Raw genomic sequence first — 144179 nt, 5'->3', positions numbered from 1 at the left:
GGAGTGTATTGCACTGTGGTTCAACCAGGAAAAGACCTGTCCACTTTGCCGTACCATCATTTCAGATAAGGTTCACAAATGGAAAGATGGGGCAACCTCACCTTACCTGCAAATATATTGAATTTCATTATCTACACATCTACTGAATGACTGAGATGACTCCTTAATTTATTTGTGAATGAAGCAGAGCAAGGTGTAGCAAAGCTGCAGTATCTGGTCAGACCAGCCACGCAACTCTGAAGATGGTTTAGACTATAACCACTTTTCTGCCTTGCTGGGTACACAGTTTTGAGTATGCAACAGCTTGCACAATACTTGCAGTGTTTTGAAAAATATGTCACGATTTAAGGGCAGTGATTTTAAGCTGTGTTAAGTTGGGAAGGTACCTTCCTGCTTTCTGCATATAACTGCATTTAGGAGTTCTGGGATTTTTTAAAAACTTTATATATGCTGTTTTCTTTACATGACTGCTTTTGGTTTCATAAGCATTTCTGGTTTCTTAATGTATTTGTTTTGTTTTGTTAACTCCAAAGGATATAGTTTTTCTTCCATGGAACACATTTCCAAAGAGATGTATTACATCACAATGATAGAATATCAACTCTGCCAAATAAATGGTGTACCGATTCACCCTAAACTTTATTTGGAACTTAACAATGGATCTACTTTTATGGTGTATCCTTCTGAACAAACAATATTTTTCTGGAAGCTTTAACTTTTATGTAGAAATTTACATAGTTGTGAATGGATTCAAAAAAGAAAAAAAAATTGGAGGAAGGTTGCAATAATGAGTGTTGAAGAATTCATTCATTTTGCTTTGAGGTATCTGCAGTCCTCATCTTTTCTTAAGATGTCATACCCACTGCTTTGTAATAAAATAAGGAAATATAATAGAAAACTTTTTGAAATGTCTTGTATATTTAAATTGTTTACAGTGTATTTACAATTACAATTTATGCATACAACCCTGCAAGCCATCTCTCTAGGATAAGCTAGGCCAAAATAACAAACTGAACCCACTCTGTGTACAAAAAACTAGCTAATCCAACATCAAACAAAGGACAGGCAATTAACCTAACACTCTAACTTAAACAAAACAGGAGAAAAACATGTACCCATAGAAAATGGCGCTTACCCCCATTCGGCACAGACACAATAAACCAACACACTATTTACACACCGTATACACACAGTATATCAAAACTGAGGCAAACGCACAGAACACAGGTAACAATACAATAGTCAGCACACAACTAACAAACCATTTAGCCCAAACAAAGGATCTGTCTATCTGCTCTCTCTCTCTCTCTCTTCTGGACTTTTGCCACCTTATTTTTTTTATTTTTATTTTTTCTCCCCATTCTATGTCTGTAATGGCTTAGTTCAGTCCTGAGCCTACCTGGAATCACTGGGAGCAAGGCAGGAACTCACTCTGGAGGGGGTGCCTGCCCTTCGCAGGGCGACACACACTCACACCTATGAACACTTTAGAGTTTCCAATCCATCTACCAACATGTTTTTTTTTATTATTAATTGGACTGTGGGGGGAAACCCATGCGGACACACCAAACTCCGCACAGTCACCTGGAGTGGGACTTGATCCCACAACTTCCAGGTCCCTAGACCTTTGTGACTGCAACACTACCTGCTGAGCCAACATGCCACCTTTTACTGTCACATATCAACCATAACTACCTCCTTGTTTCTACACTCACTCTCCGTTCTGTCAGCTCCACTCATCATTGCAGTTCTTTGTAGTTCTACAAATATTAGAATCAGCATGTGTTTTGGCACACATACAATGAATTTTGTATTGTTTCCAGTACCTCATAGTGCTCATGACATAGTGAGTGACATTCCACCATAGTACAGTAATCACACATTCCTACCACAGACGTTCATACTTGTAAATCTTAAATTGTGCAGAGCAGGTCTGATTTCCTTGTAAATACTATTCAGTGCTGCAGAGACTCCGAAATGGTGGTGTTTTGATAGTGTGCATTGCATTGGTACGAGTGGATCAGAAACATCAGTGCTGCTCAAGTTTTTAAACACTGTGTCCACTCTTGGACACTCGTTAACATGATGTTCAGTCAGAGACAGTAGCTCATCAGTGGCTGCACTGTTTGTATAGGTCTTTCTCTAGTACTTCATCAGTGGTTACTGGATGCTGCCCACAGGACATTGGATACTTTTGGTTGGCCGAAGTGACAATGGCAAGGATAAGCTCTTGGAGCACTCAGAATGAAACCTTGAGAGGAATGAAATATCCAAAAGGGAACTCTGCTCGACACAATCAGAAAACAAGCAATTAGCAGTATATAAACAGGTGGCATTTTATCAACAGAGGCTACGTCTGCAAAAGTATGTATTAGATTTGACCATGCATACCACTCAACCGTTAGTCAGTATGTGAGTGAGTACTACCTCAAAGCTTTGGACAATCTACAACCACCGTCATACAGACAACTCATGTAAGTGTCCTGTCACTATGACAAAACTCACCTGTGCTGGTTTACAGAGATGCACTCGTTGTGTCTAAAACTGTACCCTAGGCACAACATAGTGAACAATTTGGGGGTTTCGCCATTTCTCGTAGTGTCCAAAAACAGTGGACAAATTTCACTGCACTCAAAAAATCCCACAATGCACCACAATAAGTGTGTAACCCATGTATATTAGTGAATAGTAGATATCCATAATGAAATCTGATAAAAAGTCTGATAAAAAAAAAACACAAGTTCGTGTCCAAAATTGTTCACTACCTTCCTGAATTTTGTTCATTATGAAAATGCACTATAAAGTGAGTAATATAGGGACTAGTGAAAAGGGAGCCATTTTGGATATACTGTTTTAGGAGCAGGACTAACTCAGCTTTACTGTTGAAATAAATATGTGAACGTAATATGTATTTCTTTATGGCTTTTTTTAATTAACACATTGGTATGAATTTAGGACTTGCTAATCAAATTTCTTAAAATTAGAATCACCCATTTCATTGTGTTTAATTCACCAAAAGAAGATATAAATGTATAAAATCACAACATAGGCGTTACAGCACTGAACATTTTTGTTGCTCAGTTAATCCACAGGGTGATAAAAGAGAACCACACGACAGTCATCCTGGAGCACCTCGCTACTGAGGTTGACCCAACTACTGACAAGTTGTATGTCTACTTCTGTCATTAGTGTTCTTGAGTTAATGGACGTTTGGAGAAGATAATTCTTATACTGCCTCAATGGCACTTAATTTTACAGCTTAGTTTTTTTTTACCAAAACCTCTCCATATCATAAAGATCAGTTCCAGTATATGTTTTTATTTTAATTTTTTTTGTTTATCATGTAATAGTATCTAAAGTAGCACTATAAAGACTTGCTTCAGTCATGTCCTTTGTGTTTTTCCACCTACTGCCCTCTATCTGGATTTCGCACATCATCAGAATAACATGACTGAAAACAACATATTCTATATCAGATATAACTCAATAACATATCTGTAAAACCAGTGCATTTTGTTGTTCCTGATCTGTGAATTCAGATGATGTCACTGTTCACGCTGAAATCCACCTGTATTACACGTCAGTTTTATTTTCAAAATTATTTGACTTCAAAAGTTAAGCATTCAAATATATGAAACCAGGTTCAAATTAACTAGGCTTATTTGTGAAAAATTTCACAGTTCTTATATCATTGACTGTCCATCACTTGCATATTACGAAAAAAGGAAAACGTAAAATAAAAGCAAGTTTGTTTACTTTGACAGATTATTTTCAATACAGTTCTTAATTAAAATATTTAATTTAACCAGGCAATCCATAATATATCATTAACAATGGCAGACTATCAACTAATGCTTATCATTTTGAAATTCATGTTGAATTTCTCAGCAAGAAGATGATGTTGATGTTGAATTTCTCAAATTGAAAAGTGAAAAAAATAAGCTACAATTTTGCTTTTTTTTTCTGCTTACCCTATAAAAACAGAAAAAAGGAAAACTACTTTTTGGTATTCTTTGCATTTTCTCTTTTGTGGGCTGTGTAATGGACTGTACAAATTATGCCACTATGCAGGGATTTACACATTTGATTAGCTGGGGCAAATCCCTACAAAATGGGATTAGTAACATGCCCTAAGTGAGTCTCACACATTCACTTCCACTGGTGATAACCTGACTTAGATGTAATATAACTGAACATTATCAGTTTGTAAAAGTAAAAGATGTTACATCTTTAACGTTTCACAAAAGTGAAATATGGAGTTCCACAAGGTTCTGGTTTAGGACCTTTGTTATTCACATTATGCATTATGCCACTGGGCATAGTTATAAGTAAACTGAATATTTGCGAAAACATTTTTCCTATTACAAACCATCACATCCACTTAGATCACAGGATGCTGGCTTTCTACTGTTCGGGTCTAAGGCACAATCTCAGTCTTTAATTACCCTTTCCCTTTAGATATAGGCTGTAGATCCAGGGGTTCACTGACAAAGGGAATTGAGATAAGCTGAGGGGCTTGTGTTGTTGTCCCACTGCTCACACATGATTACTTAGGTCTGTTGACAGTGGAGCGGAGGATGCCCCTGTTGTCACCATGCAGCAGCTCCTGGATATTTGAAGGGACTGATTTAGCACAGAACTTTACTAAAAACCTCAATTACGTACACAGACGTCATGGCTGCTTATACCTGTAGACTAAAAATCTATTGATTTTTATTTGTCTGACCAGAGGAGTATGGGTCCCCCTTTTGTAGGAGGTGCTCAATCACAGAACCAGCAGACATTAGCTAATAGCATTCGACACATGTCCAATGAACTCCTCTGAATGGTCAGAAGGATTCACTTATATATGAAACATGACCACTCCTTACTCTACAGATGCACAAATCTGTTCTGAGCCTCACAGACTCTGATATTTGTTGTAAAACTGAGAAGACAGAGAATTTGTCATGTGGGACCAAAAAAAAAAAAAAAAAAAAAAACTCACCAGCATTTGAGACTCATAGCCACAGATTCTAACAGACTGCTAAAATGCTGCTGCCAGGGTCTTCAATAAACTAGAAAATTTGAACATATCAGCCCAGTTCTGTTATCACTTAATTGGCTGCCTAAATTCCATAATTTAAATTCAGTATTGATTACAATTCTGTTATTAATGTATAAAGCCCTACATGGGCTCGCTGCTGAATACCTTCAAGATGTTATTTCCTATTATGAGCCTCCACGATTACTCAGATCATAGAGTACTGGATTTTTAATAGTTCCCAGAATTCAGAAGGCCTCAGCTGGGGGAAGAGCTTTTTCTTATAAAGCCCCCCAATTCTGGAACGATCGTCCAGAAAATGTTCGGGACTCAGACACAGTCGCAATCTTCAAATCTAGGCTAAAAACTCATTGGTTTAGTTTAGCTTTTGGTAGTTAATGCTCTCCCATAGACAAAGGCAGCAGAAACAGGGGGTCCATGGACACAGGGAAATATAGTAAATTGAGACACTGGTGCTGTCGTCCCTCCTCTTCACACAATCAGGTTTGTTGACGGTGGTGTGGAGGGATGCCAGGGTTTCAGGATGCTCCCGCATCTGTGTCCTTCTGGTTCTCTCCTTTTAGTTAAAATTGTCATAGTCAGATCTGCTGGAGTCATTCGCCACACTCAGAGTAAACGACCGCCAACCTGTCTGGCTGGACATTGATGGATGATTGATTGTTGAGCTCCTGCTCCATGCTTCTGACCAGCTCCCCACCACCAATTGCCTTAGAGCTGGCCACCTTACATTAAAGTAAGTAAATTCATGGACTCCTAACTGTTATTAACAGTAAACTGACGAGAAGAGGATAGGTCCCCCCTTGTAAGCCTTGATTCATCCCAAGGTTTCTTCCTCAGCTCAGAGGGAGCTTTTCCTTGCCACTATCGCCCTTGGCGTGCTCTCCTGGGGGATTTTTACATTCTTTACATATTTCATGTTAAAACTTTTTCTTTACTGGAATTCTGTGAAGCTGCTTTGTGACAATATCAGTTGTAAAAAACGCTTTACAAATAAATTTGATTTAATATTCAGTTGAATGCACTACACAGACAAGAAATTTAATGTTCGGATAAAATGTTTTTTTTTTTTTTTTGCAAATTTTCACTTATTTTGAGGCCTGTAACACATTCCAAAAGAGTTGGGAAAGGGGCAACAAAAGACTGGGAAAGATGAGGAATGCTCAAACACCTGTTTGGAACATTGCACAGGTGAACAGGTTAATTGGAAACAGGTGAGTGTCATGATTGGGTATAAAGGAAGCATCCCCGAAGGGTTCAGTCATTCACAAGCAAGGATGGGGCAAGGTTCACTACTTTATGAACAACTGCGTGAGCAAATCATCCAACAGTTTAAGAACAATGTTTCTTAATGTAAAATTACAAGGAATCTACAGTCCCTAATATCATCAAAAGATTCAGAGACTCTGGAGAAATCTCTGCAAGTAAGTGGCAAGGCCGAAAACCAACATTGAATGCCCGTGACCTTCAATCCTTCAGGAGGCACTGCATTAAAAATCGACATCATTCTTTAACGGATATTACCACATGGGCTCAGGAACATTTCAGAAAACCATTGTCAGTGAACACAGTTTGCCACTCTATCTACAAGGGCAAGTTAAAGCTCTACCATGCAAAATGAAAGCCATATATCAACAACACACAGAAACGCCGCCAGCTTCTCTGGGCCCGAGCTTATCTGATGTCCTGTGGTCTGACGAGTCCACGTTTAAAAAATTTTTTGCGAATCATGGACGTCGTGTCCTCCGGGACAAAGAGGAAAAGGACTATCCGGATTGTTATCAGCACAAAGTTCAAAAGCATCTCTGATGGTATGGGGGTGTGTTAGTGCCCATGGCATGGGTAATTTGCACATCAGTGAAGGCACTATTAATGCTAAATGGTACATAGCTTTTGGAGCAACATATGCTGCCATCTAAGCAATGTCTTTTTAAGGGCCATTCCTGCTTATTCCAGAAAACGTTAACAGACTTTCATACATTTTGATCAATGTAATTAAAAATAAGCAATCACAATGAAGATCAATGAAAAATACACATTTCATGTCTACACTAAAAAAAAACTACAGAAAATTACTCAATTTTAGTTGTACTATTGTAAATTTACAATATGGGACTGAAATTATTTTACTGTAATTTTACATGACCCTTAGTAATAACTAAAATACACAGTATAATCCTGTACATATAGAGCACACTAAATACAGTTGGCAGTAACTTGATGTAACTTTACAGTTACACTGAATTTGCCAGTAAAGTACTATGAATCAAGTATGGCAGTGTAAATTATTTTGCTGTAGTTTTACAGAATATAAAAATCCCAGTAATAATTATACAGAACACAATATTATCCAATATATCTACAATAAACTTAACCACATTTTAATAGCTAAAGAATATAGTAAATGTTCAATTAAGTCATTTTTCTTAAATAAAGTTAGTAAAAACATTTCCAAAACAATTACTACCAACTTTCAAATGAGTTACTTCACAAAAGGTTTTGATTTAACTTTTTTTTTTTAACAACAGCACAGTCAAATTTACAAGTATAAAACAAAAATTTTCTAAAAGAAAGCCTTAAGGCCTTAAAGGAGCAATTTGTTATATTGACACCAAGCTTTTAAAATCGGAACTATAATACAGTTTCAAAACAGTGGAGAGATCTGTCTGCCTCCTTGCCAGAAATGAAGCTTGACCAAGTTGTCAGTTTGAGGAAAAATGAACGAACAAGCAAAAGACAAGTTTAAGAACTTTGAACCATAATAGCTAAGAAGAATGTGCCATAATCAACATATTTACATAAAGTGTTTATCATTTCACTAAAACACGTACCTACGCAACAAAAAGATTAAGAAGTGAACGAGCGGCCGCCATTTCCCTGCATTTACAGGCCTTTTCTGTCCAAACCCACATTAAATACCTTGACTAGACAAGGCTGGTGTTACTTAGCACAATCAAATTTCCTATCCATCATAAATGTTGTTTAGGGGGCAGAACTTTGCTTTAGGAGGCAGAATTTTCTTATTCACAATTTTCTTAGTCAAACATTTCGTTCCACCTTATCTGTCCGTTTACAAGTCTTATTGGTGTTATTCCCCAGCTTATTGAATTCTATGTTCCAACTTAAGAGCCAAAGCTAGTGCTATAGCTTTTGACATTTTTTGAAGCAATTGTTATTCCAGTTTATTCATTTAAATCACACAAACCTTAAACTTTTAGACTAGACAAGGCTTGTGTTATTCCCTTCAGGATTTATAAACAAAACTTGTTTTGAAACACTTCTAAATTCCCATTTTATCAATTCAAAACATACGACCAAGTGTACATCTGGTCAATAAAACATCTAGCTATGAGTGAAATACCTATATTTGCTGTGTATAACCAAGCTTGATTTCACTGTTCTACATTTAAAAAAGCTGAATAGATGAGGCTTTTCAAACAATTCCTTTATTTGTTTAAAAACAAAAACGGCAAAACACACATGAATCTGCATCAATTTCCTTAACAAGAAAAGCAATAATATTTACATCTTTCAATCATGCTGTTATACACATTCTTCATATAAAACACACAAAACACAGTCCTGTCACCTTTCAAATACCTGTTCAGAAGAAAAATAGTTGGGATGCACAGATTGTTTTTATTTTTTGGATCGATACGACAACCAATAATGGGGCCGACATTGATATTAATAACCAATGCATGACCTGCATGGCCTTGTGTGAAAAAGTGTTTGGCCCACTCTTAGCAGCAGCAACTGCAATCAAAAGTTTGCGGTAACTTAAAAATGAATCGTTCACAGCACTGTGGAGGAATTTTGGCCCACTCATCTTTGCAGAATTGTTGTAATTCAGTCACATTGGAGGGTTTTTGAGCACGAACTGCCTTTTTAAGGTCATATCACAATATTTCAATAAGGTTCAGGTCAGGACTTTGACTAGGCCCCTCCAAAGTCTTCACTTTGTTTTTCTACAGACATTCAGAGGTGGGCTTGCTGATGTGTTCTGGGTCCTTGTCCTGCTGCAGAACCCATGTTCATATCAGCTTGAGGTCACGAAGATGTGGCTGGACATTCTCCTTGAGGATTTTTTGGTAGACGGCAGAATTCATGGTTCCATTGATCACAACAAGGCTTCCAGGTCCTGAAGCAGCAAAACAGCCCCAGAACATTACACTACCACCAACATATTTTACTGTAGGTTTTTTTTCTGAAATGCGATGTTACTTTTATGCCAGATATAAAGGGACACACACCTTCCAAAAAGTTCAACTTTTGTCTCGTCAGTCCACAGAGTATTTTCCAAAATTACTCTTGGGGATCATCAAAATGTTTTCTGGCAAATCTGAGACAAGCCTTAATGTTCTTTTTGCTTAGCAGTGGTTTTCATATTGGCACTCTGTCATGCAGGCCGTTTTTACCCAGTCTCCTTTATATGGTGGGGCTATGAACACTGACCTTAACTGAGGCAAGTGAGGCCTGCAGTTCTTTGGATGTTGTTGTAGGATCTTTTGTGACCTCTTGGATCAGTCGTCAATGTGCTTTTGGGGTAACTTTGGTCGACCGGCCACTCCTGGAAAGGATCACCACTGTTCTACGTTTTCGCCATTTGTGGATAATGGCTCTCATTGTGGTTCACTGGAGTCCCAAAACTTTAGAAATGGCTTTTTAACCTCTGCCAGACTGATAGATCTCAATTACTTTCTTTCTCGTTTGTTCCTGAATTTCTTGGATCTTGGCTTGATGTCTAGCTTTTGAGGATCTTTTGGTCCACTTTATCAGGCTGTTCCTGTTTAAATGATTTCTTGATTGAGAACAGGTGTAGCAGTAATCAGGCCTGGGTGTGGCTAGAGAAATCTAACTCAGGTGTGATAAACCACAGTTAAGTTATTTTTCACATAGGGCCATGTAGGTTTGGATTTTTTTTCCCTCCCTTAATAGTAAAAAAAAAACCGTAATTGTGAAATCGTGAAACATTTAAAAGTGACAAACATGCAAAAAATATAAGAAATCATGAATCACACTTTTTCACACCATTATATCAATTATGTATATTACTTCACCATGACCCTGAAATGGATTAAGCAGCAAAGATGATGATGATGATGATGAAGTATATTATTTGTAGTTAATTTATATTTTTATCAAAGATTTACTGCTGGTTCTACATGAATGGTTTCTATAGGGGGGCTAATTAGGGCAGCACCCAGTTTGTTTTGGAGAGAGAGGAAGAGAGCGGTATAAAGCAGCTCCGAGGGAGCAAGTGTATGTATGTATGTATCTTTACACTTATATAGCACCTTTCTAGACACCCAAAGACGCTTTACAATCCACAGTGCTCAGAACACTCAATCCACACACACACTGGTGAGAAGCGGCAGCCAAATGCGCACAACGTACTCTTGACCAGGAACGACCGTCCACCTGGAGGACTGCATCGGGCACTAGGGTTTCACCCAGGACAGAGCGCCAATCCAATGGACTGTGGGAGGAAACCGGAGACCCCGGAAGAAACCCACGCAGACACGGGGAGAACATGGAAACTCCACCCAGATGGGACTTGAACCCAAGATCCCAGCACTGGGAGATAAACATGCTAACCACTAAGCCACCTTGCCGCCCAGTGTTCCGCCCAGTGTTTATAATATTTTTTTTTTTCATTGTGTTTCAGTAATGAATTCGGATGCTGAATGACTCTGTGTTTTATATAAGAAGTGCTCTTACACTGTGGTAGTTGAGAGGGTTTTGGAGCGAGTGTTTATAATCGTTTATCATCATTTGTCAGTAATAAATTGAGATACTGAATGACTCTATAGCTATTGTCATGTGTTTCATATAAGAAGGGCTCCTGCACTGTGTTGGTTGAGAATATTTTTCTGTTGTTTAACCTGCTGCGTGTGTGTTTGTATGTGTTTACACTGCACTAAAAGGCACCAAGTTATTGGTTGTAATATCTGCTAAAATTCCAGTATCTGACCTTTCTGATCTTAATCTATGATCACACACCCTGGACATTTTATGACTAAGTACAGGAAATATCTTACAAATTGCTCCTTTAATACTACATGTGTGAAAATAACACATGTAGGCCAGCCCTGTATATTTTTCACAAAAAGAAACCACTCAAATTCCAGTAGCGTCCTGAGCAGAGTGTAGACATATGGATTAATACTTGGTTGGTTCTTTTTCCTCCCATGTTCCAGCACCAACCCTTGTTCTTCTTCCTGGGTTAATTCCTCCTATAAAGAATTTTTTTAGCAACTCTGAAAAAGTATGGGGCGGCACGGTGGAGCAGCAGGTAGTGTCGCAGTCACACAGCTCCAGGGACCTGGAGGTTGTAGGTTCGGGTCCCGCTCCGGGTGACTGTCTGTGAGGAGTTGGTGTGTTCTCCCCATGTTCGTGTGGGTTTCCTCCCATGGTCCAAAAACACACGTTAGTGTGTGTGTGTTGCCCTGTGAAGGACTGGGACACCCTCCAGGGTATATTCCTGCCTTGTGCCCAATGATTCCAAGTAGGCTCTGGACCCACTGCGACCCTGAACTGGAAAAGCGGTTACAGATAATGAATGAAGGAATGAAAAATTATACAATACAATGGATGGGGTGAGAGAAATAATTTCAGTTTATTATTTTTTCTCTTGCTATTTTGTTATAGCGGGTTGAGCATCTTGCTTGTTCTATGAACAAAAATTAAAAAAATTATAAATTAACTGTACACTGTAGTAACTGTACTGTAGTAAGGTAACCAATATGGCAAAAAATAAAAAATAAATAAATAAAATGAGCGGCACGGTGGCGCAGCAGGTAGTGTCACAGTCACACAGCTCCAGGGACCTGGAGGTTGTGGGTTTGTTTCCCGCTCCAGGTGACTTTGGTAGGTGGATTGGCAACTCAAAAGTGTCCGTAGGTGTGAGTGAATGTGTGTGTCTGTGTTGCCCTGTGAAGGACTGGCGCCCCCTCCAGGGTGTATTCCCCAATGATTCCAGGTAGGCTCTGGACCCACCGCGACCCTGAATTGGATAAGCGGTTACAGATAATGAATGAATGAATAAATAAAATGACAAAACTTACACACAGTTTAGGGTACCTATCAAAAATATTTTATATCCTGAAGTTTGATAGTTGAAATATGCAAAAAGTCCTAGTAATATTTAAATTACCAAAACTATGAGTACAGTAGCTAATTATTCTAATTATTATGCAGTGACTGTCTGTGAAGAGTTTGGTGTGTTCACCCCTTGTCCGCATGGGTTTTCTCCAGTTTCCTTACACGACCTAAAAAACACGTTGATAGGTGGATTGGTGACTCAAAAGTGTCCGTAGGTGTGAGTTTGAGTGAATGTGTGTGTGTGTGTGTCACACTGAAGGATTTGCCCCCCCTCCAAGGTGTATTCCTGCCTTGTGCCCAAAGATTCTGGGTGGGCTCTCGACCCACCACGACCTCTGAACTGGATAAGCGGTTACAGATAATGAAAGATTGAATGCACATATGTTAAAGGAACACTGTGTAGTATTTCTACCTTAAAATTAATGCTTCTATATGATTGTAATGTTCCATGGAGCAGCCGTATTAAAGTTAATACTGGACTGAATTTACACAGTAAAGTGAGCTGAAACAGACATGAGGACACAAGTTGAAGCAGTAAGTATTTGTTGTCCTTTTTCATGTGTTGCTGTGCTAGTTAGTGATAGTTTTGTTGACAGAAGTGTTATAATCAGTTTTTGAGTTATTGAGCAGTGAGCCAGGGATTGCAGCTGATAACTTTTTATTATATATAGCTTTTTAGCACTGAATGTTGATTCTGGTAATAAGTGCTTTACTGTCGGTTGCTGTGGTTATAGTACCACCAAAGTTGCATTTAATTGTTGTATTAACAGGCTCCAGTGTGTATTATTTATATATGTGGGTTTTATCATGTAGTCAACAATATTACTTTCGATTACACACATTCCCCCGGCTCAACATCACAGCTGGAGCACCACATCATGATACGCAATCACTCGATGAGTGAGTGAATAAAGGAGAGAGAGAGAGAGAGAGAGAGAGAGAGAGAGAGAGAGAGACAGATAGACAGAGATGTGTGTGCGAGTCATGTTTAAGTGAGTGAGCGAGGGAGAGAGACGTGTGTGACTTGATTTCACGACAGTACTGTAAACGTGATCAGACGACATAAAAAAGCCAATTCTTACATTGTATTCATTTAACAAGAAACTACGAACTAACTCAAACAAAACTAAATTGCTAAAGAATGAAATCTGGCTAAAATTACTAAACGGTAAGAAATACGAACAGAGAAAACTGAGGTACCACACCACGGTAAAGTTAGTTTTCTTTTCGATATTCGGTTTTCCGGCGTCAATACCTTTTCAAAATAAGGTTATATCTGCCACAGGGTTACATATTCTGAATGGTACGGACACAGAGAACAATGCACACTGTTTTTATGGACGCTCCGGTGCATTTGATATATGCTCCTTTTCCTTTCAAAAGCTGACAAAACAGACCGTTTTTGACATCGCAACAAAGTGCATTCGTTTCTAGACTCTGTCTACAGAAATGCACACCATCGTCTTTCAGCCTAATTTGCTTAAATACGATTAAATATGTACTTTCCTGTCGCCGCTAACAACAGGTGACAATCTTCAATAGCTTCATTTTCACTGTGTTTATAAACATCAGATTGGCCGTGTTAGATACTTGGAGTGATGGGGAAGAATGCACACCAAATATGTTTTCATACTGACCTCTCATTAACAGTTAAACTCAGAATTTAGGTGCCCCCCCCCCCCCTCTCTGTCTCTCACTCACACACACACACACACACACACACACACACTCTCACTCAGTCTGTCTCACTCTCAGTCTGTGTCTCACTGTTTCTCTGTTTGATCTGATTCACCCAGGAGGGGTCAGGTAGTGAGGACTGTGGACACAGTGAAGAAAACCAGAGACTGTGAGAAGTAGTGAAGCAGAAAGCTTTATTAAAGAGCATGTTAAAGTTCTAACTGTGTAATTCTGTTTTTGGAATCTATTCTTTTAAATGTTAAGCCTTTATTTTTTTATATAAAGTGTACATTGTGTTTGATATCATGCACATGATTTATTTTATCAATAAAATGATTGATGGATGGAAAAATCTTTTTTTAATGAATTTTTAAATTTATTTTTTAATAACTTTTCAACCAAGTTATATAAGACTTTAAATACAGCTGTGCATTGTAGACATTAATCACACTGACCATGCACACCCTTTGGTTTGTCTATAAAATTAAATTCTTATTTTTTATAAAAAAAATTTTAAATTGAATTTTCAATAACTTTTCAACCAAGTTATATAAGACTTTAAATACAGCTGTGCATTGTAGACATTAATCACACTAACCATGCACACCCTTTGGTTTGTCTATAAAATTAAATTCTTGATTTTTATTGTATTTCTTAAAATTGAATTTTCAATAACTTTTCAAAAAAGTGTATTAGTGTGATTAATGTCTACAATGCACAGTTGAATTTAAAGTCTTATATAACTTTTTTGAAAAGATATAACCTTATTTTGAAAAGGTATTGACACCGGAAAACCGAATATCGAAAAGAAAACTAACTTTACCGTGGTAGATACCACTGGAAAGAAAGCCCATCAGAGATGCCGTGTCCATAACGTTTCTTTACTGTTTGCGAGGAGCTCTCACCTGTACATTCAGGATGTGTCTCAAATCACACCCACTTACTTTCATAGCGCACTATATAATTTTACAACCAAACATAAAATATGTAAAATTCATTCATGAAGCCCGAGGTTGAATATGGATAATGTTATAATAGAAAACAAATGCACTGTTTGAATGTTGAAGCTGTTACCTTTTCACTTAAATAGTGCCTTGCAAAGTGAAAATACAGATATTTAAAATAGTTGCAGCTTGAGCACTCTAGGCTTCAAGTAAGTTTATTGGGAGTAGTTTACTCAGCCGATTAGCGATTTGGGTAAATTACTCACGACCAGGGCCCTCAAGCGAGACACACGCATTTCACACGCCACACATGGTATTTCTCACGCTGATAAATTAACTTCGTCGCAAAGAAATGAATCCTACAAACGTCTTAAACACAGAATACTCTGCGCTACAGCTGTCTTGAATTAGCGACCTATCGGCCAATCAGAAAACAGGATTTCTTTTTGCCGTGTGTGTGTGTACAGCGGAAGTAACCTGTACAAATTATGAGCGAGGTGGAAGAGATCCATCAGGAATAAAAATATATACTGCTCAAAAAAATAAAGGGAACACTTAAACAACACAATGTAACTCCAAGTCAAACACATTTCTGTGAAATCGACCTGTCCAGTTAAGAAGCAACAATTGGCTTATGCCAGATAACACCAAGATTGGCAGATTCGCCGTTGGTGCCCTGTGCTCTTCACTGATGAGAGCAGGTTCACACCGAGTACATGTGACAGATGTGACAGAATCTGGAGACGCCATGGAGAATGAACATCCTCCAGCGTAACCGGTTTGGCAGTGGGTCAGTAATGGTGTGGGGCTGCATTTCTTTGGAGGTCTTCCATGTGCTTCCATGTGCATTGGCAATGTAGAGAAGTCATACAGGCTCATGAAGGCCACACACACACTACTCAGCCCCATTTTTACTTGTCTTGAGGAAGTTCGCCTGTGGGATCAGCCTGTAATTTTATGTTCCACTTTTATTTTTATAATTCCAAAATATAATTCCAAAACCAGACTTCAATCAACACATTCACTTATGTAATGAATAAAGATTATTCATTACTCAAATATTTCATTCATTGAGATCTAGGATGTGTTATGTTAGCATACATACATACATACATACATTTTCTTTTCCGCTTTTCCATTTCAGGGTCGTGGTGGCAACAGGGCGAGCAAAGAAGCCCATACGTCTCTGTCCCTTGCAACATCCACCAATGCCTCCTGGGGGATCCCAAGGCGTTCCCAGGACAGCCGGGGGATATAATCCCTCCAGCGTGTCCTGGGTCTACCCCGGGGCCTCCTTCCAGTTGGACGTGCCTGGTATACCTCCAGTGGGAGGCGTCCAGGAGGCATCCTGATCAGATGCCCAAACCACCTCAACTGATTTCTCTCAATGCGAAGGAGCAGCGACTCTACTCCGAGCTCCTCCCTAGTCACTGAGCTCCTCACCCGATCACGGAGAGTACGGCCGCTTGTATCCGCGATCTTGTTCTTTCGGTCATTACCCAGAGCTCATGACCATAGGTGAGAGTGGGGACGTAGACTGACCGTAAATTGAGAGCTTTGCTTTATGGCTCAGCTCTCTCTTCACCACAACGGTGCAGTACTGTGACCGCATTACTGCAGATGCTGCACCTATCCTACGGTCAATCTCACCATCCCTCTTCCCATCACTCGTGAACAAGAACCCAAGATACTTGAACTCCTTCACTTGGGGCAGGTTCTCACCCGTTACCTGAAGGGAGCATGCCATCTGTTTCCAGGATATAACCATGGCCTCAGACTTGGAGGTGCTGATCCGCATACTGACCGCTTCACACTCAGCTGCAAACTGCTCAAGCAACCCGTTTGGCTGTTTCTGTACCCGTTTGGAAGCTGTTTTGATCGCTAGGGTTTTCCTGTTTACTCGTTTCCACTGTTATTTCTATATTTATATCTGTTTTTATAACCTACTAACCATCCATAGATCTATCTTTTAGATAGTCTCCGCAGGAATATTCATTACAGTGGCACTAAAACTGCCACCGGACCCTGGAATAACGTTCTTGGTGTAAGTTACTAAAATCAACTAAAAGCGGTAAGTACCTGCAATTCCATGGCTACTACTGGCTGTTTTGCCTGCTCAGAGTGTGACATGTTTAGTTTAACCCCCTTTTCCAACTTTAGCGATAAAGATAGTGGTTGTGTTTGTACTAAGTGTCAGCTAGTTAGCTCTCTGGTGGATAAAGTGGACCAGTTAGAAGTGCGCATCCGGAGCTTATTATTGTTAAGGCATAAACAGCGAGATTCAGTGTTAGCAACTCCGGGTGCCTTTGGGAGAGTTAGCACCCCCACGACTCCGGCGTTAGAGCCCTCACAGCGGGGTGAATGGGTGACGTCTCGGCGAAAGCTAAGGCTGATGCTAACGCTGAGGCCAAAGCTAGCCCACCGGGACACCACGCTAATTTATAAAATTAGCTACTCCTTTAGGGGCGCCGGCAGTAACAGTTAGCTGTTTATCGGGAGCCAGAGCGCCGGATATTAGTGGCAACCTTAGACTGTTAGCTAATAGGAGATATTCGAGGGTAGTCATTCATGTAGGGGCCAATGATATTCGTCTGCGGCAGTCTTAGGTAACTAAGGGTAATATTACAGAGGTGATTAAACTGGCCCAGACGATGTCCGATGCCGTAATCTGCTCTGGCCCCATACCAATGCGGCATGGCGATGAAGCTTACAGCAGACTTTGGGCATTAAACTGCTGGATGTCCAAGTGGTGTTCTGAAAATCAAGTGGGCTTTATAGACAATTGGTTATGTTTTGAGGGCAAGCCTGGTCTTATAGGTAGGGATGGTATCCACCCCACGCGGGAGGGTTCTGCCTTACTTTCTTTCAGCATAGCACATAATCTTTTAGTTAGTCAGCAGAGTAGTGTAGATAGCTGCTGACAATCCAGAGCCGGGACCAGGCCGCAGACAGACAGGCTAAACTGACCGTCTGCGAACTGTCTTGAGGCGTCACCCAGGTTCAACTGTATTGAGACTGTGTCTTTCCCCCGAACTAAATGTAAAAGTAGAAAAACAAAATCAGCCTGTTTCAGCAACCTAATCAATATTAAATCATACACAACACCTAGCAGCAACACCTCAGAACTAAAATTTGGGTTACTCAACATAAGATCACTAAACTCAAAAGCACTCATCGTAAATGATATTATAAGTGATCATAAATTCAATGTTTTCTGTCTCACAGAAACATGGATTAGACCAAATGAATATTTAGCACTAAATGAAGCCACCCCCCTAGGCTATATTTATGCACATAGCCCAAGAATATCAGGCAAAGGAGGTGGAGTATGTGTAATTTACCAAAATACCCTAGAAATTAGTCTTAAACAATGTGACACCTTCTCTTCTTTTGAGGTTCTCACCACTATTATTACAAATCCGGACACAAAAAAGGACGCATTTTTATTATGCAACATTTACAGACCACCAGGGCCTTACTTAGAATTTCTGAAAGAATTCAGTGATTTTGCTACAAACCTAGCGGTGTGCAATCATAAAGTTATAATTGTAGGAGATTTCAATATCCATTTTGAGAAGGAAAGTGACCCACTAAAAAGGCATTTACCTCAATCTTAGACTCTATTGGTATTACTCAAAATGTAACAGGGCCTACACACTACTGCAGCCACACTTTAGACTTAGTTCTGACACTAGGTCTTAACATTGACAAAATTAATATCTTACCGCAATCCTCAGCAATCTCCGATCATTACTTAATTTCATATGAGCTACGTTTTAGCCATAATATATGTAAGAACCCTCGCTATTCTACAAGGCGTATAATAAAACCATCTACCGCCCTACAATTTATAGAAAACCTACCAGAACTATCGACCCCAGTTCCGACTCCATCAGACCCAATGGGCCTAGATGTACTAACTGATTACCTAGAAAATACCTGTCGATCTACTTTAGAAAAGGTAGCACCACTTAAACATAAAATTATAAGACAGAAAAAGCTCGCACCATGGTATAATGATAAGACCCGTACTTTAAAACAAACATTACGAAAACTAGAGCGGAAATGGCGATCAACCAAGCTTGAAGTGTTCCATTCTGCCTGGAAGGACAGCCTTATAGAGTATAGAAATGCCCTCACTAAAGCTCGCTCAGCATATCTGGCCTCGCTGATCTCCCATAATAAAAATAATCTGAGAGCACTGTTTAGTGTGCTTTCTAGAATTACAAAAAATCAAGCAGGTTCTGAACAACTAATTCCAGCAACTCTCACCAGTAAAGATTTTATGGACTTTTTTAATAATAAAATTGAGAATATTAGAAAACAAACTCAAGCCACAGGATCAAATCCATCCTGGCTGCCACCCGATGTGAATGATATAAAACATAATATAACTGTAAAAGAAAGACATGAAACCTTTTACCCACTCCCACAATTAGAACTAGAGAAGATTATCACCTCCGCAAACTGTACAACTTGCACACTTGATGCAATTCCCACAAAGTTGTTCAAAGAAGTACTACCAGCTATTATTGATCCTCTTTTAACTATAGTAAACTCATCCCTTAGTCTGGGCCATGTACCCAAAGCTTTTAAACTAGCAGTTACTAAACCTATGATCAAAAAACCAAATCTTGATGCTAGTACACTGTCTAATTACAGGCCTATTTCTAATTTGCCAATTCTGTCCAAGATCTTAGAAAGAGCTGTGGCCCAACAACTTAGTTCATATCTACATAAGAATCATATATATGAAAAATTCCAATCTGGATTCAGGCAACATCATAGTACAGAGACAGCTCTAGTCAAGATAACAAATGATCTTCTTCTTGCCTCTGATCAAGGCCACGTATCCCTGTTGGTGCTTCTTGACCTAAGCGCAGCCTTCGATACAATAGACCACAATATTCTCATAGAAAGGTTAGAAAACATGGTTGGAATCACAGGGACAGCCCTATTATGGTTCAAATCTTACTTAACGGAACGTTATCAATTCGTAAAAGTAAACAAACTAAATTCAAATTATTCTAAAGTAAGATTTGGAATTCCACAAGGCTCTATTTTAGGACCATTATTATTTACATTATACATGTTATCGCTAGGCACAGTTATAAGAAACCGTGACATTAACTCTCACTGTTACGCAGACGACACACAATTGTATATTTCAGCCAAGCCCGATGATAAACACAAATTAAAGAAAATAGAGGACTGTGTAAAAGACGTGAAAGGCTGGATGTTGCGTAACTTCCTCCTTCTAAACAGCAACAAAACAGAGGTCCTGCTTTTGGGTCCAAAAGTGGCAAGAAATAAATTATCAGATTTAATTTTAAATCTAGCTGACTTTCCAGTTAAACCTGGTTCAGCAGCAAAAAATCTTGGTGTCATAATTGACCCGGATTTATCATTTGATCAACACATAGGTAGTATCACTAGGACAGCTTTTTTACATCTTCGCAATATTGCTAAGATTAGAAATGCCTTATCCCTTCAGGACGCAGAAACATTAGTACATGCCTTTATTACTTCAAGGCTTGACTACTGTAACGCACTACTGTCAGGATGCACCAGCAGCAATTTAAGAAAACTTCAAAAAGTTCAAAATGCTGCAGCTAGGGTCCTCACTAAAACTAGAAAATTTGAACATATCAGCCCAGTTTTATCATCACTTCATTGGCTGCCTGTTAAATACCCGCATTGACTACAAAATTTTGTTATTAACATATAAAGCTCTACATGGGCTTGCTCCTGAATATCTTCAAGATACAATTTCCTATTATGAGCCTCCACGTTCACTCAGATCACAGAATACTGGATTTTTAATTGTTCCCAGAATTCAGAAGACCTCAGCTGGGGGAAGAGCCTTTTCTTATAAAGCCCCCAGACTCTGGAATGATCTTCCAGAAAATGTTCGGGACTCAGACACAGTCACAATCTTCAAATCTAGGCTAAAAACACATTTGTTTAGTTTATCTTTTGGTAGCTAATGCTCCCCCATAGATACAGGTGGCAGATCCAGGGGGTCCATGGACACAGGGAATTATAGTAAACTGAGACGCTGGTGCTGTCGTCCCGCGCTTCTCGCGATCACTCAGGTTTGTTGACGGTGGAGCGGAGGGATGCCAGTGTTTCAGGATGCTCCCGTGTCTGTGTGTCCACCTGGTTCTCTCCTTTTAGTTAAAGCTGTCATAGTGAGATCTGCCGGAGTCATTAGCCACACTCTGGAAATTTTCATATTTTCTACTTTACAAACACAAAACAGTTCAAAACTAATTCCATCCCTTTACATCTTTCCGAGTAAACAACTGCCCACCTGTCTGTCTGGACACTGATGGATGACTGTCGAGACACTCCTCCACGCTTCAGACCAGCTGCCCACGCTCCAGCAACCACCAAGTGCCTTGAAGCTGTCCCTACACTGAAGTTCTCATGGACTACTAACTATCATCACCAGTAGAATGACCAGAGGAGGATGGGTCACCCCTTGTGAGCCTTGGTTCCTCCCAAGGTTTCTTCCTCAGCTGGGGGAGTTTTTCCTTGGCACTGTCGCCCCTGGCTTGCTCACTTGAGGGTTTTACATTTGTTTTTACATTTCATGTCAAATATTTTTCTTACTGGAATTCTGTGAAGCTGCTTTGTGACAACATCAGTTGTGAAAAGCGCTATATAAATAAATTTGATTTGATTTGATTTTGATTGACGCTGGAGGCCTCCGTGCGAAGAAGCCAGAAGAACAAAATCGTCCGCAAAAAGCAGTGATGTCACCTCCTGAGCTCCTCGACAGAAGCCCTCCTGCCCCAGGCTACGCCGCGCCACCCTGTCCATGAATATCAGGAACAGGAGTGGAGATAAGGCACAGCCCTGACGGAGTCCAATGCCCACACTGAACAAGCTTGACTTACTACCAAGGATGCAAACACAACTCAAACTCTGAGAGTACAAGGACCATACGGCTCGCCGGAGCGACCCTGGCACCCCATACTCCTGGAGCACATCCCACAGAATCTCTCAGGGAATGCCTTCTTCAAATCCACAAAGCATGTGTAGAGTGGAATAGCAAATTCCCACGCCCCCTCAATCATCTGTGAAAAAGTAAAGAGTTGGTCCATAGTTCCACGGCCAGGACGAAATCCGCATTGTTCCTCCAAAATCCTATTGGACGGATTCTCCTTTCCAGCACCTTGGCATAGACATTCCCCGGGAGGCTGAGAAGTGTAATGCCACGATAATTGGCACACTTTCTCCGGTCCCCTTTTTTGAAAATAGGAACCACCACCCCGGTTTGCCAATCCAAAGGCACCGTTCCCGAGGTCCATGCAATATTGTATAGGCGTGTCTTCCAAGACAGCCCCACAGTATTGAGTGCATTCAGTAACTCTGGGCGAATCTCATCCACTCCTGGAGCTTTGCCACTGCGAAGCTTATTCACCACCTCAGTGACTTCAGCCAAGGAAATGGAATCTGACCCCCCAGACACATCTGGCCCTACCTCCTGCAGGAGGCATGTCTCTCGGGTTAATGAGTTCCTCAAAGTGCTCCTTCCAACACCCAACAATACGCTCAGTTGAGTTCAGAGTTTCACCATCCTTGCTGAGCACAGCTTGGACAGTGTCCCCCCTCCCCCTCCTGAGCTGTCGGCGTGTTTTCCAGAACCTCTTTGAGGCCGCCTGGAAGTCATTCTCCATGGCCTCTCCAAACTCCTCCCATGCTCTGGGTTTTGCTTCAGCAACTGCCACAGCTGCAGCCTTTTTCGCCTGCCGGTACCCATCTGCAGAATCGGAAGTTCCCCGAGCTAGCCAATCTCGAAAAACCTCCTTCTTCTGCTTGACAGCTTCCCTCATCCCCGGTGTCCACCAACGGGTTCTTGGGTTGCCGCCATAACAGGCACCGACAAGCTTTTGACCACAGCTCCATGCAGCCACTTCCACGATGGAGGTCCGGAACAGTTTCCATTCAGATTCCATTCCCCCTACCTCCTCCGGAACATGTGAGAAGTTCTCTCGGAGGTAAGAGTTGAAATCCATCCGGACAGAGTCATCTGCCAGCTTTTCCCAGCACACCCTCACTATACGTTTGGGTTTACCAGGTCTGTCTGGCAGCTTTCCCCGCCATCGGATCCAACTCACCACCAGATGATGATCGGTTGACAGCTCAGCCCCTCTCTTTACCCGAGTGTCCAAAACATACAGCCTCAGGTCAGAAGACACAACCACAAAGTCGATCATTGACCTTTGGCCCAGAGTGCTCTGGTACCAAGTACACTTATGAGCAATCTTATGTTCGAACATGGTGTTCGAACATGAACAAACCATGGCTAGCACAGAAGTCCAACAACATCACACCACTCGGGTTTAGATCAGGCAGTCCGTTCCTCCCAATCACTCCTCTCCAGGTTTCCCAGTCATTGCCAACGTGAGCATTGAAGTCCCCCAGCAAAACAATAGAGTCAGTGCATGGAATCCCCTCTAGATCCCCTCTAGGCCGAATATTCTGAGCTGCTGTTCTGTGCATACGCATACACAACAGTCAAAGTTTTCCTCTCTGCAAGCTGGAGCCACATTGAGGCGACCCTCTCGTTTACTGGGACAAACTCCAGCTGTACAGGCGCCAGCCGGGGACTTATGAGTATACCCACACCCGCCCGGCACCTCTCACCCTGTGCAACTCCTGAGTAGGAGAGAGACCAACCCCTATCGAGGAGTTTGGTTCCAGAGCCTACACTGTGTGTAGAGCTGAGCCCAACTATATCTAGCTGGTATCTCTCAACCTCACGCACCAGCTCTGGCTCTTTTCCCCCCAGTGAGGTTTTGTTCCACATACCAAGAACCAGTTTCCGCTGACAAGTTCCACGACGCCAAGGGCCCCTTCGCCCCCGCTCTGTGCTCGATGGGCATTGCACCGCACCCCTACTCTGGATCTTGCGGGTGGTGAGCCCACATGATCCTCCCACGTTGCCATTTCGGGCTGAGCCCGGCCGGATCGCGTGGGCTTCCCGGCCACCAGGCGCTCGCCGTCGGACACTACCCCCAGGCCTGGCTCCAGTATGTAGGCTCCTCCATGATGTAGGCCGAAATTGAACTTCCCCTCCTTGACAGACCAGCATCTGCCACTGGTTTGTAGATATAAAAATAGAAGTATTTCTCCATAAACACCATTTTCCCTTATCATGAATATATTAATACTGGTTAAAGTGCTTGCAAATAGTAACATTATATACCTCACTGTTATCCTTCCTGGATCAGGGCCTTGTCGTGGCAGAAGGGCTTTTGTGGTCTCATAACCTCCAGGGCTTTGTCGTCGGGAGCTGTTAGCTCCCAGTAGGTTCTCCCATGGCGAACAGGTCTGGAGTGAAGATCAAGACAAACATGATCCAAGAAGCATTCCTATGAGTACAACCATTAGAACTCAGTGTACCCTGCCTGGAAGGGTAGGGCCTGGGGGTAGTGTCCGATGGCAAGCGTCTGGTGGCCGGGCAGCTCACGTAACCCAGCTGGGCTCAGCCCGAAATGTCAGCATGGGAGGATCATGTGGGCTCACCACCCGCAAGATCCAGAGTAGGGGTGCGGTACAATGCCCATCAGGCACAGAGCGGTGGCAAAGGTGCCCCTGGCATCATGGAACTTGTCAGCAGAAACTGGTTCTTGGTATGTGGAACATAACTTCACTGGGGGGGAAAGAGCCAGAGTTGGTGTGCAAGGTCGAGAGATACCAGCTAGATATAGTTGGGCTCACCACAGTGTGGGCTCTTGAACCAAATTCCTTGAAAGGGGTTGGTCTCTCTCCTACTCAGGGGTTGCACAGGGTGAGAGGTGCTGGGTGGGTGTGGAGATACTCACAAATCCCTGGCTGGCAGCTGTACAGCTGGAGTTCCCAGTAACTGGTTGTGTCTTCTGACCTGAGGCCATATGTTTTGGACACTCAGGTGAAGAAAGGGGCTGAGTTGTCAACCGATCACCATCTGGTGGTGAGTTGAATCCGATGGCAGGAAAAGCTGCTGGACAGACCTAGTAAACCCAAACGCATAGTGAGAGTGTGCTGGGAAAAGTTGGCAGATGACTCTGTCCAGATGGATTTTAGCTTTAAGAGAACTTGTTCCGGAGGAGGTAGGGGGAATGGAGTCTGAATGGACCCTGTTCCAGACTTCCAACGTGGAAATGGCTGCATATAGCTGTGGTCAAAAGCTTGTAGGTGCCTGTTATGGCAGCAACCCAAAAACCTGTTGGTGTACACTGGGGACGAGGGAAGCTGTCAAGCGGAAGAAGGACACTTTTTGGGCTTGGCTGGCATGGGGAACTTCCGATTCTGCAGATGAGTACCGGCAGGCAAAAAATGCTGCAGCTGTGCCAGGCTTTGTGGATTTGGAGAAGGCATATGACCGTGTTCCCCAAGAGATTCTGTGGGAGGTGCTCCGGGGGTATGGGGTGCCAGGGTCACTCCGGCAAGCCGTACGGTCCTTGTACTCTCAGAGTTTGAGTTGTGTTCGTATCCTTGGCAATAAGTCAAGCTTGTTCAGTGTGGGCATTGAACTCCGTCGGGGCTGTGCCTTATTTCCACTCCTGTTCCTGATACTTATGGACAGGGTGGCGAGGCGTAGCCGGGGATAGGAAGGCTTTCGTCGTGGGGCTCGGGAGGTGGCATCTCTGTTTTTTGCGGACAATGTTGTTCTTCTGGCTTCTTCGCATGGAGGCCTCCAGCGTTCACTTGAGCAGTTTGCAGCAGAGTGTGAAGCGTTTGGTATGTGGACCAGCACCTCCAAGTCTGAGGCCATGGTTATCTCCCGGAAACAGATGGCATGCTCCCTTCAAGTAGGGTGTGAACCTACCCCAAGTGAAGGAGTTCAAGTATCTCGGGTTCTTTTTCAGGAGTGATGGGAAGAGGGATAGTGAGATTGACCGTAGGTTAGGTACAGCATCTGCAGTAATGCGGTCACTGTACCGGACCGTTGTGGTGAAGAGAGAGCTGAGCCATTAAACAAGCTCTCAATTTACTGGTCAGTCTACATACTCACTCTCACCTATGGTCATGAGCTCTGGCTAATGACCGAAAGAACAAGATCGGGGAATGAAATGAAATGAGCTTTTATTATGGGTTGCTGGATGTACTCTCCATGATCAGGTGATGAGCTCAGTGACTAGGGAGGATCTCAAAGTAGAGTCACTGCTCCTTCGCGTTGAGAGGAGTCAGTTGAGGTGAATTTACAGGAACTGCAAGAAAACGCTGCATTCAAGCAATCAATCGGGCGGCACAGTGGCTTAGTTGTTAGCACGTTCGCCTCCCAGCACTGGGATCTTGGGTTCAAGTCCCATCTGGGTGGAGTTTCCATGTTCTCCCCATGTCTGCGTGGGTTTCCTCCGGGGTCTCCGGTTTCCTCCCACAGTCCAAAAACATGGAGGGTAGGTGAATTGACGTCTGTCTAATAACTGTCCTGGTGTGTGAGTGAATGTGTGAGTGAATGAGTGTGTATGTGTGAGTGAATGTATGTGCGCCCTGATATGGATTGGCACTCTGTCCTGGGTGAAATCCTAGTGCCTGATGCAGTCCTCCAGGTGGCCGGTCGATCCTGGTTGAGAGTATGCTGTGCGCGTTTGGCTGCCGCTTCTCGCCAGTGTGGATTGAGCGTTCTGAGCAGTGTGGATTGTAAAGCATCCTTGGGTATCTAGAAAGGCGCTATATAGTAGTATAATAGATAGATAGAATCTGTGGATGTTCACTTTTCCTGAGAAGCCTGATGAGTGACCTTTGGCCTAGATTTGTAGTTTTGAGATCTAAATTTAATCTGAATTTAATTAATCAAATGCCATACAAATATTATTCAAATATCTAAAAAAATAAAATAAATATAATTCAAATATTGTAAATTCAGATTCAAATACTTATATCAGTTTTTTATCTCCATATCACAAATTTCAGGCCTGTGTGTTTAAGGACACATCTAGTACAAAGTGTCCGCCCATTTAAAGTGAAACCAATACAAGGTGGAACCAATAGAGCAAGTTCAGGCATTTAATGTAGAACTAAAAATATGACTAACAAGTTGAGAAATAAACGTTTAACAAAAGAGGTTTTTGGTCCACTTAGTAACTTCCAGTGTGCAATCACCACTGCATCAATGTATACAATGTAAGAAAAACATGAACTTTGTTTAAGTGCTTGGACTGGATTTTCAGGCAAAATAAAAATTGGTGCCGGCAAAGTTTCCACAGAACGGGGATATCCCAGCTATGAGAACAATAAGCTGAGAATAGCACAACACAGAGTGTGTGGGGCTTCATTCTCTGCTTAGGAGGATGGATATGAATATGAAGCACTCGTTGTTTTGAAATGCTAGTGAACTAGTGCGACATCTAGTGGCAGAAAACATCATATACAAAACCTTTAATTCTTTCCCTCATATTCCACATCTATGTAATCTGCTGGCAGTCTCAGTGCCAATGCTAGTTTCTTTGTAGTTACTTAGCCTATTGGCTAGCAGTCAGAAGTGGTTGAACACTGTAAGAATATTCCATATGGAATTGTTGTAAGATGTTTTCAAATGGCATTGACATGCCTTATCAAAACACAGATGAACAAAGGGGGTATGTGATAATTAAGTCAGTATGAAACATTAGTTTTCAATGCTAGTGTTTAATGTGATAGATATGATGTTAAACATTTACCTTTACATACTGACAATAAAGTTTGTGTGCCATTCCTTTTTTCAGAGTGCACAATAACATACATTCATTAACTGTAACCGCTTATCCAGTTCAGGGTCACGGTGGGTCCAGAGCCTACCTGGAATCATTGGGCGCAAGGTGGGAATACACCTTGGAGGGGGCGCCAGTCCTTCACAGGGCAACACAGACACACACACATACGGACACTTTTGAGTCGCCAATCCACCTACCAACGTGTGTTTTGGACTGTGGGAGGAAACCGGAGCACCCGGAGGAAACCCACGAGGACACGGGGAGAACACACCAACTCCTCACAGACAGTCACCTGGAGTGGGAATTGAAGCCACAACCTCCAGGTTCCTGGAGCTGTGTGACTGCGACACTACCTGCTGTGCCACCGTGCCACCCATAAAAACATACAACATTATAAAATTATACTGCTAAAAGGAAGCTTTATGTTAAACAGTCTTTTATTTTAGAAACGCTGTTGACTGCTCTCTGCAGAGAGGTATCTGGGATTGGACACAGTAAAAATACATATTGTGGACAGACAAATTAATATTTGAATTATTTTTTGAGAAAAGATGGACACTGTGGAGGAAATGAGAGCCATCTATACTTACAAGAAACAAGTAACGTCTTTCAGGACCGTGTCTAAAGTCATTAACACTTCAGTGACAATAGCATTAAACACTTTACACAAAATGGTAAACACTTTACTCCCCCAATGTTTTTGAATTATGCTACATGTATCAAATTGGAAATTATATATATAATACATATACATAGTGTATTGTTTTTTAAAAACGTTCCTAAGAATATTTATAACTTACATTTTTATTTTTATTTGTATTTCCCATTCTGTTACTAAAGTATCTAATTGGGGTTGTAAATTCACTTTACAGGTAGGTGAAAATTATGATTATTATTTAAAATTTTAAGTCCATGTTAGTGCAAACTAAATTCATTTATTGTCTGTAACCACTTATCCAGTTCAGGGTCACCGTGGGATGGAGCCTACCAACGTGTGTTTTTTGGACCATGGGAGGAATCCAGAGCACCCAGAGGAAACCCACATGGACACAGGGAAAACACACCAACTCCTCACAGACAGTTATTGGAGCGGGACTTGAACCCACAACCTCCAGGTCCCTGGAGCTGTGTGACTGCAACACTGCCTGCTGCATTATGCATTTATGCATTTAAGCCATATATCTTGTAGATTGTGTCAGTGCAAAACCTAATATTTTAGACAGAATATATACAAACCGGATTCCAAAAAAGTTGGGACACTAAATAAATTGTGAGTAAAAACTGAATGCAATGATGTGGAGGTGCCAACATCTAATATTATATTCAGAATAGAACACAAATCACAGATCAAAAGTTTAAACTGAGAGAATGTATCATTTTAAGGGAAAAATATGTTGTTTCAAAATTTCATGGCGTAAACAAATCCAAAAAAAGGTGGGACAAGGCCATTTTTTACCACTGTGTGGCATACCACCTTCTTCTTACAACACTCAACAGACGTCTGGGGACAGAGGAGACCAGTTTCTCAAGTTTAGAAATAGGAATGCTCTCCCATTCATGTCTAATACAGGCTTCTAACTGTTCAATCGTCTTGGGCCTTCTTTGTCGCACCTTCCTCTTTATTATGCGCCAAATGTTCTCTGTAGGTGAAAGATCTGGACTGCAGGCTGGCCATTTCAGTACCCGGATCCTTCTCCTATGTAGCCATGATGTTGTGTTTGCTGCAGAATGTGGTCTGGCATTATCTTGTTGAAAAATGCAAGGTCTTCCCTGAAAGAGATGACGTCTAGATGGGAGCATATGTTGTTCTAGAACCTGAACATAGTTCTCTGCATTAATGGTGCCTTTCCAGACATGCAAGCTGCCCATGCCACAAGCACTCATGCAACCCCATACCATCAGTGATGCAGGCTTCTGAACGGAGCATTGATAACAACTTGGGTTATCCTTGTCCTCTCTGGTCCGGGTGACATGGCGTCCCAGTGTTCCATAAAGAACTTCAAATCGTGACTCATCTGATCACAGATCAGTCTTCCATTTTGCCACACTCCATTTTAAAAGACCCCTGGCTCAGTGCAAATGTCTGAGCTTCCTGCTTGCACTGTAGAGTTTCAGCTGGCAACGATGGATGGCACGGTGGATTGTCTTCACTGACAATGCTTTCTGGAAGTATTCCTGAGCCCATTCTGTAATTTCCTTGACAGTGGCATTCCTGTTTGAGATGCAGTGACATTTAAGGGCCTGGAGATCACAAGCATACAGTAGAGTTTTATGGCCTTGACCCTTACGCACAGCAATTGTTCCAGATTCTCTGAATCTTTATCTTTGATGATGATATCTTAAAAGTCTTTGCTATTTTACGCTGGGTAACACCATTCTGGTATTGCTGCACTTTCTGCGCAACAATGGTGGAATTGGTGATCCTCTTACCATCTTGGCTTCAGAGAGACACTGACACTCTGAGAAGCTCTTTTTATACCCAATCATGTTGTCAATTGACCTAATTAGTGTTAATTGGTCTTCCAGCTGTTTGTTATATGCTCAATGTCCTTTTTCCAGCCACTTATTGCTACTTGTCCCAACTTTTTTAGGATTTGTTGACACTGTGAAATTTTGCATCAACATATTTTGCCTTTAAAATGTTACATTTACTCAGATTAAACTTTTGATCTGTCATCTATGTTCTATTACGAATAAAATATTGACATTTGCCATCTCCACATCACTGGTTGTGGCAAAAATGATGGCACATTAAATATTGTATGTTTTCCCAAATAAATTAAAAAGAAAATGAAAAAAAAAGAAAATGTTCATTAAAAATGGTAGAAAAAATCTGTATTTAAGTTTGTTCTCTGAATAGGATGGGTTAATTTTAACTTGGAATAATAATAATAATAATATTAATAATAACAATAATAAGTTCAATTTATGTAGCACCTTTCACAAACTCAAGGACGCTTTACAAGGCAATAAAAAAAATTCAAATAATTTGTGTGGACATGTGCAGTGTAACAGAACAACAATTTTGAATCAGTTACCTGCCTAAATTAAAGCAGATGATAACACAGTGTCTGATAGAAGGTGACAGAAGGATTAAGGAAGACCATTAGACATCATGCTTTTTTTTCACCCCTGGAAGCTTCATAAATACAATGGGGACCTTTGTCACTGTGAAAGCAGGAAATACATTACTATGCAAATTAAGGATACAGGGACTTTCCAATCTTATTTTAAATACTGATAATACATTATTAGTAATATGAATAGCATAACAGTCACCATTTAATATAAGTTGTTCTGGAAGGCTTGTATCAAAGGCATTGTTTCTAAAATGTCTTTTGTTTCTATATGCCTTTTGTGGGTATGCAAGAGAAAGCCAAACCAATACTCGTGTGAAGATGAAATGTTTAAAAATTTGTGAACAAAATTACTTGCCATATGTATTACTTTCAGATATAGCCAAAGGTTGCACCAGGAAGTGAGTAAACTGGGCGTGTCAGTCGCATCATTCATGTAACACCTCCATTTTCTAGTAAAGCCATACACTTACCTGGACGAACTCTGGTCTTTAGGGGTGGATATATCCACACCCATGCCAGGTCACCAACACATCTGTAGAGCTCCTATAGAACAGAATGCCAAGTCTGTAGCATGATTGTACTGTTTTAGATTACCTTATGTTCACTGACTCTTTCCTTAGGTTTGAAATGGGCATATGAAATGAACACAACATTAAAACCTAAAATTATTATTGAATATGGTACAATAATGTTCCCTCACTGAAGACACTGGAATGTTCCCTTGAATGTACCACCACAGTGACTATTTTCTGACAGTGTAGCAAAGAATATTTGGTCCAAATGTGTTACAGCTGCCGTTATCTTATGTCCCACATTTGGCCTGGAATGAGAGCATTGACTCAGGGTGAGTCTGGCTGCCTCAACTCAGCCATGGGCCAGGTGCCTACATTTGGCCCATGTCTGGCCAACACAGCACATAACACGTACCGTAACCCAAGTTAAGTCCACCTCATGACATTTGTCTCAAGTCCAACCCACACACAACACTTGTCAGTGCCTTAACTGAGCTCTAGGTGCCAAAAGTGTCTGACATTCAGTTGTGTCCTTCAAGATGGTTGTGTCATTTTGGTATGTCATTTGGTATTGTTTATATACATTTTAAGTGTATTATGTCTATGATCAAATGATTCATGAAAACCTACATATACTTTTGTTGTGGTGTACACACTAAAAATATTTTTACATGTTGATTTAATATTTTTCTTTAAAAGTTAAACAATGCAAGGATGGATATCATTTTTTATATGTATTATTATTATAATTGTTTTTACATCAGGTAGCTACCCCCACTCTCTTATGCTTTGCATAGTAGATATGTGATTATGTGAGACAAAAGGTTGTATTTCACAAAACAGTGCAACTATGAATAAGTGCTGCCTTCCTCACCTCAGGCAGGGACACCGTACATATTTGCGCAGAAAAAAAAACGCAACATGCCAGATTCCAATTTGAATACCAGAATTTGCATAGTAGTTTCATTGTAAGCAACTAAAGCACAGCTTGTGAGACTCTAGTCAGACTAGGACAGGCCCTAGGTCACTTGTACACTCTCAGTCAAAATGTTGAGCATATTTACTATTTATTTCTTCCTAAAGTTGTTTTATAATTGCCAGTTATTCCATAAAGAACAGATTGAACCTTAGGGCATTTAGTCTGTGAGTTTCAGCATTAGATGTCATGTCTTTCACAGACCTAAATCTGACTAAATTGCCCTTCCATTGAACATTTTAATAAAATGTACAAGATTGATTTTTCAGTTATGAATGTAATTTCTTACATTTTCACATATTGTACCAAACATACATTCCTAAATAGAAATGTAATAGCGGATTTGACCCTTTAACAATAATCATAACAAATGATGGCAAGTATATTCAGTAGTAGCATGTTAGCAAAAGACCTTCAGTGGCTAAATACTGGCAGCTGCTTAAGAATATGCTCTGCACATGCTATTATGGTTTCACTGGCTATGTAAGACATGCACAGTTTAACTAACTCACTGAAGCTGCTAATGAAACTGTCTGTTAAACTAGTCCCGCATGAAAATTAAATTTATATAAAGATTTGAAGAGTACTGTAGCTTCAGTAACAGGATTTCTTTATTAAAATGTGTGGCTAGACAGACAGTTGTAGATGATAAGACTGATATGTGGAAATATGCACTCTAATGGGTGCTATTTGATCTGTAAGGAAACAAAGTATACCCTATAAACACACTAGGAATTAAAAGAACTTTATTTATTTTTCTTAATTCACACACAATTAAATAATCACACATATACAAACAAGTCATACAGAAGCAACATTTGCCAAAAAAGGGACTCCCCTTAAGAACAGTATGTCCAGAACACTACTAAGAAAACATACTCCCTGAGTCTGCAAGCCTAAGAGACCATAGACCATTCCAAAGTTTTTATAATACGTAAAAAGAAAAAAAAAAAAGCCTCTCCTTTAATGTTTGATTTTTTGGGGGGGGAGACAAGTCAACCCTCAAAAGATAAGTCAGCTTTGCCCTGGATTTTACTAACCACAGAATGAGCATTTATTAGTCAAGCCATTAATGTAATTCAACCAAAATTATAAATCTGGGCTAAAACAATGGATAAACAAATGAGTTGTTGCAACAGGAGCAAGGCTGGGGGTGGGGGCATAAGAAATACCAAAATCTGTGTCATAAAATTGTGTTGCAATAAGGTATGTTCTTCCTGGATTCTCAAGAATCGAAGGGGATGGAAGTAGGCACACACCCTTCTAGTAGGAAGCAAGTAATACAGTTCTGAACACAGATGCAGAAAACAAAAGATGGCAATCGTGTCTTCTACGCAAAGATTCTACCTGTTGCATAAAAAAAGAATAAATACAGGCTTTGTGCAGTTGATTCTACCCTGTCAACTACCATAGCAAACAGCAGGGAATAAAAAGAAAAAAATGGCAACATAAAAAAAAAAATAAAAAAAAAGAATTATAATTAGGATGCATTTTTGGATGACAGAGCCCAAAATGTCAGACAGCCTACAGACTGTTGTCGCCATACAATGTAACAGCCAACACCAGTCTGATAAGCTATTTGACACACTGGGAGAGACGAATGGAAATGCCTGACCCACACACGACAAAAACAAACCAGAGGAAAGAAAAAAACACTTACCATGGACAAAGAGGCGGAGGCAGTGATGGTGGTGGTAGTAAGGTATGGTGGGAAACAATGGGTTATTTTGTAACTGATGCAAGCCCCTTCACAGCAGTTAAAAATGCAATTTCCAATCAGCAGCAAACGTGTGCTAGCTGAGCTCTGTCTAGCCTCCTGCCTGTTCTGCTCCCCCCCCCCTTGCTCTGTCGCTCGCTCTCGCTCTCTCTCTCTCTCTCTCTCTCTCTCTCCCTCTCCCTCTCCCTCTCCCTCTCTCTCTCTCTCCCATCCTCTCTGCCAGCAGCCCAGTGCATTGAGTTCAGCCCTGAGTTCAGTTAAGGTAACAGCAAAGAAGCTCCACACTGTTCCATTTTTTATACTCCTGAAGATTCCAGGCTAGCATATGAGGGCCACGTTACAAAAAAGGCACAGAAGAGAAGGGGGGAAACCCATTTCACAAGTAATTAAAAGGACAACTAGACAACAAGCTCAAGGCGAGTGTTTCTGCTACAACACAATTTCACCATGGAGAAAAAATAAACGATGAGATAATGTTACTGTAAGTGGAGGCCCAAGGTAGTGAGAGAGAGAGAGAAAGAGAGAGAGATATACCAACAATAAAAAGCATTCAGGTCTGTAAAAAAAAACAAAACAAAAAAAAAAACAGGCCTAGAAACTTCTGAAGAAATCGCATGTACACTACCCAAAAAGGGGGAAAGAGCAGACACTGGGAGCAAAGGGGGATATTTGCCTTTTAATACTCTGTATTACTGACTGGCCTGCAGCCAGCACCATCTTCACAAGCAGTAAGAGCCCACAACCATATACCGCTGTTCTGAAAATGAACACTGTTCAAGTCAGGAAGTACTTCAGAAAATACTTCAGTGAGAATATATAAAGATACACAAGAAGTGGCACTACGCAATTACAGTAAGCAGGCAACCACCCACACACATATGTGCGTAAATGCACACACATTTACAGACACACACACACACAACTTAATCTGATTCAGTGTATTACTGCATCTGGCTATAAAGCCCTGGTCTGACTCATTTGCTCTCTCTCCATCTAAATATAAAACAATTACTCCAGACTTGCAACATTATGATATATTGAGCCTTTATAAAGTGAGATTGTTCACTTACTTAATTTATTTTAACTTTACAATTTACATACACACCTTATTTAGAACTATCCAAGAGGACGAACGCTAAATTAAATAAAAACCAAACACCCTATTTGAGATCTTAAAAAAAAGGTGTGGTTGCATATGCAAAGTACCACATCTGTTAATTACATCGCAGAGCTTTAAAAGCATTCATATAGGCTATTCCTATCTGAAATCTGAAAAGGGCAAGGCATATAACCAAGCTTAAAATCTTTTCTGTACTTTTTATATATCTACTTAATATAGGCTAAAACTGACTGTGATTATATTAAAATCTGAAGCATGTAAAGTAGATACTGATGAAAACGTATTGCCAAAGACAAAGTATGCTGCAGTGTCATTAAAGCAACAATATATCCCCCATAACCTACCTACTGCATTAAACTGTATTAGTAGCACTTCTGGTACAGAAACAAGTAGCAGTAGTGCAAAATATAAGACTTATACATGGAAACATTTATTTCATACAAAAGAAAATCTTGATTCAATTAAGAGTCGCTCTTTGTGTGTTATACTATAAAAACATCAAGATGCAATTATTTCTGATTAAAGCAAGCTCATTTGACTTCAGAGAGTTGAAGAATATTTAAAACCTAATCCTTGTAAAATCATCCACAAGTCATACACACCCACATAAAATTCCCTCATTTAACTTTGCCATCTACGTTTTTTTTCTGCTGCTGGATAGGCTTTGATCAACTGCTGCTGGTAGCTTTGACCCATGGAGTTGGATGGAGCACACACACACAAAAAAAAAAGCAAACCATGATAATCACCACCTTCACGAACACCCAGGAGAGCTAGTTTTCTTCCTGCACAATGGAGAGAGAACACAGAAAAGAACAGATTACTCAACTGATATTTTAGTATAATACTTAGGGAAGCATAAAACGAGTCTAAAATCTGAATATTCTATTCTATTCAATTTCATCTGTTTTTCTTCTAAGCCACATTCTATTTTTTTCTTTTTGCTCAAAGCTGGGTTTAGTCTGCTGATACCACTGGTATCATTTCTTATTGTTAGTTAAACTGGAGGAGGTTCAAGTTACAAGAAAAAAAAAAACGGAACTTTGTTCCAGAAACTGCTGTAATTCTCCTCTTGTGCAACTTCTGTCCACCTCCCCACCCCACCCTAACACAAGCAGGGAAAATATGAATTTGGTTAAGAAAAGGAAGGCATCAAAGGGGCAGATCCGCTGATATTGAAGAGACAAGCAGGCGCACAAAAGCAAGGACGAAAGTTGTATTCTCTTTGTTTCCACACAGTTGTGAGAGATTGTCAGTGGCAGGACTTGGGAGTACAGTTCCCCCTCCCGCTCTCCCCTCAAACCCCTCCCGTCTCGAGCAGCCTGCGCCGGGTTCAACAGGGTTCGACTGCGGAGGGCTGGGGGAGGGGGGGAGTGGTAGTGTGACGTGGGGGAGTGTCCGGTTCACTCAGAAGAGCTCTAACTGCTGAGCATGACTCAGCATCCCTTACGAGCCCGGGACCGAACAGCGTCTCGACCGTCGCTCTGCCCACGGTCAGCCCACAATTTCACGCCCATCCACACTATTGCTGACCGAGGCATTGCCGCGCTACGCAAACCCACTCGCTACCAGTAAAACCATATGTTTCACTGAGTTACGGCACAACACAGTGCTACAAAACATGCCTAATACGATAAGCAGTCAGCTGATGACAGAGTGGTACAAAAAGACACGAAGTAAAATCAAAATAATGAGAGCTCAAAGACAAATATAACTGGACACATTTTTTAAAGATATACTTACATCTGGTCTGGCTTCTCCTGCCTGTAGCTTTGTCCTCTGAGCTTCAAGGTACTATCAGAAAGGCTTCCGAAGGGGTGTGCCAAATAGGGGAACAGCACTGTAGAAGAGAAAGGGTGGGGGGTGGGGGGTCAGGTCACATAAAATTTACTCACCGACTCCAAAGGTAGTAAGACTCTCATTTAGAGAACGACATTACTGCCTCTGACTGTCCCTGAGACAAAGCGAGAGAGAGAGAGACTACTAGGAACTGTTAAATATTTCAGACAGAAATTCTGTCTCAAAGAAAAAAAAACCCAAAAGAAAAAAAGGAGGAGGACTCAAAGCCCTATATATATATATATTTTTTTGTGTGTATGTGTGTCTTCAAGGCACGCCAACACAAAGAATCATCCACGCTGCCCCGCAACGTCCTTCAGCTCAGAAGGAGGAAGAAATGAATGATTTCTGAGAACTCTCACATTTATCAGCCGCGGTTCCTGTAAGAACTGGTTTCAGCCAATTAACAGGGAAGTGGGTCGTAGCTGTGTCATCACTGGCTGAGAAAGAGGGCAATATCCCGCCCACTTAGAACGGAGAGGAGGAGCCCTCTGAGAGACAGCCCATATTAGGAAAACCCTTTTACGAGATTTAGCCACCAACAACCGCCCCCCCTTCCTCCACACACCCCCTACTGTTACACACACACACACACACACACACAAGGAAGAGGAAAAACGAAAAAAAAAAAAAAAATTGGGAGAGTACCCCTGGTATGGCATGGCCGCTCCCAAGCAAGATTTTATAATTATTTACATGTAATAAATTATACACTTTTTTATTATATTCTCTTAGTACTTAGCAACAATTTTAACAGCATGATCCTAAACACACTTACGTAAAGTGAACCTTAACTCCAGCCTAGTACTACATATTCAAGCCTTTGTTTTACTGTTCACAGTCATGTGTTGTGTGGCTGAGCAGATAAACTTTCATTTCTACATTTGGAGAAAAACGTAAAAGGGCCAGTGATCATCCTCCCAGTGACTAGATGAAAGTACAGACTAGCATGTAAAAAATGAATGAAATCATGCTGTCTATTTAATGATTAACCACCCATAGTGTATCATAAACATCTCTTACAAGAATACCAGAAAAATCAAGTAATTATGTTAAATATAATAATAAATAATAGCAAAATATATGATTTTCACACATTCAAACCCCCCCTCTATTGGTATCTTAAATCTTAAAGCTAATAGGTTATTACCTTCTGAATTCCTGATAATCTTTTGACATATCCATATACTTATTGATGAAGGAGATCAGTGTACAGGTAAGATAAAATAGCCATGCAAAAACAAAGTCTGGAACCAAGAGATTGTGTCTTTGTGCTGGAAAATTAGCGGGCTGGATATGAGCAATAGTGAGTCAGCGCCCGGCGAGTCAGCCATTACACTGGGAAAAACTCAAATCAGCCACCAGAAACATACTTCTCAGATCTGAGGACTGTCTTCATGTCTGCTTCGTTCATAAAACAGGGACTTTCACATTATTCCCGAAGCAGTTTTTGGAAGTAAGGATTTCCTTGAAAAAACATAGCACATGTTGGACCAACTGATAAACTGATAACTGTGTGTGTGTATATGTGTGTGTGTGTGTGTGTCTGTGTAATGTTATTTAGTATATCTTAGACTAAATTGAAATATGTAAATATGAACTTAAAGAAAACAGAAATTGGATGTATGTGTTGTTATGTATCTTGGAAGCTGATTGATGAAAGTATATTCTATTCAACATGGAGCTCATTCGCTTTGTACAGTGTTGGCAATAAAAGTGAGTATTTAAAAGTTTTTCAGTTTTTCTACAGGTTTAGTGTATAATACAGGTCCACTGTACATAGAATGAAAAATAATGTGTTAATATGTAATTCATATTCTTAATACATATTCTTCTTCATTTACGTATCATTTTCAATTACAACAATGATATAAATATCGTTGTGAAGTGGTGTATTTGCAATTTTTGCTACCAACAATTTTATAAAAAATTTGCATGATCAAATATGTGTGTGTGTGTGTGTGTTGTTATGAACATGTTAAATGCACAAGTTCCAATTTCTGACAAAGAATATCTTTCTTTGAGCTGTAAATAATGTGTGTTTCATGTGTCATCATATTATGCAAGTATGTATATAAACTAATTTTATGTATATCAAATATATATTTATATAGAATTTAAAGGTATCATTTCATAAATTCACACCCACACATGCAAAACCACACACACACACACACACACACACACACACACACACACACACACACACACACACACACACTTCTGTGGTGTACTTATTAAATTCACATATTTCATTAATTAGTCAAAATATAAGTGAATACACTTATAACAAATCAAAAGCAAGGTAAAATTAATTTTAAATACTTACAATCATACTACATATTTTACATTCTCAATATATAAATAAAAATAAACACTAAACGTACCACAGTGTACTTTTCCTTGCTTATGTAAAATGTTATTTGACTGAAAAATAATAAACTACATAAAATATATTCATACCTTGTTTTCACAGTAATATTAAATAACATATAATATTAAATAAAAATAAATAATAACACAATCATTTAAATCAAAATATCACATCCAGAATATTTCAGTGTTTCTAGGAAAGGGTGGGTCAGATTTGGTCAAATACATCCTTACACAAACACTCTGGACTCAAATAAATTAAATAGGGATAATTTCCTTAAAATACGTTTTTCTGTAAGAATAGTAAAAATTCTCTAGTAATCTGTTTTGTGGAAATTTTGTTAATCGATATTAAGTCAATAAGTGCCCACTAAATTTAGCATGGAAATTATTTCCTAAATTATATAAAGTGTCACTGTAGTCCAAAAAACTAATGTAACTAAAAATTATTATTAAAGAGTTAAACAGCAGTCATGATCTAGCAATTAATGAATACAATTAACAACCAAGTTTATTCCAAAAAGAGTGAAATTACCATTAGTAGAAAGGTATATAATGTTGAATACTGTGGGATAAGTACATTCGAGTTGTATTATATGTGGAATAAAGACGAATCAGGATCAATCATATACTCAGATTAATTACAGTAAAAAAACCATATATGTTAAAATATATTATAAATATAATAGTTAATACAAATAGAAATATCATAGACAAAAGAAAAGATATGACAAATCCAGGGATTAAGGTATTTGTATACATGCCAGGGCATGTTATGGGTAGCATAAAAATGATGAGTTACTTAGAATAGAGATAATATAAAAATTACAAATGACATTTTTGAGGGTTACTGCTTTCAAAATTTGGAAGGAAATGGGAAATATAGGAGGCCTTTAGGTTGCATGAATTCAGAAAATCTGTGCCTGCAGGACATCACCAATTCCACATACTGCTCTATTTGATATTGTTCCACTCTTCTTCCAGCCTTTTTAAACTTTTTTTATTTTATTTTTGTAACTATAGTGAGTTTCTTAATCCTTTAACTTCCCACTCAGTTTTTTGGTATAGCACATTGAGTCATTATTTATATATTAGATACCCAAGGATGCTTTACAATAAACACTGCTCAAAACGCAATCCCCTGCAACACTCAAATCATACACACACTGAAAAGAAGCAGAAGCTAAACTCACACAGCATACTATCAACCAGGAATGACTGTCCACCTGGAGGACTGCATCGGTCACTAGGGCTTCACCTAGGATAGAGCACCAATCTGGGCATACACACATTCTCTCACACACATACAGACATTCATCCACATACACACTCATTCACTCACACGCCAGGACAATTATTAGAGAATAGAAAATATAAGGACATTAAAGGGTTAGCCATAAATTTGTTACAAGTGATCTTCCAGAAATTCTATTTCAGGTTCAGATCAAGACCCTTGCTTGGTCATTTCATTATTTCAGTATTCACAGCTTCAAAAAGTACCTAATTTTGTAGTCTGATGCAGGCATTATCTTGCGTAAAAAATTGCTTGCTGATTGGGAGATGTGCACAGAGAAGGAAACACGTTTCCAGAGGAGGTTCTGATATACATTAGCATGTAGTCATATAGCATTCCTAAGAGTCCCTCCTGCTGAAGAACAGCAGAGAACAAATCCCTGAGAACAAATGTATAATGTACAGAAGGCAGTATAGATACATAAACACATGCATACATTTTAATATGTGGAAGATATTGCAAGAAATATACAAGCATCATTTTCTGTAATACCACTGTCTTCCATTTTCTCCTCCACTGCATGATCTCAGTGCTGGAGATGGCTTTAGTAATGGGAAGTGTGGATTATTCAAACACATGATGGTCAAATTCTGGAGGTGACCATGAACATTGTGTGAACAGAAGGCAACTGAAACTATTAATTTTAATGCCTTGACATAGCAGCCCAAGTTGCAGCCAGAGGCAGGCCTACCCGCTCACAGACACACTGGAATGTACCAAGAAAAAAAACAATATAAAAAGCAAGCATAGCAATAACAACCAAAAAAAATGAATAAACAAATACAATATTTTAAAAATGACAAAAATAAAAGCTACAAAAATCATTTAGAAACATTTAGAATGGAAAACAGGTAAACTGGTTCAAACATGGTTCTTATAGGTTGGCCGCACACATCAAAGCACTTTCATACCAATGCAGATTAATAGTTTAGGCTTTGTGTCTTTAAATGTAAGTAAATCAATACAATGTCAAAAAAGTGTGTCACTGTAAAAAATCCCAGTGATGGGTGAGTAAATGTTCATCGAGCAAGACTGGCTTTGTACATTCATTAGAACAATCTGAGCAACCTTCAAAGTCTTCCTTGTGCCATCCCCTTATAAGAATAAAAAAGGGAGATTTCTGGTTCTGAGAAGTTAAAAACCTCCATATGATATTTTTCTGGAGCAGATACTGTTTTGTAAAATTTTTCCATATTAATAATTTCCTTCAGACTGGATCACAAAATCTTTGATCTGATCTCAGAATCTTTCTATAGCTATGCACTAAGCTAAGGGTCACCATATTTAAAGGGCAATACTGGTGATATTTATATGCACACAAGTATGTAATCATACACATATAGTGTGATATGTTCAGTGAATGACAAGAAAAGCCAAAAAAAAACAACAACAACAAAAAAAAACACTGTTTTAGCCCTCCTACACAATGCCAGGTTTATATATTTATTGCAAAAATCTGTAAACCATCAAGCAATTACAGCATGAGACAATTCTAAAACAATCCAGTATATTAAATAGACAATGGCATTTATTTTGAAGACAATTTGAAGGCATATTAAAGTGATTTTGTAGATAAACAGGGCTTTTGACCTCCATTATGCCCTCTGTGTGTGTCAGCTACAAGCAGATCCATGTTACACCAAAATCTTTCCTGATGAACTCATCAGCACACTACAAAGATTTTTTCCTGAATGGAGATCCCCGTACTCAGGGTGTTAATCATGACACACACACAGACACACACACACACAAAATGGCTCCTGCTTGAGCTCCAGTCGGTGTTTAACAGTGAATAAAGGTAGAAAAATACAGACTAAACAAATGAGTAGAGAAGAGGAAAGGAGAAATAGAGGGATGAGATCATTCCTATTTTGGAAATGTCTTATCAGCATAGAGCTGGGAGAAGAGGGAGAAGTGATCTCTGCCTCCATGGGTCACTACGCACTGGGAAGAACCTACCTAATTATAGCTTCTGCATATTTCAGCTACTTTCAAAATGTTCACCACAGAGAAATTACTTCAAACAACCTCCCTTTTTTTTACACATACACCACAGAACCTTTGTTTTTTTAAATAGGTGGTTCAATGCATATGCCCAGTAGTCTAAACTGCCACTAAGGTGATACAATGATCCTGTGATGGTCTGCCAGTACTAGATAGGTTACAATCAAAATGTGACAGTGTTGAACTAAACTATTTAAACCTATCCAATAATATGACCTTAATTAAAAATTCAGTTTGACTTCATTGATTGCAGTGTAGTTGCTATAGGTTGCTATAGGTTGTGTTAACACAATACACAGAGGACACATTTTACATAGTAAGTGGTTACACACACACACACACACACACACACACACACACACACACTCACATTATGACACTGTTTTTTTATAGTTTTAAAGCATGGATAACATGTGCAGCACAACAGAGCATTGTAAAGACGCTAAAACCATCATGTTATAACACGACGTAATAAACTTGAATAAATCCAACTTCGCTCCCACAAATTCGCTACATATCAAAAGCATAATTGTAAGTGAGCTCTGGCACTCAGAAAAAGGAAACAATCACCATGAACATATCCTATGATTAACACATGCCATGACCAAAACCTTTTCCAAAAATTCCATTAAACCATGCATGACTAAGCCTAAAATCAAGTCTTGGATATGCACAAGCTCCAAGGCCTGGCTAGACCACACAGAGTCACCGCAGCTTCAGAATGTGCTGAGATGAGTGCACATACCTGACAGACCTGCAACTTTACTGGACTGGGAGACAATGGAAAGGTGTGTGTGTGTGCGTATGCGCATGCGCATGGGTGGGGTGGTGATAGAGGGGAGCTGCTGCTGATGTCCATCCAATGGTGCTTTCCTCCCTGTAACAATCAGCTAGCCCATTTGGGACCCTGAAAGATGTAAACTACCTACTAAAGCTGCTGAATTACAATATTTTAAAGACATGCTTATGTTTATCTTGAAAACTACAACATATCCTTAGCAATTTGTTTTTAATATTCTGAATATGTATTGAAGATTATAATAAGCTGACTTGTAAAATTAATATGTGCAGCCCATAATCCACAATAGAATTCTATTTAACTACAATACAAATATTTATAAGCACATATAAACTTTATATTTAAATGCTTACAATATTGGAACAACTGGGTTCAAACTAATGTAAATTTAAACTGTATTTTTAGTTTCAGTTCATCTGATTTAGTAAAGACGTATTGACACAATCTGCCATGCCTTTGCTATATGCCATCTCTCTAAGCACTTAATATTCTGCCATTTTCTGTTTCTTTGAATTGTCAGTACATGCCAAGAAGCACATAGCATACATCAATCCAGAAAGGGCACACCCAAAATAAGAAACACAGAAAGAATTCATTTACAAATGTAGCAGTAAAAAATATAAAACCCAATAAAAAAGACAAACTGAAAAGAGAAATGTCTTTTCACACTCGTTCAGAGAAATGTAGGATGGCCATTCAAAAAAAGCGAGGCAAAGACATACAGGCAGATTAAATGCTAACCCAGACACAAAAACAACTGTGAAATATATTGTTTTCAGATGTGTTTTCATTTTACCATTATGAAATGTTATATTTTATAATAATTATAGAAGAACTGCTTGAAGCAATGTTTTGTTTTCTCTAGGCTTCTCCAAAGCTATGTTACTTTGAGGCATCTTGATTTGTTTAATTGCACAACAGATTGTTAAAATATAATGAAAAAAAAACTTATTCTAATTGTCAAATGCAGAGATACACCACTTATGCCTAGATCAAATATGCACTACAGCTACACTGTTTACAACCTTCAGGCAGGATACAGTCAAGCAGTAGAATTTATCAGTAATATAGTGAGTTTGCGGGTAAACCGTACACACCATTAGGCAGGATGTTGTCTAGCCAACAATCAAAGAGTCAAAGTTTCTCTACCTACCATGTATTCAATTACCATGTACTACTTACCATGTATATATCAAAAACCATCTAGTACATAATTTCAGCCATAACAAAATTGAATGTATATGCCAAATCATTTGCCTATAAACATTTATCAGTTAATCTTTTCTAGGTTTGATCATTTAAAAATGGTCAAGTTTAAGAATAGTATTGAGTACTGTTCAGAGTATTGTTCATGTTTCTTCTGTCTTGTCTCTTGCGCACAAAAAAACAGAAACAGGGGAATTCACTGGAAAGTCCATGTACGTTATAAGCCCACTTACATTTTAAATACAAAAATTACAAGCATTATAATAATAAAAAGTCTGTGTACCTCTGTGCAACTAGTCATCATGCTTTCCTTTTCGAAAACACAGAAAATAGTCTGACAGTATATTAAGTATTCATCATAACAATTTCAATGTACTGAAACTACACATTACTACTATTTCAATCTATTTGTTGCATATTTTTTAATATACATGTTATAGCTTTGTTGTTATTAAATGTTACAAAGACTGTGGATTTAGCTATTACATGGTCAAAGGTAATGCTTACAACATTTTGTACTATATTTTATAGAGAAATAAAATTCTATTATACATGTAAATGTGTATTTCTTCATTTTTAAAATAGTTCATGAGATACATTATTTAATTAATGGTTTGTGTTTCAAAAAAAAAAACATCAATACATCCCCACCTGACCTAATTAATATTTTCATGTGGGCCATTTCTCAGTAGATACTAAATATAAATGTAACTGACATGTTTAATATCCAAGGACCCATCAAAATCTTTAATTTATACCGACTTTTGGAAGGACACTCGAAACAGCATGAGTTTTATTAATGTGCAGAACCTGTGGTTAGATAAAAATAGCAAATTTATCTGCAATGCTCTTGTTATTCCATTGCTTGAAATAAAAGCCTTGCTCTGAGGGAGTCTGCCTTGCTACTGTTATATCAGATTGCTCATAGAGGCTAGGACCCTAGCACTGAGCTTCTTGGTGACAACACCAGTCGTAAAAAAGGAGCTGTCTAAATAAATTTAAATTAATTTAAATGATTTATTACACTGAGCATGAACATGGCTTTGATTTTTATAGGGTAGGTCTACATAATACTGAATATCAGTACTGTAAGTAGAGCATTGTATGTAGAGTTTGCATTACCAAAAAGATGTAAAATGGCTAAAGATATTTTCACAACTTTGCCTTGGGTCTATTCTTCACTACTCAGTGCATAACTAATGGAGATGAATAGCAGATTCTGTAAAGTAGAACAATGAGTATGTAGAAACTATTTAGCTACATATACAGAAATATCTAAATTAAAAAACAAATAAGGAAACTGTAAACAACAAAATAAAATCAACCAATGTACAGGTAATTGTTAATCCCATCTAGTTTTTCTTAGTATATAGGGTTAATATTTGATTTGTTTTGATTCATGTGGGCATTTTCCCATAAGTCTGTCCGATTGTCTTCTGTTGGAAACAGATCTGTCTGAAGAGTAAGACAATGTCCCACATTTATTGTCTAGGATACCAGGCTGTTTTTTTCTTTACATTAAATTTTAATGACTCAAACTGCTCAAAAACTCTACTGCATCATAGGATAGCAATTTTCATGCTTTAGTAATTTGGCACATAGACACATACCATAGTTGTAATATTTAAAAATAATACACCTTACTTTGTGCCCAGTGATTCTAGGTAGGCTCCAGAACCTTTTTGTCTCTTTGGATTGTCAGCTAATCTATCTAAAATGTATATTTGTTTGTATATATTACATTTCTTTATATATTTCTATTTTAGTGTCTTTTAAACCATGTTTTCCTACAACAAGGCCAAAAACAAGGCCTGTGACTCAGGTGCACAGCTGTGTGATGACTCGTCCAGTTCTAAAACACCAAAGAGCTTGTGAATAAAATCTCCAAACAATGCAAGTTAGTTCCCACCTAAAACACCTCTGACTGGACATGCTCTCATCAACCATTTAGCTGTTTTTCACTCATACTCTCCCTCTCCTGTTCTCTATCTTTGCCAAGTCACAAAAACAATTCACCAGAAATGCAGAGTCATAAACCAAAAGGACATTTTCTTCACAATTTCTATCCTTGAGAATTTGAACAGACTATGACTGTGTGCCATTCCATTCAACTCCATGAATCATCTTCTTATTAGGCAGCTCATTTGCCAATATACTGATTTATCATCGATGTCTGATGCATATCATCACAACCCAGTACAAGGAACTGATTTTCTCCTTGCATTCCACACTGAATGTGCTTTGAACAGACAACACATTTATAACCCACTTTATTTACTGTGGTATGAATATCCTTTATTCACTATGGTATGAATAAAACTTAAGACTTAAGTCTTTGTTAGAAGACTTCAGTAGCTTAACATTCCTTACTCAATTTTGTAAGTTATTTTCCTCTGGATATTCTTCATGTTTTCTCTTGAAAACAGTTCTAGAACATACACTCCACATTATCTCTATTTGCCATACTGGCCTCTCATTGTCATTCATTCAGAATGGTGTGTCCTAGCTCCTGTACTTCCCTTCCCCCTTTGTTCATGAAATGTTCTCTTAAACAGGCAAAAAGGGTTATCTGCATTTGCTTTGTCCTGATAATGTGTTAATGCAGTGTTCTTAAAGGTGGCCCTTGGGATAGCAGGAGAGCTTGTTTAATGGAAATGTGCCTGTGTTCCTTCTCCGCTGTTGCTGTGCCATTCACTCACAAAGTAGTCCTAGGATAAGCAGCTAAATCTGTGCCATGAGCAAATGATTATTATACAAGCCAGCCTATCACTCATAAAGTCATCCTTACATGAATGGCAACAAATTACCTATCACAGGAAAAATAGATAGACAGGTTAAATTATTTTATCTAAGGGTATTCAATGAGTGTTCACTGTAGCTGTCATTATTAAATGAGAATCCATTTTAGTATGACTGGTCAATGTGTTGACACAAGTATCTATTTCATTTCATGTATCATTTTCTTAACAATATTGGAAAAAATTAAACACGTTGCAGTAGAGTGCAAAACAGCAACACTATCACTGGAACTAATGTCAATCTTTGCTCTTTATCTTGGGCCCTCCAGTTTTGATATGTTAAATGAAAGCAAATCGTTTGGGCTATGATTACCTAGGATAAGTAATTTTGAAATTTTACTGATGCTTGTTTAAATAACTAATACTAGTGGTACTGTAGGGATTTAGTATTTAATACAGTTTTCTTCTCTTTTAATATATTTTGTAGGTTTTACATTTAAAAATTTTCTCCCAGAGTGTCAGAATCCATTTTACAATGTGCAATACACCACATTAATATGAGCGCATAAATTAATTTCACTAAGACCCTAATTTTATAAATGTGGACCACTCTTTCTGGAGAAGAGAATACTTTAAAACCACTGTTGTATCTTTAAATGTACATTTACACTGTTTGTACCTTTGGTGACAATACTGTACCTCTATTGTACCTTTTTGACTAAGGGTGTATACAACCAAATTATTATTATTTTCGTATTCATATTTATTTTTACAATACACAACAACGAGGATAGTTACAACAAATTCAGTATTTTTATGTGTTTTTAGACACAGTATAATTCTTAAAAAAAGCTGCTGTGCAAAATAACATTGCTCCTATGCACACTGCAATTGGCTGTCTCTTCATTTATTTAATTCTATGATTTATCTTCTGTGTAATATGTTGGGACACAAATGTCACCGTGAAGAGAGCAACTACAGAGCATTCAGTGTGCATGACTACAGTAATCTGACAAAATATTGATCATATAGTGAATATCTTTGAGCAAACTTGAGCAAACTATTACTGAAAATGACAGGCCTCCCAAATAAGGATATACAGTAAGAAATGCATTATCAGAAACAATATGATCAAAAACTTCACTTTTCTTGAGAGTATATATAAATATATATATGTGTGTGTGTGTGTGTTCTCCTTGATTTACCGAACTACTTGATAGCTTGCCATTACAAAATCACAGTAAGAATAATATAAAGGCTATAAACCAAAGCCATGATAACTACAAGTCATAAAGAAGTCAAACAGAAATTGGAAAGGTATTTTAGAAAAATGCATTTTCTTACCTATATTGGAAAAAATAAAACACGTTGCAGTAGAGTGCACAACAGCTACACTATCACTGGAATTAATCTCTGGAATTAATCTCAAGCGATGAATTAACGCTATCTTTGCTCTTGTTTTGATACAATATTTTGGGCTATGATTACCTAGGGTAAATAATTTTGAAGTTTTACTGATGCTTGTTTAAATGACTAATACTAGTGGTACTGTAGGGATTTACTATTTAATACAATTTTCTTCTCTTTTAATATATTTTGTAGGTTTTATATTTAAAAAAAATCTCCCAGAGTCTCTATCTCTTTTACAATGTGCAATACACCATATTAATATGACCGCATACATTAATTTCACTAAGACCCTAATTTTGCTGATGCATGTTGAAATGTGCTTCTGGTGTTAGTCTTGTCATTTAATGTTTACCAAACATTTCAGAAGATTTGTAAATGCAATCATTTTTGTTCATTTTGTTGTACACCAGATGTATACTGTACACTGTATACAGTTGAAAGATAATTGTGCAATATTTTGCAATACATCACATTCAATATATCTTGTAAAACAATTTATATAGGCATGCTATAGGCATTTTCAGGTATTTCAACAGATGCCAGTTTTCAGTTACTCATTTGTTATATTTTTAATGAGCTGTTTTGCACAGACAGCACATTTAAATTAATCTACAATCTCAGAATTTTCATAAACGTTGGGATTTTTTTTGCAAATAAAACAAGCTGTGATTTGTTAAAGACTACTGATGTTGTCACTAAACAACTGGACTGTATTTGGAATATTTTGTAATTTGACTTGTGAATTTGTATTGTGAATATTTATAAAACTGTTGAATTTGACCCTGCTCCAAATCTATGGTCACCATAATATTATTCCTCTCTTCATGATGGAAGGAGACAGAGATGGATTACATGAAGTCTGTGTCTTCCTAAAATAACCATTCCTGAGAAAATATGGTGGCTTAATGGCAGTGTAAAAGACTGCATACAAATTGTATTCACACATTTGCAAGTCACCCATGCAACTGGGCACTGAAAAAAAGAGATTGCGCCTGTAAAAATAACAGATGCAGTTATTTTGTTAACTTTTTGCTTATAAGAGTATGAATAAGCCCTAACTTTCTTTTCACATCTTTCTTTAGTGTCATGTGAGATGAGCTCTGGCCCATAGCTTAGTTGCATAGTTGTGTTTCTTGATACCGAAGGCACAGTGTTTAGTCACCATGGTTTTCTGAAGTACACCCAAATCCATGAGGCATGTTTATTACAGATGCAAGATGGTTTTTCATGCAATGCTGTCTGAGGGCTTGAAGGTCATGGACTTTAAACAGTGATTTCCTGCCTTGATCTACATGGACAAATATTTCAAAGGATTTTCCGAATATTTTTACAACATTATGAAAAACAGATGGTTAAAGACTAAAAATCTTTGCAGTCTTGCACTGAGAACATTTTCACCTGCTTATTGAGGAATGTATCATGGTGTGGCATGAATAGTCTACTATCATTTCACTCTTGTTTTTATTCATTACACTCTTGTGTTTGCATCAAATTTTATATTTTTTTTATTTACAAAGCACAATTATGTTAGCCAGCCACATTACGGAAAATAATTCTCTATATACTTTTATCTTTAAACTAAGATTCAAGAAAATTTGCAAATTGTGGATTCTTATGTTAATTAAATGTTATAAACACTGTAAACCTAAATAAGTTAACAGAACTCAAAAAAATATATAAAAAATTAAGGCAATCTGTTGCCATAAAACTGCGACCCTGAAATGGAAAAGCGGAAAAGAAGATGATGATGCTGATGATGATGCCATAAATTTTTTAAGTTCATAAACTCAAATGTTATAAGTATGCATACACAGTTACTTTAAGTGTCTATTACTTCATTTAATGCTGAATACAACTCAGAAAATATGCATTTCTGGTACTCAATACTATTAAGTACTTAACTAATCTAACCATAAATTCATTCATTGTCTGTGCCAATCGATCACAGGGCACCACACACTCACACTTATGGACATTCCTGGATGGCCAATCCACCTACCAACGTGTGTTTCTGCACTGTGGGGGAACACACCAAACTACTGAGGGCAGTGACCTGATTCAGGACTCAAACCCATGACCCCGGGACTCTGGAGCTATGTTACAGTGATTCTACCTGTTGCACCACCACCCCCACACTGTAATAAACACATGAACCTGTCCAAATTCACTAGAAGCAGCGAACCCCAGACTATCCACCATCTCTGCTAAAAATTGCTGCACTGTTCCTATGTCTATGACTTCAGACGCTGTATAAACTCATTACATTTAAGTTCAGTTAAATCTCTCAAATCCAGCTATTTTTACTTAAAACCACAAACAGGACTCTGCAAAATAAAAATTTTACAGTTTCACAAAAAAAATAAATAAATAAATTGTTGAGATTAATTGAATTGTATAATTGAGTGAAACTTTTCAATATATATTAAGATAGAATCACTCAATCCAGTTAATTACTTTGAACATTAGGGTTTACAGTATTCTACACTGTAAACCCTAATGTTCAAAGTAATTAACTGGTAGAATACTTAATTTTCCAAAAACTGGGATTATTTTTTTGAAGTAAAATGTACTCCTGTCCTGCTAATTACTGAAAGTACTACATACGTTAAACTTATTTAATCATAAACTTAAAAGATATTGCTAATATGTTACATGCAATTATGAAGACACCTTTCATTTATCCCTATATTTATATGCTAGGACTTGTATTTTTCTAACATTTCTGTTTGATGAAACAGTACTACTGATATTCACACTCAATTTATGCAAATTCAAATTTTTTGATCAAATGTAATTGATTTAACATTTAGTTTCAATGTAAACATGAAAGCATTTTTGAATCCTGAGGAATACACATGCATTTGAAGTGCACTACACTACTACAATTCTACAAGGTATTATACTCCAGTGAAAGCACATTTTTTTATGGAGAAGAGAAATGTAGAATATGGTGCTTCTCTCTGTGATCACTTTAGTGAGCACTAAACTAAGTATTTGTTGAAATGCATTGTATTTGCACTTACGCTCTGCATAACTTTTTAGATTCTGGATTGCAGCTCACCATGATGGAGCATACACTCAGAAAAACTGTCAGTGTGGTGATACCTTTTTCTGTCACTGTGGTGGTACCCTCCAGGGTACACATTCAGTACCTTTAGTTAGGGAATATAACTGTACCATATTCTGGATTAAGTGTAGATTTCAAAATTGTGCTGATTTTATACACACAATTTAATCTCCAGGACTTAAATTATATATTTTTTATTTTACACAATTTTATGGTAAATGTTTATAAATGTTGATCTCTCTTTCTGGAGAAGAGAATACTTTAAAACCACTGTTGTATCTTTAAATGATTTAAATTTTAATCTTTACACTGTTTGTACCTTTAGTGACAATACTGTACCTCTATTGTACCTTTTTGATTAAGGGTGTATGATGTATGCAAACAAATTATTATTATTTTCGTATTCATATTTATTTTTAAAATACACAACACCATAGCTAGTTACAACAAATGCAGTATTTCTATGTGTTTTAAACACAGTAAAATGCTTTATAAAAAAAGCTGCTGTGCAAAATAACATTGCTCCTATGCAAACTGTAATTGGCTGTCTCTTCATTTATTTAATTCTATGATTTATCCTCTGTGTAATATGTTGAGACACAAATGTCACTGTGAAAACAGCAACTACAGAGCATTCAGTGTGCATGACTACAGTAATCTGACAAATTATTGATCGTATAGTGAATTTCTTTGAGCAAACTTGAGCAAACTATTACTGAAAATGACAGGCCACCCATATAAGGATATACAGTAAGAAATACATTATCAGAAACAATATGTTCAAAAACTTCACTTTTCTTGAGAGTATATATATATGTATGATTATGAGTATATATATATATATATATATATATGAGTTCCCCTTGATTTACTGAACTACTTGATAGCTTGCAATTACAAAATCACAGTATGAATAATAACAATAAAGGCTATAAACCAAAACCATGATAACTACAAGTGATAAAGAAGTCAAATAGAAATTGGAAAATCCTTCTAACAGAATATATTGCATAGGAGGGATTGTTCTAAAAAAATTAAGTTTGTTTGCAAAATTAATTGATAGATATTTCGAAAATCTTGTGTTGGAGAACATTTAATGATGAGATTCTTAGCACACTTAAAAACAAAAGGGAAGGAATCAAATAATTTTTGGAGGACTATATTACCAATGAATGCAGTGGAAATCTGAAAAAAAAAATCTGGAAATTTTCTTCATGTAAAAAACAGAGTTTCTGAGAGAAACAGAAAGTAGTCATTCACTAGAAACGTGTATGTAGTCATGCTTGTGGTTCACAGTAGCGTTAAGTCGTTAAGAAGTCAGTTTCACTAACTTTATCTCAAGATCTCTGAACAGTTATGCCTACAGGTTCATACACAGTCACACACAGACCTATAGTGTGTGATACTTTGATACTCATCTCAATGTTGTACTGTAATGCTGAGTATAAACACAATATATAAATCAATTTACAAATTAAACTATCAGACACACACTCCATACGCTCTTATATAAATTACACACATCTCTTACTTCAGTTAACACAAAATTTCAAGATAATAAATACATACAGACCCATATCCAACTTAATGAACATTCTCAACACTCAACTGATAATTCTAAATCTACGTAGCACATTCACTAGAGGTTGTGCTGCATAAATGAAAACCAAAATAATAAACAATCAATCTGCTGACTTCTGTTACTTATTCATAAATGTTTGGCCAAACTGTGAGGCAAACAAGACACTTTTTTCATTGGAACCAGGTTTCTAAACATTCCCTACAGCATCAGCATTCTTGAAAATAAAAGAAAGGAAAAACACTGATGAAACTGATGTAATCTCTGTGTGAGGTTTCAAAAGTGTCTGGCCTATTGACACTCAGCTCAGAGGGTTGGAGGCTCTGTCTGCTGACAGGTGTTTGAGAAGGACGTTAGTCTACAACATCAGTTCTTCATTACATTACCATTCCATGGGCTCTAAAACATATTTTTTTTAAAAATGGCAATCAATTACATTGATTTTGCAGTCTCAGTTTTTTAAGAATCTGTCTTTTTTTACACAAAATATTTGTAATATTAACAATTTATAATAGGCATAATATCAATGTATTTATACATTATAGCCAAAAGACAATGGTTTACTTTTAAGCAATATGTCAAAAAACACCTAATGACATTTCTGAACTCAGGAACAACAGAATGTCTAACTGCACGTTCACACTAGTAGGTGACAAGTTGCTTACGTCGACCCAAGTTTGTCTCCTGTAGGTGTATTGAGGCTGCTCCTGTTGTTTCGGGGAGTGGGCGGTTCAGAGAGCAGAAGCTGGCGGGAAATTGGACCCCCTGTCTACGATTGGTTCAAAGAATTTCTTGCGGCCAATTATTTATAAGGTTGCTTTCCTGTGTCATAACAAATTTGCATTAAGTTGAGAAAATCTCAACTTGATTTGTCGCTCTGTTAGCGTGTCGCTTGCCGCTCGTCAATGAATCACAGCTACAAATCGCGTTTTTTCATAGGAAATGATTGGACACTTGTCGCTTTGTCTCCTGCTAGTGTGAACAGGTGGTAAGTGATGATCAAACATTGCTAAAATATCTTAATTTTTTACTTATTTGCTTAATTTACCTACCTACCTACCTACCTACCAATAATCCTATGTGAAATACATATATTTCCACCTAATGGTAAATTAGACAGATCAGAAATATAAATAGAACAATAAAAGCACTTTATATAAAATGAAATATATTTTAAGAATGATCTAATAAGGGAAGTCATTCTATCAAATGGGGTATCATCATACCTAAATACATTGGAATTTGAAGATGAAAGGTAATTATCTCCCACAGAGCACTGAGGTGAAAGAAACTTTTCAGCAATAACCAAAGAGAGTAAAAGAAAAGGAAAAAAGAATACATTCACAGAGGCACAGAGCTTATATCCACTAAGAAATGTTACAGCAATTGACAACATAATTATACATATAATAATGTTGTCAGAGGCTGTTACATTAATTTCATGAAATTCTCATTGTAAAGTTCATGACAGAAGATGTATGTCTACAAGAAATGTAAAGGGTTTTCCCAAGCAAAGGTCCAAAAAAAGAACAAAGGGGCTCAGTAGCATATATGACTCTTATCCATCCTTCATTTTTCCATTTAACCCTTTCCTCCTCTGCTATACAATATGGTGTTTTACCCACCCACCCTGTCACACAGAAACCACACACATATACACTCCTTTCCATTTGTTCATGCCCCCCCTCTCCCCAAATATAAGTCAGTGGCTTGAATTACTCACCCTGTGAGGGACGCCATCTGCTCCACTATGTACTTGCTGAAGGTAATACTCACAAACTGATTCTGAATGGGTTAGAGAGAGACAGACAGAAAGAAAGAGAAAGCATGAGGGATAAACAGCCACTCAATCAGTCATATGCTCTTAAATGAGCAGGTCTGCATGATATGCTCATGGCTTCATCATTAACTCCCACCCCTACTGCCCTCTTACATGCCCTCCAACAAATGTCCTTGAGGATGCAACCAGACAGTAGGCAGAAGAAAGAGGCCTTTTGTGCTGGAAGACTCAATTTAACCTCTCAAATATATGACACATCAGAAAACCAGACAGACCTGGTCAAATAAACTTCAGATGATATTGGTCCAGACAGGTCCTTGGGTCAAAACTAATAGGAAAAACAACACAAGGTGGATGAAAAACTTAAGATGGCAAGCAGGTTGGAGGTATAATGAGAAGAAACCAAAGCCTTGGGTCTACTCAGAAAGGACAGGCTGATGTGTCATCTTTTGTCTTCTTTGTAGGCACATTTTAGACCCAGACAAGAAGTAAACTCAGCTCAGTGATGGCTGCTGTCCTGTCTGGATCCTGATGACTCATGGATCCAAGGCAGGATGGGTGGGGGGTGGGGGTGTTGTTGTGGATTGGGGCATTGAGTGGTACAACTCAATCAGTCTAAAATCACTCATTATGCTCTCCTTACTGTTTTTCTTTTCCAGAATATTTCCCTTAAATTGAAGTTTAACAAAAACAAGCAGTTGTGTCTATGATATCAAACTATGTCCTTTAATGCATACTGTCTGTGTTTCCTCATATACCAAGCTGATAAGAACTGGTATTAAAACTAAAGCTAAAACAGTGAGATATTAACTGAACTAAATACTCTAAGTAAACAGTGTATTTAGTGCAAATGTTTTATTATTCTTGAGACAAAAATATCATGTCGGTTTTCAACAGTGTATAATTTATTTTACACATATATTTGAGCATTCAGAACATAACACATCAGACAGAGAGTAAAACATTTATGCGACGCAACAAAATAATTTACTTTTACAGGCATTTCGTTTTTTGACTTCTATGTTTAAGAATAGTGTCATGCTAAATATTTATATTTTACAAATATTTAGTATGATACTGGGAGGTTAAATTATGTTAATCAAAGCAGTCAAGAGGATGGTTTAATTGCAATCGATCATACAACAAAGTAAAATGTTATATTTCACTTAAAAGACCTATGTGAGATTTTATGGGAATGTATAGTATCATATGTCCCAACTGATTTTTTAACATTTTCATGCATAGAATGACTGATAAACACCCACCACCCACACACATGCAAAGTGTCTACACTGAGTGTATACATGTGTGTATATATGCACAGGCCAAATGTGTATCAGGGGTACATCTCTGACAATTTACTGAGTTATATATTTAGACTCTCAACAAAAACTTTACTGAGATTATTAGAATGAGTCACCCATGTTAAACTATATCAGAGCTACATATAGTTCTTACACATAATATTTCAACAAGAATACCAGCTGATAAACATAGATACAAACAGCCAAAAAGCTGTTATGACAATCAAGCTTTAACTTCTTAAGACTAGATAAATACAAGATTGCTTTTTATTATATATGCTGTAATATATGCAGGTAAGCATATTTGTTATTTTTGAATTCAAAATGCACTGATGTAAATATAATTTTTGAATGGTCTATTCAGCACATTCCATTTTCTTTCATCTTAACTCCACACATCTGACTCTATAGCCAGCAGTGGGGTGTGCTGCTTGAGGAGAGCAGCACAGCTGCAATATTCACAAAATGGAGGGCAATAAAACACAAAATGGCTGCCGCTTATAATGACTTGAATACAGTTGGGTTTGAATGGTTTAATTTGTGTCCCAATGCAGCAAAATCCTAAAAGTGTTACATTCCATGTTTTTGAAACAGGCTGTTAATCAAACAGAAATTTTAACAGGTAAATATATGCATTTGAAGATTAAAAAATAAAGCTTTATAAAGTTTAATAAAGTTTATACATATATTTTATGTTTTTTTATACTTATCTGGACGTGCATCGTTATCAATGCTTTTCTTGATGGTTATAGCTCCAAAGAGTCCACAGGTTATTAATACAAGGTCAAAGAGTGGATTTGGGATCTAGAACAGACAAAACAGAAAATCAAAGAAAAAAAAACAAACAAAAATGTTTTTCATTACAATATTCTGGACATTGTGAATTAATGCTAGATTTTGCAGGTTAAGGATGTTGGTCATGTGCACTGACATATTTTTTATCAAGAATAGATGTGGCAAAAAAAAACCTTCAGGGAAAGGGATTTTACATGTGTCAATTATATTAATAAGTATTAAAAAGATGGCTTCTGTTAACATGAATGACATGCTTTCTTGTGCAACCCCAAAACATGAAATTATAGAAGCATAGGCAAGTACTCCAAAAAATCTTTATATTGCAAGCTTTACATTTACAGAAAAGTATTAAAAAAACAGGATGGGTTATTGCTGTGGTATTGTTGTGTAATTACCAGTTTTACATCTTAAATGCAGCAACCGTATATGTAAACACAGGACACAATCATTGATAGGTCCCTAATATATTACACATATTTACACAAATCTCAGGATTTAAAAAATAATCTGTGTGGATATATATATATATATATATATATATATATATATATATATATATATATATATATATATATATGTGTGTGTGTGTGTGTGTGTGTGTGTGTGTGTGTGTGCGTGTGTGTGTGTGTGTGTAATACACCAACCAGCAGCTTCAAGGTTTTAAAACTAGTTAGCTAAATAAATAAAGCTAAATACATTAAAACCTTTTTTTTTTCTTTTGCAATTTTGCATCAAAACCATATTTTAGGTTTGTGTTGCTCTCTGAAGAAGCATTTTAATGAATGTTTTACTGACTGACCACCAACTTAAAATATAATCTCAGTAAACAGCTGTAAAATATCTTGCTGCTGCTAAGTGTGAGATGTGCTATTACATTCGAAAATCATTGTTTTATTTTTTCATAAATGTATTCAGTTATTTCATTAAATGAATATTGCATATTTGTTTAAATATTATACCTAATACATATTTATACAAATTTCTGTGAGGAATAAAAAAGAATGCATATGAAAAAGGACATTACAAAAAAGAAAAAGGCTCAGTTTCTTTCATTCTAAAGAATTTAGAAAAATAAGAGAAATAAACAGAGAGGTAATGCCAGATTTTCTCCAATTGTGTTAAGACCATTAAGTAAATCTTTATTTTAACTTAAAGAAATGTTGTCATGATCAAAATTACACACATGCTCAGTTATTACTCACATACATTGTATTTATAACATTTTAACTAATTTATTTGTTTCTAACTTAATAAGCAGTGTTCAAAATGAAAAAACAATTGTTTTTTGTATTAATGAACAAATTATGCATGCTATCCATTAAAATAAAAATGTATAATGTTTATATAAGTAATGCTCAAGCAGTCATAGGTTTTCAGTTTTCTGAATTTTCACATCTATATAAAGACATTTATGACACATTTCAGAAATATGAGAGTGTTATAACATGCAGGACTCAGGAACACAGATTCAGGAATTGAGGAGTTCACTAAAAGCCTTTCTACACACCATAGAAATGTTTAATCTATTAAACAAATTGCCATCCAAATCATATACTATGTTGTCTGAACTATGAATTCTCTGCATTAAATGAGTGTTCACTGCATTGATCTGTCAATGAATTGAATAGATAAAAGGTCTGCAACTCCTTAAAATGTTCTCTGATTAAATTAAAACTCCCTTCTGTATTACTTTTAATTTGAAGAGCAAATAAGCCCATTTAGAACAATCTGACCATTTTAACTTCTTCTACATTACAGTTGCAAGATAAAACTATATATAAACCTTTACTTTAGTGTTTATTAAAAATGATATGCTGCCATGACTACAAATGTAAAAATAACAATTTAACGAAAGCCATTAACCCTTACCACAGTGATCCAGGAAAACTTTTATTTTCCATTAAAATGAGTGAAGAGCAGCCCCAGACAATTTCAGGTCATTCCATTGACTCATAAATGCCTTTCAAATATCTCCAGCTATCCTTAACAATCTGAAAAGTCTTGGAAGATGGAATTTTCTCCTGCTGTACCTATGCTGGGAAGAGGAGTGTAAAGATAACTTTAAAGGGAATGAAATTCATTCTGCTGATACCCTAATAATGCAGAACCCTAAAAACACAAGCATTATGTCCCTCAATAAAAAGGTAGACTTTCAATCAGAAAACAATGTTTTTTTTAAATGTATACATCTTAAGGTGCAATTTAAAAAACCTTCAATATCAAGCAAGGCATGTACATCTATTCTTTTTACTCATTGTGTGTTTTTATCACTCAGTTTTCTGTCTCAAAAATGGATAATTCTTTTTTATATTACTTGAAATGCCCTAAATACATTTTGTATTATTACACTATATCAAACACATAGAAATACACGCTGCATATCAGAACTAATATATTTAATTTAAAACTATTAATCCTAGTTACAAAACTGAGATTTACTCAAAGAAAAATACATATCAAGGGTAAAAGCTACATGACACATTGTATTAATAACTATATATATATATTCTCTAAGTTGGCCATATTTTTTAAATAATTTTTCTGGTGAACGAGTTCTGAATGCTTCAATAAATGTGTTTTTATTATTTTCTGATATTCTTCATTGACTAAATTTGAACATTTAAATTTTATTATAAACACAACTGATAGGTGATCATGTAGCATATATATAAACATATACCATATGGGCTGATAAGCTCATCTTTAATTTATTTCCAATGTGCTTTTTATCCCACGTTTGTCCAAATCATAAAAGTGCACAGAAACATGAGTGGTCTCTTATTTGGCAGTGGGAGGGGATTTGAACAAATCAAGCCTAATATGGACATCAAATCAGGCCAAGTATTGTTGGCAAGGGGGAAGAGTAGGGAGGGGTCCAGAGCCAACTGACACATCTGTGTTATGATTGGCTGAACTTTTAAATTCAGAAAAATATCTCTCCAATCACATGAGCTGCACTCATTGTGTTTGACTCTCTCTCTCTCTCTCTCTCTCTCTCTCTCTCTCTCTCTCTCTTTCTCTCTCTCACTCTCTCTCTCACTCTCTCTGACACAGTGATGTCTACCCCCAGTGTCAGAGGAATGTCTATTATTCTAAAGGGAGGAATGTCTATTCTTTGTCTCACTGACTGTGTGGCCTTTGGTTCTTTACTGTATCATGGCAATAAGAAAGCTTTATTCAGACACTGCATTATGTAAATGATTAAGCCACTTCAAAATAAACTACTGAGTAATGTCAAGGCTAAATCACAGCATTCAAGTCCTATTATAAGCCTTTAAGCCATCCCCCCAGTCCCCCCCCCCACACACACACACCCACCCACACACACAGCTTCTATTTTCTAGCAAACATCAGTATCAGGCAGCATGGTGGCACAACAGGTAGTTTCCCTGTCACACAAACTCCAGGGTTCTGGGGTTGTAGATTTAATTCCCGCCTCTGGTCTCTGCCTGTGAGGAGTTTACAGTGTTCTCTTCTGTTTGTGTGGGTTTCCTCCAGGTGCTCAGGTTACCTCCCACGGCCTAAAACACATTCTGACATGTGGATTGGCAACTGAAAACTGTCCATAGATGTGAGTGTTTGTTAGTGACTGTGTAAGTGTATCATGCCCTGTGATAGATTGGAGCCCTGAAATAGATGAAGCAGTTACAGAAAACGAATGGATGAAAATAAACTTAAACTTCAGAAGTCTTCCAAGCATCCTGATAGTCCGACCCTTCAACACTCTTACATTTTTCTCATTATATAGCATTCTTGCTATAGCTATTTACATATGTATTTACATAAGTACCCATGGGTTTGTATTAATCACATCATGTATTGGGTATTACAAAATTATTAAAAATGATAAAAATTATACTAAGGTATTTATGAAATCTTTTTGAACTCCCCATGGAAAATTACCATTTGGCAAGACTTTCACCCACCACCCGCCCTTACCAGCACACACCCGACTGTCCCTAGGGGGAAGGCTTCCCAGCAATTTTGTCTAGGAGATCTTGACAAAAGTGCACCATGATTTAAGAGCTTGGGACCAGCTCTCGGCCCTCAAACTTTAGTTTGGCACAATTCTGGATTTCCCCTTTTTTTATCTCCATTCTTTTTCCAACTGCAAAATGATGTTTGTTGACATTTATTTTTCAAACCACTTATAGGAATGAGGCCTCGGCATGAGATCTCTGTAGTTTTCAATAATATAAACTTTAGAGTAAACAGAGTTTTTAGATACAATGAGACATCAATGGAATTTCATTTCCCGTTTTAAATAATTCCCTAAATATTACATTCTACACTGGCACCTTAAAAACCATAGACTGTTTGCAAAGGTAAATGCTGCTGAGTTTCAACAGGCCGTCACAGGAACACACATGATGAAGACTGATGCAAATTAGAGAGGGTAAATGCTTCAGGGGTTCCTAATTATTATTATTATTATTATTATTATTATTTGAAGTTATTTCTTCAGCATCTTGTATTTCTATATTTTGAAATCCAATCGTAAAAAATATCAACCAAATCTTTCTGAATATATGACAAATAGCAAAACAATGAAAAAATAAAAGGTACATAACATATGTAAATATGGTTATAATTAAGTTAATAATACAATATTGTAATAAGTACATATGAAAAGTAATATAGTTAACTATATTTGTGTTACATTTTAAATAAAACTCATGATTATTACACATGTAGTATTGATAAATGGTAAAATATGTATATTTATCTTTGCTGGTGGAAAAATCAAGAGACATTTTTAGCTCTAATAATAGTCTCTTTTTCTGAATTAAGGGCAGTCAAACACATGCTTAGCCCTACTTCCACCAGACACACACACACACACACACACACACACTTGTTCAATGCCATCACAAGCTCTTTCTTCGTTTCTCTCCCTCCCTTTTTACAGTGTGTCACAGGAAGTTAAGTGATTATAAGTGGCTGACGTAATCCAACCCAGAGACTGTTCCAAAGAAAGGAGGAAAAAAAATTCAAATCTATTGCAAGGAGGAAAAATGGGGCTGGGGGGGTGTAATGTGTGCCCTGGAGTCCACGTTGACAAATTCTTTAACAAGCTGTGGTTGAAGGGAAGTTGCTCTGACTCACCCCCTCCTTTCAAGTAATTTACTGGAAACACGGGGGGAGGCAGCAGGAGGGGGGACTTTCAGAGAAGTCACGTGATAAGCGGGGCGGGACTAACCACAGATCAGGGAGTAGGAGGAGAGAAGTCAGGACCAGAGGGAGCCACTCATTCACACACACACACACACACACACACACACACACGTTGCCCAGCACAGATGTTCCTCGGTCCAGTTACAGATTTACTCGCCTGCCTGGGAGTTGGCAACTGAGAATTCACAGACTCATTAACTCTTTCAAATCCAGGGCTAATGCTGAATTGAGATTAACTCGTTGTGTGCCAGATTTGTTTAGCAGTCCACAAAAAAATAAAAATAAAAATAAAGGTGAATTAATACTTTTAAACTAACTCCATATGCACACACAAAAAATAAAATAAAAAATATTATCATCTAATAATCAGAAAGATATCCTAAAAATGGTTTCTTACGCCACACCATGTCTAAAAAAACAAAAAGACAAGTACGAGAATCATCTACAAAGACACAATGTCAAGGGCACACTGTATCTCACTGGACCAACCAAAAGGACACCCACTCTGAGAACATCAAAGACATCAAAAACACATGCAAGCAAAAACCAGAATGTAAGCATCATGTGTTCTTCTTACAAAAAAACTTAAATTTTTGTCATCTGCATTGTACAGGACAATACAGAAAACTGATGTGCAAGAAAAAAATTATTTGTGGTCCATAAAATTAGAAATTCAAGCCCAAAAGAAGATTTGGAAATCCTGGGGGAGAAAAATTGATCCTGTCACCTAAGTCGGCCTTCTCTCTCCATCTGTGCGGATTTATCAAAGTCTCCTGTGCGGAAGTTTAGCTTTTTCCAGGCACAAACTGAGACAGTGTGAAATATCGACTAAAATGAATACAAAGACACCTCCTCATCATTCAAAAAAGAGAAATAAAAGACAATCAGAGAGAGCAAGACAGAGAGGTCTTGAGGATGAAAGAGGAATAAAGAGAGAGAAAAAGAATCAGACACTCAGATGAAATGAATGAGTGAGATTGGTTGAGAGAGAGAGAGAGAAAGAGAGAGAGAGAGAGAGAGAGAGGGGGGGGGGGTTTAAAAGAGGATACAGATCCTAGTCCTGGCAGATGTGAGATTCTGCAAGAGAGAAAGAGGAAAGAGGAGGAGATGAGGAGGAAAAAAGGCTTCCGTCTGTAAGTGCTTCTGCAGCCAGCAAAACCTGCTCTCAGGAGCTGCTGGCCATACACCAAGTGCATGGACCATTAGAGTGGGTGGGGGGGATAGAGATAGAGAGAGAGAGAGAGAGAGAGAGAGAGAGAAATAGAGATAGAGCACTTAAACACTTAACAATTAAGGGGGCAGTGTTATAAAAAGTTACACACATGTTTTTATAAAAATAAAATGAATTTCAAAACAGTATTTCCACACTCACAAGGTTCCAGATGGTGTGTTGTCTTTGTTGAACATACAGATACTAGCAAAAATGCACAAACTCTGCCCTTCAGCATTTCTTTCTTTGCAAACACATTTTATATACGTATGTTTTGAAGGAGTGACACTAGTGCGGTTGTGATCTGATAATGATGGCTAGTTCAGCACAGCTACATTTAGGTCACACTGATGTCATTATTCATTATAAAAACTCCTTATCATGAATGCAATGACTATAAATGTCGCACTTACAGAAACTTACCAGAAAGAGTTCAGCAACCACAATATATCTATCTCCCAGAATACATGCACACAAAACATTTTTTAAAACATTTATTTTATGGAATGAATGTAGTATTAACATGAGATGTACTAAAACACAACACAACAAAACACATGACATTTGCAGGACTAAATAGTATAGAACATGTAACAGTGAAAAAAACTACTGAAAGACCATGTTAACCCTGTGGTATAACATTTCCTCAGATGTGGGATAAAATAGGCTGTCTGTGAAATTATTTCAGGGGTTTTCCTCTTCAGAGGACATACTGATTTTAAAAACGGTAAGGGGTGCAAAATGATTAGGTACCTGTTCCCTTTAATCATATAGTTAATTAATTCATTCATTTTCTGTAACTTTTATATTCCTGTCTAAGGTCACAGTGGGCCTGGAGCTTTCAAAGAATCACTGAATGTAATGCAGGAAAATACCCCAGAAATACCCCCAATCCATCACAAGGCATCACACAGTCACACACTTACACTGATGGGCACATTTGAATAGATCAGGGGTCAGAAACCCGCACCTCTGGAGCCACATTTGGCTCTTCAGCCCTGCTGCTGTGGCTCTCTGCAGTCTTGACAATATGTGTGTTTAATATCTTAATCGCATATCTGAATAACAGAAAATTAGAATGAGCAAACGTTTGAGACATCTGCTGGCAGAAAAGAGAATTACAGCTTTGAAATGGAGGGAAAAGCACATAGGCGTGAAATTGATTAAACTAGCCTTCACATGAATGATTTCAAGAATTTGGATCTTAATTTATAAAAGGACAATCTTGGGAAAAGTCATGAAGGGATGATTTTCTGGAACTCAATCCATTGCAAAGTTTTTTTGTGTGTGTGTGTATGGGGGGAGGTTACTATGGTCAAATGACTGTGGTTTGGGCTTCTAGTGAGACATCACAGCCTTTTGCTCCAGTTTCTTTCTCATCAGCCTCCACTTCAAAAGTCTTAGCCACTACACCTGTAGAAACAACCCTGAAATGGGTATCAGCAGAAATATCATAATCAGACTTAATCTGTTTCGCAGGAGTTAATAAACCTTAATAAGCTGTGTTATATTCATTTAAATGTCCAAAAATATTTTGTGGCTCCAGAAACATTTCATTGGTGTAATAAGCAATAGCAAAGGTTGCAGTCCACCGGAATAGCCAAACCACCTATTGAGGGAAGAAACAAGAGCACCCAGAGGAAACCCACACAGACACTGAGAGAAAACAACAAACTCCTTACACACAGTGGCCCAAAGCAGGTGACACCCAATTAGGTCCCCAAATGAATTCTAACTGTACTGTCTGACTATAAGATTAATTTAGGAGAAACCTCTTCGAAAAAAGGCTATCCATAGTGGCCACTTTTATATACAACAGACAATTCTATGTAGAAAATAAAAATTCATTCATTTATTGTCTGTAACCATTTCAGGATGGCGGTGGGTCCGGAGCCTACCCAGAATCACCGGGCACAAAGCAGGAACACACTCTGGAGGGGGCGCCAGTCCTTCACAGGGTGACACACACTCACACATTCACTTACACACTCTCACCTATGGACACCTTTTTTTGCCAATCCACCTATCGACGCATACTTTTGGACAGTGGGAGGAAACTGGAGCACCTGGAGGAAACACACGCAGATACGGAGAGAACACACCAAACACCTCACACAGTCACCCGGAGCGGGATTTGAACCCACAATCTCCAAGTCCTTGGTTATTAACTATGTTGTTAATGCATTAAAAGTTATTAATAACCAGCTATAACATATTGAAAAGGACCTGATAAACAATCAGCTGTTTACAAAAATGTACAGTGCATATTTGTATATTTTATCTTACTATAAAGCCAGACAAGGAAGCAATGGCACAAAACACTGCTAATTAATTAATTAAATTCTTGTTAGAATTGCAGATATATATATATATATATATTGCCCTGTGAAAGACTGGCACCCCTCCAGGGTGTATTCCCTGTATGTATATATATATATATATATATATATATATATATATATATATATATATATATATATATATATATATATATATATGCTTAACCTGATACCCATTTCAGGGTTATTTCCACAGGAGTAGTAGCTATTAATTTATTCATTCATTCATTATCTGTAACCGCTTATCCAGGGTCCAGAGCCTACCTGGAATCATTTGGCGCAAGACGGGAACACACCCTGGAGGGTATGTGTGTCCTTCACAGGGCAAAACAGACACACACACACATTCACTCACACCTACGGACAATTTTGAGTCACCTACTAACGTGTGTTTTTGGACTGTGGGAGGAAACCGGAGCACCCGGAGGAAACCCACGCGTACACAGGGAGAACACACCAACTCCTCACAGACACAGTCACCCGGAGTGGGAATCGAACCCACAACCTCCAGGCCCCTGGGGTTGTGTGACTGCGACACTACCTGCTGTGCCACCGTGCCACCACTATTAATTTATTTTATATTTATTTATATATTTTCCGTCCATAATGTGTTGCTTCTGGCGTATGAGAATGGGGGTCCATGTATGATCGCACATTTACATGAAATATTAGATCAATGTGGCTATTATTATTCACAGTAAGGATTAAAAAATTCTGATAATGCTAATCATTTTGATCTAGTATAGTAATAATAGTCTCTGCTTTTGCTAAAACATGGTTTCAAAGTGGCAGGGAATACGCTGCAAGTTTATACTGCTGTGGAAATGGGGTTAAGTGTGGGGGTACAGGTTAAAAATACCATAAATATGAAATGTAGGATGCACCTGTACAACTTCAGCCTGTTCCAGCATCTCCTCACACTTGTGCCAAAACATCGAGCAGGCTGAGCCATGAAGTAGGGAGGGCTCTGCTACAGTAACTCTCTGCACCCTGCAAACACACACATACACAACATTGTCTGATCTCTATGTGCTAACAAATATATCTAGAAAAAAATAAAATAAAAGTATTATAATGTAACAAGAAGAATTTAAGGCTGTCACGGTAATACCTGACAATACACAGTTGCATTGTTTAATTACAGTTATTGAACAATTAAAGTTGTCAATCGATATATTATCTGAATTCTCCTCCAAACCAGTGTATCAATACTACTAAAAGAAATTTCAGTTAGGTCAGTTAATTCACACCTTCATTCATTTTCTGTAACAGCTTCTTTCTGCTCATGGTCACAGTGTGTCTAGATACCAAACACACAACCAATGAACCTACCGCCCCACCCCCACGGAGACGTGTCCTCTTTTTCACCATCTCAGATCTGGTCACTCTACGTAGGATGAAAAACACCTACAAACCTCACAGTAATCCATGCTGGATGTACTGTCCCATCTAGCACGAAGAGTCTTGAACTAAAATTTTTGACTGCTAACAAACTCTGTTGCTTCCATATGGTCTTAAAGTTAGCTTTAGCTTTGGGTTTCTCAGCACTGCTAACTGTAGATATACAGTTAGCCGCAATGTTAAACTCTAGTTCCCCTGCATTAGAAGCAGAGAAAACAATGTCCTTTACCTTGTCTGCGGAGACCACTACTTGTGTTTTCTGCTCTAACTGGAAAAGTTTGGCCCTGTTACCCAACAGTTCTGGTTCTGTAATCCAGAATTAGTCCTTCTGAAAACTCCCCAAGTTTCCCCAGCCTCAGCAGGAATGCAAATGTCCAGAATAGGAACAAGCCAAAACTCGTGCACACATTTAAGGTTATGCATCATGACTGAAAAATGGTTTCTTCACCTCACTGATCTGAGCTGGGCTTTTGTGCCATTCGTGATGGCAGGAAGCACTCTGGGTCTCAGCAGCAACACAGATGAACCCATTTGGTCAAGCATGGTAATCCAATATCCACTCACATGGCACCTGAGCCAAAATCCATGGCAGCCACTAATCCTCACAGAAGTGGCTTCAACAATGAGGGTAGTTCCCTGCTCTCATTTCCCACTGGCCTTTGTGCGAGTCAGTGAACAGCGCAATGTGATGGGGGTCTTCTGGTACACAATCTCCTTGTTGTGGGGCTCCTCAAGGCACTCTGGCTCCTTCCCAAGGATGAGTTCCACAGGTTCTGGTTTGATGAAGGCCACACCGACAAAAGCTGGGGCTGCTAATTAAATATACTCCTCTGGATTTAGAGCTTTCTAAAGCAAGGTCCTCCTGTGCTCCCCATTGGGAAAGCCTGACGGTCTAAAAGAACTACCTGTGGCAAACATTGCTACGCATTAACTCAGGGCATCTCAGACTTTATAATCTAAGGGCCAGCTCACTCTTTTTCTGTCATTCAGTGGGCCAAATTGCACCAGGGAAGAAAACATCAAGAAAAATATGTCATAATTATATGCCATAAAGTGATAAATATTTTTGAAGTTAAAGTCTTTTTTATTTCAATATGAAAGTCATTATATTTTGAAAATGTAAAATCACAGTGGCGTACGGGATGGCAATATATTTCACTTGAGTGTTATGGTGTATGTGTGTGAGTACACAAGGAAAACACTGAAAAGTGCTAAATTGAATCTCCAAAAAAGCTGAATTGAAGTGGCCCTAAAACACAATCATAGCTTGTGGCACAGTCCCTTAATCAATACGAGACACGATGTGGACAGTGTCTCTCACACAGCTGCGTGTTTACATCGTTTGTCTCCTTACAGCCACAGCCTCTCACATGTTAGGGCTAGAAACAGCAAAGCCAGTCCTTTTAGTGGTGTGGGTTTGGGAGGCGGGACTCTGAGTAGAGAACGAGATCTTAACAGTTTGTATGATATACATTAACTAGACACTGACGGGCCGATGTATTGTAATTTTCACCCAAAATTATTACGAGGGACAATTCACTGGACTGGTACAGGACATGTCCATACTGTCTTTACCCAAATCTATGCCCTTGACCAGACCATATGTTTTGCTGCTGTAGATAAAGAGGCTGGTCAAATGAAAGCAGTGGGCCATATATAGCCCAGAGGCCATAGTTTGAAGACCCGTGCACTAGTCTCTAAGTTGCTAACTGTCCTGCAGCATTCCTCTCACCACTGGAGATGCAAGGATTTGTCCAAAATGGCACTGCAAACTACAGTCAGAGTCAAACTCTGTCAGATCACCACAAAGCTCACCCAGGGCCTCTGAGCACCATGCAGAGATAAATCGCGGCTAAGGATTCTCTGTCCATGCATAGAGCTCCACGATCACCTGGAACAGTGCCTCATAGGTCTTTAAGTCAGCTTCACTATCATAGAATGATACGTGAAGGCCCTGCCAATACCACTCACGTCGGCGGCTGCCATATTCAGGCCGTGTTCCTGTCACTGAACTCTGTCTCCCCCACCGCTCATCATACAGTAGAATAGTCAGCTGACTATTCCCAGCTGCTAAGGGGTAGGCACAGGACTCATTACCACTCCCTACAGAGACTTTCATGTTTCCCCATCTCCAGCCACCTAAAGCTCCTCAGTCTCCTGTTGGAACTTATAAAGTTCCTCTGGTCCCGTAGTATTTGCAATCCTACTTCTGACACTAGATATAATGGCTTTTTCACAGTACAGTCATGCATCATGTAATGTCACTGTCACACAGCTCCAGGGTCCTACGATTTTGGGTTCGAGCCCTGCTTCAGATCACTGTCTTTGAGGAGATTCTCCCTGTGTCTGCATGGCTTTCCTTTGGGTGCTCAACAAACAAAAATTAGAAACACATGCATGTAGGTGGATTGGATGTGCAAAAGCTTCAGTGTGAGTGTTTGAGGGAACATAAATGTGTATGTGTGTGTGTGTTTGTGTCTGTGATTCCCTGTGATGGACTGGCACCTTGTCCAAAGTGTGTTCCTACCTTGTGCCCAGTGATTCCAGGTAGGCTTCAGACACACTGTGTCCCTGAACAGGAGAAAGCAAGGGAACAAGCAGTAATTGGTGAGATCAAGGGGCCCCCACATGCCAGCAGACACATTTCTGGCTTACTGTGAGACCCCAGCATCAAAGAATCTCACTAAATCCCAATTACAAACACACAAAAACATCAGCAACCACAGCATGGTTCCATTCTGCTTGGCCCTCATCGGTTCATGGTCCTTCAGGTATGATGTCAACATCGTGTTCAACACTAGACAATCAATGTCTCTCGCTTGTTCTTTGATGTTTCAAGGGGGAACCTGGAGCAATCTGCAAAACTAATCATAAAAGCAGCTGTTTGTGATTAGATAAACATGTCTTTATATATGTGGCATTATTCCTTTGACTCATAATTGCCACATTTATGTAATTAGGACTGAGTCATTAGTAACCATGCACAATTTGAAGCTGGTCAAATCAAGAAACTTTAAACGCAGATTTATACTTCTGTGTTGACTCGACACAGAGCCTATGGGCTATGCAAGAGCCGTACGCCATTGTGAGTGTTTATACTTCTGTGTTGGTGTCTGCATTGCTCTACAAATGCATCGCAACAACGCTAGGGCTAAGTCTCAATCATCATACTCTGCACTGAAGAAGCTGGTCAAATCAAGAAACTTTAAACGCAGATTTATACTTCTGTGTTGACTCGACACAGAGCCTATGAGCTATGCAAGAGCCGTACGCCATTGTGAGTGTTTATACTTCTGTGTTGGTGTCTGCATTGCTCTGCAAATGCACCGCAACAACGCTAGGGCTAAGTCTCAATCATCATATTCTGCACTCTTTTATTACATATTTGTCTAATGTAGTGGTGTAAATCTTTAAGGTGCACTATTTAGGGAGTAGGTCATTGTTTGGGACAAAGCATAGTCTACATGAGATGCCAGGAAAGATATTTTCACAGAGACATTTTAAATTATCCCTGACACCCACTCCATGTCACACAGCTCCAGGGGCCTGGAGGTTGTGGGTTCGTTTTTCCCCGCTCCGGGTGACTGTCTGTGAGGAGTTGGTGTGTTCTCCCCGTGTCCGTGTGGGTTTCCTCCGGGTGCTCCGGTTTCCTCCCACAGTCCAAAAACACACGTTGCAGGTGGATTGGCGACTCGAAAGTGTCCATAGGTGTGCGTGTGTGAGTGAATGTGTGTGTGTCTGTGTTGCCCTGTGAAGGACTGGCGTCCCCTCCAGGGTGTATTCCCGCCTTGCGCCCAATGATTCCAGGTAGGCTCTGGACCCCCCGCGACCCTAAATTGGATAAGCGGTTACAGATAATGGATGGATGGATGGATGGACCCACTCCATGTCTAAGGAAATTTCTGTCTGCATTCTTAATAGTGTGTAGAAGAAGAGTTTGTGTTTTTGAACTTCTTAGGTTCAGCATAAACAATGTCTGTCCCACTACTGACCAATCACAGTTGTTGCAGTCTACGTTGACGCGATGTGTAGTTACATTTCTGGAGATGTTCGCATTAGGCTACGGCATAGCTTACGGTGTAGGGTTTGTGTCAATGCGTTGCATACGGCATAAGCTCTTTGAAGGAGTATAAATTGGGCTTAATTTATGTTCTTTTTCTGTTTTTATATGGCCTATGAAGAAACTCAATATTCATTCATTATTATGTCCTCAACATAACAACAAAAACACAATACATATCAGCTTCCTGTTTCAGTATATTGTCTCAAGCTTATATTCAAAATATATCATCATATTAAGAAAAAAACTAAATGTGAAAAATGCATAAATTCCAAAATGGTTGACATCCTATTGCCAACGTGTCACTATACAGCAATATTCATAATCATGTCAGTTATGTTCAAAGCAAATGAATTAATGAAAATTAATGAATATCTAAGCAACTGTTTCTGAACTATGGCAACTTCTGCATTTAGCCCAGTGTTGCATCTCTATTATTCCTTCACTATTTATCATTTGCTAATACAGACCATGACCATAAAGGCTGAAATGGGTAGGTGAACTGAGAAGTTTTTGGGAAGGAGTTCAGGGTTGAAATGAGTTCACAGGGTATATATAGGGCTGAGGGGAGAAGTTTGGGCATGGTCCTAAAAAATTAGGTAATTACATAACGTCAATTATGTGTCTAAAACTTTTATTTAAATGCTTTGGTAGGAAAATTGGTTGAAGATTGTGGTAACTACAGTGATAAAATTATTTAGAAATTGTTGGTGTCACTACTGAGTCCACTGGCCACACTCAAGTCAAATGACAAAAGAATTAATACCAAACTATAATATTTGTGTTTAATTTCTTATTTGGTGCAATTTAATCACATTTTTAAAACATAGGTTCTTCTGTGCTCAATTGTGCCGTCAGGTCAAATGAAACCATAGAACATACGCATACTGTATGTAAACTTTTTAGTTTTCATTGAAAACAACCCAAAACAGTAAAAAATATATAATAATAATAATAATAATAATAATAATAATATAAACCCAGACATTGCCAAGATTTATTCACTTCCTGTTTTGATGTTTGTGTTTCAAGCAAATCAGCTGCTCACTATTGTATGCTTGTTTGAAGTAACCACTATTCCTTCCAATTTTATGATCAGATATATCTGATATTTTTAGACTTAGTAATAGGAATCTCATGAATTAGATAGTAGTAGTTAGAAAGTGTTCATACACAAATGTGAAAAACTCACAAATTCCAAAATGGCTGACTTTCTATTCAGTGTCACAAATACTGAAAATCTGTAATGAAACTACACACAATATAACCCAATAAGTAATATGTCTCTTTTAGTTGGGACAATGTTCCTACCAAATTTTGTAAGTACTGGACAGTGATAAACTCATTTTAAAAATGTAGAGGGTGCTATTGTGTCCATTTGACACTCCCAAAGCAAATCACCAAACGACTGCAAACTTTCACTCATCGTAATGAATTTGTGAAAATTGCTGAGATTTTCAACATCCCAATGCATCAAATATGTACTGGTGGTGCTGTAGAACCACAGGAACTTTTCGATGTTGAGTTGTGATATCAGAACAACTACAACACATGGAGGTGTAAAGTTTTATGAGATTTCATCCAACAAAATATCAAGCCCCTCAAAACATCAAGCATCACAAAGATGTATCCAATTATCCAGTGTAGCGGCACAAGTCAATCAACTTTCCTCCACTAAATGTTCCTTTGAAGTATCCACTATTGCTTCACAATTTATATATATATATATATAATTATGAATAATAATTATAAAAATTTATGGTGTAGGGCCTCCTTTCTGCGGCCAATACAGTGTCAGTTCGTCTTGGGAATGACATATACAAGTCCTGCACAGTGGTCAGAGGTATTTTAAGCCATTCTTCTTGCAGGACAGTACCCAGGTCACTACATGATGCTGGTGGTGGAAAACGTTTCCTGACTTGCTCCTCCAAAACACCTCAAAGTGGCTCAATAATATTTAGATCTGGTGACTGTGCAGGCCATGGGAGATTTTCAACTTCACTTTCTTGCTCATCAAACCAATCTTTCACCAGTCTTGCTGTGTGCGGCACGGCACCGCCTTCAGGATACAATGTTTGAACCATTGGATGCACATGGCCCTCCAGAATGGTTTGGTAGTCCTTGGCAGTGACGCGCCCATCTAGCACAAGTATTGGGCCAAGGGAATGCCATGGTATGGCAGCCCAAACCATCACTGATCCACCCCCATACTTCACTCTGGGCATGCAACAGTCTGGGTGGTACGCTTCTTTGGGGCTTCTCCACACCGTAACTCTCCCGGATGTGGGGAAAACAGTAAAGATGGACTCATCAGAGAACAATACATGTTTCACATTGTCCACACCCCAAGATTTGCGCTCCTTGCACCATTGAAAGTGACTTTGGCATTGGCATGAGTGACCAAAGGTTTGGCTATAACAGCCCGGCCAAGTATATTGACCCTGTGGGGCTCCCGACGGACAGTTCTGGTAGAAACAGAAGAGTTGAGGTGCACATTTAATTCTGCCGTGATTTGGGCAGCCGTGGTTTTATGTTTTTTGGATACAATCTGGGTTAGTACCCGAACATCCCTTTCAGACAGCTTCCTTTTGCGTCCACAGTTAATCCTGTTGGAAGTGTTTTGTCCTTCTTGGTGGTATGCTGACATTACCCTGGATACCGTGGCTCTTGATACATCACAAAGACTTGCTGTCTTGGTCACAGATGCGCCAGCAAGACGTGCACCAATAATTTGTCCTCTTTTGAACTCTGGAATGTCACCCATAATGTTGTGTGCATTGCAATCTTTTGAGCAAAACTGTGCTCTTACCCTGCTAATTGAATCTTCACACACTGCTCTTACTGGTGCAATGTGCAAATAATGAAGATTGGCTACCAGGTTGGTCCAATTTAACCATGAATCCTCCCACACTCAAATGACAGGTGTTTCAGTTTCATTGTCCAATCCCTGTCCACCCAGATGTCAAAGGAATCCAATTAATTACCTTAAAAATCTCTTGCTGTTCACTGCATTACTATTTTACATGGTTGGTTTAAATCTGATTTATTCTCTTGGATGGAATACTACAATATTGACTTATTTGTCTAAAATTATATAAATTCATCTTTTCATTTTACATATTACATCAGCTACATTGTAAATGTATTCTGAGTTTAAATAGAAGTGGATGAAAAGTTTGAAAGTACCTCTCCGGGACATCTCCGGACCTGACACCTCAGAGTTTTTCCAGAGTTTCAGAGTTTATGTGTGAAAGAGGCTTAGGAGGAGTTTGATATAGTTTGTAAACAATGTGAAAAATGCCCAATTGACTACTGTCACTCGTACTAATAAAAGAAATGTGTGTAAGGGTGTTGGTTATGTTCATACCAGAGTTTATTAATTTATAATCAAATCAAATCAAATGTTATTTATATAGCGCTTTTCACAACAAAAAGTCGTCACAAAGTAGCTTTACAGAGATCTGGGTCCAAGCCTCCTATGAGCAAGCCAGGGGCAACAGTGGCAAGGAAAAACTCCCTCAGCACACGAGGAAGAAACCTTGGAAGGAACCAAGACTCATACGGGGAACCCATCCTCCTCGGGTCGACACCGGAGAAATATAATGTTAAATTGATTATAATCAATTTGTTGTAGCATTGCATCTCAAGCAAATCAACTGTCTGCTATTACATCAACAAATGAGTAATCAACTATTCCTCTGCAATTCATCACAGAAAATGTGTGGAATTTATCCCAACCAAATTTTGAGGAAATATGACAAAAAACCTAAACGGAATTTTAGTAAACAAATAAATGTAAAATTTACAAATTCCAATACATTCAACTTCCTGTTGGGTGGAACTTATACAAAGCGAATGGCACATTATGGGATATGTTGAGAGTGAAGTTCCTGAACACTGGGGAAAGTTGATTTAGAAATAAGAGAGCAGTTTATTTAAGGTAGCACTGTATTCAAGGTACCTGTAGATTTGAGGTAGCAGTGGATTTAAAATAGCATTCAATTAAAGTAGAAAATGCCATAGTGTCCATTATAAGCCCAGACATCACAAGGTTCAGGGAGGTACCCCCACCTCCTTCTCTTTTTGGAAAGCCCTGCCTCCACTTTCCCTGCCTCTGCCATGACGCTCCTTCTCTCAGTCACTGAACACATGCCGTCCAGGAGAAAAAAATAAATGTCTGCCCACACTAAAAGCTGACAGTGGCTGACTGACAGACTCTTTGCAGAAAACAGGCCAACCAGAACCCTCCCTGTTTGCATGGGCTTCATGAATATGCACACAAGGGGAGCATGTTACCACAAGATAGGGAGAGGGAGAGAAAGGCCTCTCTTTCCCACACACGATCTGTAAAAAAGTCTGTGTCGCCTGCATGCGTGTTCGTGTTCTAGATTCAGGGAGATTTTATTTGATTTGTGGGCATCAGGGAGCCGCTATGTATATCATATAATATTTGGGAGACTCCCGGAACTTCCAGGAGACTTGGGATGTCTGTAAGCCTATGGGAGTTGTTTTTTTCTTAGCATTTTTTTCTTTAATATCTTAAATATCTTAAGTGTAAAGTGTATAAATATCATAGGCACCATGCCATTAATAAGACAATGCAAATTGTTAGACAAGAAGAAGTAAAGGTATATTTACTAACACCAGTGTGTGTGTGTGTGGGTGTGTGCGTCTGTATTGAATATTGAGTGTTGATTGTAAAGTGTCCTTGGATTTCTAGAAAGGTGCTATATAAGTGTAATGTTAAATCTTGATACAGTGGCTTTAATACAAGTAGTGAGAAGTATAAAAATGAAAAGGAGAGAGAAGAGTGAGGAGTGACAGGGACAGAGAAGTGTGCATTTGTGTTGTGTCTGTGAAACTGAATGGCCTATTGTGACTTCATCAATGGCAGTTAAAATTTGAATCTCTAAACATTCCACTGTTCATTAATTTGGGGGTGGGGGGTCATTTTAAAACATTAATTTATGAAAATTGTCAAATCTATTCAAACCCAAAAACATACATTACACCTCTTACTGCTAAATCTTGAAGGCTTGGAAATTTGCCAATACACCTTAAGAAGCTTTCCAGCTTGCCAGTATAGAGCACTATTAGAATGAGTGAAGCTTTGACATCCTGCCGCTATCAAAACAACTGGCTTTGATGGTGGGCGCCACCAGGTTACTCATCGAACAGTTGCAGCTAATCTCCTAGACAGCTGTCCCATTAACAGCCACTTTATGAAAACTGTTTTAAAAATGTATGACCAATAACTTGTTACAGTTTTTCCCAGTCAGTTTGGAGCATTTCTTGAATCATCATTTATATTTGCACAACTTTATGTGCATTTCTTACATTTCTTACAGCTCCACACCCTGAATTACAGGCAAAAGCCTGTAACTTGCTCAAAATCCTTAGTTCATGTTCCAAAATGAAGTTTTTATGTCAATTAACATGTCAGTGTCATCAGAATGACAAGACTTTGTGTCCTTTATTATGAAGAGTACAGTCAAAATGTTTAGCCACATTGTCAGTATATCAGTAACTCTGTAATTTATTTCTGAATGTTTTCAATGACAGTGAAAATGCACAAGGCTGCATTTTTACTGTGAGATGCATATAAACAATACAAAGTTTCATTACTGTATGTGGGAGATTTACTGAAAGACCAGATTCACATTAATGCTCTTTACTGTTGGTCATTGACAAACCATGTCATTAATATACAGAAAAGAAAGACAAGACTCTTTAGCACAAATGATAAAAAAAATAAAAAAATAAAATCAGACAAATCAGTAATATCAACATGGGAAACACCCTTTAGGCAGAGATGTACATATAGAGCTTCATGGGGAATTACACTGGAGTCTTTCTGGAACTCCTGATGCTCCTGTCTGTTGGGCCACAGATTCTCATCAACATCACCTCTGATACCTTACCTTGCAGTGCAACATGGAATGAATCTTTTCGAATGTCTTATCCAGCCTCAAAAGGCATCAGCTGTGATGCCCTCACATGCTGCCTCCATAGCAGCCTACAAGGTCATATGAGTATGGGGTTGTCCTTAATTATTTTGGGCTGTTGACCCTGGTTATTTGATTGTTCCTCTGATGTCAGAAACTGTAACACTGTGTTGTGCTCAGTCTATATATGTTCGGCAATTGAAGGTTCATGAGATGCACCTCTGAGCTATTTTAGAGGACTGGAGGATGAACATTCCCCTTTATCTGTGAAAGTCATGGTTTATCTGAGAGCTAATCATCAGTTAAACAGACATTTACCAAAAATTTCAGAATTATACAGTAAAAATATGCTTCACAGCTCATGACAACTGGATCAACATTTCTGAGTGTACTGACCTATGCAATGAACTAGTGCCTGGATGTTTTGGGGGTTGAACTTTTCAACAAAGGACCTGTCTAATACAGTCTGATCAACATGATAAAAGCAACTGATAATGTAAGAAAGTGCTTACAGCTGTACAAAACCATCTACATGATTAACCAAAGCATGTGCTGTTTGCCCAAAATGAATGAGAAACATCTTTTATGAGGTGCACATGTAACTACATGATGTGGAGTTTGAACAAGTCATTTTGAGAAATTCAATTCTGATCCGAGAAATGCTCCAAAGCGACTGAGAAAAACTGTAATGTGTAAATGGTCTTACGCTTAAGTTATTATTATAAATGAAAAAGACATTATTTTTAAGACTTAATTTTGGTTAATGAGTTTCAGAAGAGGAAATAATTAAAGTGTTAAGCACAGCAGAATTTAGCTCCCTAGATCAATGGAAAACCTCCATAATTGTAGAATGTATGTGTATATAAATGTGCCACCTCCCATGTGTAGGTTTTACAAAGCCCACTTACGCTCGCTTGGGTGATTGGTGTTGCACATGCTCAAAAAAGCTGTTTGGTGAAAGAGGGGGGTTCTGTCTCTCATCAAGACCATCATCTACTGAAGTGCAGCACAATTGTTGGTGTGCGTGCATGTGTGTGTGTGTAACTGAGATCTCTTAATTAGGCTGCCAGTCCTCTTTCCAGTGTTGGCTCTCCTAACAATGAGCCTTGGCAATGGCATGATGTGAGGATACGGCCCAGCACAGCAGGTAGTTTACCATAGCCAGGTGTTTGATAAAGACACAGATTGCAATAAAACTCTTAGAAAATTAAATGAAACACGACACTTCCGGACTGCACACTATTTCTTAAATGAGAGCCTCTGAATTGTGCTTTGATTTTCACCAACTACAGTATCAGATGTGTTTTTCCTCAAACTGTGGTTGAGCATGACTGTCCCACCATCCCCAATCCCTTCGTTTGGTTGTGTCTTTTTCAATTTAATAAAAAACATCCATTCTTGATAGCACTTTTTTGCTTATTTGGGGTTGTGGTGTCAGCAGTGACTCTCAGCCCTCTCATATGCTATAAAGTGTTAGTGATTTTGCAGTGTATAGATTTTCCTTTAATCATACAGCACATATAAGAACATTTTACAGTGATAAAAAAATAACTGAATAATTGTACTATATATCTCTGCAAACTCTTCAAGCAAACATTGTTCTTCAGAGTTAGACCAGAGTGATCCCTTTGCCCCTAAGTTTGTTTACAGTGAGTAATGCACCACTGACATCAAATTCAAGTTCTGTGCTCAGTCACAGTTAGTGATCATACTATAGACCTAACCCAAGACCAATTGCACCATGCCAGGACCTACATCTTCAATAGGGCTCAGGCATAGTACAGAGCCATCACACTAGTCAAGCGAACTGGACTTTGGGGTCAAATGTGCCCAGGCACAGCACAATGTGTCTATTTATACCCCAAAAATGAACAGTCTAAGCATTAAATATGTAAACCAGAGTAGTGTTTCTGTCCAGCCCTTGGGACGCATATCAGCTAGTCCCAGAGAACCAAGCCGTTTTCACTACAAAATACTTATACAAATATACTTAAAGCTAGACTAGAGCAACACTTTTCTGGGCGTGGCTTTTTAGACTTGGCTGAAAAACAATAACACTAAACAACAAATGTAATAATTAAAATATTAGATTCCTGATATTTTTCTGCTTTAACTTGCACTGTTTTTGAACCAGTGAAAAACACATGCAGAGATCAGTTGTAGCCAGGTGTGGCAAACTCCCTATCTGACTCAGAACCTGCCAGAGGGAGAGGTGACACCAGCCTGATGTCAATTAATCTGCTCCACACTGTTTTTGCTATGATCAGTTCCAGTTTTACAATTTGCTCACATTATATATGCACAAAGCGAACTGACTGTCAGATGTTAGGAGTGTGCAGAGTAGGCATGATTTTTCAGTTATTTTAATTATGGAAATTCAGTAATTTAATTATTATGATATTCAAATTAGGGCAGCGCGTTGGCACAGGTAGTGTTGCAATCACACAGCTCCAGGGACCTGGAGGTTGTGGGTTCAAATCCCTCTTTAGGTGATTGTCTGTAAGAAGTTTTGTGTGTTCTTCCCGTGTCCACGTGGGTTTCCTCCGGGTGCTCCGGCTTCCTCCCACAGTCCAAAAACACACAGTGGTAGGTGGATTGGTGACTCAAAAGTGTCCATACCTGTGAGTGTGTGAGTGAATGTATGTGTGTGTGCGCACGCGTGTGTGTGTGTTGCCCTGTGAAGAACTGGCATCCCCTCCAGGGTGTTTTCAGACAATAAATGTATGAATGAATGAACATTCTCATATTAAAGAATCATGTGATGCCACAGTAGCATGGTTTAAAGTAACAAAAAGCTAGAATGGTAGACAATTAGATGTTAAATTATAATTACTTCTCTCTCCAGAAATGTGTACCTATCTTGAATTTTACAACAGCCAGGATGTTAGAGAAATTTCACTTAGATCAACAGGAGTAAATTTACGGATGCAGGCATATACTTGCTGATAAGCAGGATTAGAAGAAGAAACAAAAAAAAAGAAGAGAAACACACACTTAATTCTTTCTTTTCAAATCTTCAGAGAGCATAAATCTGTTTTCCAGCAGATGTACAGTCACAGAACCTTGTGAAAAGGTCATATTTCCAAACAATGTTCAGCATTAGATGCACATCTGTATATCTTAGTGGTTTTATTTTTTTGGCTATGTAAATAAGAATGCTTCTAGGCTCTAAAACAATTAGTACATAAAGTCATTATTAAAATCTTCTGTAGTTGGCCAAGAGAGAACCACTGAGGAAGTCAGTGTCTATAGCACTTCTCCACACATGTTGGTCTAAGCATGAATCAACCTAATATTTGCAAATATTAATATTTCTATTTACCAGGGCTAGACCTAACTATTCAGATATTCAGGTATTTGGATTTTATTTTTGTGATGTGGACTGCAAAATTTGAGGTTCCCAAAAGAAACTATAAAGACTTCATATTACAGTCCATAATTCAGTTATGCAGTTAAATATATAATATATATTGCTGAAATCAGCCAAACACAGTGAAAAGAAACAACAGCCTAAGTTTAGGGATTAACAGCTAAAAATACAGACTCTTTAACATGAAAATCCTTGTATGAATGAAACTGAAACCTAATAATACATTTCTTCTGTTTTAAAAACTGATACTGAATATGAAATGAATTTTGGCAAATTATGGCGAAATGCTCCAGTTAGACTACTTTCACAAAGAACTGGTTAACCCCTGCCCATGTTCTTAAAGAAAGTTAAAATTTTAATAAGTACTGTGATCAAATTACTAACCACAGTCTAACAAATCAAAGGCAAGTCGAATTACTTGCAATGTTATTTCAATATATAAGTGAAAAAAACGCCCATTTAGTATTAGTCCATTTTTTCAGAGTGCAAAATAATAATTAAATGTGCTGGCTTTATTAATCTTTAATAATAAAAAAATCAGAAAAAGACAGAATTGTTATATGTGAAGCCTAAAAATAATAATAGCTATTCTCTGACATGTAGTTGGGTCACTTCCTCTGTAGTAATGTTTTTGTGCGTATGTGTGTTCGTGTGAGTTGTATGTGTCTATAAAGAACAGGGTGTACTACTCTCACAAACACAAAAAAAAAACACTTGCTAAACCACAGGTCTGGTGAAAAGGTTGAAACCACGAGAGACAGTGAGGGGAAATTCAGCAACACTTACAGGTTATTTCCCCACCACCAGTGGTTATCATTCAGAAAACAGGCAAAATCTCAATGAAATCAGACTGCAAAGTATACAGAATTAGTCAAGGACTCTACCTCAGCACTGCAACTTAAAGTTCAACGTTTTTCTTGTGACACCCAAAAATGTAGCTGTAAGTTTTCTATGACTTGCTGTTACTGATTCAGAATTCTCCCATTAATGACACAGGATAGGTCATTGACTACTCAACTGAATACTGGTTATTTTTACCATGTTTCTAATTATCAATTCAAATAAATTTTTAGAAAATTTGGATAAATGAGTATGAGGTCTGTCATGTCTTTTAAACATGTTTTAAATAAATTTGCTAAATTGAAAAAGACTTGATACTAACACATATACTCACCCACATACATGCCTCCAGATGCACTTTAGATGATGGTCCAGAACATCCTGCTAACCACTACATAGGGGCAGATGATCTGGTCAGGGTAGGGTGGCTCAGGAAAGTCCACACAGTCAGTGTTAGTAAAGTTATGTGAGGAACCTGAGAGAAGAAAAAGGGGAGAGAGAGGTTACACCAGTTGTCAGAACAGAAAACATGGATCAGCTAGGTGGTCAAAAATCTATTTTTGCCACAGAACTGTGCATTATATAAAATATAATATAATACAATTCATTTTTAAATGATATCTCAGTGTCAAGTTTGAGCATGTACTCTGTATGAAACACTGTGCATTGTACATTTCCTGTTTTACCTATGGGGAATTCCTTTCATGACATTATATTCAGATCAAACAGTCAACTCAGACATTATTGTTAGCTTCCTTGCACAGGAAACATAAATATATTCATAAAAAAGGCAGGCATGTAAGCACAGAGAGGTTTAGGAAATGTTCTTGGGAGGAATTAAGATATAAAAATGCTAAGTAAGATGATCTGTGCTGTTGTGGTTTGGTGCAGCTTAAGTTGGGGGTGGGGGTAAAAATAAAAGCCTTGGGGTAGAACAGGGGATAAGATCAAAGAAGGAAAAGAAACTCCAGGACAAGACCAACCGTTAGTGGGGGTGTGAGTTGCACCTGTGTCAAAATCTCTGACACAATAATATGGTGTTACACGCATGCTCACACATGCATATGCACACACATCCTCTCTCTCTCTTTCTGCCCCATTCATATCGCAAATACAGAAATGATGTGTCATCAGCCAACTGTGGCCTCATAGCTATCAACATCCAGGTGACTAGAGCACTGCTGATGTGAATGTGTCAAAGCAATAGATGCAAGTATTATACATTAATAAAATCAATTAGAGTTAATATTTTTGTCCTGTCCTGTCATTTTAGCAACAATTATTTTTATTATTGAAGTTTAAGCACAGAAATGTCTAATAATGAGAATTGACAAACTTACATATAGTGTTCTAACATCACGACAAAGAAGATTAAAGAAATCTGTTCTTTAAAAATTGTATATATAAGACTGCAAAAGTTATACTTAACTAAAATAAACCCAACATAGCTGAAAAATTTGGTAGCGATTGACCTTTCCTGTGTTATTAGGTGTAAAAAGGTGTTTTAAGGTGTTCTTGTGTAACATAATTGTAATTCAAGATTCAAACATTCTCCTGCTATTTTGGTATGCTGTAGTAACAGAGTAACTTAAAAAAAACTGGGGTCTTAATGAAATATTTGTGACTTGCCTTAGTCAAAATACAACACTGATGAAAAAATTCCATTTTTCAAGCACCATTCTCACTCTGTTTAAACAGCACTGTTCAGAATGGCTAGTTTCATGCTTCTTTAAACAAAAATGAGCCACATCTCACTTCAACATGTGCACACAGTGTGGAGTGAGTGACCAAAACTTCTGGGGTTCTTTAGCCATATTTGCTTGATTGTCCTTTTTCCCATTCTTGGTTTTGCCATTTTATTGACTGAGTACTCTTATTTCCTTGTACTCACATTTAATCTCAGCATTGTGCTCTCACATAAACATGGGTCCAGTGCTAAGTTTGAAGATTAAACATGTTTTCTGCCTACCATATACTTACTGAGTGGTCTTTTTTGTACAGTTTGTGATTTGGTAAGCAGTTCAGATTCCTAAATTAATGGACGAATGCAGTAAAAAATTGTTTTTTTCACATTTACCCTGTAAGTGATTCATTATCCTAACTTTTATTACCAGTAGATTGACCAGAGGAGGATAGGTCACCCCTTGTGAGCTTTAGTTCCTCCCCAGGTTTCTTCCTTAGCTGAGGGAGTTTTTCCTTGCCACTGTCACCCTTGGCTTGCTCACCTGGGGATTTTTGCGTCTTTTACATTCTTTACATTCTTATATTTCATGTCAAAAATTTGTCTTACCAGAACTCTGTGAAGCTGCTTTGTGACAACATCAGTTGTAAAAAGCACTATACAAATACATTTGATTTGATTTGATTATGGCCATAGGAGTCCCTACATGCTAAAAGGACCTAGGACCTTCTACAAAACTGATGGATTTGTATGTATAGTTTTTTTTCTTGAATTGAATTGAATTTAACAGGTGTAGTGATGTAACAAAGCACCTGATACTGTAGGTATGTAATTTCTTTTAACATTTATAAGTAGTTGCAGAGACTCTTTTCAACCCCGAAAGAAGACTGCAACAAAAGAAGGCACAAAGCATACTCTTAATGAGGATACTTATAAGACACAGATATAATGATGGGATTAATTAACAACATAAATGTCAGGAAAATGAGTGACAGGCACCAAATCTTATTCCAAGTTATTTAATTATTTCTACATCTTTGAAATATTGTCTTAGTGGAATTCTTGTTTGCATAAATATAGTCACCGCATGAACCAGCTGGTGTTAAACATGTTAAACACAAGTCAGTGCTAATACACTACGTTTATAGAAACAACCCAAAATACAGTTTACAGTATATTAAAATAGAACAGCAGTGATTTGTGAACTCTCTTCTATAGGTAAGAAAACACAATGAAAATACTTAACATTTTATAAAGTATAAAATACTTAAAAAGTTTATTAACTTTATTCAAATTTCTGTTTTAAGCATATCATAATTCCACATTTGCAGTGCATTCCAAAAAAAGGTTTGGACAATTGCAATATAAGACTGGGAATTTTGGGCAAACACCTATTTACCTGTGGAAAGAAATATAACAGGTGACGCTGTAATGATAAAACAAGGTCATTGTAATTGTGGTGTGAAGCAACTCCTAACCATGAGTGACTAACTATGTATGAGACTGAGTGAGGGAGTGAGTTAGTGATTTTGTGTATTATACTGAGTTCACAAGCCAGTCCCATGGGTGCTTTGCAACTAAAAACATGAAAGGATCAGTTGTTTATGAGAAAAGAGAGATGATCTTGAAAAAAAAAAAACTGCATATATTCCAAAAGTGGATTTAAAAGTAGCATATGCTGCCATCTAGACGCCACTTTTAAAACTACAACAATTGTTTCCACTGTTCCACAACAAATACTGAATGCTGTAAAAGAAATTTTGATGTTAAATACATTTAACACACCTGTCCCAACATTTCTGGAACATACTGCACACATTAAAAAAACGTTTATGTGTGTCACATGGTAAAGACAAAAAAAAAAAAAAAACACACTCCAGTAATGTCATGTTAGCTTGTTGTATTAAAACACTAAATTAGAAATAAATGGCTTGGTCACATTTTTAAACCATCTTAGTATGAAGTACTTCTGTGATTAAAAAAAAAATCATATTTTAACTAAATATTTTAATATAAATAATAGGGCATAAAAACAACATGAGCTGTTTTTTAAGACATCATCAGTATGATTTATGATCTATTACTTACATTTAAATTTATATGCTGAAGTACGAAAAAAAACACAATTTGTCAGAGACTTCTTTTCTTTCTTTTTTTTGCAATTAATGTTTAACAATTAGGCTATGAGGCTAAAACTGATCAAATACATGGCTTGATTCCTGAAATTTTGCTTTACAACTGATTTGACCTAAGACTGTGGACCATTTGTGTAAAACAAATTTATGATGGAGAGCAAAACACAGGATGTCCAACAAAACATTTGATTGAAAGTTTTGATCTTTCTTTTTTCATCAACACTGTAAACAAATCCAGGTTTGTATATTTCTCTGCAGTGCACCATTTCCCATCAAAAAAAATCTGAATGACTGTTCATATCATAGCTATTTAATTCTTCATAGGCTTGAGAAGAATTTTCATTTAAACTCCAGTATGATGGCTAATATAGTTGCCTGTTATTTACGTGATTAATGATTTTATTTAAACAGCCAGCATCCAGTCTGAGTTATAGCTGACATCAATAAATTATGGTTATCAGTATTTTCAGCTTAAATTATGCCTATGATGTTATTTTCAGCTAGTGCCATACAGAGAATGTATGAGTGGAATAATCATTTGCTCAATTCAGACTTTAAAAATTTTCCGGAATAAGATTCTAACTGCTTCTCTAAGATCAGTATCTATCTATCTGTTTGTTAACAAAAAATTAGATGCAACTCAGATGTAAAAAGCTGATCCTAAGTGTGTGTGCACATAACCTGTGTCATTTTTGCTATACTATGAACTGTGTGGGTAAAGTGTTCAGTAGCCAGAAGAGAATAGCAAATGAGAGTAAGCTGGAGACTGCTTGTGAACATCATGGAAAGTTTGGCAGTGAAAAATGGTGATGACAAACTAAGCTTGCCTCAACGCATTTTAGGTATAAACACACATTCTCACACATGCTTATGCTTACTCACACACTGGTAATGACCAACACTTAACTTAAATGGCTACAATGTTTTGTGTAACTCTGTATCTACTCCTCCTCTTTGTCTCGTACATACACATGCAGTAGTGTGCAATGGTTTTAGGCACCTGAGAATATGAAATTTAAAAAGCTATATTTCTGAGCACAAAAAAAATATTTGTTAAAAAAATAAAACATAAAACCTAACAAAATAAATGAATAAATAAATAATATCAGAATAAAAACATGTAATATAATTACTGTAAGTCATGATATTCGGTGTGAATTTGTTGGTTTAACCCTTTCCAATTCTCTTCTCATGGCAGTCCTGTGTTTCATAAGGTTATCATTCACTATCCAGATTTATCTAAGTTAATAAAAAAAATTTAGAACAAAAAATCCTTTCACTTTTACAGTATGTAAGCATAGGTGCCTAAAACCTTTCTACAATACTGTACACACACACACATACACACAAACACACCAAAACTGCTTCAATAACATAAACAATACTAAAAGCTTTCATGTTTGACAAACTGCAAACCCAAAGGAGAAGCTGCTGGTTTTCTAGAAACCAAAAAACTTACTAGCCACCACAGAGTCCAAACATCAATATCGATTAATAGATTTAAGAAGGAAAGTAGCCAATTTCTAAAACTAGAATTGATGTGGAGAATATTCCTTGCCTATTTCTTTGTAAAACTAATGCAAAGTCCCTCAGAAAGAATGAAAATTATAGTTACAAATAGTAGACATTTCCAATCATTATGTTACATAAATGTTGATCATTTTTCTGTTAAATGTTTATATTTTTTTTCACCCAGTTTTTCTGGGTGGCACAGCAGTGCAACAGGCAGTGTCTCTGGATTGTGAGGTTCAAACCATGCCTCAGGTCACTGTCTGTGAGGTGTGTTCTCCGTGTGTCTATGCTGGGTATGCTCTGCGTGCTCCAGTTTCTCCCTACAGTCAAGAAACACATGCTGGTATGTGGATTGGCTATTCTAAGGTGTCCATATTTGTTAGTGAATGTGTGAGGGCATCATGCCCTGTGATGAACGTGCACCCCATCCAAGGTGTGTTCCTGCCTTGCGGCCAATGATTCAAGATAGGATCTGGACCAAATGGATAAATATGTTACAGAAAAAGAATATATAATAAACACAAAAACTATATTAAATGTGAGAGGACTTTTTTGTAAAGAGTATCATATGTGTTGTGAGCTAGTGTGAAGAATAAAGCTTCCAGAAATTTAGCTTGATTGTATGAATTTCTTTAATAAACATCACACCAAATTTAACTTAATGACATACTTATTATAAATAATACTATATAGTAATTGGGTGACTACATCAGATTATACTGGGCAATATGAGGAGACATTTGGAAATGGTTAACCTAACACATTTACATTTACTAATGTAATTATGTGATTATGTAATGTGATTTGTTTTTATAGTGATACTGGGGGTTTGAGCAAATAAACTCACTTTTCTGGTAAATAGCTTTTAATACCTAATTTTCTCAGATTCCTCAAACATAATAATACACAGTACTTTATGTACATTTGACTGACATTTTTGTCTGGATTGGCCTTTGTCTTTTGTCTTTGTTGTAGTATTTAGACATGCCTAACCCACATACAAAGCCAACCCTGTATCTCATTCAAGCACAATCTGTCTGTTTATGAGATTAGTTTGGAATTCAGTAGGGTGGGTGAGGCCCACTCAGTGATGCAAATTCTGTGTACGTCATTAATATTATGCAATTCTACAAAGAGGAAAATACTTTTGCAACAGGGCGGTGTCCTAACTTCTGTTTTGTACTGGGACAAAACAGAACATAACAGGAGAAGGCAGTGTAACAGCATGTAAAATGCATCACAAGCCTTCTCCAACCAAGAAAGAGTCAGGCCATAATCTTGCAGCCAAATATGGATTTTAGTATAATTGGTATTTATTTAAATCCTGATAATATGATTTTGTAGATGCTGCCCTTAAGCAATTTGGACAATATTTATTTTAGGGTACTGCATTTGCCATTGTTCATTACCAATGAAACCCAGTGAGAGAGAGAAAAGAAAGAGAGAGATAGATAGATAGATAGATAGATAGATAGATAGATAGATAGATAGATAGATAGATAGATAGATAGAGAGAGAGAGAGAGAGAGAGAGAGTTGGGCACAAAGGCAAGAGGTCAATATTCATACGCACAATAGCAGACAGAGACAAACATATACTGGTTTTGATCTTCATTTTTTCAGGCATGTAGAATTTGGGAAAGAGTACAGACGTGTTTATAAAACAAGGAACAAAATACCTTAAAGATGATGCAGAGACTCATTCATGTTTTTGAACATGACTCAGACAAAAAGAATGTTCTGATAATGCATTTCAGCTTCGTCACCCTGTCTAAACATCATCATCATGGACACCAACAACCTTGCATACAGGTCTCCGATTGTGCTGAAGGAGCCTCAACCTACTTTTAGTAAATGTTGTTTAGGTCACATTGTATGCTGAAGGTGGAAATCAATCATATGAAGAATGATTAGCAGGAGTAAATTTAACAGCAACAAATTAATATGAAAAATTTTCCAGTAAAACTAAAACAATTTCATTATGCTTAATTTAGTGACATATATTAAATAGAATGTCTGCAATGATATACTGCAGGCCGTATGTTTGGAAGATGCATTAACCTAAGATGAAGTTTAAGGCTTATACACTCAGAAAAAAAAGTTACAGTACAGGTAAAATATTGTCATTAAACGTACACACTGAGTAAAAATTCCTTTAAAAATATGTTTGTTGTATACAACATTCTTTTCTACAGAAGGAGAGGTGAATATTTGTAAGCTTTCATGAACTTCATCAACTTTGTAAAATAAAAGAACATATAAAACGGACAAGTCCTGGAGACACAGTTTTAGAATCTACAATTATTATAGAATAAAGGTGCAATTTCCCTAACTAAAGGTACTGAATATGTAACCTTGAGAGGTTTTTGTACTAACTTAATTTAATAACAGAAAATAACTTGATATAAGTATTCACATAGAACAAGGTTAATCTTATACTGAATTATAGGGGAGCAAAGGAGCTTCTTCAAAAGAAATGGCATTCAAGCAAGGAATCAATCAACAGCCTGTTCAGCAACAATCATTTTATATGCAATACAGTCTCTTTCTTTCTCTTTTTAACGCTATTGTACTCTCTCTCAGTCTTAAAAATGAATGAGCTACAAAGAGATGTTTGAGCAATGCATTACAAGAACCATTTTTGGTTCCATAAATAACTGTTTTGAGGTGTGAAGAACATTTTCTTAATGTAAACGTGTACAATTTCTTTTGATATTAATGTAACTTCACTTAAGGTAAAAATTTAAATTCATGCATATGATTTGGTGAATAAACCAAATGGTTTTAAGCCTATGAGCCAATATTTTAACCTAAACTGTTCTTTACAGACAATAGAAATGTAAGTAAAAACAAATAAATTAAACTACATACAATTATTGAACTGTTAAAAACATTCAAGAAATAGCTACCTTAGCAAACAGATGATTAAGGAATACACAGTAGTGCATGTATTAAAGGAACATAGCAAAGCACTTTATGTAAGTGAAGCGTATTAGGTAATAAAGGTGACACTGGGTGGAGTTTCCATGTTCTTCCCGTGTCTGCGTGGGTTTCCTCCAGGGTCTCCGGTTTCCTCCCACAGTACAAAAACATGGAGGGTAGGTGAATTGCCTTCTCTAATAAATGTCCTGGTGTGTGTGTGAATGAGTGCGTATGTGAATGAATGTCTGTTTGTGTGAGTGAATGTGTGTGTGCCTAGATATGGATTGGCGCTCTGTCCTGGGTGAAATCATAGTGCCCAAAGTAGTCCTACAGGTGTACGGTCGTTCCTGGTTGAGAGGACGCTGTGCGCGTTTGGCTTGCGCTTCTCGCCAGTGTGTGTGTGGATTGAGTGTTCTGAGCGTTCTGCGCTGTATGGATTGTAAAGTATCCTTGGGTGTCTAGAAAGGCGCTATATAAGTGTAAAGATAGATAGACACCTGCAGCTTAAAAATGTCTAACCACTGTGCATTCCTTAATTATCTATTTGCTAAGGTAGCTATTATATATAGTGCATTTAAACATTTTTAAATGCAATTTCTGAATCATGTTATTCTGTACATATACAGACATATATATGCATTGTATGCTGTGTTTAGGTTTTTTATTTTTACCTTTAGACAGACTGATTCAAACCTAATTTTAAGTTTTAATGCTCATATATTTAAGCCCAGAATAAACTAATATAAGCAGCTTAAAAAGTCTGCTGATTGTTCTGTAAGCTGAGGTAAGAAATCTCCCTTTACAAACTAATCTCAAAAGAAGTCTCCAGGTAACACCTGTAGTGGGTTCTACAGACATAGCTTTAAAAAAAATAAATAAATAAAAATGTAACTTTGCGTTGATGGACATTGGCTGTATACGTAAAAGCACCATCCATTATTATGTCATGACAATTTGTGGATGTTAAAACAAGAAAAAGCTGCTTATCAGTCACAAATAATGAAGCCCAATAGTATTCACTGACTAAAACTCACAAGCTTGTCCACTAACTGAGAAAAGAGTCAAAAATCAAACAAAGAGCAAACAAAGTTCAATGATTCATTTTTTTATCTGTAACCACTTATCCAGTTCAGGGTCGTGGTGGGTCTGGAGCCTACACAGAATCACTGGGAACAAGGCAGGAACACACCCTGGAAGGGACGGCAGTCCATCTCACCTATGGACACTTTTTGAGAAGCCAATTCACCTACAAACGTGCTTTTGGACAGTGAGGGTAACTGAAACAGCTATGTGGAGAAACCCACATAGACACGGGGAGAACAACTGTTGCGCCACTGTTGCGCAACGGTTGTGCTACTGTGCCTCATCAGGTGCTCTGCACACAACTCTTCTTTCTGTACTCGCAAATTTCACATTTGTGCAAGAAGAATTTATACTGTTAAAATTTGCAGGTTCATATTTTTCACCTTGTGTTTTTGTGCCCTCTAGCATTGCCAGTGTTTTTCACCATAAAATTTACTCAAGTAACACAGACTAATATCTGTTATGCGTGATTAGATTTTTAATTTGCATTAAATCCCGAAAGACTGTTGTACTTAAATTACTGTAAAATGACTGTTGTAATTAGAAGCTTGTGTACTAATATAAATTAGTGACACAATTAAATATAAATCCATATCATTAATAAATTTACTCCACTTAACTCTCTAAGCAGCTTTTGACATAAATCATTATGTTACAGCAGTCCCTGACCTGAGGACAATTGTTAGCAAATTGTACATATTTCATTTGTGAAAAATGTGAAAAACAAATGTAATTTGACTGATATTTTTTTGTTCCCATAATAAGACACATAAAAGTAACAAAATAAGCTAAGGAGGAAAAAACAGACACCATGGAAGTTATATCAGAAATTCATGGCTCTTTGATTAAATTTGGACACTCAGAATGAAAAACATAAAATAGTAACACATATGTGCAGGTATGGAAGAGAGTTATTAAGAGAGGATGGGAATCAGAATCTTAAAAAGGGAAGGACAGGCTGGTCAGCATCCCACAGTGTACCATATGTTTGCCCTCACTGTCATTCCATTGCGGAAAAACTTGTTGAAATATGTCAGCAGCTGTGAAGCCCATAAAACAGTAACCTAATTTCTAATTTTTTTTTTTTTTGACAAGGACTGCCTGCTCATGCCTGGAAACAAATGGAAACAAAATAGTGGACATATTTGCGGCAGGCCACAGAAACCAAGGCTGCACCATAAAGACAGGTGGGATCACCAGTAAAGTGTACACACGTTCAAACAGGATGAACGACACAGCCAATTCCCCCATGGTGGGAGGGAATGAGGTAGGGACCTGGCAAACCCTGCTTATACACTGAACTAGCAACCAGCTGTGCTCTTCAGCCACATTTGTGGAATTTTGATAGGACAGCAGAACATGTGTATATAAAAGTGCAATATAATAACAGACATTAAAACAACTAGTGAAACAATCTGACATGATCCTACAAGACACTAAGAGTGTTCTCAGTACACAGGACAAAAAAAAACCCTGAAAGTCACATTTAAAATAGGAATAAAAATGATCTGAAATTTTCTCTCCGTATGTAACACTTTCTTCTTGAAAGGCCTCTTCTGACACTAGATTCTTCACGTTGGTGTCTAACTGAAGGGGGTATATGTGGGTATATACACCCACAGACAAATCGTGAACATACCCTTTGCTCATGGGGATCACATTAGCTCTTCAGTCAATCATCAATGATGGCAAGTTTCCACCAAGAAACCTTACTCAAATACTTTGTTCACACAGCAGGTTAAAATAGCGCAAATATTCTGGCAAAATACAATATTTTGTTAGGCTGTTAACACTTTTTAAATATGACCTATATCTAACATTAGTCTGAATAAATCACTGACCCGCATGTGCAAAAAACTTTGCTTCACATACCATCATTCAGAGGTAAAGGTACAGGGGATATTTTTCAAACGTGTACTCCTAAAAAGAGGAAAGCATGAGAGCCAAGAAAAAATACTTTAATATTTTAGGTTAAGTAGCAGTAGGTGAAGGCTACATGTTACTGTTTGCTTTCATGTGCTCGTGTTTAAGGTTAAAATGCTCATTCTGATTTCCTCTAAATACAATAAAGAAGCTTGTTCATACTGCTTCATATTATGGTATCAAGATGATGTGAGAATCGATCCACAGATTTCATATGTGAGTCTTGAAAAATATAAAATTGATATAGATGTATTAAGTGAGGCTGTCAATTGATTAAAAACAAGAGCAAAGAAAAACTAAGCAAGCCTAGTTTAGCCGCACTGCCATTAGCCATATAGCCATTGTCACAGAAGTTTTTCTGGCATTTCAAAACCAGGAAAGCCCAATATACATACCCTTGTCATTGGAAGGTCTGGAGAAGTTTTGGTGCTTCATATCCATATCCATATCTTTGTTTACAATACTACCAAATATTAACAAACTATAAAAATTGTTTATCTTGTCAGTTGCTGACAATGTGTGTATGATCATGGAAAGCCCGTTATTTTCTGTTCATACAAAGATACAAAACTGAAGCACCTCATTTACCAGAAAGCAACAAGATAACATTTAAGATTTTGAACATTTCTAAAACCAAGCACCTTAATATTTTATCAACCAAGTAATCTATACTTGATAAAGGAACAGGGCGTCGCTGGGAACTAGATATTTATGTATTGATTTACATTTCTATAAGTGTCTGACTGATAAAACAGTGCTGTAACAAATTCACAGCCTCCTTTATTTTGAGTAACACCTCTCTCTAGTGTTCTGGACTTAATAATTCTGATGATTATGCCCATTTTCATGTAAAGTTAAACAAAAAGCTGTGCAGATGTAATTTACTCATCAGAACGACAGTAACGGTGTGATGTGTCCGTGTATTCGTGTCGATATAGGGACTGACAAGATGACTTTCTGCTTGTTAAATAAAGAACAGACTATGATAAATATTACCTCAACAACGTTCAACAAATTTCTGTTCAAGTCTCCATTTAAAAACTGATCTGCTCACTGCGGTGAATGATTGACCTATAGCGCTGAAGCGGCACCCCAATTCAGCTCTCAACTCTTCTTTTTTTAACACTTTTTTTAGATCTCAAAAAAAGTACGCCGAATGGTTCCAAATTTAGTTGACGAACTGACCTGTGAAATATGGCATAACTAACAACAGATGGTGTAGCGGCGCCACCTTAAGTACTCTCTGTGAAATACAGCTGAATGAACAGTTCCTAACAGCTCAACATTAGGTGTCATTCAGTAAGTCAGTAAGCGCATATGCCTCTTCTAGGCTGGCCCGGCTGGTGGTCTGCAAAAAATTTACTAATTGTTAAATTCATTCATTCATTCATTATCTGTAACCGCTTATCCAATTCAGGGTTGCGGTGGGTCCAGAGCCTACCTGGAATCATTGGGCGCAAGGCGGGAATACACTCTGGAGGGGGCACCAGTCGTTCACAGGGCAACACAGACACACACACACATTCACTCACACCTACGGACACTTTTGAGTTGCCAATCCACTTGCAACGTGTGTTTTTGGACTGAGGGAGGAAACCGGACCACCGCACAGATCTCACACACAGTAGCACCGTTCTAGTATACAACCAAACACAGTCCCATGCTAAAAAAAGCGAAAATACCAAAAGCAGGCTTTTTTATGAACTATTGTGCAATTATTGAGACTGTAAGTAATCACTTTGAGTTTTTAGAACCATTCCATTTAGTATTTGGCTGTATTTTAGTCATCATATACATGGTTTATGGATCTGTAGATGTCACAAATCACTCACCAAGGGTGACAGTCATTTGGAGATTTACACAATACATGAAGTGAGGTCAAAAACAGAAAAAATATTCCAAAACCCAAAAATTAGTGCAGAGAGATAAACAAATCCAAAGGGGGAGCCCCAGAAGCAGAAAAAATCTTATCAAGTGTCCCTATATGTGTAGAATACTAACTCTAGTGCAGAGAACACACTAAAGACCATTTTATGCTTTGCACTGACTCAATGCAGAGCCTATGCCATAGCCTGCACAAGTGTCCAATGACATTGTGAAAGTTTATAATTGTGTGTTGGTGCCTGCTGACTTGACAGTTGTACAAAAGATGACAATTGACACCTTACACAAGCAGGGCAAGACACAAAAGTTCATCGTAAAGAGGCTGGCTGTTCACAGAGCTCTGTGTCTAAGCACATTAATAGAGAGACGAAAGGAAGGAAAATTGGTACAAAAAAGTGTACAAGCAATATAGATAACCGCACCCTGGAGAGGATTGTGAAACAAAACCCATTCAAAATTGTGGGGGAGATTCACAAAAACTGGACTGCAGCTGGAGTCCGTGCTTCAAGAACCACCACGCACAGATGTATGCAAGACATAGGTTTCAGCTGTCGCATTCCTTGTGTGAAGCCACTCTTGAACAAGAGACAGTGTCAGAAGCGTCTTGCTTCCACAAAGGACTGAACTGCTGCTGAGTGGCCCAAAATTATGTTCTCTGATCAAAGTAAATTTTGCATTTGCTTTGGAAATCAAGGACCCAGAGTCTGGAGGAAGAGAGGACAGGCACAGAATCCACATTGCTTGAGGTCCAGTGTAAACTTTCCACAGTCAGTGATGGTTTGGGGTGCCATGTCATCTACTGGTGTTGGTCCACTGTGTTTTCAGAGGACCAAGGATAAAGCAGCCGTCTACCAGGAAGTTTTAGAGCACTTCATGCTTCCTGCTGCTGACCAAATTTATGAATATGCAGATTTAATTTTCCAAGAGGACTTGGCACCTGCACACAGTGACAAAGCTACCAGTACCTGGTTTAGGGACCATGGCTTCCCTGTTCTTAATTGCAAACTCGCCTGACTGTAACCCCATGGAAAATCTATGGGGTACTGTGAAGAGGAAGATGCAATATGCCAGACCCAACAATGCATTGACCCCATGCCACGCCGCATTGCTGCAGTAATTCAGGCAAAAGGAGCCCCAACTAAGTATTGAGTGCTGTACGTGCTCATACATTTCATGCCCATACTTTTCAGTTGGCCAGCATTTCTAAAAATCCTTTTTTTTTTGTATTGGCCTTAAGTAATATTCTAATTTTCTGAGATACTGAATTTGGGATTTTCATTAGTTGTCAGTTTTAATCATCAAATGAAAAGAAATAAACACTTCACATCAGTCTGTGTGTAATGAATGAGTATAATATACAAGTTTCTCTTTCTGAGTGGAATTACTGAAATAAATAAATTATATATATATATATATATATATATATATATATATATATATATATATATATATATATATATATATATAGAGAGAGAGAGAGAGAGAGAGAGAGAGAGAGAGAGAGATCAGAAAGGATATTCCCTGAACATGTGAAATACTTTAACAAGAAAGTTGCATTCCTTCCCTAATTAGTGCCATATTGAGTCCCTACAGGATCAGAATGAGATTAGCAGATATGAACCAACAGTTACAAAAATGGGCATGTACACACAGGCACACACAATATCTCTTACTCACACAAACCAGTGGGTACTGTAGTCTGATTAAATTTGAAAGTCTCTGAGAAACAGAATACAGGGCGAGTTTCAAGGCAGCAGGCCACTCAATAAACCAGATCTGTAAATGAATAGATGAAGGAATAATTTAATAAACCATTGAATGAATGAACAAATCCACGTATTCAATATTTGTGTTAATATTTGTGTTTTACATTATTGATTGTCCCCTCAGATATGAAGGATTGTTTGCCTCTTTTTTTATCAATATTTGCATATATAAATTTATATAACAACATGTATTTTCATTTTATAAAATTAACATTCCCAGCTCTTGTCTTGAAAAATAACATTTGTTGATTTCTTAAAATGTCTAAATATGTGAAATGGTGAATTGAAGAGAATCTTTCATAATAATAATAATAATAATAATAATAATAATAACATATTTACATAAAAAATATATTAGTAATTAGCAATTATGTATATACTGCAAATATTGGTGTTGATTTGCCTTACAAAATGCAACAAAACTTGTCTTTTGAGTGTTTATAACGTGATTACAGTAATATATATATATATATATATAGTTTGTTTTTTTTTTTTTTTTTTTAACTTTTTGCCTTATCACTGAAGACTGAATAATATGCATACTGTTTAAGGAGATGCAGAGGGCCTTTCTTGATTACATTTTGTTCCCTTCAATTTTGCACTTGCTAACAGGGATAACTCAGCAGACTCGTATACACACCCTTTGCCTGGACTCTTGGCAAAAGGTGCTTTGTTTTGAGTGTGATGATGTGCCCTCAGACGCCCACTCACTTTTGAGTCACACTGTCACATGAATACAGAAAATACAACACAAGAGAAATGACACAGAAAAGCAAACATGTGCAACCACCTACACACACAAATGCACAAAGAGGATTTGTGCACATTCACACACACACACACACTTGTTAAGGAGCCTTTATATGAGCTAAGGCTGACACCAAGCTCTTTTTTCAGTGACCCTCCCATTTCCTCTACCATGTGCTTGATAATGTTACAGACCTTAGCAGGTATCTGCACTGTGGAGTACCCAATGAAATACTGAAACATACACACAAAGCAGCCCACATGATTAAAGATGCCCATTGTGGGTGGGTGTGGAGACAAAAGGATGTGTGTGTATGTGTTTTCATGCAAGAGGTGTTCAGGAGGTGTGGGGTTGGTCAGGCCTAAGCTATAGGACGTGCATATAGTGAGGGGTTAAAGGATGTGTGGCCCTAATCCTCCTTTTCTCTGTCTTATGGACAGAGAATATATCAGACACAAGTTTCCAGTTTCACTACACACTTACTTGAAACATACTGCAAAGCTTACTGTCAACAAACAGGAGTTGTTTGTCCATTATAAATTTGGGAGTTATATCTGTGACTATTTATGATACTTTAGGAACTTGGCTTGTATCTTCAAGGTTTCTTCTATGTTTCCGTCTGAATATGTTTATCCAAACCCTCCTGTACTGTGTAATTTCTCCACCCTGCAAAGGCCTTAAAGGCCTGGTCAGTAACTTGGGACTGTTTTGAGTACTGTAATGACAAGGGATTTGAACAACATTAGGGACCACACCCACCCAACTCCAGTAAAGTGGAAAACACTGACCTAGACCACAGTAGTAGTGTTTAGGAAATTCCTTACTGAACATATAATACAAAATATTTACATCATTTTTGGATACTGTTTGAAAGCCAACTACAATACTGTGCAAAAGTCAGAGGGTACTCATATTTTTTTTAATTACTGTTTAGATTCATTAACTACATACATTAATACTACACAGTTCTCTATAGCTAAAATTAATAAACTTTTTCTGCAGTATCTGTAGCAGGCCACTAAATTTTCATGTTTCTCTTTACTTTGAGTTTGTGGTGACAGATTATTGTTCTTATGTTATTGGTATATTGTCAGATGTGGACAAAATAAATGTCCAAAACAAACTATATTTTTCTTTAAAATGCCAAAAAAACTCTCCAGCTCATATATTGTTTTCAGTGGCAGCCTTAAGTTGCCATTTAGCGCTTTTTAACCAGGATTTTATTTATTTATTTATTTTTTTCTACTGTCTGTTTAGGAGCACAGCTTTTTCAAAGTTATCTGTAGAAATAATATTGAATACCTCCAAAGTTCAGTCTTACTGGTCTTTATATTTTCCGGCAATAAAAAGAATAAATAAATACAAAATTTATGGGTGTGATAATTCTTTTTTCAGCCACAGCTTCTTGACAACTACAAATACTTTTAATTATAATCCTTTATGTCTATTCACATTGGAAGGATATACAGAAATACAGGAGGATTCTGGTTTTGTTTTCCCTTTCCCTTTCTTTAAAGAAGTGGAATGTTGCATATTTAGATATATTTATTTAGAAAAATAAATAATATTTAATAATATAATATTAAATATTAAAATAATATTTAGAAAAATAAATGTGTGCACGTGCGTGTATGTATATATATATATATATATATATATATATATATATATATATATATATATATATATATATATACACACACACACTTTGGACCAGTTCTAAAGATCCTAGGATTATCTTAAACAATATCACAATGTATAAAGTTATTTTATGGTAGATAGTGTGTGTAGATATGACATGTAATACATGTAAATGTATTGATAAAATATTTTTTTTAAATACAAAGTATTAAAATTAGCTCTTTTTTACATTTAATTTATTTTTAAAATATTTTCATTCATAGTTTTGCTGCATATTAGATTAATCTGCTCCAGTTCCACCATAAATTAAATGAATTCACTCTCTCCCAAATTAAATGCAACACCACTGAACAAATTAGTACACCAGTGAAGAATGCAAACTCTCCAGATATATATAGAGCAAGGCCATTTGTGGTCTTTAGGAATCCTGCCATCTGATAGCTGACACAACACCTGAATTCGAACCAGGGAATAGGGTAAACACAAAGACGGAATATGAGCAATTTATAATTGGAAACATTTATTGTGCTTAAACTATTATGACTTTAGGAATAAATCCACATCACACAATGGTAGTGTGCACGTATTTGCAGACGGTTACAGGATTTTTATATTAGCTCAGATTTATTTTTTTATTTAAAGGTTTTTATGCAAATATTGACTAATGCCAATGTATGGTACAGTGATAAATATTGATTCTCTTTTAAGACACAGAAATATTTTGTAGAACTGCAGAAAGTAATCACATTTGGATGTAGTAGTATGTCTAATAGTCATACTGGATTAGGAAAACAAGTGTTTGGTTCATTCATATTTCTAGATACTCTTAATACTCTTCAAATTATCTTTTCATTGCCTAAAACAGAAATTTCAATGACTTTGCAGTTAATTGTTCCCTTCTAGTCCAAATACACTCGATTAAACACTTTATCCATTATCCAGCCCTCAACGCAGTTCCCCAAACGTTTTGCTTACACTGAGATGTCAAATATTGCATTCTGTTACACACAAGATCAAGTTTGTGGAAATATCTGATGTGATTAGGTGAAACACATTTCAGAACACACAAATATACAGATGTGTGCAATGTGGAATATTATGCGTTCATAATGACTTTTTCGTTGCCGATTTAGTGAAGCCTTGGAATTTTGCAATGACCACAATCATTTAAAGACAGTTGTGATTACTGAACATATTTAGAATGGTGGCTCTGAGTCAGAACTTTCAAATGAAATCACGCATAGGGGTTGCAGTCTGTTCCTGATTCATCCCATCATCTGCCTCAGCATGACAAAGATGAATTAGCACTTCTGGGTACAAAACATCATCAAAGCAGGGGCACAATGTTGGCTGGATATTTAAAGGTTGTCCTGGAAGGTGATTAAGCAGCTGTGGAAGATTTGTGGCAAGCAGTGATTATTTGAAGTTACACCAAGTGGCTGCCCTGAAAGAGGAGCAATAACATGTTATTCTGACTCCTATAATAGATCCATCCTCACCACCCAAAAAAAAGAGAGCATGAACATGATGCTGCAACTGATTCATGCTTCTTGCCATTCTCACAACTAGTGGGTAGACTTAACAGCCATCAGAAACCAATCACAAGAAAGAACCTTTATAGGCACAGTCTTATCTAATTTCACATTATTGTCATTGAAGTTACAGACAAAGAAAAGTACACATTTAGTAAAAAAAAAAAAACACACAAAAAAAACAGAAGAGATGAATGTGTGTGTGGGTAAGGATATTGTGTCATCAATGAATGTGCTGTGTATGTGTATGTGAAAAAAGAAAAAAAGGACAAGTAGTGAAAATCCTTTGCTAGCGATCTAGTAATTTCTTTGCTCCTCATGCCCTCTAATGGACAAGGGTAATATAACAAGTGCCAATCTAGTATTCTAGGCTTTTAGATCAAAGCCCTGGTGTGGTTTAAATAGGCACAAACAGTAAATGTTTCTCTACTCCACAATTTCCCACAAGGAAACTACATAAGCCTCCTTCAATAAATCAGAAGATGAAAACAAGAGAAATCCAAATCTTTGTGTATGTAAACTTCCATTCAGAAGCACAGGCCCATGAAAAGGTTTATGAAACGGCTTGAACCAGATGTTGGAATTTACAAAAGAAACCCCCTCAAGAGGTGCTTCAGCTTTATATAATCCTGACTGGATTCACGCTGCCCCACTTTACTGTACATCTATTTTCAGACCGCTATAAAGATGCAGTTGTGTGAATGTCTGTCTTCAGGGCCTGTCCAAAACAGAACAAAGGGAAATCATTTCCTTGCAGTATTCAGTGAATGTCATAACACTAAATGCTCAACAAACATGGCTAGATTTATAATCACATATGGTATTTTTGATTGCTACCAAAATCTTGTAAAATTTAAAATGGGAATTCATTTGTGATTGAAAAAACCTTCATCGCAAACCACATATTGTTAAATGGCGTAATCTACTGGGCTGCCTGAAAATAAAATCCAATCCAAGTCCAAAACATATTTGAACCAGGAAACTGAATACAAATAATTCCCAACCCTCCCTCCAGTGTACACAAAAATCACCCTTTAAAAACTGTAATTTCCGAGAAAACATGCTTTATATATATATATATATATATATATATATATATAAACATTTCTGATGAGCATATAACAAACCTGGTCTGTCCATGTACTCATACAAGACAAACTAGATATAGTGGGAAATGGGTGAAAAAGGGCATGACAAGCGTTGGGAATGAGGGTTGAAACAAAACGTCCAAACTATGAAAAGCATTAAGCTAGATAGGGATACTACTCTGTTCCTACTCCATAGGTGGATAATATTGACTTATTTTTGCTGTAGATTAAATTGACTTGGGGTATTTGAACATATTTGAAGATATTGTAAAGTGCCAAAGTGCCACTCATTTGCTCCTTAGGACTTAAAACATCCACAAGTTTCAGACCACTGTTCCATGTTAAGAACCGAATCTTATGGATATGAAAGTATGTTTAGCTATTATTAACTATTTTTAAAACAAAACAGACAAAAAGGAACTAAAGATTACTTTGATCAGTGGAAGCAGAAATAGAAAGCAAACAGTAAATTCTGAAACACTAGGTTTTTGTGTAAAGTATCCTTCAATATCTATTTGAAAAAATCTATTTACCTATATATATATATATATATATATATATATATATATATATATATATATATATATATATATGTAGGTATATATAAGTATATATATATGTAAGCTTTATATATGTACCTGTATAGCATATACATACTTATTTATAGTGTATATGTTGTAAGTAGTGGAGGGTGGGGTATGGTGAGGTGGGTGCTATCTCTCAGGCGGAGACAGGCTAATAACTAATGTGCAGCGTGTGCCCCTTTCCCAGGATTAATCCTAATTTCTCCAGGTCTGTGAGTGTGTGATAATTTGGGATCAGCTGTTTAAACTTGTCTGTGAAGTGTTCTCTAGGTGTTCTGAATTTTTGGCAGCGAAGGACGAAGTGCATCTCTGTCTCCACCTCTCCACCACTCCACACACTCTCTCCTCTCTAGGCAGCCAGGACTGTTTATACCTGCCCTTCTGTATGGCCAGGCTGTGGCCACTGAGCTGGTACTTGGTCAAAATTCGTCTCTGCTGTGGGTCTCTTACTCTCTCACTCTCTCTCTTTCTCTCTCTCTACACTGAGTGATAAAAAGATCATAACATTATGAACACCTTGCTACATTCACTGTCCATTAAGTCAGCTCCACTTACCACAGGAGCACTCTGTAGTTCTATAGTTGTAACGTGCTTAGTTTTGTGTTCTGTTCTCTATTGTTTCTTGTTTGTGCTCCCCTTGTCATGTGACTGTCCCCCCCCCCCATGTTCTAGTGTCACGTGTCTTAATTAGTGCCCAGGTGTTTCTTGTTTGTGTTGTCTTGATATAGTCTTTGTCAGTGGTTTCTGGTTGTGGGTTATTGTATGTATGTTGTCTTGCCAAATTATATCTAGTTCTATAGCCTTGCCCTGTGTATAGCCAAGTTGTTCTGTATAGTCCTTGTTTAGTGTTTAGCCTTGCTAAAGTCTCCTGCACACTCCCCGTTGTTACATAATGCCCCACCAAATCAAGGAGGTAGTGGGAGATTTAGGATTTTCTATCGGACTTATTGAAGTAACTACAGCTGGGCATCAGTCCAGGGACTCTCTAGTGGACTGTTCCAGAGTTCTAAAGTCTGAGTCCCTCTCCAGCCTCGCTTCCAGTTATGCTCCTGTTTTGAGTCCCCAGGTTCCCATGTCTTCTCAGGCCTTGAGTTCTGGCCCTATGGACAGCACGTTGGTTTGCCGGTATGCTCATGTTCTGCAGGCAAAGGTGACTGAACTAGCAGCTTCGGTCCAGCTTTCCTTAACGGTGTTAAAGTCTTGTGAGGATCGGGACCTTATGGACTTAATTTTTAAATTAACCACATTCATGAATTTGCTTGGGGGGGTGCTAGTTGACTGAACCTCTGAGTCCAATGGGTCTGAGTATTCGAAACTCACAGGGGCTACTCCAGAGGATCCAGAGCCCCCGGCTGCTCCAGTGGATCCAGAGCCCGTGGTTGCTCCAGCGGACCCAGAGCTCCTGGCCGTTCCAGATGTTTTAGGGTCCCCTGCTTCCGAGGGCGTCTCTGCAGGGCCCACTGTTCCTGTGCTGGCGGCGTCCCCTGCCACTTCTGCTCCAGTGATGGTGGCATCTGCTGCTCCTTGAATAAAAGGCTTTACTGTCTGTTGACCAAGTGTCAAGTCTGTAGGCATTAGGGTTTGGGCTGTGCAATTCATTTTAAGGCAGAATTTTATTTTGTGGAAGAATAATAATAGGTTTCCTTGCATTGTAATGCTTGGAACCCTAAATATATCCGCAAGCGGCAATTAACGGGGTTTTCAAATGATAGGCATTTTTGGAAGTAATAGGCCTAATGTCCAAGCCTTCACATGAACATTAAATACATCTCAAACAGTTAATCATGTGTAGACGAGGTGTCAATTGAAGCAAGAATCTGCACAATGAGACCTTAGGGGACACAGGCTTGTTAGGCCTAACAAGGCATCAATGAGGCTAATTTTGGAAGTAGGCTTAAAGCAGCCCAATGCATAAGCCTTCATGTGGATAGGAAATACATCAAAGTTCATTTTTGTAATATTAGTTGAAGTGTGAGTGTAAGGAAGCTTCAACACAGAGGCCATAAGCACTTTGGGCCAGTGAGGCTTCACAAGTACTAATGAATTATTTGTCTTATTTAAACAGTGAGTAAGAAAAGCTAAAATAAATCAAAGTTAAGAATAAGACTTATAACTAGTGACTCTAGCTGTTTTTGAACATGATAAATATATATGTTCATATGTTATGACCTTTGACAAGTGCAGATGAATAGGATCTCAAACCCAATATAGCTCATTCATTCATTATCTGTAACCGCTTATCTAGTTCAGGGTCACAGTGGGTCCAGAGCCTACCTGGAATTATTGGGCAAAAGGCAGGAATATACCCTGGAGGGGGCACCAGTCCTTCACAGGGCAACACATACACACACCTACAGACACTTTTTTTTGAGTCGCCAATCCACCTACCAACGTGTGTTTTTTGGACTGTGGGAGGAAAACTGAGCACAGACAGAAACCCTCGTGAACACGGGGAGAAAACACCAACTCCTCACAGACAGTCACCCAGAGCGGTAATCAGGTCCCTGGAGCTGTGTGACTGCGACACTACCTGCTGCGACTGTGCAGCCCCAATATAGATCAATAAAACAATATTTAATCTTATAATGCCATCTGGTGGTGACAGAATTTACTACTTTCCCATAGTGTTGCTGAGCAGTTACAGTCAATCATGTCATAGGGCAAACGCGTCAACCCTTTCTGTAGCGCCCACTTGAGGCCAATCGGTCTGTATAGCGGGGGTTGCTACTATCTATTGAACAAGCCTTGTAGTTTGGGCTGTGCGATTTGTTTTAAGGCAAAAACAAAAAATCGGAAGACTAAGAATTTTTAAAATGCTAACAATTATTATGGGTTTTGTGCGCTTCATGCTCGAACCCCTAATCATAATAAGAAGAAAAATCTCAACAAAAACAATAGTGGATATTAATAATGTAATTATATGGCACTTTTCAAAACAGAGTTATTTATTAATTTGAGTGAAATTAAACAAAATAGATTTAAATAATTTAAATGAAAAAATCTTGATAATATACAGAATGAAATAAAATAGTACAAATAAAGTACAATGAGATACTGCAAGCAATACAATTTTAATTTTTAATATTCTACATTTTTAAAGCTATTTTATACCAATGAGTGTTAATCTTCTTTAATCTTCATTTTTTAATATTAACCTATGCATTATGGACTGATATGTATGAGGATGGTTTGCACATTTACTAATTGACTATTTTATATGCAGCCCCTAAAGGGACTGGGGGAAAAAAGGACATTTGCAAATACTTTGTGGGCCCCGTAGTACTGTGCTTGCTGTTGATTATGTGCTTGCTGTGCGTGTCAGGTGAACTATGGAGCAGCTTGAATTTTACTTTGATCTTGGACTGAAATATAAAGACATAGCATTTCTTCTCAGCAGAAAACATAGATATGTTATTGGGGAGCGCCAACTGAAACATTTGTTGCTGTGTTGTTAATTGCTATGAAATGAGGATGAGAGAATTTAAAGTGCAAGCGCATGGACAAAGGTTACATGAACAGTATAGAGTAGAGGTGGACGATACCGGGAGTTTTGGTATCGATCCGATACCAAGTAAATACAGGGCCAGTATTGATACCGATACTGCTAGTCTTCACCATGTGCAGGTGCCAAAGCAAAAAACAGGAGTGGGGGTGGGGGCGGGGCAGCCATCAGCCAGCCATTTTATTTTATATTCATTGAATTGGCACATTGTAGAGTTTTTATCTGTTGTTTTTGGCCTTGTATTTACCTTGATTAACTGAGTCAGCAACGTAGCTGATGTGCTAAAAACAATGTACATAGTGTAAATTAGTGCTAGCAACGACAATAAATGGTACTGCAACTACTGTAGAAACTAATTTATTAGTAATAGAAAGTACTGTAAATGCTATCTAGATAGGCAGTTATCCACATACAGGGCTAGCTGATTGTGTAATGCTTATATCTAAATAACTTTCTAAAGGAAGCTTAATACTGCAATAAAGTTAGCTTGAGGTTAGCTATTCAGAATTCTGTTGGCTATAACACTGTAATGAAGTAACGTACACCTGCATATATTAGTGTGTATTTGCTTTAACTATGCTTCACAATTTAGGTATAGCAAAAGAGTATTTCAGTTTTTTGCCGTAAATATTGGCAAAGCAATGCATGTAGCCTTAATAACATACAGGGGAATGAAAGGAGGGTGTACTGAACCCACCTGATCTGTGAAATCTTTCTGTAATTTTTCTTTTGGTCTTTTTCTGATAAACTCAATGGAGCTTTCCAGAGTTAAAACCTATTTGTTCAGTTTTTTTGTGTGTCTGTGTGTAAAACTCAGGAGGGTTGCTCAGGTGGGTTGATTTAAACCTGCCTTCCTCTCTCTACATGAACAGTTTTTGAACTGCAGTATTAAGCTTCCTTTAGAAAGTTATTTACTGGTCTCCGGCCTGTATGTCCTTCCCACTTGGTGGTCAAGCCATCCAATCAGAAATTACCTTTGCCATTTGATGTTTCTGATTGGCTGAAACTGAGGCACATTGTAATGGCTGTAAGTGTGGAGCGAGCGCGAGGGTCAGACACATCGCGCGCAGGACAGGAGAGCAAGATGTGTAGGTTGTAGTGTGCGTTCAAGAAATCTCCTTGCTCGCTCAAAATATCCGCGCGCACGCAAATACCTTCTTAATCGCTCAAAATATCCGTGCGCGCGCAGAATTATGGCACAAAAATAACGACATACACCCACAGACTTTAGACGGAGAGAAAAAAAGTTTGAGTATCGATCTTTTTCCACGAGTATTGATCAATACCGATACCAGCATTGGTATCGATATTATCAATATTTGGGTCGATCCGCCCACCTCTAGTATAACGATACAGACAATGAGCACAGTTTCCAAACAGTGGGAGAGAATGGAGAGTGGAGACCTAAATAAATGTGTAGCTATTGGTAATGTATTGGAGTAATGTGTGTATGTGTGTAAAAGTCAGTTCTGGCAGAAAATGGTATCCTGTTTTTACTGCAGCTTTAAAAAAAACAGAATTCCCAGATAAAACAAAATGCATGGTGTAGCCTCGTCTGGAGTCAGCATGCTGAGCCACATCTCTGTAAAAATCAGTCTGCAACGTGCCGAGATCTCTGTGTGTTGAGCCACTACCTTACACCCTTCATGTTGTTATTGAATGACTGGATTTTTGTGAGAGACTTTGCTTGGTTAAGATTTTTTGTTAAGATTCTTAGTGTGACTCCTACCCCAGTCAACAATAAAAAAAAAAACAGCTGTCCACACTTTTACTTTCTTTCATGAAGCCGCCTACGTCTCATATACCTGTTAGTATGGAGATACGTGGAGCTACGGCGTTCTGACTAGCACTTTCAGGATGCAACCGAATGTATATAAACTTGTTCACAACTTCCTCTGATGTTAGACAGTTCCTTACAGATGTATGAACGATTAGCACTGTCAACAAAACTGTGTGTTAGTAGAGATAAATAAATACATATATAATATCTGTTTCAAGTGGCTGGATTTCCCTGGAAACTACAGTGTCCTGATGTGTTGACTGAGCCACAAAGACAATTGTGTATCATAAAACATTTGCAAAGGAGCGCAATGTATTTGCGAGGGAACGCAAAACTATTTGTCAGGGAACGCAATTATGTTTGCAAGTAAACGCAAATATTTGCGAGGGAATGCAAATCAATAGTCTTTTTTTTTTTTTCCCCAGTCCCTTTTAGAGGCTCCGTAATTTTACCACTTGATGTCTCCAATGTGCATTCTCGCTGCAAAGTTTTCTGGGCACTTATTTTTACGCAAAGTATTTTTTTTTATGAAACCTTAATTTCACCGTGAGATGTCGTGTACCCATGTCAGACCCATTTTTGTGCATATGCACCCTTTATAAATGAGGCCCCTGAACCTATAATAAGCAAACTATTGAGGACCATTTAAATTTGAACAGAGCGTTTATTTGACTTGACTTGATTTGTTTATTGACTGGTGTCATTATGGTACAGGTTTAGCAGTCCATGAAACTTTCAAACCAATCGCATACGTTGTACATATCACACATGATGCTACTCAGCCAATCATGTGTGTATTAAGAGGAACACTGCTAATCGACTGAATGACGGCAGAGCTTCAGACTTCATTGTCCTGGAGCCAATAAAAATTGCACATGGGACAAGAAACAAGCTCTTTGGAACATTTTCAGTACAGTTTTTGGTACAGTGCTGTATGCCGTAAAACCAAAGATGTTATACAGTACATAAGGAGACTGACTCATCGCCTGTTGAAAAATGAATAGCAGTTCTCATAATGCTCAACTTCGAGTCTGTTTACAGATAAAGTCCCACCATTCAACAAAAAGAGCCAATTAGCTTAATTACAAAAAAAATGTTTTTTTAATTAATTAATTAAAAAAAAAAAAGAAAAAGAAAGTCAATCAGCTGGCTGGTTATACAGCAAGTGGAGTGAAGCTAGTGGGGAAAAGCAGGAAAGCCAACTGCAACTACAAGTCTTTAGGCATTTCATTTTAATATGCACATTTTTTCAAAAGCATTGTTTTATTTTTAAATTTTACTTTCACACAGTCCCAGGGTCCTGGGGTTGTGGGTTAGAGCTCCGCCTCGGGTGACTGTTTGTGATTGATTTGGTGTGTTCTCCCTGTATCTGAGTGGGTTTCTCCCACAGTAAAAAAAAACACACATTGGTGTTGATTAACCATGGTAAATAAGTTCATACAGTAGGGGTGTGTGTCTTTGCTATGGACTGCCTGTCTTCCTTTCTGTGCCCAATGATTCTGGGTGGACTCCAGTCCAACTGCGACCCTGAACTGGGAAAATGTTTACAGAAAATAAATGAATGAAATAATTAATTATACATTTTACTTGAATTATAAGTTTTATTTAGAATATTAGTTTTATATAGTTCAATTCTGTGTGAAAACCTACTGTAATTGTTACTGTGCTTGTAATTAGATTTTACATTCAGATTTAAATTTGACATTCTTCCCGTAAATTCTTATAACTGGACCATATTGATTTTTAAATAAATACACCCAATTTAAACATTTCCCAATTTTTATTGTTTATTTTTCTGAGCTTTTTTGGTTACTCTTTGTCAGCTAAATTGCCATGTATCCGCCTTAGCCCTTATCCTTGTTATCCTTCCCAGATGTTCCTTGTTTATAGTCCTGTGTATGTAGTCCCTTGTTTCAGTGTTCCTTTGTCAGGTGTTATATGTGAGTGTTTATCCTACCCCATATCAGTTCATGGCTGTTTCCGTTCAGTTTCGTTTCATATATTGTTGTTTGCATTTCCAGTGTCCTGTTGTGTTTATTTTTATATTCTATGTATGTTTTTGTTTTTTTACAGAACACCAGACCATCAGTATGGATGTAGCAAGTAATCTATGGGGGAAGGTGTGTGATTCGTCAAACTCCCTTGGCCACAGGCACACATGAGGTATGTTTTGGAGGCCCAAGTGCCCTCCACACCTCGGAAACAAAGGAAATGTGTTGGAGCCTCCCCATCACTGGAGGACTGCCCCTTTTAAACCAATGAAAATTTGGGGTGGAGTTATAGGTTGGTTAATGGGGGGTGCATTTCATGAGGGCCTTATGAATGTGCGGGTGACTGTCTGTGAGGAGTTGGTGTGTTCTCCCTGTGTCCGTGTGGGTTTCCTCTGGGTGCTCCGGTTTCCTCCCACAGTCCAAAAACACGTTGGTAGGTGGATTGGTGAATCAAAAGTGTCCGTAGGTCTGAGTGTGTGAGTCAATGTGTGTGTCTGTGTTGCCCTGTGAAAGACTGGCGCCCCCTCCAGGGTGTATTACCGCCTTGCACCCAATGATTCCAGGTAGGCTCTGGACCCACCGCGACCCTGAATTGGATAAGCGGTTACAGATAATGAATGAATGTATGACCTTGTTAACCAGCTTCTCTTGAAGGTTTGTTGGGCTAAGAAAAAGCTAAAGGGTGAACAAGCATTCTTAGTGGCTGCTCCAAGGCTCTGGAACAAACTCCCTATTGCCATTCGTTGTGCTCTCTCTACTGGCATTAAAGTCAAAATTAAATAAGCAACTATATCTTTTGGCTTTTGAAAATGGATGATTATGGAATTTCAAGCCATGCATTTTTTTAATGTTTTCACATGAGTCTTTTTGCCAGACAACTGACCGGGCCAGCCTAAAAGAGGCACTGTCACTTACTGACTGGCACAAGTAGGAACTGTTAGTTTAGCCATATTTCCCAGAGAGAATTTAAGGTGGCCCTTCTACACCATCATATTTCACATTCCAGTTCTTGAACTAAATTTGGAACCATCTGGCGGTGACCAAATGTCCTCTGTTCCCCAGACAAGTCCTCTTTTTGGGACCTAAAATATGCATCTGGCCAGGATTTCTAAATCACCTAAAATGTCTGGGATTTTGCTGTCTGAAGGCTTTCCCCCATCCCATTTCTTGCCATAAGCCTTAAATCCTACATTGAAGTGTTCACTTTGATTACGTTGTTGAAAAATGAGTAGAAGGTGCGAGGGTTGAAGTGTTCAAGGAGTCTGAATTGGGACACACTCGTGCCGCTTCAACGCTGTAGATCCACCATCCACTGCGGTTAGCAGCCCAGTGTTTTTCTGGAGCCTCGAACAGAAATGTGTTGAACGTTGTTTTGGTAATATTTATCATAGTCTCTTCTTTATGATTGGAGGCTTTTCTGTGGAGCCTTTTGTTTTCTGCTATATATTTAACAAACAGAAAGTCATTGTCTGTCCCTATAATGACACGAATACACGGACTCATCTCACCGTTACTGACTTTCTGACTAGTAAATTACATCTGCACAGCTTGTTTACTTTTCATGAAAACGGGCAAAATCTCTGGATTATTAGAGCGAGAACACTAGAGAGAGGTGTTACTTAATATAAACAAGGCTGTGAATTAGTTACAGCACTGTTTACTAAGGCAGACCCTTAGAGAAATGTAAGTCAGTACACAAATATCTAGCTCCCAGCTATGTCGTAAAATGTTAAGGTGCTTGGTTTTAAAAATATTCAAAAACGTAAATGTTAAAATGTTATCTTGTTGCTTTCTGGTAAAGTTGCTTTAATGTCATCTCAGCAATATGCTTCAGTATTGTAGCTTTGCATTAACAGAAAACAGGCTTTCCATGATCATACATACACTGTCAGCAACTGACAAGATAAACTATTTTTATAGTTTATTATTTGTTATTATTGTAAAAAAAATCATTGATATGAAGCACCAAAGCTTCTCCAGACCTTCCAATGACAAGGGTATGTATTTTGGGCTTTCCTGATTTGAAATGCCAGCAACACCCCTGTGACAATGGTTTAATGGCTAATGACGGTCTAGCAAAACTAGGCTTGCCTAATTTCACTTTGCTCTTATTTTGTTAAATTGTTATTTTGCTATTATTTTGTTCTTAATTATGTTCTTGGCTGATAAAGCACTTTAATGCAACTTTGGTTGCTTTTAAATGTGCTATAGAATTAAATTTTACTTACTTACTTACCTGCTCTCGCCGCCCCATACCTGCTCCAGAGTCGGCGGATCCTACTGCTCACTACATCTCCATGAGTCAGCCTCAAGGAATCCAGGGCTGACTTCCAGAACTGTGCCAAGGCTGGTATCACAGACTATTTCTCAGACTCATACCATTCCTGGGCCTCACATATGTTTGAGTGTTTTTTCCATCCCTGTTTTAGTTCCTGTCTCTGTCTGTATCCCTCTGCCTGTTTGTCTCTGTCCCAGTCCCTATAACAGTGTTTGTGTTTGTCCCAATTAATGCTATGGTCCCTGTGCCTCTGCCTAGTCCTGTCCCAGCTCTGTTCCAGTCCTGTGTTCAGTCTCTTATCCAGTTCTGTATCCAATCCACTGTATCTCTCCTATTGGTCCCCCCTGTCAATCATCGGTCTCATGTCATGTCTTGCACCCAGTCTCCACTCCAATCCAGTATTTTGTCTCCTATCCATTTTCCTTTTTCTGCCCGTCCCATCCCATGTCCAATCTCCTTTGTTTGCGCCTGTCATGTCTAGTCCCCATTTGTGTTCTATATCCAATCACCCGTCCAATCACCTGTTCAGAACCCTGTCCTGGTGCCTAATGGTAATTAAGTCCCTTGTCACATCTCCTGTAAGTACCCTTGTCTAAGATTCAGCCCTGCAATTGGTTTGTCTATGTGATCCACAAGCTGCTCATTGAGGGCTTCAGTGACACTTTCTGCTCTGTTCCATGTTTCTCTTGTCTGTCATGTGCTCCTTTAGCACATGGCTGTTTTGTTTTGTTCCTGTCTCCCCTCCCTAACACTGTTTCCACCTGTCTCTCCTTTGTGGCCCTACCCGCTCATTATTCTTCCCAGGTGTTCTTTATCTATGGCCCTGTGTATTTATAGGGGTTAGACAATGAAACTGAAACACCTGTCATTTTAGTGTGGGAGGTTCCATGGCTACCTTGGACCAGCCTGGTGGCCAATCTTGATTAATTGCACATTTCACCAGTAAGACTATGTGCATCCAATGGTTCAAACATTGTATACTGAAGGCTGTGCCATGTATCAGGATGACAATGCACCAATACACACAGCAAGACTGGTGAAAGATTTGTTTGATGAACTTGAAAATGTAGTTGAACATCTCCCATGGCCTGCACAGTCACCAGATCTAAATATTATTGAGCCATTTTGGGGTGTTTTGATGGAGCGAGTCAGGAAACGTTTTCCTCCACCAGCATCACGTAGTGACCTGGCCACTATCCTGTAAGAAGAATGGCTTAAAATCCCTCTGACCGCTGTGCAGGACTTGTATATGTCATTCCCAAGACGAATTGACGCTGTATTGACTGCAAAAGGAGGCCCTACACCATACTAATAAATTATTCTGTCTAAAATCAGGTGTTTCAGTTTCATTGTCCAAACCCTGTATATGCTGTTTGTTTTTGTCAATAAATTTTGTACATCCACCTCTGCCTCCTTGCTTCATGTTTATCAGAGTTTCGGTGAGTCTGGAGCCTACCTAGAATCCTGGACAGGGTGCCAGTACATCAGAGGGCACCTCACATTCACACTAATATTTATGGACAATGTTGCATAGCTAACCAACCAATCTGCCACCATACTGGCACAAGGAAAACACATTTTTGGAACAGACTGTACCAAACTGGAACTGTACTGAACAAAAGCACTGTACTGAAAGCATCCCAAAGAAGCTGTATGTTGTGCCATGTGCAATTTTTATTGGCCCCAGGACAATGAAGTCTGGATCTCTGCCTGTCATTCAATCGAGTAGCAGTGCTCCTCATGTACACATACACACATGATTGGCTGAGTAGCATCATGTGTGATATGTAGAATTTGTGCAACTGAAATACTTAATACTTGTAAGTTAACAGGTCCCCTTGTGAAAACATAACATCTAACAAATTAGAGATGCACGGTGATATCTGAATTATATCAGTATCAGCAGATATTTGCTTTTAAAGAGTATTAGCATCTGCCTGATGTTTTGATTTTGCCTATATTTCAAACTAATAAATTCTGGCATAATTATTTTATGCTGGAAGAACGGCAGGGCAGATTTTAGACTGGGTGACGCACTGGGTTCTAAAATAAATAAATGAGTAAATAAAATACACTGATGAACATGTAGAAAAACATATAACAGTTATATTGCAAAGGTCTAATGATATTAATTAGTTTTTAATTTAATGTATTTGTTTTAAATGCCAAATTACTGTTTTCTGAAATCTTCTTCTCATTAATTTGGCTTGTCAAAGCCAAATTACTGTTCTTCTAAATCTTATTCTCATTTCTTATTATTCTTCGCTTAAAAAAATAAACAGTTTTCGAGCTAGAACCATGAAACTTCACAAGATCAGTTATCCTAGATCCTATACCAACTAGAGTTGCTTGTGCTTTTTGGAGTGATCGGTTTGCTTCTTTATACGTTTAATGTATTCCTTTTAATGAACCCCACAACCAAGATAATTGTTTAATGTATTCCTTTTAATGAACCCCGCAAACAAGATTGATTGAGATATTCAGCTTTATTCAAACCACAAACACATTTCTTATCAATGTAAGACATGGCACCAAAGGTGTGACTGGACCCGGAAATGGCAAAATGTCATGCATGGCGTCACATTTAACAAGCGGATAATGGGAGAATTTTTAAAATGTTATTTTAACGTGACTTTCGATGAAGTGGTCATTTACTTAAAGAGGAAGCCTAAATAAAACTGGGTTTTTTAATGTGGAATTTTTTAAAAGGTGCCCAGCAAAATAGAATTGGGAAACTTTCTAAGGTGGTATTTATCTTAAGGTGAACGTTTCGATGAAGTGGTCACTTTTTCAGGAATCGCGAAGGGCGGACTGACGGAAGCTAAAACACGTTAACAAAAGAATATAACAAAACAAAGAGACTTTAACAGAACAGCAACACACAGGGAGCTATCAGAGACAGACAAAGGGAGGTAAGCAGACTAAACTAAAATACAAAGAGCTAGACAAACTAAACCTAAAATGGAGAAATAAAGCAAATGGGAAAGACAGACAGACTAAAGACCTTGACAGAGACACTTAACAGAGACCTAGACAGAGATACTTCACAAAGACCTAGAAAGCTAAATAAACACAGATAGCTAAAGCTAAACATTAACACAGTGCTAAATCAGAAACTAAACACAGAGGGCTAGAGCAAACAAGACAGACAGACTTAATAATATGACAAAGGAAACTACTGAGACAGTCCAACCGGACTGGGTAACATGACACAGCAACATTGAAAGAGAAACATGACTAGAGGAATGAAACAAATGACCGACAAACAAGAACTGAGACAAGGGAACTTAAATACATGACACAGACAAGACACACCTGAGACAGGTAACGAGGAGGACGGACAAGGAGGCGGGACAAGAGCGGAGACATAGACAATAACAAACAGAGCCATGTGCTAAGAGAGCACATGGCAGGGAAAACAGACATGACAGGACAGGGCATGAAACACTTACTAAAATGGAAGACTAAATAAAATGTCAGATTTTTTAATGTGGACTAATGTTGCCTGCAAAATATAATTGGAGATTTTTAATGTATTTTTTTTTTTATTAATTTATAATTTTTTTAATGTGACAGTTTTGATGAAGTGTCGTTTATTAAGGTTTTTTTATGTGGAAAACCTTTTTATAAATGTTGGAATTTTATTAAGGTGGCAGTCAAAATATATTGCTTTTTAAGCTGGTGGAATTTTAAAGGTAGTATTAGATTGATTGTTCTACAAATTTAACTTCATCGCTATAAAGCAGCATATAATCTAATGTTGCAACGATGTTAGTAATGTGTGAAAAGCCAAATTTATTCATGAACTTTCCCTCTCCAGTTTAACCTGTTAAATTAAAAAATAGTGTTTAAAGGTGTGAATAGTCTCTGTCCAGTTAGCAAACTAAATATGGCTAATAAATTTCTCAGGAGATCACTTTAATTTTATTGTTTGCATACAGTTCGTTTAAAGCTAAATGGCCAGTTATAAGTCCCCCCTGTAGGCAGGACTGTGAATCCATTGTCTTCTGCTGTAAATTATGGACAACTAACTCTGTCTGCTGATTGGCTAAATAAAAGTGATGTCCAATGAGAAGCACATTTTCTGTTTAAGTGGTGTATCTGCCCCTCCGTCCGGCTGAGGGAGAACAGCATCTTATCAAATGCCATTGGGCTCTAAACATGTTGACCAATGCACATTAACACGTTATTAATATTTTGCTTGTTAACACATAAAATTTTGTTGTGATAATGTGACCAAAAAGAACAGATTTACACGTTTATTAATGTGAGTTATGCCTCAGTGTGTGTCACACCCATAGGGTGAAAGAATATACTTGTTTCATTCAAAATTATGAAACGCTTTAGAACATTTTATGAAGTAAAATAATTGTATCAATGTTTAAAAATTAAGGTATTAAAAGCCAGTATCTTTTATTGTGAAAAATAAGCCTTTTTATTTTATTGTGTACATTTTCACACAGAAGCTGTCCTTCCCATTGTGTGAAGATTTCATGATGAATGGACTAAATGAAATGCACAGAAATGACATTGAATCAAAGTTACTATTTTTGGAGATACTTGTTTTTCATTGGAAAGTGAGGATATTTCAATATTTGCAAGAGTAACATAAATAACAAGAACCACATTTCACTGTGTGAGTGCTTAAGATATTATGTACCCCATTCACACATGTACACTCTCAGAAAATGAAGTACGGTAGAGGTACATTACCCTCACTAAAGGTACAAACAGTGTAAATGTACCTATAAAGATACAACCGTGTTTAAAAGTCCAGTTACACAACAGTATTAAATAAAAAAAGTCCTGAAGATGAAGTCTGTGAAATCAACACAATATTAAAACCTATAATTATAATAGCATATGGTACAAATGTGTTCATTCATTCATTATCTGTAACCGCTTATCCTGTTCAGGGCCGCGGTGGGTCCAGAGCCTACCTGGAATCATTGGGCGCAAGGCGGGAATACACCCTGGAGGGGGCGCGAGTCCTTCACAGGGCAATACACACACATTCACTCACACACTCAGACCTATGGACACTTTTGAGTCGCCAATCCACCTACCATCGTGTGTTTTTGGACTGTGAGAGGAAACTGGAGCACCCGGAGGAAACCCACGCGGACAGAGGGATAACACACCAAGTCCTCACAGTCACCCGGGTACAAATATGTTCTCTAATTAAAAGGTACACATATGTAACCTTGAAGGTACCACCACAGAGACCGTGAAAGGTACCACCACAGTGACAAATTGTCTGACAGTGTACTTTATGCTGGCCACTTATGACTGGGTCACCCAGGATGCGTGTTAATGCCAGGTGTGAACAAGGCCCTAGAGATCACAATGGGCCTTGTTCTGTGCTTGGGTGGAATGGCCCTCACTCTGTCCCCAACCCTCTAGCTTGCCCTGGCATCTGTCAGCTGATGTTTCTGTTCTCCTCTGCTGTATTATGCTGTTTGATGGCCTTGCATTAGCATCATTTCATAGAGAATTGGCTGCCAGCACTGGGTGCAATCAAGGGAGACTCTGACACAGGATAACTCGGTAGAAAATATTGCAAAACACTGGGGGAAAACCCAACCAACAAAAAAGATAACACAGAGAACATTGTGTCCCAAAAGCTGTTTTAGTACAGACCAGTAGATGGTGTCAGAGCTCTCTCAGAACACATCCTTCTCAAAAACGTCAACAAAACTGTTCTCGAATTACATCTAGGACGAGAAAGCATGCTTTTCACAGGAAGTCTCCAGCAAATTCTTTGCCGACTGCTCACAGATATTTCCGAACAGCAAGAATAACGAACAGAGACTGAGAGCAGCCTGGAAGATTATTCAGATGTTTGAATCTCCTTTGTGTTGCAGTTTTACAACCTAAATGTCAATCCAGGAGAGAGAGAGAGAGAGAGAGAGAGAGAGAGAGAGAGAGAGAGAGAGAGAGAGAGAGAGAGACTGACACTCAGAGAAAAAGACAGGAACACCTACTATGTGTACAGGCACAATGTGTACGACTGACAAAGAGAGAGAGAGAGAGAGAGAGAGAGAGAGAGAGAGGGAAGTGTGTGTGAGGAGGGAGGGAGCTAAGCTAAACTCGGGGTCAGTGAGTTCGTCCATTCCAATAGTGTTCCTGAAATGACAACTGATCCCACACACAATACCATGCCAGTATGCAAGAGCACACACACACACACCAAGTTACAACAGTCCCACACATGCACAGGCACAGATACTCCATATCCAGCGCCCATATGACCACGTGAAATGTAAAATCCAAATATATTCAATGTAAGCAGCCCATGCTGGTCGGAGTACGTGAAACATATCTGTTACATAAAGCACATTTTTCAATATCCATAAAAAAAACATGTAAACACGTACACTAATGAGTGTTTACGCAAGCGTGCGCACACAAGTGTCCTCTCAAAAGCATGTAAACATGGGCAGTATGATGATAGTATATTTTAATAGTACGTTAAAACCAGTGAGTTATGAATATAGTATGTTTTTTTCCCTCAGTGGGATACTTGAACATTGAACAACTGCATGAATCACAAAAAAAAGTATTTAGACAGTAGCTTTGGAACATTACGTTTTAACATTGGGGAACGTGTCTTTAAATATCGTTGTCATATGTATTTTATTGCAGACGAATGCAGTTTTACCCGTGTAAATTTAATAACATGACTATCATCTCAAAGGAAATACTCGAGCGGGGAGTTGACTCACCAGGTAAAGGAGGAACGTGTGGAGGCCAGTGCGAAGTCTAGAGGACGAGAAAATACACAAACCGAGCCAGCAGCAGCACCAAAGACACTTCTTCTCCAGCAGACGCACATAGGCCTGCTGCAGAATCGGAGCAGCGCGTAAAACAACAAATACTTCCACACACGCAAACACCGAGGACAATCCCACAAGGGAGCAAAAAAGGACGAGGGTCGAACGACTGGAATGCGTAGAGAGAGAGAGAGAGAGAGAGAGAGAGAGAGAGAGAGAGAGAGAGAGATGTGAAAGAGAAAGTGCGACATAAATGAAGGAGGAAGGGAGGGGGGAGAAGAGAGGGAGAAGGGGCACCTCTCTGAGCGAGTTGTTTTTGTTGCTAGCTGTTGCTGAGTGCGGGGAGGAGAACTGGAGGGTGAGAGAGTTCAGAACACTGAAAGGGGGAATAAGAGTGCTACTCTAGTCCAGCTCGCCAAGTCTTACACAACACAGAACGCGAAGACAACCAGCCGGAACTTTGCTGCTGCTCGCGCGCGCGTCCACGCACTTATGTTTTTACAATCGCACGCTCATGCGTTGATTCCTGTCTCGCCAGGTTCCTCACTACGATCTCCTGTTTCCACTTTATTTTCCCGTTCCACTTTTCCGTGTGGCGCTTCTCGGATGACATGCCAGTGCCTCCGGCGAAGTGGGGGGATTGTTTTCGAAGTTGCAGTGAAATTTACGGGTTTGGATTATTACGGGAACATTAGGAGTTCCTGGCAAAGTTCTGCCACACCAGAAAAACAGAAAACATACGCACATACATCTCGTCGGATTCTCTCTCTCTCTCTCTCTCTCTCTCTCTCTCTCTCTCTCTCTCTCTCTCTCTCTCTCTCTCTCTCTCTCTCGCTCATTTGATCCCTCAAACACATTTTTTTCGAGAACTTTCTGTACTCATCACTACCAGCAAAATATTTTCATATAGGACCTCTTAAGCATTAATGTATTATCTTTAATAATAATAATAGCTTTATTATTCTGAACACATCTAACATATTTTTAACAGCTATCAGATCCAGTTGTGACTAGCAAATTACTATCCCAAATTAGAAAAACACTGGAAGAGTAAGGAAAATTACTAATATATAAAAAAATGAAGCAGTGAAATTTAAAATTGACTTTCACTGGAATTTCATCATGATTTGGCAATAAAGCTATATATATATATATATATATATATATATATATATATATTAGCTATTGGGAGAAGGAATTACTAAGTGATAGTTGGTCAGTGAAGACATTGGAAATCTTTCTATTTTTGTCAGTTAAATAAAGTTTCAACCCATCACAGATTCTTATTTTTAGTTTTTATTTAGTAAATAAATTGCTGCAACTTTTCTAGAAATAGGATGTGATTTTATTGTTTGTTTTGAAAAAGTAATAAAATTCATGATTTTAAGAATAAAACAATCAGTTGATGTATTGTTTTAAAAAGAATACAGACAAAAGACAATTTTAATAATAATACAATAGCTACCTTTTTTTTAACCAATGAATAACCTCAGCAAAGTAATCTACATATTTGTCTTTCGTTAAAATGGGTTCTGGTTATGCTGTGAAAAGTCAGTTGTGAAAAGTGTTATTCTGGACTGAACTGATATTGGAACTGAAAACACTATTGTAATGCTTAGTGACTAAAAAAGAGACCTGGTGTTATGCGTTAAATATTATACTCTTGGCTTCCAAAATTTTGTGGACATGTATCAAATACAAGCTGTACAAGCTGTGTCAAAAGCTAGCATCACCAGTATTCACTTGAGGAATTCACTTGTGATTTGTAAACCGCATGTGGTTATATATCATTTCATATTTGTTATTTTCCTTTGATTGATATTTCTTTGGCCTAATGCATGCCTGTCTGCAGGTTGTCTGCATTGCCCAGCCAGAAAAATGATCTGCCCATCAAATTAAAACTTTGAAAAAAGTTAACTATATATTTTTTGATTGTTCATTATTTTCTGCATCACTAGAAACCCTAATGTTCATTATTATTAACAGAATTGAGTGAGTCAAACTAAAATATATTTCAAGGCAAATATCTACGATTGTGGGGAACAGCAGTTCTCTCTTGTTTGTTTACATTCTGAAGCTTGACATCTTAGAATCTAAGGTAGGATTGTATGTTTGAGGAGAAAAACTACTGTTATCTGTATATGGCTGACATTTAAATTTTCTGTAAGTTTTTATGCACTGTTTGACTTACCACTGAAACTCATTTCTAACTCTCGTTGTTTCGGTTTTTTAGCACTTTCAGTCTGTCTTTAGTTTCATGCAGTTAGCAACCTCCCAAATGTAGATTGGGTTCTTACCTATTTGAAATTATGTGAAACAGCAAAAAATATGTTAATATTACAGTTTTTCTCAGTTGCTTTGGTGCATTTCTCTGATCAGAATTAAAATTCTCATAAATGTTGGATCAACCTCCACAAGATAGAGTCATTTGTGCACATCATAGTAGCAGTTTCTCATTCTGTACAACAAATTGCAAAAGCTTTTGGACATGCATCAATTGCTTTCAGACAAGTATCTGCTGTTTTATAACATTATAATTTGCTTATGTCATGTCAGTCAAAATGAACTATACTTATGAATGCTGAATAGTCTTTCCCTATGACACTAATAGTCCTCATTTCATTGTCTGAATCATTACATACAAAAATGTTAAGATAGTTGTCAAAAGCAGTCAAGAAAGTCTTGCATGCATTTCCTTATCATTTTTTTCTGAAATTGTCTCCCAAATTGAACAATTCCTCTCAGGTGAACCTCAGCTTTCAATGATGAGGAATGTTTGAAGCGTTAGTTGTAACCAATGATAAGCCACCTCTCCACAGTCACTCAAAGCTGAATCACATGAACCCTCAATTGGCAAGCATATATGAACCAAGCAGGATATAATGTGTACCATATTGACTATACAGTGACACAAAAATGGAAGGTCAGCATCGTGGAAGACGGGTCAGGATGTGTGGAGGAAGGGGAAGGGGACAAACCAGGGAAAGAGGAAGAAGAGGCCAAGTACATAGGCCGACTCCTAATGAAATTAGGGCTACAATTGTGGACCATGTAGTCAATCATGGCCTCACAATGGCTGAGGCTGGGCGAAGGGTGCAGCCAAATGTTGGATAATCCACTGTAAATTCAATAATTCAAATATTTTGTTGGGAGAACAGGTTTGTATACTGGACAGTAACTCAGCACTAAACAATCTGCACTGCTCTACTGTGTCAAACATGAGGCTTACAATGAGACAAGAACTCACTTTTAAATTTAGACTTACAGCGTTATTGCAGCACAGATTTACTATATTGTAGTGTAAAGTAGTGTTACAGTAAAGATTTGCCATATTTACAGTATGGTACTGTACTGCAACATTTTACAAGCAGTAAGCACTGTTATTGTACACTACAGTAATACTGGTTAAACAAATATATCTCATGTTTACTGTACATTACTGTAATTTTACTCTGCACCCCATAGGATTGCAAGACAACCTCGCAGAAGTGGAAGAGGGCCTCTTTTTACTCCGCAACAAGAGGAAGCTATTTGTGCAATGGTGATTTCAAACAATGCCCTAAGGTTGAGCGAGATACAAAGCGCTGTTTTAACCCTATGAACCCTATGCATATATCTATTAAAGATAAAAATACACAATGAAGATTTATTTAAGCTTTTTAGTTTATATTTGTTAATCTAATGCATTATTATTTGATGTGAAACCAAAAAAAACCCCTTGAAAACCTATAAATCAATAATAGGAATATGTTTTTGCTGATGACTCAGTTTTCTGCCCAGAGACAGCGTGAGATGACGTCATTTGAGTCAAAACGAAACTGAAAGTAAACGCCGTCTGCATTTTCCAATGCAGCGTCTTTAATTTTGATAATAGCGAGTATAATTACACCATTTCATGACGAATATGACACACAAATTTTGAAGGAGCACCTTGGTTTTTAGGTGTTTTTTCACAATGGATTACTCCCAGAGGCTTCACAGCACCGCGATGAGAGCGCTATTTTTAGAAACGGTAGGATCTGCGCTTTCTAACGGTATACGGAGCTCACAGACGCATTCAGACATTCAAGACTTACAAAGCTGGTTATATAAGGTGTGTTCTACCCCGCTCATTGCGGGGTTAGAGTTGTTTGGGTAAAGGATGACAATATTTTTGGGAATACTGAATCTGTTTCAATCGCTACAATTGACAGAGTGCTCAGAAGAAATGAAATTCACATAAAACAATTGTAAAATGTGCCATTTGAATGGAACAACGACAGAGTGAAGGAGATCCGTCACCAGTATGTACAGGTAAAGCATTTATGTGTCCTATGCATACTCTAATGTACAGTGCTGTAAACTGGTTACTGTCCAAAATGCACTATGTTACACAGGAAAGGTTGTTATAGTTTTTCTCTCTCTCTCTCTTTTGGTATAAAGCATGTACTGGAGCTGGAGGCCAGGGAACTACTGCACACATTCATATACGTTGATGAGGCGGGTTTCAATCTGGCAAAAGGTAGAAGGCGTGGAAGAAATTGCATTGGACAGATAGCAACCATGGATGTCCCAGGGCAACAAGGAGGGAACATTACAATGTGTGCAGCCATCCCAGAAAACGGCGTCCTCACCCATATCCCCCATCTTGGTCCATACGACACACAACATTTGCTGAATTTTTTAGACACTTTACAGGGACATTATCCCTGAGAATGACAGGGGTCTAAATGGAGACCATCTGAACAAGTTTGGATAAGTATGGGATAATGTGCGTTTTCACCACTCAGATTTGGTCAGACAGTGGTTTGCAGCACATGAAAGGCTGCTGGTGGAATATCTCCCACCCTACTCCCCATTCCTTAATCCAATAGAGGAGTTGTTCTCTACCTGGAGGTGGAAGGTATATGACCGGCATTCACAGACACAAATGGCCCTGTAAATGTCCATGGATGCAGCATGTGATGGCATCACAGCAGAGTCCTGCAGAGGGTGGATTCACCACTCGAGTAGATACTTTCCTTGCTGCATTGCCAGGGATGATATTCCCTGTGATGTTGATACAAATATGTGGCCAGACAGACAGGAACGTCTGGATGTGCGAGAAAGATTTACAGTAATTTGTATGTTCCTATTCAGTTCCAATATTTACTGCAATATTGTTTACAGTTGTGCACAACTTTATCCAATTGGAGTTTCTTATTTTTGTCGTAAATATGTTTGTACTTTGCTTTTGCACAGTGCTGTGAACAAATTAGAATTTCAAATAACATATGGAGTAAAAATGTGAAACATACATATTGTGTCTTGTACTCATTTACCTCACTAAATACGATAATGTGTAACTTAACTGTAGACTTCAAATGGGTTTGCAAATAGTGTATAGTGCTGTCTTGAGCATTTTCAGGTAGTGTTACCATAATCTTTGGATTTTGGAAACAGGAGATCGAGTTTTTTGCACTGGAAAACACTTACAGAGTGAACTGTCATGATGAAAACATAACAAAGCCATTTGACTATCTTGTTCATAAACAATGGTGTCAGGAGTTTTTATTTTTATGACACAGACACTTTCATTGATATGAATACTTGCTTTTGAGGAATGAACTATTCATTTTGAGCAAGTGCCAAGCTTTTGCAGGTTATCAACTAGGTTTTGCAGTTTGTACTAATTGTTTTGAGAAATTCACTTACTGTTGTGCAAATGTGATGTGAGAAATGCACCAAAGCAACTGAGAAAAACTATAATCACCTGTGGAGCAGGAAAAATGCAATATCCTCATCTCTTTTCATGATTTTCAATGTTTGGAGGTCTCTTTGCCATTTCTCTGAGCAGGGAGAGAGGAAGTCTTGCATATGTGACTGAGCCACTTAAGTGCTTCATAAACATATTCAACCAGTTTCCAGTGTGCAAAGAGACTGGAGAGCTAGCAAGACACTTGGAATCGGATTCTAAATTGTATAAATCTGTTTTACATTATAATGAAAAAAAGAATCACATTTACTTTGTGCTTATCCATGTCCCAGAGTGCTTCCAATGGTGCATAAATACCAACACAAAGGGTACAAACCATCACTAAATAAAGAAGTCCAGGGAGAACAGGAGTACAACCTCAGGCAAAAATGATGGAATCACTAATCTTGGAAGATATTCTTTTAAAATCAAGTACAAACAAAATGGGAAGGTTGTAAAAGAGAAGCATACTGGTAGACCAAGGAAAACAGCAAAGTCGAGACAGAAAACAGCTGAAACAGATACAAGTTGGGGTAGTAACTGGCACTGTAACTTATTTCATGTGTTAGTTAGTGAGAAGGTTTGTTTACAAAAGTGTTATAATCAGGATTTTGAAGTTTGACGTTTTCACGTTACCCATAAACACACACACAGAATGTAATGCAACGTGGACCTACCATCCCATTGCCCCAAACGAGAAGCACACATACGTTGATTTACCGGACACACCACAAGTTTGTTTCATGTTTATATGTTGTATTGTTTTGTATTGTTTTAAACCCCAGTGATGCTCGGCTGATGAGTAGACTTAACTGTCAACGTCCAGTGCAGTTTGTATTCTATGGAGAGAGATTAGTCTCAAAATACTTTACAAATGCGTAAATCATAATCCACAAATTAAACACAAGTAACAAATATGTTTCACTATTCACAGATGAATACACCCAGTCTGTGTTTCACGGTCTGCACTTTGTACAAATACAGTTACATTCATGAATACATGTTTTTGGTTTTCATATATATATAATAATTTTATGCAAAAATAAAAACATTTGTTTACATTTACATTGCATATATTTGTAAAGTCAAAGTCTTAAATTTAAAATGTATTTGTAAATTGTTGAATCTGCATTTGTGGATCAAGTTCACCCGATCCGAATACAAAAGCAGCCTGAGTGTTCAGTGGGGTTGAGGTCAGGCCTGCTACCAGGCCATTTTATCCTCTCCACTCCCAAATTCTGGAGGTAGTCTCTGATAAACCATGCGCTGTGGGGGCGAGCATTGTCATCTTGGATAATAGAGTTCCGTCCCAGACTGTGGAGATATGGGATTGCCACTGGTTGCAGAATTTCATTTCAATATCTGCATTTAGAATGCCTCCAATGATGACAAGCCTTGTTTTTCCAGTGAGGGACATGCCGCCCTACACCATTACACTGCCTCCACCAAAAGATGTTACTCTATTGGTGCAGCAATCAGCATAGCATTCTCTGAATTTTTTCCACAATTTGACCCTGTGATGGGCCTACGAACTGCTGTAGGCAGAATCTGGACTCATTGCTGAACATAACGTTTCTCCACTTGTTCAGGTTCCAAAGCATGTGTTGCAGACACCAGCGCACCTTGACGTCAAATCTGTAGAAGACTAAGTGCTGACAGGGTGAGGAAATAATCTTCTTGGGGTGTCACCTTCTTGGGACGGACTTTTCACAGCCTGTCTCTGAAATCTGGCATATGGAACTTGGCCTTCAATTTGGAGATGGTGTTAAGGCTCATTCCAAATAATGCCACAACTTGGTTTTGCGAAACACCAGCTTGAAGTTGCCCTATCACACGGGCCCTATCCAGACTAGTAAAACATGGCATGCCGATTCATGGAGTAGACACCTACTGACCACTGTAGCAGGGCCCATGCTCAAAGGGGGTAACCAAAAGATCAAAACAAGTGTCAATAACAACAGCAAAATAAGCTGTTTGGCAATAGTAGAGAAGATCTGGCAAATGTTTCATGGGTGCAACCCACATACATACTGAGCTCCACTGCTCATCCCACAAATGCATTTTCCACTAATGTGGTACCATTTAGCCGTGTGAAGGACTGATGCCCCCTCAAGGGTGTATTCCCGCCTTGCGCCCAATGACTCCAGGTAGGCTCTGGACCCACCGCGACCCTGAACTGGATAAGCGGTTACAGATAATGAATAAATGAATGGTACCATTTAAAACAGAAATCAACGGGCTTTCCAACGGTATAAGATTTATTGCCAAGAAGTATTGTTACAACAAAGAAATAACACAAATTTCCTTATTTTGTGCTAAGTTTATATCAGTGTTTAGTGTGTAACTGCATGTTATTTATTTTTGCCGCTTGTCTCATAATGCTAGTATAAATGGCTGCAACTTTTTTGATGTGGGTTTTTAGGGGGACGGAAGCTTTAACGGTTATTTTTCAGAGTGGACAGTGGTTTCTGGTGAAAAAAAAAAGAGATGGTTTATTAAAGGACTTTGTTTTAATGTCTTTACCTACATTAAAAATGTAATATCTTGCAAGTTTACACTGGCAATTTTATAAGACTGAGGCCGTGCTCCAACATTACATTTGCTTCCTCTTTCTCTTTTTCTGGTTTTATGTATTGTAGTGTGTATATTACAAATATGACATTCATGACATATTTAGGTAAAGTCCATGAAGAGGTGAAAAAGAAAATATCTGGGGCTAGATGCCAAACAAGCCGACTAATTCTGACCAATGTGGTTATTTACAGGCCTTGCTACAAACTACTTTTGCAAACTCCACATCATGGAACAGAGGCATTTCTCCAAACATACTAACTGCATTACAAGCTTACGGCATTGCTCTATATGAATTTTTGCTGTGTATGAGAGAGGCCTCTGGTAGGGCATCAAAACATATATTGTGCATTCTAAACATATGACGATCCTAATGCTTTTCTCTAAACTAACTTTTGCTAACACTTACTACATTGAAAGCTCATGGGTTAATCTTGTTGGTAATCTTAATCCTCTTTATTTAAAAAAAAAAAAAAAATACTACAAAACTGCAGTACGTATGTTTGTTGAATTTTAAATGTCACTAACAGTGGTTGCTATTGCTCCCTCTGTACTGTATACTGTACACAACTGAAATTGAATAAATTACTTCAATAATTACAAAAAAAAACCCTAGAAATTAGAAAATGTACAAAAAAACTCAAGAGGAGAAAGTATGTTGTTCTTGAAAAAAGCAAATATCAAATATACATTTTTAAAAGATACTTGATTATTTTATTGATCTTTGAAATTATTATTATAAAATATATATATAGAAGAATGAGATGCCATTCCAGTGGCGGAGGAGGAGGAGCCAGAAGTTCAGCTCGGATTTACAAGCGGGGTCTAGATTAACGACCTGGAACAGAGAGGAGACATAAGAGGCGAGATTAAAGAGGTGTGAAACGAAAGCATGACCTTGGGGTATAATTCGCATGGCGAAGTTGAGGTGACCCAACAGAGAGAGGAGCTGATGCTTATTGCAACTAGCTTGGGTAAGAAAGTTAGAGAAGAACTTGATGATGCGCTCTTGTTTTTCCTGTGGGAGGGATGCTTGGAATAGGACGAAGTCCATGACGATGCCAAGGAACTCGAGTGAAGTAGTGGGACCGAGGGTTTTCTCTTCTGAGAGGGGAATACCTAGGCGGCGGAAGGCAGAGTCCAGTTGAGTAATGCAGTGCGCTGGCGGGGAGGACAGGAAGTCGTCGAGGAGGTGGATGACGTAGGGCAGGTGATAGACATTCAGCAATATCCAAGATAGGGCCTCGGCAAAGGAGTCAAAAATCTTGGGGCTGCTCTTACAACCGAAGGTCGATCGAACTGCAAAGTAATATGAGCCTCGCCAGTGCACGCCGAAAAGGTGCCAGAAATCGGGATTGAAGTGGGAGGATTTTAAAGGCGGAGACAATGTCCGCCTTGGCCAACCAGGCGCCGTGTCCTATAATCTTGATGAGGGCAATAGCGTCCTCGACGCCAGTATAGGAGAGGGAAAAATCTGTGCTGGGGATGAGACTATTGATGGACTATGACTGGACTATGGACTATGGAGGAGCCGTGGAGAGCCGAGAGGTCTATGATGAGGCATTTTTTGCCTGAATACTTTTGGGTGGCGATACCGATGGGGTTGATGCGGAAGGAAGAGAAGGGAGGCGTGGAGAAGGGGCCAATAATGAAACCGTCTGAGACCTCCTTGTCTAGAAGTGACGAAACAACGTCGGGTTCTGCTGATAGCAGATTGCGAGCGGAGAAGTAGGAGTTGGGGAGGACTACCAGACCGGGAGAAAAGCCAAAGAGAATGCCATTAAGAAGGAAACAGGCGAAAGTGGAGTCTGGATGACAAGAGAGGCAGGTGGCGAATTCCGGCACGTTGATGGGAGTGGAAAGGAACTGAAGCAGTCAGCTGCTGCCAAATCTAGGTCTTCTAAGGGGACAGCTGGGTCGGGCGTGAGCCTGGCCACAGTATGTGCAGATGTGCAGGAATCTGCATCAGGGTGCGAAACATCCGCCTGAGTTAAAGTTGTTGCAAATCATCTGGCCGTTGAGGTGGGACAGGCGTCGTCCGCGACTATCACGAGAGCTGGAAGTTGTAACGCGTTGTGCGATGGTGGCTGTGGATGAAGTGGGGGCGATGGTGGTAGCAGCAATGGGAGTTTTTGAGAGAAGTGAACATGATGCGTTGGGATGGGATGGGTTGCTGCACACATCGCACGAAAGGGCAATGCGACCTGCAAAGACGTGATCGAGAGTGGTGGGCTGGGCTGCTCCGGGAACGCCTAGAGCCGGAGTGCGGAGCTCAGAGGCGGCTGGATTGGGAGCCTGAAGCAGTCGAAGCAGGACTGGCTGGAACCTCAACCACCGAGCGAAGCCTAGGGGTAGGTTGCGAACTGGTAGATGAGGGACCAGGGGATGCGGAAAATAATTCGTCATTTTACAGTTTTCAAAAGTGTAGGAAGATCACAGTAAGGAGCCTATTCTTCTTTTTTCCAGAGATACATTCATTCACTATCTGTAACCACTTATCCAGTCCAAGGTCGCTTCGGGTCCAGAGCCTACCCGAAATCAATGGGCACAAGGCGAGAAAAACACCCCAGAGTCGTGCCAGTCCCTTGCTGGGCGAAACACACTCACTAACACCTGTGGACACTTTTGAGTCGCCAGTCCACCTATAAACATGTGTTTTTGGACCGTGGAGGAAACCAGAGCACTATGAGGAAACCCACACAGACATGGGAAGAACATACCCAACTCCTCACAGACAAGCTGAGTGAGAGACACTAACTGTTGTGCCACTGCAGAGATGCAATTTATGGTACGTCCTGCACAACCTTAACACACACACAAACTCAAAATATTCATGAATGTATTTACTGTTGTAAATACAAAAAAAGAATACTGAAAAGTTATTAATATATTTCAGACCCATGGGTTTGGGAGCACAACACTGTGAGATCACTTTGTCAGATCCAAAATGATAATAAAAAAATGTGGTTCCTGGTTTTGCACAATTTAGTAAATGATAGATCTTAAAAAGGGGCGGCACGGTGGCGCAGCAGGTAGTGTCGCAGTCACACAGCTCCAGGGGCCTGGAGGTTGTGGGTTCGATTCCCACTCCGGGTGACTGTCTGTGAGGAGTTGGTGTGTTCTCCCCGTGTCCGCGTGGGTTTCCTCCGGGTGCTCCGGTTTCCTCCCACAGTCCAAAAACACACGTTGCAGGTGGATTGGCGACTCGAAAGTGTCCATAGGTGTGAATGTGTGTGTGTCTGTGTTGCCCTGTGAAGGACTGGCGTCCCCTCCAGGGTGTATTCCCGCCTTGCGCCCAATGATTCCAGGTAGGCTCTGGACCCCCCCGCGACCCTAAATTGGATAAGCGGTTACAGATAATGGATGGATGGATGGATAGATCTTAAAAAGTTTGGCTTGCTTTTTTACTGTAATACAAGGATGTGTTTAGTGTTGAGTGATAATTTTGGGATTGTGGTCTAACCTCCACTGTAGAGTTTTTAAAGCAAAGTTGTGTAATGATTGTTTATTGTAAGTTGCACTAGAAAATTATGTTGCACTTGTAACACTTCGTCTGTGAAAACCTCCCCTTTAGGGCGGGGGGAATTTGAGAAGCTCCCGGCCTAGAGGTTACGTGGTGTGTAGTAGGCCGCTAGCAATTAGCATTCAGGACACATACTCCGGAGTAGGCTACACCAAAGCTAGTTTATTTAGCTACATACACGGACCATACAAAGCCAGGTCACACGGCTACTACCCCAGCCGTTCATACATAAAGAAAAGGGCAGCACGGAGCTTCTTGACAGTGTTACTGGATTCAGTAGAGTTTACACTACAAATGGAGGAATGCAGCCTAAAGCCGATACACCAGCTTACCCCCTTCTCCTTGGAGGTCACTCTACTGGGCCCCACCCCTCATTGGAGAGACCCTTATATACCTGCACACATATATAAACATAGAGGTCCCCTCTCTTAAAGGCACAGTGTAGCTGTAACCGTTACACACTGAAATATTTTTATGTTTCTGTATCATGTTTCAATATGAAAATACGTAATATAATGTATGTGCATGTATGTGTGTGTATTCATTTATTTTTTTTTAACTTAGGGTACCAATCCAGATACCACTTACACAAGGAAAAAAAATGAACATTGTTGAATTGATGTAGGATGACTAACACCACAGACTGTGGTGCGGTGGTAATGTACAATCTTTGAATTCACCACAGCCTACGCGATGCATTTTGGACTGTTGTATGCACTGAACTTGAAATATCCGTAAGGATCATTCATTCATTCATTATCAGGGTCACGGTGGGTCCGGAGCCTACCCGGAATCATTGGGCACAAGGCAGGAACACACACTCTAAGGGGCGCCAGTCCTTCACAGGGCATCACACACATTCACACCTACAAACACTTTTGAGTAGCCAATCCACTTACTGACATGTGTTTTTTGGAATGTGGGAGGAAACCGGAACACCCGGAGAAAACCCACATGGACATAGGGAGAACACACCAAACACCTCACAGACAGTCACCCAGAGTGGGACTTTAACCCACAACCTCCAGGTCCCTGGAGCTGTGCGATTGCGACACTTAAGGCAGTGCAAAACATCTTCAAGAATTTAGTCTCTTTTTTCTTAGAAAACCTGTTGTGTTACAGGTTTGGTAGCTGCAACACATTGGAATTGGGTTAAATTACATGATTAAATTTGAATTTTAACATGATTACATGATTTTAAATTTTGTTTGAAATTGTTACGGATAATTTCATTCATTCATTCATTATCTGTAACCGCTTATCCAATTTAGGGTCGTGGGGGGGTCCAGAGCCTACCTGGAATCATCGGGCGCAAGGCAGGAATACACCCAGGAGGGGGCGCCAGTCCTTCACAGGGCAACACAGACACACACACATTCACTCACACACTCACACCTACGGACACTTTCGAGTCGCCAATCCACCTGCAACGTGTGTTTTTGGACTGTGGGAGGAAACAGTCCATAAATTATGTTTGTTAAATAAAGTCAGTAATAATCCAAAAGCTTTGATTAATGCCCCATCCATTGTCCTCTAAATGTTTCCTGATCGTCCTTGCTCTAGGTTCATTGCTCTAGGTTCACCATCCACCGTGGTGAGCAGCTCAGTGTTTTACTGGAGCCTCGAACAGAAATGTGTTGAACATTGCTGAGGTAATATTTATCATAGTCTCTTCTTAATGTTTGGAGAATATTTGGAGAATATAACCCAGCCGTTTGTTTTCTACTATATATTTAACAAACAGAAAGTCATCTTGTCTGTCCCTATAATGACACGAATACACAAACACATCTTACCGTTACTGACTTTCTGACTAGTAAATTACATCTGCACTGTATTTTGTTTAACTACACGATAACGGACAAAATCTGATTATTAAAGCGAGAACACGAGAGAGAGGTGTTACTTAGGGTGACCAGACGTCCTCTTTTTTAGACTTAAAAAATGTCCGGGCGGAATAGGGGGAGTGGTGAATTAGCCTAAAATCTTCGGATCACACGGTCTGACTATGGAGCTACCGTTATTGGTCGATAACCTTCTCTGTAAGCATTTAATTGGTCATTCTTGTTTACGTCAGGCAAAGCTCATGTACCTACCCTCATCTCGAGCAGCTATGCCTAATTTTATAGTTTATTACTTGTTATTATTGTAAACAAAGGCATTGATATAAAGCTTCACCAGACCTTCCAATGACAAGGTTAGGTATTTTGGGCTTTCCTGGTTTTGATACCTCTGTGACAACGATGTGATGGAATTCGTTTATTAAAATGATTCATAATAAATTAAAGGGACTGTTAATTTCATCTATGTCAGCAAATGCCATATATGCTTGTGTGACTAACGTTGTTTACCCTTCTTGAACACTCAGCAGGCTTATGTGTGTATGTGTGTCAGATAACGGTGTGCTGGCACATCTTGACCTTCAGTCAGAACATCACAGATAGTTAGAAACAGAGTGAGCACCTGCGTAATGTAACTTTGTTCATGGCCATATGAGACAATACAGTGTATGCAGAAATATTAGGCAAGTTGTATTTGAGAGGATTCTTTTTATTATTGAACAATAACTTTGTTCTCAATCAACCCAAAAGGCTCAAATATCAAAGCTTAATATTTTTGGAAGTTGGAGTGGGTTTTTTTAGATTTGGCTATCTTAGGAGGATATCTGTTTGTGTAGGTAAATATTACTGTGCAGAATTATTAGGCAACGCAATAAAAAAGCAAATTTATACCCATCTTACTTGTTTATTTTCACCAGGAAAACCAATATAACACCACAAAATTTAGAAATAAACATTTCTGACATTCAAAAACAAAACCAAAAACAAATCAGTGACCAATATAGCCACCTTTCTTTATGATGACACTCAAAAGCCTTCCATCCATAGATTCTGTCCGTTGCTTGATCTGTTTACGATCAACATTGCGTGCAGCAGCCACCACAGCCTCCCAGACACTGTTCAGAGAGGTGTACTGTTTTCCCTTCCTGTAGGTCTCACATTTTATGAGGGACCACAGGTTCTCTATGGGGTTCAGATCAGGTGAACAAGGGTGCCGTGTCATTATTCTTTCTTCTTTTAGACCTTTACTGGCCAGCCACGCAGTAGAGTATTTGGATGCATGTGATGGAGCATTGTCCTGCATGAAAATCATGTTTTTCTTGAACGATAGCAACATCTTCCTCTACCACTGCTTGAAGAAGGTGTCTTCCAGAAACTGGCAGTAGGTCTGGGAGTTGAGCTTCACTCCATCCTCAACCCGAAAAGGTCGTTTTTCAGCCTTCCTTAACTTGGCCATGTCCCTGAGTATCACACACCTTGTGCTTCTTGATACTCCAGTAACGTTGCAGCTCTGAAATATGGCAAAACTGGTGGCAAATGCCATCTTGGCAGCTTCACACTTGATTTTCCTCAATTCATGGGCAGTTATTTTGCGCCTTTTTTTCCAACATGTTTCTTGCAACCCTGTTGGCTATTTGCCATGAAACGCTTGATTGTTCGGTGATCACGCTTCAAAAGTTTGGCAATTTCAAGATTGCTGCATCCCTCTGCAAGACATCTCACAATTTTTTACTTTTCAGAGTCTGTGAAATCTCTCTTCTGACCCATTTTGCCAAAGAAAAGGAAGTTGCCTAATAATTACGCACACCTCATATAGGGTATTGATGTCATTAGACCACACCCCTTCTCATTACAGAGATGCACATCACCTGATTTACTTAATTGGAAGTTGGCTTTCAAGCCTATACAGCTTGGAGTAGGACAACATGTATAAAAAGAATGATGTGATCAAAATACTCATTTGCCTAATAATTCTGCACACACTGTAGAATGATAGTTGTTGTAAAATTAGGAAGGGGCTAGGGGTATAAAGGCTTTTTGAGAAACTGTCCCAGGTGAGAAGGAGAATAGAAGAGTCTATGCATAGCATTTCCTTACTCCAATAAATTTGTTACTCACTTTGATACCGACTCAGAGACTTTTTTTCATTTCTGTCACAATTTTCCACCACAATGGCTATATATAGAATAAATATATATATATATATATATATGGCTAATGGCGGTCCGGCTAAACTAGGCTTGCCTTGTTGCTCTTTGCTCTTGTTTCTTAATGCCAGAATGTTGGAATTTTGAAAAACTTTTGCCAGAGTTTTAAATACGCCCAGTACTCACTGTTTGGACTCAGAGTGTAGTCGTTCTATGTCCGTGTGAAAGTAGTGCAGCTACAGCATGACAAAGCAAGTAAAGTTCACCGGCTTGACTGATCTCTCCTCAATTGCTCAAGTGAGCACAGTTCACTGGTGCAAGGGAGCTCTCCTCCATGTGCGCATAGGCGATAAAATCTGATGTTCCCCTTGGCCAGGAGGGTAGAAAAACCAGGCTTCTACAGGTCTGGAGCATGATAAGGAAAAATGCGACTATGTGAGTCATGACAAACCAAGCAACACTGAACTCGGCATCTCCCTTATTGCAGTAGTAACTGATAAAGATAAATAACACTGAGAAATGTACATAAAGCCCCTTATATAAGTAAGTAAATGCCTTGAATGAAAAAGAAATAACACAGCATGACAGTTACAGGACAGGAGATTTTAAGGTAGAATTTTCTGACCAAGGAAGTTAGAGGAAAGAAAGCTGTATTTCCTAGTGTGCTATCACCACACATCAGCAGGATGAGGAGTCACTGACCTGGAAGTTTCTAGGAAAATAACTTCAGGGTCTTGTCTGGCCCTTTCAGGCCCTTAGTGTTCTCCATATAGGAAGAAAACATTTTTTGGATACTATGGTTGTGGGTTTGAGCCCTGTATGGGGTAACTGTGAAGAGTTTGGTGTGCTCTCTCCATGTATGCATGGGTTTTCTCCAGATGCTCCAGTTTCCTCACACAGTCCAAGAACACATTAGTAGGTGGACTGGCAAAGCAGAAGTGTCCATAGGAGCATGTGGTGCCTTGTGGTGGACTGCTGCATGGTCCAGTGTGTGTAATTAACTTTAGACAACATTCATTCATTCATTCATTATCTGTAACCGCTTATCCAGTTCAGGGTTGCAGTGGGCCAGAGCCTACCTGGAATCATTGGGCGCAAGGCGGGAATACACCCTGGAGGGGGCGCCAGTCATTCACAGGGCAACACAGACACACACACACACACACATTCACTCACACACTCACACCTACGGACACTTTTGAGTCGCCAATCCACCTACCAACGTGTGTTTTTGGACTGTGGGAGGAAACCGGAGCACCCGGAGGAAACCCACGCGGACACGGGGAGAACACACCAACTCCTCACAGACTTTAGACAACATTAAATATTTAATTAAAATACTTCAAAAAACAAGCTAATTTCATATTAGCACATAATTGTACTGAGTAACAGAAATGCACTGTTGCATCAAGCATTTTTTAAATAAAAAAATATTACGGGAACTGATTGCCTTAATTTTTTTATTCTGCTAACTTATTCAGCTTTACAGCGCTAGTCCATCACTAATGCTCAGATCAGGCTACATTATATGTTTGTCAGTATGTCAGATTAGGCAAATATTCGTGCCATTAACCATTTTTTGGCTAGAAGACTGGCAGCTTTACAGATTTGATGGTTACCAAACCTCACAGCTGCAACAGCAGCATCCCTCATTGTCTTCTACATGTTTATATATGTGCTCCAGAGAGTGTTTTGTCTTTATGTTAGTCAACATCCAGGAACGTATCACAGGAGTTATCAGACTAAGTAGGAAAATGCAAAAAAAATTATAAATGCTACATTCTTGTGGGGCATCATTTTCAGGTCTTGCGCTGGAAATTTGTCAGATATGACAAAATCATGTCAGGCAAGTTTTTCAATAAGCAATTTATAATGGTGTAAATATCTAGACATTTCCAGTTAGACAGTTCTTTTGTTTTACAAGGTTCTATAATGAAATATTCAAAAACATCAAATAATCACATCTCCTGCTGGAGAAGAGAATTTATTATATCTTTAGAGAACTGGACAATAAACACACTGTTTTACCTTGAAAGGTACATTTACACTGATTGAGTGTGTCCCCTAGTGCCTGATGCAGTCTTCCACGTAACCGATAATGTACCTGCACCATACTCTTTATTTATGAGAGTGTAGACATCCAAGGACTTTACAATCAACACTGCACAGAACACCATTCAATTCAACACACATTAAACACAAATACTGGTGAGAAGTGTCAGTTAAACATGCACAACGTACTCTCAACCAGGAAGGACTCATTCACTCACCAGAAGGTTTTTTTTTCTCATTCTATTACATATCATAGTCACAGAGATAGAACCAGATAATAACAGGTCAGACCCAGCATTTGAACAATGTTAAATTTGTTTTTTATAAAACTGTTTAGTATTTGAATTTGTGTTTCTGCCAAAAATGATGCACCAGTATCTAACTGCTACACCATTTAAGTTGGAACCGAAAACAAAAGAAGCTGGCTAATAAGAGAATTTAGCCTAATTATTTATTTTTTCTGTCACAGATCCAATAGAACCCCACCCCCCCACCCCCCCCCAAAAAAGAAAAAAATTGCCCACCACTTCAGACAGTTCTGGCGATGACCTGGCTCTGAAAGCAAACAAATCAGCAGCCATGACTAGTCTCTTGCTCCTGCCTATGCTTATATAATATGTGTAAATATCACCTTCTGATATCCTCCTTCAATGGAGTAGGCAAAGAAGACAGAAGTGAAGTAGTATGAAAGCCAAGACCATTCCTTTCTGCTGCCACAGACAAAAAGAGGAGCAGACCAGTGAGGGAGACTGTTGAGTGAATTGTGAGGGTTTTAGCAAATAGACACATATAGCAACCACAGACAATTCAGTGGAGATCTGCAAGACATCTGAGGAGATCGTAAAGCTTCTGATCCATGTTAACAGCATTAAAGGCTTTCTTGGCTTACTCAGTCTCTCTTATGTACTAGGCTTCCTGTTACACTTCTATACAGTGAAGAGCAGATGTGACAATGATAGGTGTGAAATAGATAGTTTACCCACAGTGTATAGAACGGAGATGTTTAGGAGAGCATTAAGGTTTATTCTAAAATTGTATCTCCATAACCACAGACAGCTGCTGTGCATGAACCAATAAACACATGGTAGCATTTATGTGATTAATCGTTTACTATTAAAAACAGAGTCATCATTAAATAAAACCCACAAATAAGGTAGCTAAGCATCATGTGACATATTTTTCCAGAGCAGCATTTGCGTCAATGGAGAGCATTATCTGGGAATAGGCAGGCATAGGTTAGCATTGTGTGCTGAGAAAGCTACAGTTAGTCATATATATGAATTATGAATTAAATACATTGGCACATCATTCAAACAGGAGAGTGAGTTGCTCAGTTAAAATTTCCCCCTCACATCAACTGCCAAAAAGAGAGGCTGCCGTTTCAAATGGAATTTTTTTTAATGCCACAGTGATGATATGATTAATATGTTCTGGCAGGGCAGGACGTGATCTATCGAATTCTGGACAAGTGTAACTTTAGGACCCTGTTCTAGCTCTAAACCTAGCAATATTGTGACCCTGATGTGCAATTTCTCATCAGGAGCACCAAGAACAGTATATGTAGTTTCTGATGATGATCTGACATGCCCCTTATGAGCCCATACACACCTCTGGAAAAACTGTTTGAAACAAACTTCTCAGAGGTGTACTGCCCCCAGATAGTAAACCAATGGTTTCTGTATCTGACTGATGAGAATATTGAAGTCAGTGCCACAGGTTTTCAGAAGAGACAGGAGTAAACAAATTAGCATGCATAGAGTTTCACAGTCTTAGAAATCTATGATCTTTATTATTTAAGATGATTTATTTGTCAACAAGTGTTGTGCTTGAATAAAATTTTGTTTGTATAATTAAAATAAATACAAAAAAGTGAACAATGTACAAGATTTCTTTCCTGTAAAAAGTAGATGTGCTGTGAGTTAGTGTGAAGAACAAAGCTTGTTTCCTTGATCATACAATTTCTTTTTAAATCAACAGTTTACTGCCCAGGTAAATGTCTTTTTAAATCTCATATTCTCAGGGTGCCTAAAACGGTTTACTCGTTGGTTTACTCAACCGTTTACTCGTATGGTTACTCACTAAGCCCAGCCCATGAGAACCCAAACCACCCACCATATCACTAGCTCTTCACAGGGGTCATCAGGTAGGCACTAACTCCTCGTCAGTGTTTTGCTGAATTAAGCCAACACCACCTCCAGAAGGCTCAACCATGAAGTCTGGTGTGCCAGACCCACCCCTTCCAAGCAAGCTTTACAGTCCTACTTTACCCTTTACCATCAACAACTGTAAATCCACACTGGCCTTCCTGGTGACTAGCCCCACTGGCACCATTAATGCATGCTCAGTGCCACCAGTTCCAAGTAAACTTTATGTGATACATCACCAACAATCACAATAGCATCAGTGCATTTTCCCAAGTAATCTGTGCTCTTCTTATCCACAACCACTGACTAGACCTTTCAGCTGCTTCTGATAACTCCTTCACAACTGCCCTTAGTTTCCAGCCCCTGATGCCGAACTGCACAAGTAGGGATGTGGCAGACTTTGCTACAAATACCCTAACACCTATCTCCACTGGTCTTACATATGCCTGACACCCACGTTCCCCTTACCTCAGCTGCCAGGTCTGCATACTTCAACTTCTTCCTTTCGAATGCTTCATTTACTGCATCCTCAAATGGAGCTGTTAACTCTATAAATAAACTATCCGTTTACTTTCAGAATAGTGCACCATGTCTGGCCTCAGCGTAGTTAACACAATGCACTCTGGGACCTGCATTTTGTTTCTTACATCCACCAGCAATTTCCATCTCGTGCTTCACCCAAATCTAGGAATATTTGTAGCCTGTGCACATTCTTGAAAACATTCTCCCTCATGTACAAACCTAATTATTTTATCACTACAGCCACTTGTCAGTGCATTAACCTCTAGCCATTTGTTGTTCAACAAACATGCTAAAACCCTTAACAATGATTATGTCTCCATGTATACCAACCCTGTGACAAACTAACCTTACAAGCTGTTGCGCACTGTGCCTCCTCTTCCTGCATTGGTATATGGCCAATCATATCACTTAGCTCTAATGACCTCCTGGCCACTATCGGATTCCACTTCCTTCCTGCTTTTGTGACAGGCGCTGCTGCTTTTACCATTGCATTCTTTGATCCTGAAAAAATCACTTTGTGACTCATCTTTGCACATTTAACAGTTCCTCTAGTATTGCACATTTAAATTCCTCCTGTCATCCATGTAAACCACAATCGTGGGTAGCCAAGCACCGTCATGCAATCTCCCTGCCTACAACCCACTTAAATACTACCTCCACTGTCATTGTAAATGCTAATGGTGAAATAGTTCATCCAGCCATTATACCCATTTCTAATCGCTGCCATGATGTAACAAATTCCCCTATACTGAAGCAATATTGAATATCCTCAAAGTATGCTTTAACCAGCCTAGTAACCTTATCTGACACCTGTAAGAATGCAAAAGCTTTCCACATATGTTTAAGTGATACTGAACTAAATCTAGGAAAATGACATGCAAATCCCTACCCTCTTTATTTGAATCTGATTAGATTTGAGTTTGAATCTGATGTCAGTTCATGCTGCTATGTTCCAAACATCCTGCAAAACCAGAAACCTCTGCCTTTTTTGTACAGATGTATCATGCAATTAGTTTGCTTTCATATAAACAGTCTATAAAAAACAGTCAAATAAAAGTCTCAGTGCTATTGCACTAAAGAAAATCTTATCCTCCACATTAAGAAGACTTATGAGGCAAGACTATTTTATAATCTTTCTCCTTAGGATAAGGACATCGCTTGATCTTCTCCACTCTTTTGGAATGATGGTTTTTTTTCCAGACAACTACCATCAGCCACAAAAACTTCAAGACCTCATATGCATATTTGTACACCCCATACACCATTAGGCCCTAGAGCAGAACCTGCATGACACATGTCACATGATGTTTTTTGTTATATTGCTATTCATTCATTCATTATCTGTAACCACTTATCCAGTTCAGGGTCACGGTGGGTCCAGAGCCTACCTGGAATCATTAGGCGCAAGGCGGGAATACACCCTGGAGGGGGCCAGTCCTTCACAGGGCAACACACACACTCACCCATTCACTCACACACTCACACCTACAGACACTTTTGAGTCAGCAATCCACCTACCAATGTGTGTTTTTGGACTGTGGGAGAAAACTGGAGCACCCGGAGGAAACCCACGTAGACATGGGGAGAACACATATTGCTATTCTTTATTCTATATTTATAGTGAAAAGCAATATATTGTTATTCCTCATTTTATTTTATTATAGCTTACATAGCCCCTGAGGTGATATGGTGGGTTTATTTAGCCACTATATAGTATTTTGAGGCCATGAAATATTATGTTGAGGCCAAGAAATAATATATTGAGGCCACAAAATAATATATTGAGGCCACAAGATAGTATTTTCAGGCCACGAAATAATATATTGAGGCCACAAAAAAGTAATTTGAGGCCATGAAATGACTGCGCACCCTGACAAAACTTGTACACACCTACATTGCCTTCAACCATTTTTGCTATTTGGTTCTCCTCCATATATCTCTCCTGGAGAAAGTAATCTAATTGGCACTGGTGTTAGACTTAATCTCAAAGGTTAGTTGTGTGCCAATCAAACTTGTGTGTGTTGCAAATGCAGGTCCCTTGGTCCAAACTTCAAAATACTATTTTGTGGCCTCAATATATTATTTTGTGACCTCAATATATTACTTCGTGGCTTCAAAATAATATTTTGTGGCCTCAATATATTATTTTGTAGCCTCAAAATACTATATAGTGGCCATGACTTGCTAAATAAACCCACCATGTCACCTTAGGGGCTCCGTAATAGTGCTTGATAGGCATTATATTTTTATTCCGCTTTTTCATATTCTATTATTATATATTTGTCTATTTTATATTATTATTCTCTATATTAGTTTTCCACGATTAATACATCCTGGACCGCTTAACATACAGACTCCGTTCAAATTGTGTTTTTGAAGCTCTCGGCTCTGAGAGGTGTGCTATGTATTTTTGGAGGCAATTGGATTTGTTATTTATAATAAACTTGCGATTTAAATTTTTAAATCTTTCGTTTAATTCAGATTCAAATCTGAACTGCCATGGCTGATGTCTCAGTCACTCTCAAAACTGCCACTCACAGACACAGCGCAGACGCACGGACCCTCTTCTTTCTCACTGACACATACTCACCTCTCCTATACACACACACACACTCGTAGTCTCTCTCTCTCTCTCTCTCTTTCTCTTTCTCTCTCTCTCACACACACACACACACACACACACAGTCACAGACACACACACACTAATCAGCCATAACATTTTGACCACCTCTCTCTACACTCACTGTCCATTCTCTCAAGGAGATTGTTGCTATGCATATTTTGTTAGCTCACTTTCCCTTGTTCTTCAGTGGTCAAGACCACCACAGAGCCGATATGATTGGGGTGGTGGATTATTTGCAGCACTGCAGTGACACTGATGTGGTGCTGGTGTGTTAGTGTGTGTTGTGCTGGTAGAAGAGAATCAAACACAGCAGTGCTGCTAGAGAGAGTCCAGTTCTGCTGGACTGAGAATAGTCCACTGACCAAAAACATCCAGACTACAGTATCCTGTGTCCACTGATGAAGGACTAGAGGACGACTAAGACATATTGTGCGGGGATAGATGAGTTACTGTCTCTGACTTTACTTCTACAAGGTGGACTAAAGAGGTAGGAGTGTCTCACAGAGTGGACAGTGAGTGGACACAGGGTTGAAAAACTCCAGGTGCACTGCTGTATCTGATGCATTCGTACCAGCACAACACACACTAACCAACACACCACCACGTCAGTGTCACTGCAGCACTGAGAGTGATCCACCACCCAAATCATACCTGATCTCTCACACACAAAAACACACAGACACACACACTTCCAGCTCTTATCAAGCACTATGTATTTACTTCAGGAAATGCAAATCTAGGTATTATTATTATTCGTCTCAGATATTCTGTGATTAATACAGGCCCAACCACTTAACCTACAGACTCCGTTCAAACTTCGTTTCGAAGCTCTCAGCTCTGAGGGTTGTGCTATGTATTTTTGGAGTCAATCAGATTTTCATTTCTTAATGAATTTGCAATTACAAATAAGAAATCCTTTCATTTAAATGAATATGCCAAATGTTCAGATTCAAATCACCAGATGTGTCAGAAAACTGAATCCTTAACTGCCATTGATGATGTCACAGTCAATCTCTAACTGCCACAATCTCTCACAGACACAGCACACACGCACGGCCCCTTTTCTCTCTCACATACTCACCTCCACACTCCACAAACACACACACTCATCTCCCCAACCCACAATAACACACGCACAATGCTTCTTCTCTATCACTAACCCACACTCACCCACCCAACAATTCACAGTGTCTCTCTCTCTCTCTCACACACACACACACACACAAACACACACACACACTCACCTCTCTACCCCACAAACACACACACACGCACAATCCCTGTTCTCTCTCACTTACACACACTCACCCACCCAACACACACTCAGTCTCTGATTCTCTCGTTCTCTCTCTCTCTCTCTCACACACACACACACACACACACACACACAGTTGTGACCTGCATTCATGAATATTTGGGGGGAATTAACTTTTAATCACATAACCACCCTTTTTAAATTAATATTTAATTTTTATTTATAGACTTTTCTAAAACGTAAAACTTTTCTAAAACATAAAAGTGAAATCATGTGCTGGTGAGAATTCAGATATACAATTCATAAAATATATTTTTAAAAATAAGTTTTAAAAATATATTTTTAAAAAGTTTTAAAAATATATATTTAAAAAGTTTTAAAAATAAGCAATAAATGAAAAAAATCTCTTCAATGTTAAAAAGAGACATTTTAGCTCTTAGATGTCTGTTTTGAACATCATTTTTAACCATAAGTCTTTCAAACACATATGCATTTGTCCATTGTCAGAGACTTATGTCCAGCTGTCAGAAAGTCAGAAATGGTGACCCACTATGCCAAGGCTATGAAGTAGCGCCCTCTAGGATCACAGAAGTCGACGGTCACTAGATTTTGTGTAACACCGGCAAAGTAGCCGCTGTTCTGCTAGGTGTACCGGCACAGTAGCCAGTGTGCTGCTGGGTGTACCGGCACAGTAGCCACTGTGCTGCAATGTGTACTGACACAGGGCCCGCTGTGCTGTTGGGTGTACCGTCACAGTAGCCGCTGTGACATACTTCCGGTATTAGTGTGACGGGACAAAAGGGGACAGCACAGTAACATCTTGGCTACAGCTGGCTCTCTTAAAATATCAGTGAAGCTCAGTACACGCATACACAGACAGCGTTGTAAACACACATATACACACACAGCACGTTATATGACACACAGGTACACAGTGATGAAAAAGGTACACAGTGCAGGAGCGCTTCTTATATAAAACACATGAAAGTACATATAGGGTCATATAGGATGTGAGCTGTCAAGCTCGGCACTGACTATTTAGATTATTGAGACACTCTAGTTAGATAGCGATTAACGGCTTGTTCCCGCCCACAGCATGCAACCTTTTGTGGATTCTAGTCTTCCCATTTTTATCGTGATTTTAATTATCTTTGCTCTGGGAGAAGAGCGAAATGGATGGGAGTCCTGGGACTGCCTTCGTGGCTAAGGAAGGTTCGATGCTGCCTTAAAATTTGACCAAATTAAGATATCTTAGTAAAGAGCATAATGAGGTATCTAAGAATTGGGACAGCCTACGTGTCGGGAGCGTGCACGCTGTGATGTAAAATGCTTTCTTGTAAAAATGCTCTGTGATGTAATATGTTAGATAGGTCACTAGGTTTTGGGACACACCCATAGAGTCATTAAGAATCTAAATTTATTACTGAAACACAATGACAAACGATTACAAAAACACGCTATAACACTCCCTCAACCACCACAGTGCAGGAGCCCTTCTCATATAAAACACATGAAAATAAATGTAGAGTCATTAAGCGTCTAAATGTATTACTGAAACACAACGATAAAGGATTTCAA

The 144179-nt window shown here is 38.5% G+C and overlaps 1 protein-coding gene and 1 long non-coding RNA gene across 5 annotated transcripts in view; one reads left to right on the top strand and one right to left on the bottom strand.

The window, feature by feature from the left end:
* rnft1 (ring finger protein, transmembrane 1) overlaps positions 1-877 on the top strand; it is a 14546-nt gene extending 13669 nt beyond the window's left edge. For both annotated transcript variants that reach the window (XM_066651116.1, XM_066651115.1), the window contains exon 9: positions 1-877. This exon is cut by the window's left edge and continues 14 nt beyond it. In XM_066651116.1, coding sequence (XP_066507213.1) covers positions 1-121 — 121 coding nt within the window. In that variant the 3' untranslated portion in view covers positions 122-877.
* A 31868-nt stretch (positions 878-32745) lies between these two features.
* LOC136674554 (uncharacterized) lies at positions 32746-118429 on the bottom strand. 3 transcript variants are annotated; one of them, XR_010796064.1, is made up of 7 exons: positions 118163-118429; positions 81723-81863; positions 66657-66762; positions 58918-59083; positions 54893-57057; positions 36604-36700; positions 32746-35645 (listed from the first exon to the last, which is right to left on the bottom strand). It is a non-coding gene; the product is annotated as an uncharacterized lncRNA (long non-coding RNA). The 3 variants fall into 3 exon arrangements; XR_010796063.1 differs by having other exon boundaries at positions 58918-59078; XR_010796065.1 differs by lacking the exon at positions 58918-59083.
* Between the last annotated feature and the right edge of the window lie 25750 nt (positions 118430-144179).

Source organism: Hoplias malabaricus, chromosome 18 (genome assembly GCF_029633855.1).
Source record: "Hoplias malabaricus isolate fHopMal1 chromosome 18, fHopMal1.hap1, whole genome shotgun sequence".
Taxonomy (NCBI): Eukaryota; Metazoa; Chordata; class Actinopteri; order Characiformes; family Erythrinidae; genus Hoplias; species Hoplias malabaricus.
This window is presented reverse-complemented; position numbering and strand designations above follow the sequence as displayed.